The sequence below is a fragment of the Neopelma chrysocephalum genome, unplaced genomic scaffold (genome assembly GCF_003984885.1).
Source record: "Neopelma chrysocephalum unplaced genomic scaffold, ASM398488v2 Primary Assembly neopelma1_189, whole genome shotgun sequence".
NCBI classification, from domain to species: domain Eukaryota; kingdom Metazoa; phylum Chordata; class Aves; order Passeriformes; family Pipridae; genus Neopelma; species Neopelma chrysocephalum.
This window is the reverse complement of record NW_020897851.1, coordinates 9786-119912: the sequence shown is the minus strand read 5'-3', so window position 1 is coordinate 119912 and position 110127 is coordinate 9786. Positions and strand designations below refer to the sequence as shown.

Below are 110127 nucleotides of genomic sequence, written 5' to 3'. Positions count from 1 at the left end.
TGGAAGGTGGAAGTGGAACCTTCTAGTGGAAGGTGGAAGTGGAACCTTCTAGTGGAAGGTGGAAATGGAACCTTCTAGTGGAAGGTGTCCCTGCCCGTGGCAGAGGGTGGGACTGGGTGATCTTTAAGGTGGGACTCCGTGTTCTCTGAAAAGCCATTCCAGGCAGTGCTGGCTGTGCTGGCACTAACCCAGCCTCGAGGGAATTTTTTTCTGCATCTCCAAAATGACATTTCCTTGGAAATGGCAGGGGCTGATCTGTGCCGGATGTGGCTGCGACAGCCACCGGCTCCACATGTCACAGCTCAGGCTCCTTAGGCACAGGGTGCCCTTGGATCAGGGCTGGGATTTTGGGAGCCAGGCAGGCTGAGCGTTTGGCTGACTTCCATAAACCCAAGAAATCCAGCAGATTGCAAATCTGTCGAGCAACTTCTCCTTGGAGATCCATCACAGCCACGGTGTCCTGTGCCATACCTGAACAACCCTGCAGGCAGAGCGTGTCTATAGAGCCCAATTTAGGCTGTTCCCAGCACTGTGCAGCTCTGCCAAGCCCTGTCTGTAAGTGTGAGATTCCCAATACTGGTCCCAGCAGGAATTTTTGTACATTTTTTATTAATCTCCAGGGTTGTTTTACTTATCTGTGTATGGACATATAAATATTTTCTATGTATGTGTAGTTAAATGTCTTGTAAGTGTTTTAAGGGAACTTTCTAGCTCATTCCAGCCAAGGGTTTACTGGTTCTTTGTTCCCAGAAAATGTTAATTGGTGATGAGATTTCCAGTTAAGTGAGATCCTGTCTGTGTCCCCCTTCCAGCATTGGCTCCTTTTTATTCCCTATTTTCTTGTGTAATTGCAATGGATTTTTTTTCCCCAAAAAGTCATTTTGTACCTGGGGCACTGAAGCTTGATGATATTTATACATTCCAGCTCTTTTTTAAAATGCCAACTCAATATATAACGTTTAGTTCTTTTTTGATTTTGAGATGTTACATAATAGAAAGTCTGACAAAAATATTGAGCAGGAAGATTGGAGCAATATATTTGTGAGTTCTGGAGTGTTTGATGATGTGTGTTCTATGTGTAGTGCAATTATACAATGTGTGTATATAGTGCTGAGATATAGCTGTATAGAAATGTATAAAAAATCCAGGTGTGTATCATCCCTATTCCTGTGTCCTGCTCTTTGTATCCCATAAACTTCAGGCATGTCCTGCTCCTCCTCACTCTGACCACACATGCAGGTAATAGTGCTCTGAGCAGGAATCTGCCTCAGCCTCCTCAAACCCTGCAGGGAACACGATCACATGGAATAAAACCAGGCAGTGGACTGGAGACAACAACCAGGATTGTATCCGGAGGGAGAGGGGCTTTCCTCTTGCATGGATTTAGCTGGGAGTAGAGACCTTTGAGGCTGAGAAAAAGGCTGTGACAAAGGTCATTTTTTATCCTCTGGAGAGACATTTAAAAGGAAAGAAATGTTATGGAAGATATGTGGGTAATGTCAGTGGATGTCTTCCCAAAATGTTGTGGAGCCCCTGGAAATAGTTCTGTCAGGGCTTCCCAGACAAATGCAGTGCTCTGCATTTCTAAAACACTTCAGAGATGATGGGAACAAATGGTTTGCTGTGGGAGAGCTGGCTCCTGCTCCATCCAGCATCCTCTCTGTTCTAGTGGTCAGCAAGAGTTTTGGGAACGGAGGGGTTTGGGCAGCACAGGGAGGGCAGGAATTCCATGAGCACCTGGGAGTGACTGGTGACAGCAGCTGGGCTCCTCCTGCTTCTCTGATGTCATTAGCATTGCCTCCTCCTTCACATTTGTGTGTTCTGATATCCATTCCAGGACCACGGGATGAGTAAACACAGTTTTGGTAACTCCTGAGCTTTTTGGGGTTTCATTTGTCTCCCCAGCCCTGCCTGTGCCAGGCCAAGCCAGCAGTGCAAGTGCTCTTTGTCCTCCTCAGTCACAGCAATGTGCCTTCCTGCCCTTGTGCTCTGCCCAAAGACTGGAGCCAGTGGCAGTGTTTATTCTCCTTGTGATCCCATCTCTAAGGGATGTGGCATTTACTGGATCCTGGGAGAATTGTGCTGTTTGCAGAGACAGTTTCTGCTCTTCCAGCACGAGCTACAGGAAACTCTTTTTGTGTCACCAGGACCCACATTGCTCCTGCACGGCCAGGGGGTCAGGCAGGAACACCCTCCTGGTTGGATATTCATTGGCAGATAAACAAGGAGATTGTTTTCCTTGGGTATTGACCAGTTTGGGATCATCACCCAACCCAGGGCAGTATTGATTGGTTCTGCTGCAGAGCAGGGCCTAGAGCATGGCCTTGCTGTATTTAATCCAAATTAAATTGGATTCAGTTGTCACTTTTTTCCTAAGAAGATGCAGCTTTGCTCCCTGCTGGCAGTTTGACTCCTCTTTTCCTCCCTGCTGAGCTCTTGTGTTGGAAGGCTCTGGATGAAGAGGGAGCTCTTAAGCAGAACTTGGGATCATCAATAACATCAGCTCCTGCCCCCCGTCCATCAGTCAGATACCTTCTCAAATAAAATGATGAGAAATCTGTTTAGCTCAGAGTAGTTGGAGTAAATCAGGGCCGTGGATGTGCTGATTGAGAGGCTGGAGGTTTTCCAGACTTCATCTCTGGGATGAACTGGGCAGGATTTATTTGCCCTTTCATTCCCTGACAGCAATTTCTTCCCTTCATGGCAGAGGTTAGAACAATCACAGGCTGTTGGGGAGATATTAAGATTAATGATTTTATGTGTAAACTGGTTTTCCTCGGTCAGAACATTAAGGGATAACAAAATGAAGAAGCTCTTTGAGGAGATGAGACCTCAGAGGTCTTACCTGTCTCTCTCCAGAAGAGGAATGGAGGTGGTTTCCAGGAGGACTGAGGGTCTGAAGCAACTTGTGCTGAGAGAGTTGTAAATGGTTGTGGTTTAGGAGCTTCAGAAGGAAAAGGCCTTTGGGGTCCTGGAAGAGTAAATGCAGCAGAAAGAGGTTCTGGCTTAAAGGTGTCAGAGAACATTAGGGCTCTTCAGAGGAGGAGACCTGAAATATTGGTAAACCTTTAATACAGTTTATTCAGTGGCTTCTGCCACCCAACGCTGATGGTTTCTATGCAGACTTCCCTTAGAGATAAGAAAACTTGGTATTAAATACTAGAGCAGTCTTGTTTTGCATATTATTTGAATTATGAAAGAGCTTTTTAATGATTTGCTGTAGGCAAAATAGTCGAAGTATCTGTTTTATCTGTGCTGATCGTCTGACCTTGTGCTCTCAGGCTCGTGTTTGCTGACTGGATAAATGTGAGGGTGGAATCCGGTGAGAGATTGGTGAGGCTGCTCAGTTTGCAGTGTGAGAGGAGGAAAAGGCTCCTTGGCTGTGTTGACCCAGGTCCTGTCCCTTCCACTGGAGAACTGGAGTGTTTGTCTTGCTGTGGATCTTTAGCAGAGACAGGTCCCATCCTTCCCACCTCAACAGAGCGAGGGAGGGCAGAGCTGTGCATGGAATTTCTTTGCTCAGAGTGTTTTTAGTGTAATTACCTTAAAAAACCAGGCTATAGGTATGAATGGGTTATGGATAATGTTTGGATTTAGCTTTTTGGTTCTACCTGGTAGCCAAAGACCAGCTGAGGTCTTGACAGAACAAAACATTGTCAAGGGCTCATCCCGGGAAAAATAAAGTAAATAAAGTTGTGTTAAAAATGTGAAAAGAGGAGAAAGGAACAGGAAAGGACTAGAAAGAAATAACATGCCCTTGTACAAGGTTTGTAACATCTTTTTTGGTCTATTTTCTGCTGCTTTTTTCCTTGTCTCTGTCTATCAAGGCAATCTCCTAAATAAACTCTCCGGGGCAGTTCAGGAAGGCTGTGGAAATGAACTGTTACCTCCAGCAGGAGCACAGCTCTGATTGACTTTGGGAAGATAAGGATCAGAGCCCCTGTGTGAGTTCAATTCATACAATTATGTGAAGGAGAATGAATCACTGGGGAAGGCAAACTAACTGAGAGCTCTTCTGAGCTGGGCTTTTCAGACTGGGCCAGAGGAAATGAGGTGTCCAGACTCCATTAAAATATAACCCAAGCTGCAGCATAACTCTCCCAATCTTTTCTGATAAACAGCTCAGGAAAAGCTCCCTGTGGTTGATAACCTTGAACATTCACAGCTTCAGCCTTGATGTGCCCGGACGTGGAAGCCACAGAAACCACTTGTGTGCCATTGGTCCCCTGGGATGTGTGGCAGCCAAACTGCTCCCAGGGGAGGCTGGGGAGCAGTGCAGGAACTGCTAAAGGCATCATTCTCCACAAAACCCACTGGAATCTGCTGCTTAGGGACCTGCAAATGGCCTCAAATAGCTGCTGCCACTGCAGGAGCTCCCTGAGTGCTCTTCAGTGGAGCACTTAAACATCTGCACCTTCCTTTGCTCGTTCTCCAGGGCACGTTGGGGTCACTCCTGAGGAGCTGCCGTGGCTGATGGTTGTGATTCCCCTCGGCAGCACAGGAGGAGGAGCAGGAGCAGCCAGATGCTCCCTGGGCTGTGCTCTCATACTAAGCCTTGCTCCATAATTGCTCAAATTTGAGCCTGTGCAGATGCTCCTGCCGTGATTTCCCTCCTCCTTTGTGTGTTTAGATCAGCAGAATATCAGGCCATGGTTTACTCTGCAGTTTGTGTGTAGGTTATGGCACAGTCTCCTGGAACACCACTGGGGGTTCAACTGTGCTCCCCAAAAAACTGGCAGAGGTTTTGCTAAATTCTGTGAGTCCAACCAGGGCAATGGTACTGTCAGTACCAGATTTATTGGTGCCTTTGGCTCCAGAGCCATGTCCAAACAGCCACGGGTTTGTGTCACCAAAGGGGAGAGGGGCAGTAAAATCTGTTATCGTGGAACTATGGAATGGGTTGGGTTGGATGGGGCTTGGAGCAACCTGGGCTACTGGAAGGTGTCCCAGCCCATGGAATGGGATGGACCTGGATGGGCTTTGAGGTCCCTCCAACCCAAACTACTCTGGGATTCTGGGATTCCATGATTCTGTTTGTCAGTGCAAGGGTGATGTCCATCCATGATCCATTCCTGGTTGGCACTGTGTCTCCAGGTCGTGGCCTGGCAGCCTCAGGACATGGGAGTTGACATTTAAAGCTCAAACGTGTGGATTGGGGTTGTTTCTTCCCACTCTGGCTGCAAACACTCCTGCCAGGCTGCAGCAGCTGCTGGGCACCTGCATCCTGAGTGTGCCTTGATTTGCAGGGAAACACAAACATGTCATTGAGCCGAGGGTGTAGAACCCTTTTTTAAAAATTATTATTATTATAGAGAACTCTTCAACTGGAATATGAAGGATAAAAGGGTAATTTCATAACTGGAACAAAACAATTAAGGAACACTTTCTCTTGTTGATGTTCAGAGCAGTGGGTTTGTGAGTGATCTGCACTGGGAGGTCACACAGCCCTTCCACACTGCACAGGGAAATGATCCTGTTCCAACTGGAAGCAGGCAATCCTCAGGGATCTTTGTTGTTTCCCCACCCTGATCTTTTCTGATACATCCATTCATTTTTGGAATGCAGTCCAGCAGAATATGCCCCAGTAGGAAAAGCTCTCACTTAAAAAACCTGCCAGGAACTTTTATTCCAGTTGTGAGCAGCAACCTGGAGCTGCAGTTTTTAAATGTTTGGGGTTTTGTTTTTTTTTACCACCTTTAATCACTGCAAATCAGTGACTCCACTGAGGATTATATGATTTGAATCCCATCTCCCCACCCCTGTAACTGAGATAAAAATTATGGTTTCAAGTGATTTTTGAAAAGTCTGTACTATAAAATTCCACAGAAAATGTTTCACAGCTGCTCAGAACTTAAGGATAGTTGATGCTTCCAGATGCACCTGAGAAAAATCTCATTTACCTGATTTTGAACCTACTGCACCACTGAAGTTAATGAGCTGTAAGCTCTTAAGTCACTTGAAAATTTTACTTAGTGATCGATTCTAGATTTTCCAAAGTATTTATTTTCATGTATCTTAAAAAAACTGTTGATCTGATGCTGTTATTGTGCCCCAGCATTCCTTTGGTCTACTTGACATAAGTATACAATAGTACAAATTTCATGAGAAATCTCCTTTATCTCACTAAAAAGAAAAATGAGTCATTTGTTATTTCCATACAGGTGGAAAACACAACAGAGGGTCAGGCTGTGCTGAGGAATAGGGGTGGGTGGAGAACTGGAGCAGGGAGACCCGGGAAGGGTTTTGGGCAGGGGAAGGGGGTGTTGGGTGTGAGCAGGGAGGTGCCCCAGCTGGGATCTGTCACTGCCAGCAGCACTGAGGGCTCCAAAACGGGACATTTAGGGGAAGGGGAAAAGGCTGGTGGAGAAAACAGGTGACATTACACACAAATAAAGTCCTTGGGTGAGAGCTCTTGAGGTCTCGTGAGGAGCAGGGTGAGACCAGGGGAGGCTGATGCAGGAGAGCTGCTGAGGGGTAAAAGTTCTCCAACAAAAACCACTGCAGTAGTTGGAAGGAGCAGATGACAAGGGTGACAGTTGAGGGGAAGCAGAAAACGTCCCCTCTGTGTGACACAGCAAAGACACATTATCAGGGGGCTGGGAGCAGAGGATCTTCTCCTGCAGGGATACAGGGCTGTGCTTTAGCACAGGCTGGGGAACCATCTCCAGCTCAGGCACTCTGGCTTCTCCTGAGGACAGGAGTCCCCTGGCAGCACATTCCCCTTGCCCCTCAGGTGTGGGGTTCTGCAGCTGAGGGCACTGGGCTGCAGTGCTTGTGCTCAGCACGGGGAGCGGGAGGAGGCCAGTTCCAGCTGCAGCAGAGATCCAGGGCATTCCCTGCAGCAAAACAGGATCCCAGGGTAACAAACAGCCACCCCTGGAGCGTTGGGTGGGTTGGGAAAGGGCTCCTTCCAGCTCCAGTCCCACATCCCTGTGTGCTTTCCTGCCCGCTGTGCACATCCACTGCGATGCTTTGTAGGATGGTGAGATGGTCACAGAGATGTGCCCAAGTGGCTCCTCCTGTTCCCACCAGGGTCCATCAGCTGTGTGAAGATGTTGCAGGACAAGCCCTCAGCTGCTTATCCCAGTAATTTCAGGAACTTGACTGTGCTTTGTCCTCAGTCTTGTTTTCAAGGTTGCAGCACAAAGCAAAAGGAGTTGCCTGATTTGAACTCAAAAAAGATGCTCCTTTATCACTGATGTCCCAGATTGTCAGTGGCAATAGGGTGAGTTTATGCCCTTCTCTCTGGTCCCAGATTCCCTGACCTACTTCCAGTTTTAACCCTTTCAGGAAACCAGTGGCCCGAACTGTTGGTCTTTTCTCTTCACAGATTTCCTTCAGGAACTCAGTGAGTCCTCCTGGGGCAGGGCTGGAGGGCAGGTTGTGGGTCTGTGCTCTTCATCCCACCACCAGTGTTGGTTCATGGGCAAAAATACCCTCAAATCCAATAGAATATTCTGATTTAGGTGAGGAATGAAAAGTGGATTTAGCAGGAATACTGCATCCCACAGCTGAGCGAGTTATTTACTCTTCAGGGGACTGAAATATTTTACTGTTGGGCAGCCAAGGGGAAGTAACAGTGCAGAAGTTTAGTTGGGTATGAAATGTCTCCTCTTACACAGCATTGTTGAACTGTTACCCAAATGAAAGCTAACAATGGCCTTCCCCTACTGTTTTCCAAGTGGCCAGTCTCAATCCCTGACTCTGAGCAAACTGGTGGGGAGTTTGTCTTCATGAGGAGTAGATGCAAATATGTTTTGAAGGCAATTAGACTGTTTTTATTTTTGCTCACAATAAACTGCAAGCACAATAGAATTGCTGGCACGAGGTTGAAGGTTATTTGCTAAGATTATATGCCACATGTGATTAATCTCTCCCCCACTTTTTAGTCTTTTATTGGCAAAATTTTTAATATCCAGGGGATCTCTACAGAATTCTGTGGGGTCAGATTAAAAGGCTGAAAACGCTGCTCATGGGTGGCCATGTGTACAGAACACACTGCCTTAACTAGGTGCTTCTGGCTGCTCTCAGGTGACTGCATCTCCCTCCAGGATTCCCAGCAACAGCAGCTTCCCTGGAATCCTGCAGGTCAGCACATCCCAGGGAAGAGTGTGGCTGTTAAAGCCATTTTCCCCTGCAGTTCTCCGGCAGCACCACTCTAAAAAGATAACAAATGACAGCAAAGTGCCAACAGGGCTGCAGGGAACACAAGGGCCATTATTCCCTGGTGGAAAGGAACATGTTAAATGTGGCTTTCCTGTGGTGCTGCTCTGTCCTCCTCCGTGGCCACGTGTCCCCACTGTCCCTTTACCAGGCACTGCTCCTGCAGCTGCCCAGATGTGCAGGAGAGCTGGGTGAGAATCCCCCAGGGCAGGGTTGGTGTGGGCTGTGCCCACCAGCAGGGACAGGTGCCATGAGGGTGCTCAGAGGGCAGGTGGATCCCCCCGTGGTTTGGAGCCAAGGATGGGCGGTGGGGACAGGGATGGGAAGAGCAGGGTGGCTGTTCTGGGGGCAGCCCCGTGTGTGGGTCAGCTCAGAGTCACTGAGGAACCAACACCTTGGACCCCCAAACCCAGCAGGAGTCCAGGCAGAGCCTCTGTGTGATCCTGTGCAAGTCCTGCAGGAAGCTGAGGAGAGGATGGAAGGGGGCCTTGCTCTGCACCTTCTGACACCTGTTCAGTGGTTGTTTAACAAAGACAATGTCACGGTGTCAGGCAAGCTGGAAGCCAACATTTTGTGGCCAACCTTGCCCTCAGTGTCCTTTTCTCTGGCAAAAGTCGAGTGAATCTTTACTGCAACAGAGATGAATTCCCCCTGCCTGCAGTTTTAAGGTTAGGACAGCACACAGATAAGATGGTAATTATTGCTCTGCAGCTCTGCTGGAGAAAACGCCAGGAGGAAATTTCCCATTAACATTACAAACAAATACAGGAGGAGGTGATGAATAAATCCTTCCACCCTGTGACTTCTCCATGATCAAAAGACACTTGTCTGATCCCAACATCTAATTGTCACATGATTAAAAATGTATGAGATCTCATGAACATAGAAAGGACTGTGTAGAGCAGCACAAGGACTTGATTTAAATGCAGGATTAGCAGCTTCACGTTGAAACACAAGATCAGCAAGGCAGGGGGCCAAGGGATGGATTTGAGTTTTTGCACCAAAGCAACTTATTAGTGAAACTCTGCTGATAATTCTTCACTTTTAGACAAGGGAGAAGAAGTTTGAACTTTTCTGTAAATTTTTTGGGGGGGGTCTTGGATATATCTGAGAAGCCAGTGAGTTAAAAAGGTCAAAGAGCCCCAAACCCCAGGCACATCCATGATTTTAACAATTAACTTTGACTTACCAGGAATGTATTTGGTCTGTAAAACATGTAAAAACTGCACACCGACAGTGGTCATAAAGTGTAGAAAATGCTGTGCTTGTGGCTCAGGGGCCTGGTGTGAGTGTAACCATGTGTTCACCAGCTCCCTGTGCAGAACTTCCCTGGATTCAGAAAAGACAACGGACAACAATTCCGTGGGTTCAGCTGTAAATGATGCCTTTATGTTGTACCCAGTGCACACATCACACCCCTGCTCTCTGAGGTTTGCACTTTTACCACAGGAATTCAGTCAAGTACTCAGAATACTGGTTAATTTTAAGCCTGTAAAAAATACAGATCAGTGCTGGACCCAAACATAACTTTCTCATTAGTTTTAATCTTAATTTCTGCTTTTAAAGGAACATGAATCCAATTCACCTTTTTTTTTTTTTTTAACTATATGCCAAGATTTAACTGGTTTATTTCTGTTTGGTAGCACTGAGTTGTTTTTTTGTCCTAACTGATGGTAATGACAGCTAAATGTCAGCTTCATTTTGATCTTAGCTCAGAATATAAACAGAAAAGTAGAAAAAAAGGAAAAGGGCCTGTTACACACTCTTCTCAATTAGTTTTGCTGTGTTCCTGATGCCAAACAGTTTGGATTCTGCATGTGACTCCCAGTCCAAAAGCCACACCGAGATATTGCTCTCATTAAATTACTTTCAGTATTTTCCATCTAATGCAGAGAAAACACTGCTATAACATAAATGCATAAAAACCCCAAAACCTGGAACTTTGTTGAAATGTAATTCCATCAAGAAAAACCCCCACAATATTTTTATATAACATTTTGGATATATTTTATGTCAAAACATGATCACCAGTCAAACTAGTGACAGCTAAACCCAATACATTATTGTGACTTCTAAAATAAAAAAAATCAGAACCAAACTAAATTTATTATAGCTCTGCCTTCATTAAACACCATGTGTTGGTGATTTAAACACAACAAAACTCTAGTAATTCTTCAAAAGTGTCTACTAAATAGAATAAAAAGAAGAGAACAAATACCATTTAGTCTGTTACATTAGAAAATCGGATGTACATATTCCTATTGCCTGTTAGCTTTGCCTAAGCCTTCAACTACTACAAAAATAATAATAATAATAATAATGATAAAAAAGGGAACTCATTGTTCAAAGTCAAAAACATTCAAATCAGTTGATACAACATTACAGTACAGTCAACTAACATCCTTCAGGGTCTCCTTCTCTCAGGGTCCGAGTCCTCAGACCGGACTCACAATCCCAGTTCACCGCAGGTCCCAAACTGGGGTTGGCTCGGGAGCTCCTGCACCTCGGGATGGCTTCGGGACAGCCTCTCATCCTCTGTCAGCACTGGAGTTAGAACAGCAGTAAGTTGAGCACAAGAACTAAAAAAAAAAAAAAAAAAAAAAAGGGAAAATAATATAAAATACCGGAGAATTGGAAGGCGGGTGAAGCTGCCATTTGGGTCAGACCGCTGCGATACGCTGTACAAAAAACTCCTGAAATATCCACCTGTCCCTCCGCTCTGCCACACGCCAGCAAAGGCAAAAATACAAAAGTCTTCAACTCGTCGTTTTTGCAGAATAAAGCAAAAAAGTCTTTGTGCTCCTTACTACCAGAAGCAAAATATCCTCTGAGTTACCACATGTAATAGCTTCTGGATGTGTCCACTTGGGTCGGCTTGGTCTCCGTGGAGCCGTCCTTGTCCTTTTCGCTGTCCCCTTCCCAGAGGTTAATAAGGGGAGGGTAGAGCTCGTTCAGGGGGATGGAGGAGGTCTTTTGCATATATTTTTTCAATGAGTGGTGGTAGTTTTTTCTCTTGAACCTTTTTGCCACATAAACGGAGATGGAGGCGAGGCTGATGACAGCGAACATGGAGCCCATGACGGCCGCCAGGGCCGTGCTGGTCTCCTGGTCGGAGATGTCCAGCGCGAAGGCCGCGTTCTTTGTCGTGACGTTGACGCAGGATCTCTGTGTCTGCTGGTGGATGTTGGACACGGTCAGACACACCTCGTAGTCCGTGGAGGGCTGCAGATGCGTGAGGTTGTACTCGTGGACGTCCACCGGCACCCTGGCGGTGTACGTGATGTGGGGGTTGTCGATCTTCATCGTGGCCGACGACCATTTCAAATTGGAAGTCATGACGTTGGAATTGACCTTCCAGGAGACCAGGATGGAATGTGACTCGGCCTGTTTGACGTAGATTTTCAGGACCTGGGTCCCATCCAGGAGCGTCCCGTTCACGCGGATGGTGGCGACCTTCGTGTCAGCCCCTTCTATGTTCTGAGCAACGCAGGTGTATCGCCCGGAGTCTTCCACCTGGATGTTGGAGATTTCCAAGGTGCCCTCGCTGCTCAGCTTGTATTTGTCAGAGAGGCTTTCCACGGTGACTTTATTGCCCAGAGGAGTGACCCAGTAAATTTCTGGCTCCGGTTCTGCCATGGCCCGACAATCCAAGAACACCGTCATGCCGATGTCCAGGTTGAGGTGATTGGGGAAGGTCTCGTGGGAGATCATTGGAAGACACTGTTCGTTTGAATCCTGTATTAGCACTTCCTTCACCTGCTGGCCCCGGTATTCCGGGGGCATGGCACAGAACATGGAGAGGGGCTCCATGAAGCGGATGTTGGTTTTGTTGGAGTTGATCCAGTGGATGACGCAGTCGCACCGCAGGGGGTTGCTGTGGATGCTGATCTCGCGCAGGTTTGGGAGGGACTCCACGGTCTTTTGGTAGACTGCGTTCAAGGCGTTGTTGTTGAGCATCAGGCTCTCCAGGGCGGGCACGTTGCGGAATGCCGAGCGGTGGATGTAGGACAGCTTGGGGTTGTTGGTGGCCTCCAGCTTTGTGAGCTCGGGCAGGTTGTCCAGCGCGTACCTGTCGACGGAAACCAGCTCTCCCATGTTGTTGATCCCAAGCTCTTTCAATCTGAGCATGTTTTTAAAATCCCCTTCTTGAATTTTGTGGATCGGGTTTTTGTTGAGATCCAGGAATTTTAAGTTCGGAACTTTCTCAAGTGCAAGCTGAGGAACTTTTACCAGTTTGTTGTCATAGAAGGAAAGACTTTCAAGACTATCCAAACCTACCAGGGCATTGCCAGGAATGTCTGTGAGGTACATCCCTGCCAGAACCAGACTCCTTAAATTTGAGAGTGGCTTGAAATTCATATCCAGAATTCCAATCACTGGGTTTTCTCCAATCATGAGAATCTCTAAGTTGGGAGTAGAATCAAACCAACGGCTGTCAATGACCTTTAATTTGTTGGAGTTGAGGTGTAATCTCAGCAGATTCTTCAGGCCAGAGAATGCATTTGCAGAGATGCTGCTGATCTGGTTGTGATTTATGTAGAGCTCCTGGAGGTTGCAGAGGTCCTGCAGGCAGTAGTCTGTCATCTCCGTGATCTGGTTCTCCTCCAGGTGCAAAGTGGTGAGCTGGGTGAGGTTTGAGAGTCCCACATCTTTGATGCTTGTGAAGTTATTTTGTGAAAAATCCAGCTCTGTTAAATTAAAGAGCTGCTGGAGCTCGTCTGTGGTCTTTGCAATGTTGTTGCTCTGTAGCAGCAGGACTTGGGTGTCGCTGGAGAGGTTGCTGGGGATCTTTGTTAGTCGAAGGTCGTTGCAGTCGACTGTTGTGGCTTCCCTGTACGTGGACTGTGGTGTGAACCAGGGCCTGATTTCACAGACACAGAGCTGGGGACATTCACTGCTCTGCATGGAAGACTCAGTCAATGAATTCAGTAACAATTCTAGCACCAAGTGGCACACAGTTAAAAGGGCTCTAACCTTTGCCATGCTGGCCAGAGAGGGAGTTCAGCTCCCTAAAATCCCAACACGGGGAGAGGCTGATCCCTTATCAGGCAGAAAATGTAAAGCTTGAAGTTTAAGGTGAAAGGCTTGGACATCCAGAAAGTTAAAGATGACTTGCTGAGTTTAGAGAAAAAACACTCTGAAGACCCTCAGCTGCTCCTCTGTGCTCCAGAATCTTCTGCAAATCAGTGTCTGAAGATGTTCCTGAAAACAGATTAGGGTATATGTTATGCTCAACTCACACACAGTTCATCTATTATTTAGTTTCTTCGAGCTTTGAAGAAAAAAAAACCTGAAAACAATCATTATTTTAACACTAATCTCTTACACAAATCCCAGTCTGGTATCTGTAAGTTATGCAGGGTTTGGAACTCCCTCCTACTTGGTGTTGCATGAGAAATATCTCAGTGAATTACCTAAACCTAAAACTCTGGGATACCTTCCTGTTTTACTCTGCACCAGTTGTTTGAGTGGCTTGGGAAGTGCTGAGGGAGGAGGATGTGCTGGGGAGCACAGTGAGGGCTGAAGGAGCTGGAGCACAATCCCATGGGAGTCAGTGCCAGGGCCGGACCCGAGCTCGGATTTCAGGAATTAAGGCTCAAGAAGCTGTTGGTTTATAAGTTTGAAGCTAAATGCATATGAACTTTGCCAAAATTCATCCCAGTTAATCAAATCAGTTCCAGATAACAGCTTAGATTTAATCCAGCTCAGCACCAAACAATAACAGTAAATTTGATTAAATGAATGTAGTGCCCTTATTTGAGCTGTTTGTACTGCATTGGGATCATATGGACTGTTCACCACAATTCCTGATTGCTGTGTAAACCACACTTTAATATCTGCTTAGCCTGAAGTTCTTCATGCAAGAGTCCATTTAAATTAACCCCCCACTGTCCAGGTACCTCAGAACATCTGGGCTGTCGAGGGGCTTTAAACACATATTCCAGGAAAATCTCTCAGTAAAATCTTCCTCAATCTCACTTTACTGGGAAATTGCTCTGGTGGTTGCAATTGAGGCTTCTCAAAATAAAGTTTTGTCTTTTTATATAGATAAAACAAAGAGGGATTCCCTATCCCTGGAAGTGTCCAAGGCCAGGCTGCACAGGGCTCGGAGCAACCTGATCTCCTGGAAGGTGTCCCTGCCCATGGGGTGAAACAAGAGATGATCCTGAAGGTCCCTTCCAACCCAAAGCACTCTGTGATTCTGGGATACCTGAGAGAACACAACAGTGAGAAACAGTAATGGCAGAAAGCAGGAAAATGCATCTTTTGTCAATTAAAATGCAGTGAAGCCTCAACTGAGTCACAGCCCACAAAAAGCAGTACTATAAAAAATAATAAAACTAAATACAGCTTTTTAAAATAGGTTTAAAATAGTCATCTGGATAGAGGTGACAGGAATGCCATTTATACTACACTCTTCCACATCTGATCTGCATATTAAATAATGAAATGAGAGTGTTTTATTTCAGATTATGATACAGTGCTGTAGGTAGAACACACCAAACAGCATTTCCATATTTATTTTTGTGCTGCTATTCTGTGGTTGTGCTTTGGAGGAAGGGAGGGAGGAATGGGAGGCAGAAAGCATTTGACCCTGTGGAGTCAGATTTTCTGAGACTTGAATGAGAGCTGAGAGGGCTTTGGTGGAGAGGAGAAAACAAGTTGTAGAACCAACATTCCTTCTCTAGTAACTTCCAACTGATGGAAGAATTGACTGAGACATTGACTGCATTAAAAAATCAAATCCTAATGGGATGGCAATAGTAGGGAATGTGTTACCACAGGGTGGGGGAGCCTGGAATAAACTGAGCTGTGCTGACTCTGAGGGATGTTTCCCTCGACAGCAACACATTTGTAGCTGACCCGACCCAGGCAGTTCTAGGAAAATTAATGAAATCTGGAGTTTAATTGATTTAATTGCAAGACTTTTCAAATGGCAGCATTTGCCAGTTAATAATGCAGAGCTTTCACCCCGTGAGGATTTTGGGCAGGTCCAGGAGGTGCCCCCAGAGTCTCTCCTGGTTTCTCAGTGGGTGAAGAGAGGCAAGTCTGTGCCTTACACAGCTGAGGGCCCTAATGATGCTTTCCTACTGATTTAGCCCTGCTGTATCTATATGAATCATACAATACTCTAAAAATCAAACTGCCTGAAAAAGACTTCAAAGGTTCTTTTAAAATATGTCAGAGCATGTCTAGATGGTGCAAAAAAAAATCAAATTCGATCCTTTCTTTGTTGAATATTTATATCCTCTTACTTGCATGTTGCAGTTATTGTTCATCCTTGGTAAGAAGGCATTTCTGGGTTTACTGAACAGAGCTCTGGGTTTATGACCACTGCAAATATATGATTTTACAAGTTATAGCAACTCTCTCTCTTCTCCAGCTATTTTCTCCTGCAAATGGATTTAATTTTCTTTAACCGCAAATGTTGTTTGGAATGACCTGCACGTTGCTGTCTCCAGCCTCCCCCAGCCCAGGGCAGCTGGGATGAGCCTATAAATGAAAATCCAGGGTAATCACAGAGTAAATTCCAACCAGCTCCATCAGTGCTGTGCTGGTGTGAGGGGCAGCCCAGGGGCCACAGCAGGAGGGACAACCCAAGCCCTGGACCTTTGCTTGAGCTCCTTCTGATGTGTAAAACCTCACCCCTGGCTCTGATCAGAGCTAAAGAGGCAGCAGAGAGGTCACCAAAAGCTGTCCCTCTGCCCCTGGATTCTCAGCTTTCCAGTCTTGCCGGCGCTGGCAGAACTGGTCCCAGACACCTCTGCGTGTTTGATGTCTGAGGGAATAAAACAGCACAGGGAAGACTGTGGTGCTGGAATGTTGGACTCCTCTCAGGTCCTGAAGTCCTGTCTGGAATTATAATGATGACAGGAAACAGCCTCAAGTTGTGCCAGGGGAGGGTTAGATTGGACATCAGGAAAATTTCTTCACTGAAAACGTTGTCCAGCCCTGGCACAGCTGCCCAGGGAGGTGGTGGAGTCACCAAAACACGTGGGGATGTGGCACTGGAGGACATGGGTTAGTGGTGCTGGTTGATGGTTGGACTGGGTGATCTGAGAGGTCTTTTCCAACCTTACTGATTCCATGATAATCACATCTTTTCAAATAAAACCCAGACAAGTTACATCTGTAGGAATATTTTTGTGTGTGTGGATAAGCTGGAGGACAACCAGGCTTTGAAAACAACATCTGACAGTGAGCAGTTCCAAACAGGCACCAGGGAATAATCACCAGCCCATCTGGATAAACCAGGGGTGGCTCCCACTGGAATTGGTGAGAGTGAATGGAGAACAACAGGAGTGTTGAAGGCCAGGGAATGTTTCCTAAAGAAACACCAGAAGGGGCAGAGCAGCAGCTCTGGGCTTTTTGGATTAAAGGCAAATATCTGTCCTCTAAATGTCCTCCCTCAGCACAGTCCTAGCACACATTTGGTTGGGTTTTTTTCTGAAAATGGTATTTAATATTAACACGTGGCTGATGGCACTTCTTTTAATTCTGTCTTAAAGATGTCTTTTAAAAATGGTGGGTGAGGAAACTTCCCCTGAACAGGAAGGGGGTGTAAGAGCTCCTTTCAGGAGAGACTGAGTGTGTGAAGGAAATGTTTCAGCATTCTCTGCTTTCCCTCTCATTTGTTAAATTCCTATTTTCTAGTGTTCCAGCCCACAACAGCAGTTGTAACAGCTGGTAACTTGATAGCAGCAGAAATAATGGCTAATTTTATGTGAGAGATACAGAGGGAATTATTTTACTCAGAGCTCAATAAATGCATTTTCCATGGCACCTCCCAGGACCCAGGGCAGTCAGAAACCACATTTCTGTCGCCAGCAAACCCAGAGCAGCTGACTGGGATATTGGCTTGTTCCTGTTCCTTGGGGACAGAAATGAGCACCATCCTTGTCTCCCATCCTGGAAGTGCCATGGGGAGGTTTGTCCAAGCATTCCCTCTCCAGCAAGGTTCTGAACACTGGTTGAGAATTTGTTTGGTCCAGGATTACAAGGGTGGGTGTCTGGTGATGGAGGAGAAGGTCCTTCATTGCAGCTTCCCTTGGGAAGAGGGGTGTGCTGGGAAGAGGTGGGTACTCCAGCCACAGCCTTGCTGCTGGCTCTGGAAGGATTTGTCTGGTTGGGTGGGTGATCCAAAGAAAAAGTACATTCCCAAGCCCCCAGAGCAGTGAGAGGAGAATGTGAAGGGACAAGCATGAAATAAACTGTTCATTAGAAGTGTTCAGAGTTAACCTGCCAACTAAAAAGAACAGACATGAAGCATTTTTGCTTGGTAATAAGAAGACAAAGTGTGGTCACTTCCCTAACAAGTGGATATTAATGGTCACTATTAAACATCACTGAAAAGAGAAACAACATTGTTTGCACTTGGATATCTGGGTGTCTGCTCTGGAACAGTGATGCTGCCACAGAAACCTTCCCTCTCCTCCCTGAAGTGGTTCATTCTTGCAAGATTTCTATTGCAGCAGCATCACCCAGGTTTTGGTCGGGAGCCATCTGCACTGGATGTGCTGAGGGAAAAGTTGGAGGGATCAGATCCACAAAGAAAATTACCTCGGGCTAAGACAAGCAATTTATTCTGCAGTTGCTGTGAGCCAGGAGCACACACTGATCCCAGTTCCTCCCATCTCTCCACAGAAACGTTTTCCCAGATTGAGCCTCCTTTGGAGCTGGTCTGTTGGAAAATTGTCTGTGCTAATGTTCTGCTAATGACTCGTGCAGGCTGTGCATTCCCAGCCCCAGCCTTTGGGAACTGCTGCCATTCCAACCCCCCATCCATCAGCTTGGGAAAACCTGTCCCAGGCTGCTGCAGCCTGGATCCAAGTGGGTCCTTGGGGAAATGCAGGTTAGACAGCCCAGCAGCACCCAGGGCTTGTGCCAGGGGTGAGAACTGCTGGAGCTTCAGGGAGAACCAGGAAAACCGAATTCTCACTGGGATCAACACAAGGTGCTGTTCCAGGCTCTGCTCAGAGGGGTTGAGCAATGGGACAGGAGGCCACAGGCACAAAGTGATGCCCAGGAAGTTCCACCTGAACATGAGGAAGAACTTCTTCGCTGTGCAGGAACAGGTTGCCAGAGTGTGTGGAGTCTCCACCCTGGGGATATTCCAGAACCATCTGGACACAATCCGGAGCTGTGTGCTCTGGGATGGCCCTGCTGGAGCAGGGAGGTGGGAGCAGGTGGAACACTGGGATCCCTTCCAGCCCGACCCATCCTGTGGCTCTGTGGAAGGAAGGGCCCGTTAGAGAGGGGACACTGGGAGAGGCTGGGAAGGATCTGGGCTGAAGGTCTGACTACACTGGGAACAACTCTGGAGATGGACTGGGCCATCAGGAGCCCAGGCTGGGATCACTGCAGGCAGGGGAATGTTGTGATCACTGCAGGCAGGGGAAGTTGGGATCACTGCAGGCAGGGAAAGCTGGGATCACTGCAGGCAGGGGAAGGGTGGGATCACTGCAGGCAGGGAAAGTTGGGATCACTGCAGGCAGGGAAAGTTGGGATCACTGCAGGCAGGGGAAGTTGGGATCACTGCAGGCAGGGGAAGGCAGCTGGACAAGCTCAAGGACAGGATGTTTTGTGTATGTTGTGGTAAAACAGGACCTGCTTTGCTTTGAGCTTCAGGAGAGACTTTGCAGTTCCGTATCCCCCCGTTTTGTGTGGAGAAAACAGGGATTGGTGCCGTGCTCCAGGTGAGCAAATCACCTCTAGGGCTTTAGGAGGGAGAGGCACGGGAACAAGGGCACCACCAAATCACAGGGGTGAGCACAGCACTAAACCTGGTGTAAAGTGCTGTGTTCTAAAATCAGCCTCACTCCAAGAGCATCAGTGACCTTGGACATGCTAGAGAAAGGGGACTTGGAGTTTAAAACCTGGGATATTTACAGCTAACCTATGGAATGGGCTCCTTTCCCAGGGATTACATTTCCAAGTGCAATCCTGGCTATTTAGACAGATATTGCGGAATTGTGCTTGATAGGAAGCCTTTTCTACTGAGGTTTTTAAAGCCTCCGATGTCATCAGGAAATAAGCAATTTCCAGGTCTGAATTGTGTAAAATACAGACAAATCAAGCTGCAAATGATGTCAGTTGAAAGAGCTTCCAAAATCTGGACGTGGGAGTTTGGTATTAAAAGGAAATACAAAAACAAGGGCCTGTAGGACATGTAATAATGGTATAAAGCCTCAAAACACATCCTCGGGGATTTATAATATTTAAGGTTTGGGGTTTTTTTACCTGCAAATAATGCCTCCTTTTTCTTCTTGTCTGTACACATATTCCATCAAAATAAAGTCAGTGTTTAATTTTAGGGAAAGCTCTGGTGAGAAGGTGATTTGCTGTATCCCAAGACAACCTTAGACTGCTTTATCTGTGTTCTTTTGAAAAATACTACTCTTATCTCCCCCAAAGAACTGCAAAGAGCATCCTATTCATAACACCTGCCCCGCAGACACAGCATATTAAATCCTGAAAATGTGTAATTTATTGGGCTTTATTCTTCAGACTTGCATCTGATACAATGTTTTTCATTAAAATACTGAAGTAAATTTGCAGGAGAGGGAGAAAAAGGTTTTCATTCACAGACTGCTGTGGAGCAGGAGGGGCTGGATCCCCTGCAGGGGGATTGATGGCCCGTCAGATCCCCCTCAGAACTGCAACCCAGCTTCTGTCCTCTGCCTGAAAATCTGCCTGATTGCCATTAACCAGTCACACAGAAACCTCAGGGATAAGAGGTGCCTGCCAACCTGGGGGCTGTCAAATTAGAGAGGCTGCTTGGTCTTGCTTTAGGAAAGAAAATAACTCCTAAAGCCGTTTCAAAGCCCTGAGAACCTGAAAGGAGAGAAGTATTTGTACAGTAGGAATATTCTGACATTAGGAACACAACTCATTATCCACTTCCTTACTATGCTTATCCTCATAAAGTAGTTTAATTTGGGGAATATCTGGGCTGCTCTGTTGCCCGTGGCTTGTTTCACGTCCTGCTCTGAGGGGCTGCCCTGTTCAATATCAGGGCAGCAGCAAAGCTTTGATTTCACTCATGGAGAAGAATCAAATCTGTGATTATTGTCCTCATTCCATGGAATTACCAGGTCAAATTGTTTGACTGGAGCACCATTCCTGAGAGTCAACCAATTCCACTGCCAGGTTAAAACCCAGTTTCCTGAGACCTTCCCAGCAGCTCTTCCCTTCTGCTCTGACCCACAGGGGATGGAGAACTTCCCTTCCTTCCCACCTGTCTGTGCCCTGACCCATCCACAGCCTTCTCTGTATTTTAAATGCAAGGGACAATTTAAACCCAATGGGTTTTAACTTGGACAGTATCTAAAATTTACAGAGTATAACTAGTTTTGGAAGACCTATTCCAACTATTTTTTGCATTTAGTATCTGCTGGTTGAAGAATGAAAGAGGACCAAGACTAGGAAATACTGCTTCAGCTTCTGATCATGTAATCAATATATTTCTAAAATAATAATCACATAGTCAAGAAATGGAATGAAATCTTGGCATGCTTGAGATGTCATAACCACATGGAAGGATCTTGAACATCCTGAGGGCACCAACCTCCCGAGGATTCCACACAGAACAGCTCAATCTCTGCTTCCTAACACCTATCAAAATCAGCACCATTCAAAGAAAATAAAAAAAAAAAAAAGGTGAAATAGCTCTGAAAGAGGAACAAGGGCACGAAGAGATTGGGGTTGGACTTTGGAGCAGAATTCCCTTTTTGGATTTTGAGAGCCAGGGAGCTTGGCCAGTGGAAGGGAAGTGTTAATGATAAGGAAATAAGGAGCACACGAGGAATATTTTTAAGCAGGAGGAAGAGGGATGCCAGAACTCCCCAGGATTTTCACGAAGTTACAGAAAATCCTCTTCCTCCCTTTTTGCTGACTGGCTTCTGGCAGCGTGTGATTATTTTGCTTCCCACACAGTTCTAGATCAAACTCCAGTTTTCTGAGTCACTCAGGATCCCCCACAGTCGGGAAAGACCCCGTGTGTGCAGAGCTGTTACTACCACAAAGGATGCCAAAAACCCTCTGCTAGAAACGGGAGCTGAGAAATCAAACCCAGAGTGAGTCAGGAGCTCAGTGGGTATTTATAAAATCAACTTAATACTGGTGGCTGTAGGGAATGCAGAAGGCCTGTTATTAAAAATTAGATGTGCACAGAGCTTCAATTGCTTATCTTCAATCAAGAAAAAGTTCTTTTTCTGGGCCTTGTTACACTCTATTTTGATGATTCTGTTTCCTGTGGCTGTGTTAACTTTTCAATTATTAGTGATTAAGTATTAAACTGTATTTTACTATTAGCCCAGATCTATATCTACATAGTTTCTCCATGTAGTGTAGAAACAGACTTCAGCCCTCAGAATAAAATAGACTTTTATTGATTTTTTTTTCTAAGAGGTTTTATGCTTACAAAATCAAATTCTCTATTTTTGAGCTATATTTACATATAAATGTTAATAAACCCATATATTGAGCTGAAAGATCTGATATGGAAGACTGTGAACCAAGTCAATGGATTTAGCAGGGGAGGTGCTGAGATCTGATGTAAAGGCTGTCAGCACCAAGAGAAAGATCTGGAACTCAACCAGGGAGAGAAGGGAGAGAATTAATTCCATTGGGAGGCCACAGGTTTGGGGCTGAACCTTCTCTGAACTGAGGCTTTACTCTGGCCTAAGGAAAAAGTTGTTTCTCTCCACTCAGACAGATGAACACATGACCCCTTCCCACAAGTCTTTCTGCACTTTTGAACAGGCTTCTACCTGAAATATGTGTTTTCCATCACTGTTTCATTCCAAAATCATCCGAGTAGCATTGCCATGTCATCAGGAGAGGAGAGCTCAGTCAGCTGGAATGGTGGGAATGTTCCCAGCCCTGATTTAGTTATTTCTCTTTATCTCACCAAAATTTCCATACTAACTCTGTTTCAGGCAGAAAACAGATGTCAGTCTTGCTTTAGGAAGTTCATGAGATTAAGAAAGAGAGAAAATACCTCATATTTAATGTACTGGATGTTTAAGAACAGCCCTATAAACTGTGCCTTCAGCTTTAGCCCTCAGTCTCCTCATTGCCATGGACGGGTTATTCCAGCAGTGCTCCAAACTGCTGCCTGGTGCAGGAAACACAGGAGAGGTTTTGCCTCCTAAAAGTTCAAGTTATTGATGCTTTATAGATAAAATCTTTACCTAATTACAGCCATTCTTTTGGGCACAGTAATGTTTAATTCGTATAAACCAGACTTGCTGCACTTAAAGGGGCCAGAAAGAGAAAGGAAAACTTATTTGCCAATGAACTTACAAAGAATCCCAGGATGGTTTGGGTTGGAAGGGACCTTAAAGCTCATCTAGTTCCACCCCTGCCTGGCAGGGACACCTTCCACTAGCCCAGGTTGCTGACCTGGTTTTACTCAGTGCTTAAAAACCATGATGAAACCATTTTAAAGACTTATTTTTAAGCAGCAATTTAAAAACTTTTCTTTTTTGCAACTGGTTGTTCCTCTGTGGGTGAAATAAGTTATTTTTCAATGCATTTACAAGGCACTGCAATGCCCATTAGAGTGGTGGAGCTCTGGAATTATCAATATTTACTCTGTTTCTGTTACAATGATGGATCATTTGTAATTTAAAAATGTAGCAAGGCCAATCAGTGGCTCATCTGCATCCCAGTAATTATATGCAGCACATTAGCAAGGTATGAATTTACTTGGTACTCCTGGACTTGCTTAATCAAATAAATGATGTGATGCATGAAATAAGAGAAAATGTAGGATCCATTATGTCAATGATAAACATTTTCAAATTACAAAAAAGACAATCCAAGCTTTGATTGATATTTTATTTAAAAAAATGTAAAATGTGATTCTTCCAAATTTTGGAGAAGCTCAGGAGTTCTCTCTGAACAACTTTTACATGTTGTTTAGTCTGATTCTTCCCTGTGTTGCTGCCCAACCCCTGAGAACTCCAGAAAAGCTGGGCTTGCTCCAGGTGCACCAAGTCTTTGGGATGTGTGGGAATGCTGGAGCTGCTCCCAGACATCCAAAGCCCAGGAGCTGGGCTGGCATCACAGGGCATGTCCTGGATGCAGCTGCGTGGATCCAATCGTGGCACAGACAGATCCAAGTCTGGCATTTTGCTGGATGAATTAAGTTGCAGGGACTGTACAAAAGTAGGTATAAATCAAATAAAAGCAGGCGTTGAGGAGTGTCCTGGAGGCTCCAGCGTGGAGGAGGAGCCCAGGGAGCATCTCCCATGGACTCAAGCAGCCCCATGGCTTCTCCAGGCCAGAAATATTGTCTTCCAAAGCTCCCCAGGCACTGGTGGGGACAGTCACCCCAGCATTGGCTCATGCTGGACTAACCACCAGGCAAACCCTGCCAGGGACCTGGAGGGGGCTTGGCTTCCAAAAGCACTCGGTTCTCCTGCTCTAATCAAAGCTGACAGATGCATAAATTGCTGGAATCACCAGAGTTAGTTACATTAAATACCTGGAAATGAGTTGCTGACTGACAAGCTCTAAAATTTCCAACTAAAACCCCAAAGTAAGCTTTGCCTCCGTGTTAAACCACTTCAGATTGAGGAGTGGCCTGGAAAATACTGCCCTGGGTGAGCACTGGGGACCAAAGGGCAGCACCTCGGGACAGAGAATTATGGAGCAAGGCTGTTGTGCCCAATAAAATAAGGGAAAGAGCTGTTTCTCCCTGGCACTTTTATAACTTGTGTGCATTCTCAGTACTGCACCCTGTTAAATTTTTCAAGCCCATTACTTGCAACTGCTTTGCCTTATTCTGTTAGTTAAAAAGGAAAGAAAAAGGTATCACTCCACTGCAAATACTTGATCTTTAGAAACTGTGCTCCAGGTAGAAACCAGGGCCTGTTCTGTTAATAATTCAGCCAGATGGAACATGGAGAAAACGCTGGCTTGGATCACCAAATTAAGGTCTTATGAATAGAGGGTGAAGCTATAAAAACATTTTGCAGTAGAATTTAAGGGCAGAGACTAATTTTGTTCCCACTGATGCCACAGACTCGTCCTGCCTTCCTCAGGAGGAGAATTAGGCCAAACCAAAATAGGCCAGTCCAGTCTTTTCCTTCGGTGCCATATGTAGAAATATGAAATAGGACATCTAAAAGGCCAAACCAAATTTGAATAAAGTTGCAGGGTTTGAAGCAGCAAAGAATAAGAGAATGGGGTTCAGGACTTTCACATGGGGACCTCTCAGCCCTGCATGGAGGAGTGTTCCACTCTGACCTTATGGAGCCCATTAGTGAGGGACTTAATTACTCAGCTACAGGAAAAGAGCGAGCCTGGGCAGGTCTTGGAATAACTCAGCACATCTGCAGGGACTGGTTCTTAGCAAAGCTGTCTCGTGGTGTCTCTGTGCAGAATTTACACCCTCCCAGCCTCAGGGAAGCACCATTAGTTCCTCCAACAAACCCATTCCTAAGCCAACTCCATGATTCCCTTTACTTTTGCCCATCTCTCTTCCCATGGTGGGCACATGTTATTGTAGAGACAGAACAGATCATGGGTGTTTTTGCAGTGGCCTTGCTTGGATTTCTGTCCTGGTAGAGCAGATGTGGGGTCTGGCTCCTCTCCTCTCCACCTCTCTGCTCCCCCAGGAGCCCCACAGGCACTGCCAACCCCTGTAACACAGGAAAACTATCCCAGCTCCAAAGTTCCCTTTTGTGGAGAGCTCACAGCTTATTTTTAAGAAAGCTGTGTTGAAGGCATGACCCTGCTAATGACTTAACTGCTCTCACAATTCCTGGGAGCATCCTGCATCTCCATGATGGCAATTCCAACTGGGAGAAGATGCAGGAACCAGGCGTGGAGAGGCTGAAAGGCAGGTTCCCTGTCCCTCAGCCTTGTGCCAGCAGAGAGGAGGAGGGAGGGATTTTTCTGCGCTTCCAAAAACTTTATACATAGATTTTCTTCAGTTCCCTGTCTACAAAATGTCTGCCAGGAAAAAAAATCTGGAGCTTGGCAGGATGAAGCCTCACACGTGTATTGTTCGTGTAACTATGGTAACCTACAAATGCCACCAGTGTTTCCATTTCATACACAAATGAGGGGACAGCTGTGGGGACCACATGTCTGCCAATGGAATAATATATGTGAACTAGGATGGCTTGGTCACAAAATTACAACTCATCTATATTAATCAGGGCTTCAAAGAACAGGCACCTCCAAGGCGACAAAGTGCCCGGGGAGAGAGGGGGGTTTATTTCTGGAAATCTTTGGCTCCTCCGTAAATATTTTCAGCATCTTGCTACTTTGCTGGTTGAAAAAATAAAGTCAAATAAATGCTGTTAACAACCAGCACTCTTTTACAAATGTCACTTAACTCTTTTCCTTTGGTTTTGTCTCTTTCTGGTGCCTGAGCCTGACACAAAGCCCAGCCTGGGACCAGGCATGTGCTCCAAGGCCTGGGGAAGGAGCAGCTCCTGAAGAAGCAGAACTAACGTGGCACAGAGCTCTGCAAACAAAACCTCTATTTTCACTCATTGAAATCATTAGCAGAAATAAAAGCTTCAAAATAATTCCTACACAAAGCTAAAAAAAAAAAAATCTTAAAATATTGTTTAAATGAACTTGTGGAGTTTATATCATCCCTGACAACAGCAGAAAGAAACCTGCAGGCTCAGTGATGCAAATAAATCCCCTTTCCAGCAAATACCAAGCCGTGGGAGCTGCAGTAGCAGCAACACTTGACCCGGGTTATGATTCATCCAAGGTGCTTTGAGTGTCCCTACAAATGAAATCATGGAGAGGGAATTCGCCGCCCGCCTTGGCAGCAGCAGCCAGGCGGGTGCAGCAGGAATCCAGCAGGAACACAGCAAAAGTTTTCCCTGGCTTCTGCAGTGCCCCGACACTGTATCTCAGGGAAACAAAGGGCTGCAGCATCCCCTGGGCGTGGGCTGTGCCTCCTGCACCCCCAGGCACAGCTCCGGGCACAGGGGCAGCCATGGGATGATGGCAGAGCTTCACACGGGGCTTATTTAAAAGACCCCCGTTTGCTCCACGAGCTGGAACCAAATGCACAGATAGAACCATGGAATCACAGAATGGTTTGGGTTGGAAGGGACCTTAAAGCCCATCCAGTGCCACCCCTGCCATGGGCAGGGACACCTTCCACTAGCCCAGGTTGCTCCAAGCCTTGTCCAACCTGGCCTTGGACACTTCCAGGGATGGGGCAGCCACAGCTGCTCTGGGCAACTGGTTTTAAACCCGGGCTCTGTCACCTCTGAGGTTGTCTGAGCCCTGCTCAGACCCCTGAAACTTCAGAAGAAGTTTCTTTCTGCAGCCCAAGTTTGGACATGCCCAGCATTATTTATGGCAGTAAAAGTTGGTTATCCTTTTATAACTGTACAACTTGATGCAAAATCCTCCTTCCTTTAATAACCAGCACCGTTATTTGTGTCTGTTCCAGGTGAATGGAAACAACTTTCCAGTCATCCAGTAACTGGTCCGTTCAAGTCCAAAATGCCTCCTGGGAGAGATCATTTTGCAGGGGCTACATCAAATGTCGTGCAGGTAACTTTTAGCTGTCGAGGCAGAAGTTAAAGTGGAGCTTTTGTCACGGGGCAGTGACACACGTGGCTGCAGAGTAGAGGGACAGGGGGCACCGGGGGCACCAGCTGTGCCCTGCCCAGGGGGTGAGAGCCATGGGCTGAGGGACAGAACAGCCCTGACCTCTTCACTCCTCACATCTGGGAAGCTCCGGGCATTGGTTTGTCTCCCTGCGTCTGTCTTTTAAATTACTGTAAATTCTAACTTGCAAGATTTTGGGACATAATTGGGTAGGATCCTTTGGACAACATTGGGACTGATGCCCTATGTGACTTGGGTCACTGGAAGCCTCTGGGAGCTCCCGTGGGTACCTCTGAGCAGTTCACCAGAAAAGGTTTATGATCTCCTGTAGAAAGATCATGTTCCTTTTACAGCGACCCTTTAAGCCCGTAAGGAAAAGACTTAAAGGTTCACAAATTAGTTTTTATTGAAGGGCTATCATGCTCTTCATTACCAGGGAGCTATCACGCAGCTCCAGGACAAAAATAGAAGCTCCCCGTGCGTGATCTCTCACCTCTGGACAACATTATTGTCTACTTTGAGTTTAATTCTGTTACTTTCCCTTTCATCGCCTGGTGGGAAAGGCGCCCCGAGTAACTTGGGGGAGAGCTAAGATCGCAGGCCAACATCTGTTGTGCGGCCCCGGTGATGCTGAGCCCGCGGCACAAAGCGCCTCGTCCTCTCCCTCCTCCTGCAGGGGAGAGGGGCCGGCCCCGCGCTCAAAGGGCCCTTTGACAGGGGCGACAAAGGGGCGGCAGCGGGGTCGGTCCCTTTGTCCGCCCGCGGCTGCGCGGGGAGGGAGCGGGGGTGAGAGACCCCCAACCCCGGGGGCCGAGGGGACCGCCAGACCCCGAGCTAGAGACCCCCAAACTCGGCGGGAGAGGGACAGCCAGACCCGGGGGCAGGGGACCACCAGAGCAGGGGTGACGATCCTCCGCCGCCGCGCCGCTGCCCCGCGCTTCTCCCCGCACCTCTCCGGTACCCGACTCCCCAAATCCCCCCCAGCCCGCAGGTGCGGTGCGGCCGGGCCCCGTTGGAGCATCTCTGCCGTGCCCCGCGCTCTCCGCTCCCGGTCCCGCAGCCCCAGGTGCGGGGCGGCCGCTCCGCCCGCAGCGCCCCGCGCACAGAGCCGCGGCCGCGGGAGGAGGCGGCGGAGCCGCGGCCGCGCTCACACTGCGCCTTTATGCCGCTTTCTGAAGGGCCATTGTCACACTGAAGGCTCCTTGTCTGCTCGCATTCCTGCGGGTGAATGGATGAGGCAGGACATCTGCCGGGATCCGCTCCCATTCGCATGCAAATAGGGACGCGGGCAGCGCTGCCGCACCGCCAGCCCCGCGCCCACCGCCGGCACCCGGGCACCGATCCGCCCCCAAACCCCGCGATCCGCCGCCAGACCGGCCCGGGGGACAGCGGAGCGCCCGCGGGGAGGAGGCGGGCGATGCTGCAGCCGAACCCCGCAGCCCCGGCGGTGCGGGGCGGCCGCAGCCCCGGGGCGGTCCCGGCGCGGTGCCGAGCGGCCGAAACCCCGCAGCCCGCGGGGACTCCCCCGGCAGCCCCGGGGGGCACCGGGGGGCGCGTCCGCCGCCGCAAACTTTGCTCCCTCCGCGGGATCTCCCCGGGCGATGTGCACTGCACATCCCCGCATCCCAGCGCGCATCCCCGCATCCCAGCGGAGCGCACCGCATCCCAGCGCGCATCCCCGCATCCCACGGCGCATCCCGCATCCCATCGGAGCGCCCGCACCCGCGCAGCTCCCGGGGGTCCCGCTCCCTGCCCCGAGCCGCTCCGCACTCACCGCCGGCCGGGCGCTCCCGCGGGGCTTCCCCGGGGCTGTACATCCGCCGCTGCCGCCGCGCTCCCGCCGCGCCGGGATGCGGAGAGGGGCGACGGGCTGGGTGGGTGGGTGGATGGATGGATGGATGGATGAATGGACGGGTGTGTGGGTGGGCGGACGGCCGGCTCCCGTCCCCGCGCCCCGTCCCCCGCCCCGCCCGGCCGGAGCTCTCCCGTCCCCGGTCCCGCCCGCTCTGGAGCCGCTGCCGCGCGCACCTGGGAAGGCGCCGCGGGTCACGTGACAGGCCCCGCTCCCATTGGCTGCGCCCCGCGCCGCCACCGGCTGCGAGGGGCGGGGCTCGGCATGGCCCCGCCCAAAGACCACGCCCACTTGCATGGCCCCGCCTCCTTCGGACCGGCGGGTGATCCTGCGGTGCCCAAATCTCCAATTGTCCCTCACCAGGTTCAGGGGAACAGCCCCTGGGGTGCCCAAATCTCCAGTTGTCCATCACTGGGTTCAGGGGAACAGCCCCTGCCAGCGCCTGGGCAGTGTCAGTGCTGCCCTGCAGAACATGCCGTGTCACGGACACACTGTGGATTTTTTTGGGATGACCTGACCATGACAATGTCACCGTCACAAACCCTAACCTGTGTCTGAGGCAGAGCGTGGACCCACCAGGGATCTTTCCACCTGCCCGTTGGACCCCGCTTCTAAATTTCTTCAGACTTCATTAGAAGTGACACAGAGGGGTGGTGACAAAGTGCTGTGGCCTGCCAGGATTCCAACATTGGGGTTTCTGTGATGTGTAGAGAGGAAAACCTCAAGCCATGGAGATGGGAACTCGCTGTGCCCCACAACTGAGGTTGCATTTGTGTGTCCTCCAGGGCTGCTCAGTGAGGGATTGATGAGTTAGCCAGGAGAAAAATAGGCTACAACGTCCACCTGGTTTCAGCCTGGAGAAGAGGAGACTGAGGGGAGATCTCACAGCTTCTCCTGAGGGGCAGTGGAGGGTCAGGTCCAATCTCTGCTCTGCTCCCTGTGACCAGGGACAGGACCCAGGGAATGCCCTGGAGTTGTGCCAGGGCAGGGTCAGGTTGGATCTCAGGAAAAGGTTCTTCCTCCAGAGGGTGGTTGGGCACTGCCCAGGCTCCCCAGGGCAGTGGGCACAGCCCCAAGGCTGCCAGAGCTCAGGGAGGGTTTGGACAACGCTCTCAAGGACAGGGTGGGATTTGGGGTATCCTAGACAAGGTCAGGAGTTGGACTTTGATGATCCCTGTGGGTCTCTCCCAGCTCAGGATATTCCATAACTCTGTGATTCTGTGAACCGTGGGAGTCATTTGAGCCTGAAATTCACGGATTTAGAGCTGTCTGGGTAAGCCCTTGGATATGTTCCCTCCTGGTTTGCTGACTCTGTTTTCATTTACCTTAGTTCAGAGTTATTGACTTGCACATTTCTGCACCTTTTCTTGTCCTGACCTCGCTCCTCACCCACTTCTCTGGCCCAGCTCCCTGGGTGCTCTGGCTGGAGCCTCAGGTCAGACCTTAAGAACAATTAGTCTGTGTTAGATGAGGAATTTCTGGCTGAAGTTTTGGCACTGATAGAAAAACCAGCTTTTCTTCATACCTTAAAACCTTTATTTCCTGCTTTTTTTTATTACTCACTTAACCAACAGAAGTCAAAGCTGAGGCAGGAGGGTGCTGTGCTGCCTCATCCCTCATGCCCTCTATTAGGATAATGAGAATTCTGTGTTCCTCAACAGGAACTGGTGCTTTTATTGACAGGTAATTGTTGGGGATATCGTTCACCCTCCAGCCCTGCACAAAGTGTTGCAATCACCTGAGCACAGCCTGGATGAAAAGGTGCTGGTTCCTCATCAGGCTGAGCTCAGCACCTCCTCCAGGCACGGCCCAGAGTGGCACCTTCCCAGGAAATGATTTTAAAGATTGGTTAAACAGTTTTTAATATGAGTTAACAATAAGTTAAACACGTGGCAAATACAGTCTGCACTTAATGCTTCAGATTTCCTCCCAAGGCAATGAATTTTTTTCTGGGAGCCCAAAAGGTCATTTGAGTAACAGTAAAAGTGAAGTTTTTCATACATAAGGAAATTGAATTTTCAGAAGGAACTCATCAATGTCCAAAAAGCTGCTCTTCCTTCCACAGGGCCCGTTCTCATCCGTCTGGATGTTCCCTTCCCTTCTATCACTTATTCCTGATGTGGAAGTAATTCAATAGAGGATGCATCTTGGAAAATCCAGTGTTTTGAATGGCTTCAGTTCTTTGTTTCAGGGCAGGGAATTTATTTTCACTTTCTCAGCAGAGCAGACCCATCCTTTCACATGGTTCCAGTTCCATGGGATCCTCCTGCAGCTCTCTGCACAATTCCTTTAACCCCAGGGAGAGCAGTAGGACCTGCAGCCCCCACAGCTGTGTCCTCCTTGTCTCCTGACGGGCTCTGGGCTTTGAGGGAACTGTCTGAGCCCTGTTTCTCACACACACTAATGATGGTGTTGGTGTGAGGCTGCTCTGGTTCCTCAGGAGGCTCCTGGGTCCGTCCTGTGTCTGTGCAGCCCAGAGGAGAGCTGGGGGTCTGGAGCTTCCCAGGGGACAGTGTTCTCTGTCTTTATTTTCCATAAGCAGCTGATCACTTGTCTGTCATTGCAGCAGTGCTGTCTCCACTCCAGGCTTTCCCTGTTTTAAATTACACACACAACAGGCCCCTCCCCTTCCAAGATCCATGAGGAGCTTGTGAAACGATCACAAATAAGGTTCCAAAGCAGAGCTCACACCTCCAAACCCCAAAGCAATCAGGGATGGTTGGAAGCTGCTGAGCAGCTCCCCGAGCTCTCCAAACCCCTCAGGACCACAGAATGGAAACCTTCCTTCGTGGGACAGGAGATTTGGGGTGTCCCTGCTGAGCCATTGGGTGCAGAGCCCTGAGTGCCACAACCAGTCATTCCCTGAACACCTCCAGGGATGGGGACTCCACCACCTCCCTGGGCAGCCCCTGCCAATGCTGGAGAAAAATCCTGCAAGGCACAGATCTGATGGACCTAAAACCTGAGTGTTAAAATTTTACAGTCTTGAGCCGGTGTCTTCATTTCTAGGCAGTTTTCATAACATTGAAACACTGGGAATGAGAATAATGTTGAGATGGAAATTAAAAAATCTTTCATTCCTACAGGATGCAAATGAGTATTTTTGTGCAGTAAAGAGCAGTGGAAGTTGTTTCTCTCCCAGGCTGTGAGGTATCAACAGCTCAGGAGTAGCTGCTGCAGGACCTCTTGGGCTAAGGGGAAGGTTTGCACTCAGGGAGAAAGGCAGTGGATTTTCCTCTCCATGTTACCTCCCACGAGCTGATCGAGGTACAGTCTCCGAAAATATTTTCCTGTCATCAGTATCAGTCAGAACTAAGTGCTCTCCCAAACACTCCTGCTCAAGGGGTCATGAAAAAGAAGGTCCCAGGAAAATATGAGATTTATGACTATTTGGGCTGCACGTTGCCCTTTTTGATTGCCTCTTTGTTTTCATCTTCTCTCCTTCTGTACCCTCTGACTTCATCCCCTTATTCCTCCATTGTCTTTGCATTCAGCTGCTTTCCTGGTTCATCTTCATCCCTAAAAGTGCTGTGGAGAGAGTGGGACATTTGCTGGGTCCACTCCATCCCCGTGTCCCCTCCTTCTTCCTGCCCCAAACCTGTTTGCAGCTCCAGGACAGAGACCTGTCTGCTGGTTTGTGTCTTCACAGTGCCTGGCATTTTGGGGACCAGGCCTCTAAAGCTTTGGAAGGGTACAAACAACTTAGGCTGGATAATAATAAAACAATGGAGCTCTGGGTGACCTGTCACGCACGTCGCTGCCTTTTCTCTCTGAGCAGACATCCTGCCATTAAGCTGCTTAACGTCCCAGTGTGTGCATAATCCATCCCCTGAACTGTGCCACGGCATCCTAAAGTGCCTTTTTGTACTGAAATATCAACTGGGAAGAGGGAGCAAGTGGGACTGACAGGTAGAAGGGGCGCCATCAAAAATAAAAAGAAAAAGAAAAAAGACATAAAATAAAAAAATAACAAAAATAAAAGAGAAAAAATTAAATTAAATAAAAAATAATAAAAATATAAAAAATTAAAAACATAATAAATATAAATAAAACCAAATAAATTAAAATAAAATAAAAGAGATGCTACTGGGCACGTGAGAATCTTGCTGTGTCCCAACAGCAGCAGCTCCTGAGGGATGGGAGATGGAAATAAGTCTGTGAGCACAGTTTACACCAGGCAGGTGGAATTTTTGGAGAAGTATTCTTGCTGAAGACTTGTTTGTGGGTTAAGCAGAGAAAGAGATATTACAGTTTGAGTGTTGTTACAGGTTTCTTAGTGTGGGTGACATTTTTTTGAACCCAGCAAGGTTTTCTCTTCACCCAGGGTTTGGATGTGGACGTTTATTTTCAGAATTGCCTGAGTGTGCTGGATTTATTCAGAAAGGTACCAGCACAGCACATGCAAATCACCCACCAGTAACTGTGTAAGCCAATGACCAATTACCTCAATAACTGGTGATTTGCATAATGCATTCCCAATTATGCATGCAGATATAATAATTGCATGCACAAATGGGGTGAGTGATTGCAGGTGCAGAGTGGGGATATGATCACATGTGCTGGGCCCACAGAGAGCACCTGGGTGGGAGCAGCAGTGCACCAGCACCAGGGGATGCTGCACACCCAGTTCGGTCCTGGGAAGATCTTTCTGCCTGGATCACTCCCTGGAGTTACACGTTTTTCCAGGAGAAGTGAAGCAGCTCTCCAGCAGCAGGGTTGTCGTGGTTCCCCTTCCTGGCAGCGGCAGTAGGGAGGCAGATGGGAACAGCTGGATGGGTTTGTGTGGGGAATTCTGCAAGAAGGAGCTAAGATGACACCCAGCAGTGCTTTTAAAGCAGGTCATTCCTTTCACATGCTATTCCATCTCACTTCTCTTATGTTTTATTCATTGGGAAGCTTTTTCTTTTGGTTGATGTTTCTTTCCCCAGCTGATCTGTCGTGTGAATGTTTCATGAGGAGGGACTCTAATCTCATTTCATCACTTTGCAAGGAACCCCCCAAAGCTTCTTAGAAAGCCAAAGCTCCTTAAAGACAATTGAGGAGCTTCATTGCAAGCACATCTTTTGTATTTACTCCAAGAGTAGGACTGAGAACACACAGGGCATGAAGCTCCTGTCCGCTCAATTCCTGTCGTGTGCTAATGGATGAACAGCCGTGGAAACGTTCCCTTGCTCCTCCTGATACAAGAAGTGATTCCCTGGGTCCAGCCAGTCAAAAACCTGCTGTTCTCAACCATCCTGCAGCACAGGCTGTGCACAGACAGGGCTGAGTGTGCAGCTCTCAGAGAGCTGGGCTTAACTCGGGTCTTAAGAGCTGAATTTGCAATTCCTTATTGCAAAGGAATGAGCAGGATGTGAAGGAGCTTCTCTGGGCAGAGTTATTCCTTTCCACTTAATTCAGCTGCTGCTTTCAGCATGTCCAGCTCAAAAACCATCTCCTGCCCCCCCTTTCCTCCCCCTTACTTCTCTACCATGAATATTTTGGCCGTGTCAAAGAATTCAATATTTCTTTTTCAGGCTATGTTTTTTTCCTGTGTCTTGCTTGTTGAAACCTTCTTGGTGTGAAATTAACTTCAGAGCTCCTGGACCTGAGGAGGAATTGAGTTGACATCTGTAGCTCTACAGACCTGCTCTGTTAGAGAGGAATCCCCAGTGGGATGTTCCTTGCTCAGACTAAGATCTCTTTACTCAATAATTCTGTGTATTAGAATGGAGCATCTCAAAGATTGCAGTTTGAGGATTTTTTTTTCCTGATTCTGTATGAAATAAATGAAATTACTGCACAGCATGTAAACTTATGTATTTAAAATTTTGGCTGTGTGTTTGCTGCATAGTGGCACGTTTAGCAAAAACAACAAACACACCAAACCCATCCTTTATTGCTTTCATTCTACCTCTGAGACAAAGGTTTGTGTCCAGGAAAGAGCAGCATGAAGGTCAAAGGTTTGTGTTCAGGGAAAAGCAGCGTGAAGGTAAAGCAGGTAAAGGAGGTCACTTCACCCTCCCCACGTGTGGGGAAGGATCTGAGGCTGCTGGAAATCCATTTTTCTCCAGGGATCAACGATCCACAACAAAAATCTCATGCTCAAGGTCGATGGGTACAGTGGGAATTCGGGGAACTCTGCACTATATTAATGAATATATTGCGTGTGCACGTGCTGGGGGCTGGGCAGCATTGTTTTGTAGCAGTACAGTGACAGTTCTGTTTTTAATGGAAATAATGTTCATTTTAAGCTTCTCCCGTGCGTGTAGGGATGGGTGGCAGTTCTGGAGCTCCTGGGGTCACACCTGGCTGCCCCCTATGCCAGGCAAAGCAGTGTCTGGGGTCCTGTGTTCCTGGGATGGGCACCTGGGCCAAGGCTGAGCACAGGGAGGTGTCCAAGGAGTTTTTCTGGGGTTTTTCTCTGCAGTTGTGGTTCAGGGGGTGTCGGTTCAGTCCCTGGGTCTGTTACAGACACAAGCACGGCCTTGGCTGAGCTGTTGATCTGCTCCTCCTCTGTAAATGAGGGTTCACAGCCTTTGAATTTCCCTCCCCTACCTGTTGTGGTTGTAGACCCTCAGTGCCCTCAGTGCCCTCAGTGCCCTCAGTGCCCTCAGTCCCTGTGCTCTTCCTCCCTGGGAGGAAGCAGAGACCGCTCTGAGAACTGGGTTCCTCATGGCTTTAGCCTGAACTGTAGCTCTATTAGTACAAAGATAAACATAATTTAAATTCAATTTGACCTTAAGTGGCAGCTGGGACAAAGCGTGGCATGTTTGAAGTCTGGATACAATTATTTGGAATTGCTAAACGCTGCACTCCAATCCTGACCTTTCCCTGGCACCGGAGCCAGAGGAGGGCCCTGACTTTAACTTCTGAACTGCAAATCACCCCGTTGGAAAGAGCCTTCAGAAGCCATTATAATCACAGGGAATGTCGGAAAGTGTGTAGAAGCTATAAGCAAAATATTTATTTTACACACTCGTCTGCATTTAATCCATAAATCTGTCTACTACGAGAGTGTTTTACTGGTGTAGAGGAGACAAGTAAGCTGAGATCATAGCAGACATGTCCTATAAGGCTTTACTGGAAATCATTGCTTTTTAATCCCTTTATCCCTGTTATTTCCTACCACTGTGAAAATCCAGCGGCAGGGAAAGCTGGCACAGTGTAGGACAGATGCATAATGTGTAATGCTAAGCAGGCAAGAATCCTTCTGTTTGTGTAATGCTCCAAACACATTAGAAATGTCAGTGTTAGTGCTGCGTCCTACATAAATAAAAATAAATTATCAATACTCAGCCCCGTGTTCCACACCTTTGGGATAACCTTGTGGCATGTGCTGCCTTGATATCAGCAACTAATCTTCTAAGCAGTGTAGTGGAAGATGTCCCTGCTCCTGGCAGGGGGGTTGGGATGAAGTGGTCTTTAAGGTCCTTTCCAACCCACCCCATTCTCCATGATAATTGGAGCTAGCCAGGAGAGTTGAGCTGGACTAGTTGATATGAAGAGCAGGTACCACCCAAGTGGGCTGTAAAAGCTGAGTTGTGTGCTTCATGGAGTATAACACCCCATCTCACACCTTTAATTTTTAATTTCCTTTGCATTATTTCTTCCCTGCATAAACACTGCAAACACGCTTAGGCACTGGAATGGAGCTGGAATGTCCGGAGGGCATCTAGAAATATCCAGGTGCGTGATTGCTTCCCTGATCTTCCCATTAAAGCCTCCTCCAGGCTGTGGTACAAATTTAATCAGCTGAGCTGCATCCTGGAGCCCTGGAAGGTGGCTGGTCAGGGCACAGTTGGAGGTGTCTGTACCAGGGTGGGAGTGGCTGCAGTTGAAGTGCTCGAGGAGGGCTCGGGGCATTGGGACACAGTGCCAGGGGTTTGGGAAGGGGGCAGTTCACGGGAATTTCTTTTCCTTACATGTCTGTTTGGCAAGGAAATGTTTGTGGATGCTGTGGCTGTGAGAGCAGAGCTGTGTGTGAGGGATTTGTGTGAGCAGCAGCAACAGTTCCCTCCCAAAGGGAATCCCAGTGATTCCAGGTCATCCCGCCCCGCTGGTGCCGAGCCAGGACAGAGCCTGTGCCCAACACCCAACTGCTCCTCTTTGCTTCAGGGGCACCCCCAATCCTTTGGGTTAGAAAGTGTTCAATCAAAAGGATCAAAAATTGTGTGTTTCTCTCTTGTTGCCCAGAGGAGCTGTGGCTGCCCCGTCCCTGGAAGTGTCCAAGGCCAGGTTGGAGCAACTTGGGCTAGTGGAAGGTGTCCCTGCCTATGGCAGAGGGTGGCACTGGATGGGCTTTGAGGTCTCTTCAGTTGTGGGATTTTATGATTCCATGATTCTCCTGCTCTCCAGGGAGGAGACTGGACTGATGGCTCTTCCGACATGCTGAGTGGAACACAATTCCTGTTGGAATCAGAAGTTTCATTGTCCTGGAAATAGAAGTGCAACAAGGCCTGATCTTTGCTCACCCTGGTGCCTCCTGGCCCAGCAGTGGGACAGCCTGTCCTTGCACACCCCCCCAGCATTCCCCGTGTCCGTCCTGTCCGTGCAGGATCCTGGCACGGAGTGACCCCATCCCTGCTGCCCCCATCTCCTCCTGCAGCAGCCAAGGGGGTTGGTTGCTGTTTCTGCAGTTCAGGGCTGCAGGTTGGAGCCAATTAATGTGAGCACAACCTCCTCCCCGTGTCATTAATCACCAGGACAAAGCCTCAGAGTCCCCTCTTCCTCTCTCGCCCTGTTAACACTCCCTGTGATTTCCTGGCAGCTCTGCCAGAGCTCCCAGGCTGGAGCCCAGCTCTTCCAAAGGGGCAGCTGTGGGGACACAAGCCCACCTGGATAAATTAGAATTTATCTGATCTGTTAATCTGGAGCAGGAGAACACATGGAGCATCAGGGCAGAGCCAGTTCAGGATTCTGACAACAAAAATACGGGTTCTTTCAGCCAGAATAATTTAAAACAATGGCTCATTTCTGTGCTGTTCCTGACATTCAGGAGAAATTGTGGGAGAGTGACAGGTTCTCGGGCTGTTCTCTCTGACTTTAAAACATGGGCCTTAGGAAATGACTTTGTACCTAAACAACGAGCAGTTTTCCAATTATTTTACTAAATAAATATGAGTATTCTGTAGGAACAGCTGTGACTCTCGGAAGGTATTTTTCCATAAGGTAAATTCAATCAAAGGGAATGTGCTGCTTTTAGATAATGTTCCAGGGTTGAATGCAGAGAGCAGAGCTGAGCTGGGATGCTGAATCCCAGAGCAGAGGAGCCCTCGAGCCCCCACTGCTGCAATGGCCCCAGATCTCCCTCTGCCCCCTGCCAGCTGTGACTCCTGGATTTCCTACAGCCCCTCCAGCTCCTGCACTGCTGAGAGTTTGATTCAAAGGGATACAGACAGTTTGCACTCCATGTTGCATTTCAGCATCCCACTGTGCACATCACTGGCAGAGGTTGGGATATTGGATCACAGGGTGGTTTGGGTTGAAAGGGACCTTAAAGCCCATCCAGTGCCACCCCCTGCCATGGGCAGGGACACCTTCCACTAGCCCAGGTTGCTCCAAGCCCCGTCCAACCTGGCCTTGGACACTTCCAGGAGTGGGGCAGCCACAGCTTCTCTGGGCAACCTGGTCTATGGAGAACAAACCCCTCTGGAGTTGAGCTGTGTTTGGCCACCCTCAGATAAGAAGTTTGTGGCAGGGCTGAGAGCTGAACCCAAAGGTTTTGAGTCACCAATCCAGGACTGGTTGGTCACCCAAGCCTGTTAATCTTCACAATACATTTAGAGGTTTGTAGGTCCAAGCTGGTTCTGTGGAAACCTGCTGGGGGTGGATGAGCAGAGCTGCCTCCTGCTGCACTGGCTGTGCCTTCCTTATGGGAACCTTCCAATCCCAGAGGAGAGGCTGCTGGGCAAGGCTACCTCTGTATTCACGTGCTGTGCTGTGGGGTGATGTCCATCATCCCAGGAGGACCACTGAGTACCAGGCACTTGGGTCAAATTCCAGCCGAGTCCTACACCCAAACTCTTTGATCTGGGAATCCCCACAAGGACACCAGTGGCCTCCTGGACACCTGGTTGCCTGTGAGGAATGTCAGAGCACAGGCTGAGGGTAAACCCAGCAGAAGAGGAAAATATCAGTGAAAAGGCTGAGCTTCCTGTGCATTTTTAAAGCATTTACTAGAACTTAACAGAGCATTATTTCCCTCGCTAAGCAGTGATCAGATGCCTGCAAGAGCACCTTCTATAGATCCTGCTCCTATAAAACCTAATTGGTTTCATATCTTTTAAATTCTAAAGGCCTTTCTTTAGAGTTGTGGTTTGTTGGTTTTTTTTTTAAAAATCAAGTAATAGATTTATTCTTGATGTCTTGAGCACATTATTGCAGTAACCTCATCCTTGGACCACAGCTTTGGCAGAACACACACATCCATAATGAGGGACTGCGTGTTCTGGGGAGGTTTTATTACAAAAGAAGTGGACAAGTATATTAGGAAGAAAGGGGGAAAACAGAGAAGACTGGTTTTTTGGCCAAGCTTTGTATTACAGATCTCATTTCTCTGGTTGCAGCTGCCTGGAGGCTCCCATTCCAGCGAGCTGCTCTGTTCTGCTGAGCTGGAGATGCTTCCCAAATTTGCTCTTTGGTGAAACAGGCACTTGTGCAGGTTCCCCATAAAAATGACTGATTTGGGTTTTACCAAGAGCTCTGGAACTGCTCCAGTACAAGAAAGAATTACATTTATAGAGAGGTTTATCAAGATAGGAATAGTGGAACAAACATTTGAAATGCCCGGTGTAATCCTCTGTCTTCCCCCAAACAAGCCTCCCTGGGCAGGATTTGCAGCTGTTCTGGAATGAAAGGAACCTATTTCCCTGTGGGACTGCCCAGCTTTCAGCCCTGCTTCTGGGGGAAGGTAAGAGAGCTCTGTTTTCATTTACTATTTATGAGATGTGCATTCAGATTTCCAAGTGACCACGGGACTCGGTGCTTTTAAGAATCTGCAAATGAGATGAAGCTCATTATTTTTTAATGTGAAAGGGATTATTGCAATGGGAGTGCAGGGATATGTAACCTCAGAGCTGGGGCTTGCTGGGGGATGGATTTGGAGGCTTTTGCTTTAGGAAGCCAATAAAGAGCACACAGGATTTCCCAGTCATTCTGCTCAGCATCTAAAAGCAGTGTTTATTAGAAACAACACTAAAGGGGATTTTTTGTTTAAATGCAGACTAGGACTTGTAGGAAATTGCCCTCCTTGTGTGTGCATTTCACTGTACAGTGTTGAGAGAAATGCAGGGGCACGTTACCAAAATAAATCTTTTTCTTAATAAGCAAAAATTCCTGGTTGTCCCCTCCTGCCCCCATGGACCAGAGCCGGGCTCAGGGTCCCAAGGGAAAGCAAGGGCTGAAAGCACAAATCCAGAAATCACAGGAGCAAGTTGGATTTGTGCTGCTGCCCCAGCCCTCCCTGCAGGTCACACACAAGGTTTGTGCACAACCAGAATGTTTTTCAGGCCTGTGTGTCTGAGCCAGAGCTGTCAACAGGTGGCAAAGGCACCTGCAGGAGCAGGCTCTGAGTTATCAACGTGTCAGCGATGGTTGGAGCTGTTAAAGAAAACAGTGAATTTGGGGGAAGCAGCAGAGCTTTGCTGTGTGGGGGAAGGATGGAGGGGCATTGAGCAATTGAGCAGCTGCCAGGCACTTCCCAGAGCCCTGGGAATGCCATCCCTGCTCCCAGCAGCAGCCTGGGATCTGCAGGGAGGAGGCACAGGACACTGAGATGCCCCTGCACACCACGGCTTCTGCCTCCTCTCCAGGGCAGTCAGGCAGCATTTATCCAAATGTCCTCAGGGAATTGGTGACCAGCTGCCAGGGAACAGGCACTTAAAGTCCTGAGGTGCTTTTTAAGACCCCAGACTAATTTCCTTGCCTGTGTTCCTGCTCTCCTGAGCTCATGCTCCACAAATGCAGTAATTGCAGGCATTTGTTTCGAGCCGCACGAGCCTGAGCTCCGGAGCAAGTTTTATTTACTGCAATTATATCTGGCAGGTAATTTCTAGTAAAGCCAGGGAAATGATAAACCTCTCACTAAATCCATGAACAGAAAAATAGGGCAAATTGATCAAATAAAAGCTGTTTCCTACCTAATAAAAAAATTATTACGTGCATAACATCCTGGAACAGAAATAGCTCTGATGAAACCACGAAGACAAGCAGGAACCTGCTAGAGGCATCTGTGCAGGGTTTTTAAATTTGGGTCCACTCCTAGCAAAGAGACTTAGAATCTCCTAACCATGAATTATTATTATTTTACCCTTTGATGGTGGTGGAGCTGCTCCCGCTGTGCTCGTCCCTTGTGTCACAGATGAGTGATTTAGGTCCCTTAAAGAATCCCTGACAAAGGTATTGGCAAAAAGGGATTTAATTTGAGTTTGTAAAGTGTGATTTAACAAAGTTGGATGGCAAGTTTTAGTCTATCATTTACTGCATGGATGAAACCTGCAGAGGGAAATGGAATTAGAATTGATTTAGAATGATTTACACAGAGACCGAAGAGCCAGAAGGGTCAGGGAAACCCTCCTGTTGAGTCTCGAGGTGCAGGGTAGAATTTCTTTCTCATTTGTGTTTGGATAAGGGGAAAAGACAGCCTGGGACATGACAGCATCCATTTGGACAGGTTAAAGAAAGCTTAAAGCAGAACTGGACCCTTTTGATTTCCACAGCAATATCTCTGCATTCCCCCCTCATGGAGTGTGTTAAAAGCATTCCCAGGGCAGTGGTTGCAGGAGCTGCCCCAAGGTTAGGGAGGCCACAGACTGTAATATACAGCGTTCCCATTTTCCAGCTTAAAGCATCCCTGTGTGTGACTCCATGTCACTTCATGCCTCATTATCCATCCCCATCTGTGGGCTGAGGGAAGCTCTGTCCAAGCCTGGGTTGGGAAGCAGGGCAGAAATGGGAGATGAGGAAGGGCTGCTCATCACCCATGGAAAGGCTCTTCTCTGGATCCTCCCTGGTGCTCCCCAGATTCCCAGACAGAGAACAGTGTCACTCAGAGGCCCATCTATTCCTCCTCCTTTGGAGTGAATGGTGACCAGGAGTGACAGGCTGAGATCTGGGCATGTGGCACCCATCCTGTGGCACCTCCATCCTCCTCCCAGTGCCTGCTGGCCAGTCTGGGCATGACTGATTCCAGCTGGTCTCTGCTTGCATTGAGGTGGGGAAACCAGGAGATGTGTCACTTTGGGAAGAGCTCTGCCCGTTCTCTGAGACTGTTGGGTTTGCCCTGCCCAGCCCTGGTGGGAAGGTGGCACTAAGCTCGGCTTTGCCAGGCTGGCCTTGTGCAGGTTTGAGGATTCTTTGTCCTTCTTATCATCTCCTGGGCACGGGGCCCTCCCTGAGCTTGAGTGATGGTTGATCCCTGTGAGGTTCCTGAACAAAGAGGAGCAGTGAGGGCGGGGATAACGCCCTGGCAGCCCGGCTGTGCACATCAGGATAACCCTCTATCCCAGATAACCCTCTGTCCCAGCTCATCCCTGCCTGGCTCAGCCTCCTCCGGCTGCACAGGGGCTGCTCCTGCTGGGTCTATGGCAGTGTGGGATGGAGGGGCGGGACAGGGGAGCAGGGAAGTGGTGGTCGATGTTCTGAGGGAAGGCTGGTCCCTCCCCTGCACACGATGTGCTCCTGCAGGATGAACAGGGACAGCCCGAGGGAGCTCTGCTCTCTGAGCATTGTCCAGCTCCACACTGAACCAGCCTAACCCTCACCCCAACCCTTCCCTGTGTCCCATCCCACAGGACACTGCTCCTGGTCTCCCCGGAAAGGTAAAGCAGATGTCAGTGTGTGATTCCAAGGGGAGCACCCCTGACACAGCACTGCTGGGCTGCCCACATCGAGGAGCTCCTTCCTTGGGCACTAAAATGAATTTGTGTTCCAGCTGTGCCAGGGGAGGGTCGTGTTGGATATCAGGAAAAATGTCTTCACTGAGAGAGTGGTTGAGCTTTGGCACAGGCTGCCCAGGGCAGTGGTGGAGTCACCATCCCTGGAGTGTTCAAACAACACTTGGGGACATGGTTTAGTGGGCATGGGGGTACTCAGGTGATGGTTGGACTTGAGGATCCCAAAGGTGATGATGCTGGGATTCTATGGAATCAGCAGGCATGCTTGGCTGGAAGAAAAACATCTGCAGTATCTTGTTAGAAATGCTGCTCTCTGGCCCTGCAGGAAGGTTTGGAAGGCATTGTGTGTTTGTTTAACTCACATATAATACTTCATAGTCCTGACATTCCTTGGGAAGGACATCTTAGGTACCTTACCTATTCCCCTGTTATATTCCTGCTGTTATATGTATCTCTTCCATCTCTTCCAGGCTCCATCCTTTTGAATGCTTGACCAAATTCATGATGAAATAAATTCTGTGTGTATTGCTAAAGTTTATTGTGCTGTGAAACATTGCACAGAAATCCTTTGTCTGTCCCGAAACTTCAAACAAATCTTTGCTCCTTTTAAAATAACCTTTGAAATGTTTTTCATCACAATGAGTGAAACAGCAAGAATAATAGATGTTGTAGGATTTGTAGCCACGATAGTTTCCTGCTTCTCCAAATGCTTTTGGAAATGCTGATTGATTTGTAACAAAGCTTGAAATGTCACCAGGAGGAATGAATGAAAAATGCACTGCTCTAATGTATGTTGAAGTTGAAATTGGCTCAAAGTTTTAACCTTTAGAGTTGCCTTTTTTTTTTCTTCCCTTTTTTTACCTTTTCACAGCAGTCAAATAGTTGGGAAGATAACTGGGAACAAAATACACATAGAGAAAATGAATAAATTATGCCCTTATTTTTGGCACATTTACAAGAGAGACATTTTAAAACTCCACTTCAATGACAAAAGAAAGGATTGCTCTACTTAGAGTAAAGCTGTTCAGTTTGGAACAGAGGGATGTGTGGTCTGAGGGATCCATGGCCTGGCTGAATTCTGCACGTGGTTTTCTTGAGAGGGGGAAAACCCCCTGACTGTGCCCACGAGCACCCTCTGAGCCTGTGGAGATGGCTCTGCTGGGGCTGGTCCAGGCAGGATGGGACCATTTGTGTCCTGCTCAGTGGTGGAAACGTGGCTGGGAGGGCGAGAGCCACGTGCTGGCAGCGTTTCCTCCCCAGCTGGTTCTGTTGGTCCAACTGGCAGCCAATGGATCGGGAGCTGGGGGGGTGTTTGGGCAGGAATAACAACAAAGCTTTGCCTGCTCTGGAATTTGCAGTAATGGGAACTGTAAACATGGTTTGAAACCCAGCCAGTGTCTGGTCCAGCAGGATGACCCTTCAGGGACGCTGAGGCTGCTGCAGGGCCACCAGCTCCTCTGTGCTTTGTCCCTGGGCCCTTTTCTCACTGCTCGTGTTCCAGTGCTCACAGAGCTCAGTGCATTGCCCTCCTCAGGTTAGAAATGGCTGCTGCTTTCTAGGACTTGCTGCTTTTTTTTTTCCCTGATGAATTTACTCACTGGAGTATAAAACATAATAACAAAAGCCTGGGGACCTGTCTCTGAAATCAGTCTGTGGTCGCTGCTGGCAGGGGAAGATGTGCAGCAGCTGGAGCTGCAGTGCTGGGACACGGCACTGCTTGGGCCTCACTCTCCCCTTCTTCTTCCTCAGTAGCTGCTGCTCTCTGGGCAGTTTTAAACCCAAATGGGTGCCAAGCAGTCAGGGGGACCGAGTGCATTCTGTTGTCACTGAGAACCAGCTCTGCTCACCCTCCCAGAGGTGTCTCCTCCTCCCTCCTCAGCAGAGCCCATGAGGTCCCATCGCTCGGCACATTCTCGGTGCTGCAGCAGGACAGTGTAAAACTGCTGCCAAATGTGGTGGTACAGCTTTTGCCCAGGATTTTGGGGCTGGAAACCAGGGCCTGTTTCTTCACCCAGCTCCCACTGTCCCAAGAGCTGCTCCCTGTGCCGTGGTGACGGTGTGATAGTGAGGAGAGGTGGGAAGCAAGAGGTGCTGAGCAAACCCACGTCCTCACGTGCTCGTGCTGGCTCACAGGGAACACCAGGAAGGAAGAAGGCAGGTTCTCAGGTTCCAGTTCATACTGGGGCTGAAACTTGCTGCCCCATCAGAGATGGAGCAACCAAACCCCATCCCCAGGGTGTCTGTGAACGCTGATGTTGAGGGGAGGTCAGGAGGGAGCTGCATTGCAAATGAATGAAATGAATCCTGGAGCAGTAATTACAGGGCTCTCTCACCTTGTTCCTAGACATTTTTTTTAGCAGAAAAAGGCTCAAAATGAATCCACCTATCTCATTTCAGCCTCATGATGTGTTTGTTCAACATAAAAAATCGATGTTGAACTAGAATTTTGTGGGGAAGGAGAAGGTCCGTGGGGATTACATTCCTGTTCAGTGCAATTTCATGTTTTAGTGCTGCATAGACTGCCTGGTTAATAAGGTCTCCTTGAACAGGAGCTCTGTGTTACAGTTATTGCTGTGCTGGTGTGTAAAAATCAATCCTTGTAATTTTTATTGGTGGCCACGTGCTGTCTTTGGTGTCGTTATAATTGGGGCTGTCATTGACTGACAGCAGCCAGTAATCAAAAGCAGGTTTGTAGTTCTGATCCCATCAAACCCCAAGGACAGGGAGTGTCCTTGTGCTTCCCGCTCCTCCCTGGCACTTGGGCCATTCCTCAGGATGCCAGTTTGCTGGGATAAGGAAAGCTGGCACGGGGGGGAAGAGCTGGGATGGCAATGGAAGGGCTGCACCTTTGGCCAAGACACCACCAGTGCAACCAAAATCCGTCCCTTTGGTTGAATGAATCCTTTCTCCCTGGGGTCCAATGTGAGCACATTGGCAGCACCTGGCAGTAATTCTTTCCCTGAATTTCTGTTGGGATAATGGGCAATTAATAGTTTGTACTTGTCTGGGGCAGGGTGAGAAGGAGAGGAAAAATGGCATCCTTTGGAAGCAGCACATCCGTTCCCTGGATCGCTGTCTGGGCTGTTTATCTGATCTGGGGAATGAACAGGAGATGAGTGCAGGGAAATCTGAGTGTGATAATCTCCTTGGAAATCAGAGTGAGGCAGGAGCAGCCGTCTGGAAGTCTGGAAGGGGATCAGTCCTGGCCTTCCTGGATGTGTTGGCTGAGAGATTTCCAGCTCAGCCAGGGGAGCTCCTCCGAGAGGCACCAGCTTGGCTGCAAGGGCTCCATCCTTCATCCTGGTTTCACATCCCTCTGAGTCAACTCAGTTATGACACTTGATTACCTATTTAGCTCTCAGCATATGATTAAAAAGGTTTGATTACTGAATTTGAACTCAGATTACTTTGGTTAAGGCACCAAATGGCATTTACATGAATTAGCTTTAAATGTCAAAATCTGTGCATGACATAGAACCTCCACCATGCCTGTAATGAGAAATACCTGCTATAGATCAGACCTGTAGGAACTCAGTTTAGCATGTGGTGCTCATGAAAAACAAATCTGCCTTTACCTGCACACGTTATATTTCTCTTCCCTTGGCTGACAATCCCCTGCATGCTGGCATCTGACTGCTCTGAAGATTTCGGAATTAACGTTGAAATTATTCATTTGGGTGGCAGAAGCATCTGTTCCAATGTTACATCCTTGTCTGGTACTCCTTCATTCCACATGGGATGATGCACTAGAAAGGCACTCGAGATGCAGGTTATAAAAATACCACAAAAGCATTTGTTGAAGAGTCATCCGTGACTTCCAAGCGTTTCACTCCGGAGAGATCCCGTGTGGATGGGGTGATGTTCACTGTGCTTCCTTCCAGGGCCACAGGGGTTCATTTGGGAGTTTCTGCAGGGGGTAGTTCCCATGTGGGGCACACTTGTTCTGTGGGGTGATGTGCTCAGCACAGCTCCAGGCTCGGGCAGCAGTTCCATGGAACCTTCAGTTAAGATTAAATCTCTTCAAAGACCAAAGGCTTGCACTGAGCATTATGTGAGCTGTAAATCACTGGGCTCTCCTCGGGGCTGAGGTGAGGTTTTGGGTCAGGGTTCAGACTAACATCCTCAGGAACCCATTTTACTCTTGATCCTCTAAATGCCTGCCTGGATAAAAGGCTTATCATCAGTTATCAAATGATAGCCATGGCTCCCTGGGCTGTTTTTAAGCCCAGGTTTGGTGCAGATATTACATGAATTTTCAGAGGAGCAAAGTGCTCAAGAACTTGATTCATGGGTAGATTTTGGCCCATGTTTTATAGGTCTTCAAGGAACCACCAGAAAACCATTTTTCCCAGCTCTTTGTTTTGAAGTTTAACCCTCTGGTACAGGAACTGTTGGCAGAAACTCAACACAGAAGAAAATATGAGCCATTTGTCAAGGAAAGGAGCAGCACATATTTTAGCCCTACAGCCCTGCAGGCTTTCAGATATTACCCAATAAAACCCAATAAAACCAGCTCATCCACTCTTTCTTCTTGAAGCCCCAAACCCAATTTTAAGTCTGTTTTCTCCTTGGAGTTCACCCCCTGCCTTTTCTGCTTCTGGAAGCTGGGTGGTAACAAAGGCTGGAAGGAAGTTCAGGGTGTTCTCATTCTTTCCCAACCTCCAGGTCTCCTCAAGGATGCAAAATGCACAGCTGAGAGCCACTGATCTGCACAGCCTGAGGTTTTCTTGGCTTGAAATTCCGATCTGGGCCAAATTCCAAGCATTTACTCATTTAGATGAGTAAATCTAAGGGAAATTAAAGATGAAGATGTATTATCAGAGCCTTAACTTCCGTGTAATATTGGTGCATGCCTATGATTTTGTCATTACATCAGTTCTTGAGATGTAGAAATTGCTTTCAGTAATTTAATTCTCACTCTATTTTATTGCATTTTTGTGTTGCTTCCTTGACCCCGGGTCTCTTTGCTGAGTTATAAGTTGTTATTACAATTTTTCCTTGAATATCTATGTCTTCAGGAATATCAAATATGGCATATCCATTGCCTTTCACTGGGAACCAACCATGAAAACCCATGACAGGGACAGTGCCTGGGGTGAGGCACAGCCAAGGTGGCTGGGGGGGGGTCATGCTTTGAAAGCATCTTTTCAAGTAAATGGGATTTTTTTACCCAGCAAGCTCTAACTTCCATTCATTTGCTTTATCCCAGGTTTGGTTTGATTCAAAGCAAAATACTCTGGGGGGGCATGGTGGGGTTGATGTTTTCATGATCTGGAGAGTTGGTTTGTGTGTCAGGAGGTGGTGGAGTCCCCATTCCTGGGGGTGTTTAAAGCACGTGTGGATGTGGCACTTGGGGACAGGGGTTAGTGCTGGGGGAACACCCAGACTTGATGGAATTGCTCAAGGAATTGCTTCCAACCTCAGTAATTCCATGAGTCTCTCCTAAAGGGCCTGGCTCATGTGCTGCCCTAAAACAGCCTCTCCTGTCCCCACTGTCAAAGGCAGGACAATGTGCTGGGAGGGCCACTGGGATGATCCAGCAGAATGTTTCTTATGTCCTTATTTTAGGATGTAAAACTTGCATTCTCATAAAATTGCAGTGACTCCTCAGGCAGTGCTGTGGCTCCCTCCATGACAGCCTGTCCCAGCTTCCCAAGGACCAGGACATTTGCTCAAGGTTGCTTTGCAGGCTCCTTTCATCAGGCACAACGTGGCACTGGGCTTAATTAAAATATACACTCCACTGGCAGGGCTGGAACAGAGCTGAGTTCATCTCCTGAGTTCTGCTCCAGAGGAAAACATCGTGGGCAATCATGGATTTTATATCACTGTCCTTTATGGGGTGGTTAATAACCGTGATTATTGGAGAGCTGCAAAATATCTCTTATATTCTGTCCTTTAAACAAAAGGCTTGAAAGATTACCAGCCCATTAACCTCCCCCCTCCCTTTTAGGGAATAAATAAAGCCTCACAGCTCTTGCTGTGCAGCTCAGAATGGGCTATTTGATGCTTCAGAGTTTTCCAAGAAATGATTCTGTGACGGGTCATTAAACACTTCCCCATCATGAGCAGGAGCATCAGTGATGTGGATGTTATCCAGGCTCCCCCTGCCATCCCCATGGACACACTGCCACACCTGCACACATCCAGTGCCCGTGGGGATGGGGTGGAATGCCCTGTGCACGTGCCAGGGTGTCCTTTTAGCATGGAGTGAAATGCCAGCAGTCTGTTGGAATCCTGGCCCAGCTGGTGCTCTCCAGCCCAGGCTATGTCCCTGTTCCTGAAGAACCAGCCCCACCTCGGGCTGAGGGGCACTGAGGGTGTCCCTGTGCTGGACAGGTGAGGTGCCTCGTGGTCAGTGACACTGCACATGTCCGTGTTTGTCCCCAAACACCCCCTGGGCAACGTCCCAGCTGGCACTGGCACTGCCCCAGTCCGTAGCAAAAGGGATTATGGATTTAGTTCTGAGACGTGTCTGAGCCTCAGCGAGGCAGCTCCGCAGGGGGAGTGTCCCCCAGCCCAGCCAGGGGCATCCCCTGCTGCCCTGGCACTGCCTCCCCTGGGATGCACCCGGGAACAGCTCAGGAGCAGCAAGGATGTGGCAGTGCCTGCCTGGGAATGCAGGGCCATCCCTGGGGGAGTCAGGCATGCAGGACTCTCAGGCAGTTTCAATGGCCATGTGTCTTGTGAAAATTAACTTATTTCTGACTGTTTCCAAGTGACTTTTAGATTCTAATAAGCCCACGTGTGTTTAAATGCAATTTAAACCTGGTCCTGCTGGCACCTGCATTGGTGCTGCCTCTGAGGTTCCTCAGGTGCTCCAATTACAGTCCAGGGGCTTTTTTAGCCTGAAACCCCAAAGGACCTGAGGGCTGGGCTGATTCTTTATTTCTCCCACCTGGCTGGCATTAAGCAAACCCCCAGTCCCTCACTGCCTGGCAGAGCAGAGCCCAGCTGGGGGACGTTATAACTCCTGAAACTTCTTCAGCAGCAGCTTCAGCTGGGCCTGGAGGGGGGCTTTGCTTAAATATCTGCTGAGAGACACCTCGAGCCCCTTTGTCCTTGCCCTGGTGTGCTCGGTGCTGGACCTTCAGGAGCTGCTGCTGCAGTTCAGGTAAGGCTTGGAGCAGCTGAAGGTCACTGTGATTCCACTGTGTGATCCTGCTGATAATGAGCAAACCAAGTTTGTCTTTTTGCTGGCGGTGAAGGGGATGCCTAGAAAGACATTAAAAATAGCTGCAGGGAATCTGCTGTGCTCCTTGCAGCTTCTCAATTGTTGTGCTATTAATAACGTGCTCCAGACATCCCCAGAGCTCCCACCCCTCCCTCCAGAGGATGTCAAGGAGCCACAGATAGCCCAGTGTTATCAAATTTGTGCTGCCGTGCAGAACCTTGTAGGGACCTGTGCATTGCTAGGCTGGAAGATAAGTGCATTATTACCAAGGGTTTCATGCAAATGAAGGGTTATTCTGCTGTAATGTTGTCAGATCATTACAATTTTCTGCTTTAATAACTCCTCAAAGGGGTTTTAAGGTCCCAGGTTGAATTTTAGGGGAAAGCTCTGTGTTGCAGGTGCCTGTCCCTTGGTCTGGGTGTCCCCCTGGGGAGGGTCCTGTCCTGCCAGGCTGGCCTGTGCCCACCTGTGGGATCTCCCTGTGCAGCACCTTCCATCTCTGTGTGTACATATTCACTTGGGTTAAGTGGAGAAAGTGATATTCTATTCATTTAAATGTTGTAACATCTGACACAGCTCTGATATTAATGACCCACTTGGGGCCAATCCTTCTCCTTGAAGGGCTTTTTGGTTACAAATTCATCACACAGGCGTCAGGCAAAGAGCTAGCACTCACTTTTTTTGGGGGAAAGGACAGATACTGATATTATCCCAAGATGTGAAAATAGATGCCCTTCTCAGTAGTGCTGAGTGTGCAGGAGGAATTCCCTGGGACTGAGAGGCCCCTGTGGCTCAGGGAGTGCTCAGATGTTGCAGCTTCAGCCTAAAAAGCTGATTTTTTGTTGTTGAGTTTTGTGCTCTTCCTTCCAGTTTGGTCTGGGTACAGTGAGCTGACTTTGATTTTGATTGGAGACAAGGACAGATAACTTTTATTATTTTGAGTTGCTGAGAGGAAGGAGCAGAAATAAAAGGCAACCCCAGCCTGTTCTGTAACCCGGGGAAGGGTTTCTGTGCTCAGACTGGTGGGTTTGGTTACAGTTTTGCAAACCTGCTTGTTGGGGGTGGTTACCTCCAGAAATAGTACAGAAAACCAGTGTTGCTTTTAAGGAATGGGATTTCCCTGTGGCAGCTGCTCTGGGATTGGTGCCTCAGGCTGAGGGAGCAGGGAGGGGGGTGTTCTGTTCTTGCCTTCAGAAGTTGTTGTAATGTGTCAAAAGTGCTATTTTTCCCTGCACAGGGAGCGGTGCTGCCTTTGGAACGTGACCTATATAAAGATATGGTCCAAGTTATTATTGTTACATGCTGGAGGTTCAGTGTTTCTAGGCTTAGTCAGGACAAAAAAAAAATCCCATTTTTTAATAGACAATGAGCCTGGAGTGCAGAATCCAGCCTAGCAGCCTTCCTACCTCTGTGGGGATGCAGATCAGCTCCTCTGGGTGATGCCCTGCAAATGCATGTCCGTGCCATGCCAAGTCTAAGAGCTGGGCTGACTTTTCTCACAGCAAAAATAAAGATAATTTTCAAAAAGACTGAGAAAAAGAAAAATAGTGGCTGTTAAAATCCTGGCGTTGCCGTTCGTTTGTCGCCTCTGAGCTGTCTCCACAACCCATCTCTCCTATTTTTCCATCTTGGATAGAGCTGCAGGACCCAATTTATAAACCACAAGTCCATAGTGAGTGTCTTTGGTGATCGTGTCATGCTCAGGCAGCTGAAAGCTGCTGATGGCTCAAAACCAGCTGACTGGAGTCCAGATCTGAGGCCTCCAACAGCACAAGCTGGAGGCTTGTGGAGCTGCTGGAGGAATCCAGAGCAGGCCATGGAGATGCTCCCAGGGCTGAAGCCAGGCTGGGAGAGCTGGGGGGGTTCACCTGGAGAAGAGAAGGCTCCAGGGAGACCTGAGAGCCCCTTCCAGGGCCTAAAGGGGCTCCAGGAGAGCTGGAGAGGGACTGGGGACAAGGGATGGAGGGACAGAGGGCAGGGATAGATGGGATATTGGGAAGAAATCCTTCCCTGGGAGGGTGGCCCAGGTTGCCCAGAGAAGCTGTGGCTGCCCCTGGATCCCTGGAAGTGTCCAAGGCTGGGTTGGATGGGATTGGAGCAGCCTGGTGGAAGGTGTCCCTGCAGGTTTATTCCAGCACATGGTCATGTGGAAGCAGCTTTGTGACCCCGAGTCTGTCCCAGTGCAGGCTCAGGGTGCCCCTTTGGGCATCAGGTACCATTAATTTGCAGTTTGCAGCTTTGAAATGCAATGTGTTTATTAGCACAGGGCTCTTCTCCTGGCAGTGTAATGGTGCTGATTCAGCTCTTTAGCCTGGAGAAAACCATGTTCTGTGTCCAGAGCAGCTCTGTTCCTTGGGATATGGGGAAGTTGTTGAGGGACAAAGGCTGTTTCTGGTCGGGAATGGATTCCCAGAGAGCTTTGCCAGCCCCACCAAACCCCTGGGAGCTGCTCTGAAACATAAAGGGTATTTCCTCACACTCATTTCTGTGTGTTCAAAGGGAGGGGAAATCATTAGAAACCCCAAAGTGAGCATGTTTCCTTGCCATCCATGGAATTACTCATTAATCTTAGTTTATTGTGTAAATTATGAGCACCAGGGGTGAGTGGGGAACCCGCAGTGAACCTCCCTCATGAGGCTTTGAGCCGCCCTTAAAGCTCTTGAATTGTTCTCTCCAAACTTGTGATGTATTTAGAGCCCCTTGAGCAAATAACAGATTTGCACTAATTCCCTATAATTTCCTTTATAAGCACACGGTTGTTGATTCTGTTTCATTACAAAAACTTGTTTATTAGATATATAATTAAATGGTACTAATGAACCTCCATTCTGCTCGTGGTTCTGGGTGGATCTGATTTCACTTGCACTGATAAATCCTGCCCTTCCTTCCCCACTCTTGATTCTCCTGTGATATTTCCATTTAACAACAGGAATAGAGTTCACACCAGATTTGTTACCATCCCTCTGCCTTAACTCCTTCACTTCCACTGTGCTTCCTGTGACAGTTTTGGAGGCACTTGGAATTTGTCCTGGCATGGCACATTCCTACAGAGCCCTGACATTCTTTCAGCTCTTCTGTTCTCTCTACATAATTAAAGAAGTTGAAATGTGCAGAGATGGACACTGAATCAACCCAGAGAGATAAAGATGTCTGCTTGTATTTATTTCTCCTGCGAGATATATTCTTTATAAATCCTTCATGGCACATTAAATATTGACTCTTCCTTTTCTCAGCGAACAAAATAATTGTGCATCACCCAGTTCCTCCTTCGAAAGCACAGGATGGATTGCTGGGGCACTTTACTCAATATTTAATTAAATCCAGTTAAAAAGACCAGAGAAAAACTGCCAGTGATGTATGAGGGACAAGGAACTTCAAAGTGCAGCTGGTTTAGCAGCAGCAAAGCAGTTTGCTCAAGGATGCTCTGTGGATTTGGATAACACAGGCTGGTGGGGAAGGTGGTCAGGGAATGCGTCAATATTTAGGAACTGTGACTGAAGAATCTTAATTTTCTTTAAAAAAATCCTTTCTCTCTTCTGTGCAATTGTTGTTTAAGTGGCCAAGCCTGGATCTGACCTTGCTCTGGTGCCAAGTGCTCTTTATCCCTGCACAGCCCTGGGTCTGGGGGCTGGCACTTGGCAGGAGAGGGATGAGTCATTCCTGCCTCTGGGAATTCCCTGGGATGGCTGGGAGGCACCAGCCTCTCTCAGCAGGGTATTTGCTGAACACAGAGTCTTTCAGAAGGAAGGAAAAGGTGATTTTTTTCTTGTGTTTCAAGGGAAATCTGAAAGCATAACTCATGCTGGAGCTGGGAGTCACCTTAAGTTTTCCTTTAATTTTTTTGGAGTGCAGGTTGGAGAAGGGCTGGGCTGGAGGGAATGCAGAATTCCAATGAACCTTCAGCAGGTGCACTGGATTGGGGGAAAAGTTAAATAATGGGATGTGCATTCCTGCCAGGAAGTTTGGCACTTGCCCCCCTCTCCTTTGGCCTGTGTGTGGTGGTGCTGTGCCCGTGTCCATGAGGACACTGTTCCCACATGTGCCTTCTTCCCAGGGCCTTCCTTGGAGAGGAGAAGCCAAGAGCCCCATCCATGGAGGAGAAATGTTCCTGTTTGCAGCAGGATCTGACTCTGGAGATCTCTGTCTCCACCAGAGCTTTGTCCCTGGAAGCAGAGCTTGTATTCCAGAGGGACAGAGATGGGATGGTCATTTGGTGTCTGCCCGTGGCAGGGGGTGCAATGAGATGGTTTTCAAGGTCCCTTCCAACCCAAACCACCCTCTGGGTCTGTAAGGGAACACCAACCAATACAATTCCCACACAGAGCAGAAGGCAGCACCAAGGTGGAACACTCAGTGTCTCCCAATGGATGATCCCAGTGACAGTCTGGGAATGCTGGGAGGGTTTGTGGGGCTGTGGAGAGGGAAAGAGCAGCTGGAAAAGGCTTGGAATAAATGCCTTCCATTGCAGGCTGAGCTTCACCTCAAATCAACAAGGTCAGTCTTCTTGTGGTGGATTGAACACAAGATGGAAAAAGAAGTGAAATGTCAGTTTTATCAGATCACAACATATTTCTGGGAGTGTTTCAACAGTGATATATATAATGAGGTACAATATTGAATGAAAGTGGGTGGTTTCTCTTTCTCATTCTTCTTTTCAAGTGAAAGTAATGAATTAAAATAGAATTAATAAAAAAAGGAAGAAATATTCCCAGTGTTGAGTCCTTTGAAAATCATGTTGGGACTTAACAAAAACACTGGATTAACTTAAGTCTCAATATTTTAGAATTTAATTAAATTTTGTTTCAGGAAACAGTGGGAACAGCCTCTGGGGTATTCCCAGGTAGTGCTTTGAAACTTCTTTCTTCCACTGCAAAAAGCTTTAAATGGGTGTTTTTTATAGAATTCCCAAATGGTTTGGGCTGGGAGGGACCTTAAAGCCCATCCAGTGCCACCCCCTGCCATGGGCAGGGACACCTTCCACTAGCCCAGGTTGCTCCAAGCCCCGTCCAACCTGGCCTTGGACACTCCTGGGGATGCTCAGTTTTAGGACAACTCTGAATAAACCCTGTTCCTGGCCCTGTGGTACCACCATGGTTCCATCTCTGTTTATGGAGAACAGGCAATGCCATTCTTAATAAATAATCAGCCTTCCCTAATGTGCTAAATCATTAAATGGATTGACCCAACTTTCTGCAGAGAGTGTTTGCAAACACATTCCTGTGATCCTGGCGTGTGCTGGGATCTGTGGGGAGGAGCTCAAGGAAACACTGCCAGCCTGGGCATTTATTATTTGTCATTTTTTGAAGGTTTTCATCTTCCTGGAGCCTGTAAGCAGATGGGCTTCTAACATTTGATTTCCCTGGGTCCTAATTAAAGCTGGAAACATTGAAGTTATGGAATTAAGTGACCATTACTTAATATTTCTCCTGTTAGGATTTTTTTTTAATGATTTTTTTCACTCTCTCCAAGGCTGTGCTGAGTTGTTTAAATTCCCAATGTCTTGATCATGTTTTCTACATCTTTTTCTTGCTTTCTGCTGCCTTGGAACCACTCAAATCCCATGAGCTGCTCCCAGTGCTTCCAGGGCAGGCCTGCTGCCCTTTGATACCAGCTCTCCAAATAAGACCTGATGTCAATACTCATGGAGATCTGCATTTCAGGCACCAGGAATTCAGCTGAAATATTTAGAAGTGAAGAAATTGAAATTAAAAAAACCCCTCTTCCCTGTGCTTAGCCTGGCTGTTTACCTTTGGATGCCCAGTGCAGCCCTGGGTGTTGTTTTTCGGGTGAAATGTTGGAGGCTGAGGATGAATATTCAGCAGTTTGGGGATGTGCACACAGTTCTCAGCTGTGGGAATGGGGAGAATGGGAATTCTTTAGTCTGTGCAAGCAGAGGGCCTGGGACCAGTGTGAGCATCCCCTTGAGATGTGGGTGCTGATATTCCCATCCCCTGGCATTTCCAGTTCTGTAAAAACACAGACTGCAGGGAGAGGGGAAGGGCCTGGAATGGGAAACATTTAATGTGCTAAGAATGAGCCCAGTGTGGTTCCTTCACAAACAGCCAGAGAAATGAAGGCAGTAACAGTGCCCTGGCAGGCCTGGTGCTGCTGGCAGGGATTTTTCCCTGGGCACCAGATGATTTCCCCAATTAACCCAGGACTGTGGGCCTGTCACGCCCCATTCCAGGTGCTGGATGGGCTCCCCAGCACTGGCTGCTTCCAAGTGAACTTCCCATCAGGATCCCACCCCGTGGAGATGTCACAGTGCTGCAGCTCTGGGGCTGAGAGCAGCTCAGTTGTTAAATTGGTGCCAATAACACCAAGGGCACAGTTGAACCCCCTGTGTGGGCCATTCACTGAAGGGTTGGGCTCTGATCCTTGGGGGTCCTTCCAGCTCAGGCTGTTCCCTGATTGTCCTGCCCGAGCCATCTGCAGCAGATTAATCCTCTAAATCCCTCCTTCCTGTGATCCCCCAGCAACACTTCCAACCCCCCAATTTGTGCCCCCCAGGTTGCCCTCTAAGCCTGCCTTACCTCAGCTGACCCCACCCATGACTCTGGTCCAGGCTTTGCCGGGTTTTACCGGCTGAATTCCCACCATATGGTGCTTCCTCCACAGCCACGTCCTCGAGAAACTGCTTAAAGGTGCAGGGATCTCACTCTGAGGCTTTTGCCAACGTTGTTTTGACCCCAGGGAATATTTTTATTGACTGTTTCTCTCTTTTCTCTGCAGCTATCAGCTGTTGTGCTGACTTCCACTTTTTTTTTTTCATAGCTGAACACTCAGACTCGCCTTAGTAACACAGAAAATCGAATAATGGCTCAGGTCAGAAATATTCCATTTTATGACCTTTGCAAATCCTCTTTGCTCGTGGGTTTTATGTGATAAGTTAATGCTTCAGTGAGAAATGGTCTCAAAGTAGGCACATTAAACAGCACTTGTTTTTGACCTGTGGCATCGTTAAGTCAAGAGTTTTCCAGATTTTCCTGCACACGTGTCTGGTTGTTCACTGGGGTTGCAGCTGATATGGTTCTATTCATTTGGCTCTGTCAGGGAAGCAGCTCAAGGACTCTCAAGTGTGAGATTCAGCCTCTGCTTTGTTTTTCCAAGTACAGATGATTTGCAGTGTGGGATCAATGGGAACAGGGGACCAGCACATTCCATGTGTGGCTGGTGGGTGCAGCAAGTAGAAGCTCCTGCTGTCCCTGGAGTTGTGGGGTGGGTTTCCCCCCCTGTTACTTGGTGTCTGGATGTTTGTGTTCCCTTTCTTCCCCACACATGTGTTTGCACCTGAATTTGAAAACCAAGTGAGATTGTTTTGCAATATTAATGGCTGTCCTGTATCTGTATCATAGAATGATGGAATGCTTTGGGTTGGAAGGGACCTTAAAGATCATTTCATTCCATGCCCTGCCATGGGCAGGGACGCCTTCCACCAGCCCAGGTTGCTCCAAGCCCTGTCCAACCTGGTCTGGGACACTCCCAGGGATGGGGCAGCCACAGCTTCTCTGGGCAACCTGTGCCAGGGCCTCCCCACCCTCACAGGGAAGCATTTCTTCCCAATATCTCATCCATCCCTGCCCTCTGGCACTGGGAAGCCATTCCCCCTTGTCCTGTCCCTTCATCCCTTGTCCCCAGTCCTTCTCCAGCTCTCCTGGAGCCCCTTTAGGCCCTGGAAGGGGCTCTCAGGTCTCCCTGGAGCCTTCTCTTCTCCAGGTGAACAATCCCAAGCTTTCCTTATCCATGCTCCCCACAGAGAGTGAGGACACTGTCTGAGCTCCTTAGGGAGGATGAAGCTGTGCATGAGGAGGATGATCAGCTGCTCCATGGAAATGAGCACAGGGCAGTGGGAATTAGGACACCCAAGGCAGGAGAAGGGCCTGGAGTGCTTAACAGGCCACTTTATGTTTGCCCAGACAATCCTGCTGTGGATTATTGAAAGTTGTCCCATGAATTTTTAAGTGTAATTCCAGGGATTGTTAATGGACCCACATCTGTTGGAGGTGCTGCCCTGTAACTGGAGACTGACACAGGGAATACTTCCCTCTTAAAAAGGGGAAAGAGGCAGCTGCAGGTCAGGGCTCTGCCAAGTCTTGGAGAGGAAAGAGAGAGAGAGGTCGGAGGCAAATGGACAGTGAAATATGTGATTGCTGCTATTGCACTGCAATTGGAATAATAATCACTCATAATTTGAGGGGGTTTACAATAAAAGCTTCTTTTTTCTTTAAGACCATGATAACTTGGTGGTTGCTAAACCATTCAAGGGGTAAAGCAGAGCACACCTCCCGTGCAGTCGTGGCATGAGCTCTGTTACCATCTCACCTTTGTGAGATCTGTGTCTGTTCCTCTCTCTGCCACTTCCTCATCACTTTTCATCCTCCATCCCCACTGGATTTATTCTTGCAGCCCTTTCTCTGCCCCTTTCCTTTCTGCAAAGCACAGTAGAGATGTTGTAGTCTCAAGCTGGAGCTTTGGAAACCAAGCGTTTGGTAAATGTGCAGTTAAAACAGAATTAATTAATTTTGCCATAAATGTTAGATTAAGGTTTCATTTATGTATTATAGCAAATAGACTCAAGGCAGAGATTTATTTTTGTCTTGCAAGACCATTTTGATACAGTTTATTGACATAAACTGGAATCATTAGAGATGCCTCTCTTAACTTGTGGCTTGAAATGCAAATTAAATGATCAGTGCAGTGGCCAATTAAGGGAAGACATTTGCAGTTGAAGTTTGCTGTGTAGCTCTGAGACACGGGGCAGCAATGATAGTTAAAACAATATTATGAGAAACAGACACTTCCATTCTGGTGCTGAAATTGTGAAATGAATCCACCAATTTGAGGTTTAACAGTGTTGTCAAGGGCTGAGTGTGATGGTCTCCCCTGGCCATGGAGAGCTGTCCAAGGGAAGCTGCTTTGACAGGAGCTCATTTGGGCTTTTATTCAGCAATTCAGCTGAAAGGGGCTATTATCTGATATCACTTCAACCTGAAATGAGTGCCAGCTCAACTAGCAGGGAGTGAATTAAATTTGATTGCAATAATGCACATAAAAAGCCCCCATAAACCTGAAAGTTAAGTGTCCTTTTATTGGGGTGAGGGCTGTTAGTTCTGTGGAGAGAACTGTGCCATCCTGCAGGAAAGCAGGTGCAGGTTCCCTCCAGCCGATCCCTGGGGGTGCCCCAGGGGGGTCCATAAGTCAAATAACTATAAAGGAAATAAGGAAATCACAGTTGGTTTATAAATTGTTTGTAATTAGCTTGTGAGCATAAAAAAGAGGTTCTGTTTCTTGACTGAATTATTCACAAAGAGTTATTGACTCAGTCCTAGTTAGGAACAGATTTACAATAACATCTTCTCTTTTTCTCTGTTCCTCTAATCAGCCTGATAGTTGCTTCCTCTGTGGTTATTATATTAAAATCTGCAAGTACAGTAAACACAATTCCTTATTGCAGACATTTATCTGTAAGGCAAAAATAAAAATTTAAAAAAAAAATAGAGGAAAGGGAAAGGCACCGGGAAGGTTCATTTCTTTTATATTTATAGAGTTAAAACTTGCAGATGTGAACAGAAACAGGGTCTCATTTATCATCACACTTGGTTGCATCTTTAAATAACCCCCTTTTTATCAAAATATGTTCACAACATAATTCATGAAAGCAGCAATTTGGCAGGTTGAACTATATTTTTCTGAATTGAATCTCTGTTCTCTCTGGTTTAATATTTAATAACTAAAGTATATCTGCTCGTGAACTAGATAGAAATGACAACTCTTCCATGTGGGCTGATTAGGGGAAGAAAATCCTGCAGGCAAGTAATAGCTCAGTTTTCAAAGGATGCTCTTAAGCTGTTCAATTCTTATTCCTCTTTGAAATTTTTATAATAGTTTGAACAACCCTGAATTAACAAATGTAAATGAGTGTTTTAAATCAAACTTCTTAAATACTTACCTAGATAACTTGAGAGAAGTGAGTTCTGACTTCTTGCAATTAGATATTTCTAGAGAAGATCCACAACTTCAGGATCTTTTTAGTATTGCAGGAAATGTGTAAAATCTTTTGTTTGAAATAAAATAGAGTCAGAGTGGTTTGGGTTGGGAGGGACTTCAAAGCCCATCCATGGGCAGGGACACCTTCCACTAGCCCAGGGTGCTCCAACCTGGCCTTGGACACTTCCAGGGATGGGGCAGCCACAGCTCCTCTGGGCAACCTGTGCCAGGGCCTCCCCACCCTCAGTGGGAAGGATTCCTTCCTGATATCTGAGCTAAAACTCTGCTGTTTTAGTTTAAAATGAAGGGAACAAACCAGAAGAATTTCCCGCCAGCTTGGGCCCAGTTCAAAGTGAGAGATTAAATGTGCTTACTGATGGAATTACACAGCATTTCAAAACACAGCAATAGCCACAGCAGTGTTAAAGAGCAAAGAGCCCTTTGGCTTTTCCATTAAGCTCCCAAAAAAGGACAGATTCCAATTTGCTTAATGCACAGTTCCCCCCTGCCCAGGGCTGGCGCTGCCCGGCCGGGCAGGATCTGGTGACAAACAGCTTCCTCTTCCCTCCTGTTGTTACTCCATTGGCAGCTCCCAGCTTTGGCAGGAACACTTGAATGCAATTAGAATAAAGCAATATTAAATTGTTGTAGTGGGAAACCAAAATCCTCCACTTGAGGGGGAGCAGCTCCTCTCACCCTCATGTGCCAGCCTGGATGTGAGGTGTCCCCTGCCAGGGAACAAGGAACAGCTCAGAAGTCTTGTTGAGGATTTCCCCCCCCCCCCCCTTAATTGTGCATATTCCGGTCTTTCTTCAGCATTTAATTGATTACTGCATCTTCCAACAACATCTTTCAGGCCTGAAGGGCATCAGGATGGTGTCTTGCCCTCTTCCATTGCCTGGATCAAGCCCTTGTAGGGTTTCAACAGTGACTTGATAAATGCAAAGAACAATTAACTGGCAGTTTCTAATATGTTAATTAGATGTAGGGATCATTTCCCACCAGTGCCATCTGCAGCAATACCTGTGTGCTGTGGGGGGGAGGGATTGGTGATCCCTTTGGAGGGTCCACAGCCCATTCCTGGGGAATGAGGTCACTGGGATGTCTCAAAGAACAATGGTGAGATTGGGGCTGGTGAGACATGGGGGGTCCCCCTGTGCTGGGCACTGGTGGGGCTCCCCTTCAATCCTGGGGTCAGGGCTGGGCCCCTCTTGACAAGAAGGACTTGGAGGGGCTGGAATGTGTCCAGGGAAGGGAATGGAGCTGGGAAGGGGCTGGAGCAGCAGGAGCAGCTGAGGGAGCTGGGGGGGCTCAGCCTGGAGAAAAGGAGGCTCAGGGGGGACCTTCTGGCTCTGCAACCCCCTGACAGGAGGGGGGAGCTGGGGGGGGTCGGGCTCTGCTCCCAGGGAACAAGGGACAGGAGGAGAGGGAACGGCCTCCAGCTGTGCCAGGGGAGGGTCAGGTGGGATATTGGGAAAATTCCTTCATGGAAAGGGCTGTCCAGGTCTGGCACAGCTGCCCAGGGCAGGGCTGGAGTCCCCATCCCTGGAGGGGTTTAAGACCCGTGTGGATGTGGAACTTGGGGACGTGGGGCAGTGGTGGGTTTGTGGCACAGTTGTGCTTGTGCTGGTCATTGCTGTGTGTCCTGCAGACAGAAACACAATTCCTGCTGCTGGAATCCTGCACAGGCCTGAAATTAGTGTCAATAAAGCAAGGCCATGGGAGGGAGCAGACTTATAAATGGCATAAACATATATATGGCCACATATATACATATCAGACCTATATACATGGCATAACCAGGGTGGTCCCCCTGTCTGCAGACCACCGGAGCTGCTCTGGCAGAGCCATCATCCCACAGCCTATTTTTGGCATCCCCAGGCATGTGCTCTCTCTTAAAAAACCCTGAGAAAATAAAAAATAGCTCTTCCCAGTAATCCTGGGACAGGGGAACAATCTAATCCCCAGCCCAAATGTCCAGCAGGGACGTCTGGGCAGGGAAAGCTGGAAATAAAAGTGTTGCTGGGGAGAAATGAAAGCTCCGGGTTGGGAAGTGGAACAAGACTTGTAATATGTAATGAAAATCAAATTTAGCAAGGCCAGCACTCATTTCATGGGGTGTGGGTTGTTTTTTTTTTTTTTCCAAACTCCCAGAACCATGAAGTTCTTTGAGAACTTCAATGATCAATAACCCATTACAACAGTGACACCAGCTTGGAACCTAATTACCAGTGCAGCAGAGATTCCCTAATGAGTTACAGGAGTTACTGGAATGGGCAAAAGTGAGTGTGAGGGGATTTAATATGCTTTTTTTTTTAATACATTTTTTGCTATGTACCTTGATCTCTTGAGCACAACAGAATTCAGGCTAAAAAGGAGGATAATTAGACTTTTATCAAACCTCAGGCTGCAAGTGCAGCATCTATTTCTCAGTGCTTGGCTAAAATTCTGATTTTCTGGAATATAAGAACCCCCTTGTTTTACTTGCACAGCTCTTAAACCTTCACTGCATTTTCTTCTAAATAAACCATACAGATGTCAACTTTTATTTTTAATTCTGCTTCCTATATACTATATTGTGTATATATGCAATATTATGTTGTATATTATATGTGTATAATCACCTATTGTCCAACCTGGCCTTGGACACTTCCATGTATCCTTGATGATATTTAGGGATGCACCCATAAATTATCTAGACCTTATCCTACATCTGAGTCCCTGAAGATGAACATGTAACTGCCCCAAAATGCTAAGCCAGGAAAACTTCTGGAGTCCAGCCTTTTTTTCTCAGGAAGCTGTGAGCTTTGTATTTGTAAAAAGGCAAAAAATTCCCCCCAATTCCAGCTATCAAAGCTGAATTTGGCTTCTAAGGTTCATTTAATCACTCCAATGGCTTAGTTAGAGAGAACGCTGCAGAGGGGTAATTTATCTTTATTTGTCAGCTCCCCAGGGCTGAGTTCTTTTGAAGGGCAAAAGTGAATAGGAGGTGAGGATAAATTGTAAGCTGTCTAAGTTGTGACCTGTGATTTCTTTCACACATTATGTTCAGGGAGTTTTTGAACAGTAGTGCCAGGAGACCATCAGTGAGCTCGCAGGGTGTTGCCAGCCTGGGATTTGGCTGAGCCTGGGAAGTGTTTTACATGTTTTAACCCAGGAAAATGTGTATGGGATTTAAAGAGGACAGGAAGGAGTGGAGTTCTCTGCAGATCTTCAGTTGTGGTGTGTTAAGTTAATTTAAGCACTATAAATGGGCTCCATGAAGCTCCCCTTGCCCTGGGTTTTGGTGTGGCAGCAGCACCAGCCTCATCCCACACCCCCCAAAGTCAATGCAAGGGCTCCTATTGATTTCCAAAAGGCTGGAATCTTATTTAATGAAAATTTCACTGAAGACAACTCGCCCGTGGCCTGACTGATGTTGTTCTAGGGGAAACTGCTTCCTGCTGTGCATTTAAAAATGGCTCTGCTCTGTGATTAATGCTGATTCCCAGGAAAGCTCTCCTTGCACGAGGTCACCCGTACGTGTGGCAGAGCACCTCAGCTCCAGGGGTGGCCAAACCCTCTGTCCACCTGACATCTGAACCCCCTTAATCAGTCATGTGGTTGCAAAAACAAAATGAGGTTTGGGATTGGAGTGTTAATGTTTCTGGCAGTGACTTTGCTCACCTGTGCTGTGCTCCAGGTTTGGGTGGTGGTTGCCTTGTCCTGCTCTGGTGCCTCTTTGCAGGTTCTGCTCCAAGCACTTCACTCAGAACCTTTTTCCTGTTTGGCTTTTAGATTGAAACTTCTGTTTCACAAGTGCCATTTCCAGTCCCACTGCAGGCAAAGCTGAAACCTTGACAGGTTGATGGTGGAGATCTCCCAAGAAGGGTCATTCTCTGTAGGCCTTGGCTGCCAAAAATGAACATTAACACTCGGGCTACAAACTGGTTTGGTGGAGCTGATAATCAGGCAGGTTTTCCCATTGTGGCTGATGAAATCCTGCCTGTTCCCAGGATGGCACTGCCATGATTCAGCCACCACCAAAGCTGCTGGATGATGTTTCCCAGCCGGATTTGTCCATGAGATGGTTAATGCACTTCATCTGTCTCGCCCTAAAACTTCCTGCCTTTAGTCACAGTGAAGGCAGACAGCTCTGAATTTCTCACATGAACTCAAATGCCACCTAATTCCCGTCTCCTGCAGGAATTGGAGTCTCCTTAGAGGATTAACCAGACTTGCATATAAAGCCTATAAATTGCTGTCAGAGCTCTGTGTTTTGGGGAGCTCATTTCTGACTCTGGTTCATTATAAAATGAGGCCAACAATAAATATTTCTTTGATTCCCTGTGAAGTGTATCTAGACATGTGCGGGGAAACTTTATCTTAAAATTCACCTCTATTGTGACTTGACAAAATGCAGTGAACTAATACTTACCAGTGACATGATCTTAAGTACAAACTCCTAAATTTAAGCTTATTTTTGGTAAATATTGATCACATGTGGCATTTTTTTGATTGCCCCTCACAGAAGTTGTTAAAAGTGCATAAGCAAAAACTGTTTTTCCAAGACAGCAGGAGGAATTTGGCTGAAATAATAATAGTTTGAATTAGAATATTAGGCTTTGATTAGAGGCAGTACCTTGCAGTAAGGACTTACAGTGCCTGCTCTACCACATCATGGCATTTATTTTATGTTCTCTCCTTGCTCTTTGAGTTTGGTAAATGGATTTAAGAGGTAAAGTCATCTTGACTGTTTCCTCAAAGAGGAATATTCAGGAGGTAAATCTGATTTTTTAGGTGTTATAATTGTTGTGGATTCTTTAGTTCCCCTTTTCACTCTTCTCTTTGTGTTTCATACTCTTGCCCATGGTAATTTTTTACCAGGGACATACCAGAACAAGTTCACCCCATTATATGGTGAGGATTCAAGCAGAAAAGGTGAGCAGTGTGGGGCACCATTTGTTTCTAGCACATGATCAACAGCAAATTGCTGGTGGATGCTTGGTTTTGTAGTGCCTGTTAAAGCAGTTCCATCCCTGGTGCTGAGCAGGCAGCACACCCAAATCTCCAGGTTAAAGAGGTTCATCTTCCTTCCCTTTAATGGGAATTCCCAGTTCTTTCTGCTCCATCCCAGAGGTGTCCAGGAGCTCCTGCAGCAGCAGGGAACTGGGAGGGATGAGATGAGTAAAGCGAGAGGCTGAGAGCCCTTTGGGAAGCTGGGACAGTAATTAAAGCTGGCAGTAATTAGCTGAGGCAAGAGGAGATCCAGTGCCAGCAGCAGAGCTCTGGGCTCTCCCCCTGGTCCGTGGGGTGGGAACTGGTGGGAGCTGGTTCCTGCCTCAGTGCAGGGTCTTGGAACTGCCCTCCTGCCTCAGAGCACTCAGCAGTCACACCTCCCAGCTGCTTTTGTCCTGGCTGTGTTCTGTTTTCATCCAGGAGTTGGGATATGAAGCAGAAGGTCCCCAAAAAACCTGTGCCAGGGGCAGCCTCAGGTGGGGCTTCAGGCTCCTCCACCTCCGGGTGCTCAGCAGGATCTTCTGCTCTGCCCTTGGCACTGCCACGAGAGCAGAGACCTGGGGAGGCTGCAGGATGTCCTGGGAAGGCAGAGCAGCTGCTGGGACCTGTGTGTCTGTAATGGATTAGTGTCTGAGGTGAGCTGCTCTCTGAGCAGACTGCTGTGAACTGGCTAAAACAGTCACAAAATAACGCCAAGTGTCATCTCTTCATTACAATTGTCTTCCTGTCCTTCCTGCTCGGGGCCATAAAGTTGAGGATGTTCAGGTGAGGGTAAAAAGCTGCAGCCAGTGACAGCCCTGGGAGAGGAGCAGCAGCAGGAGGGGCTGTGGCTGTGCCCTCCCAAACCCCCAGCCCTGCTCAGCCACCGCCGGTAAATGGCTCCAGAAATAAAGATCTTTGTTCCAAAGCCCGTTCCAGGTTGCTAAGTGACAGCACCGGGCTTGCCTCGTGCATTCCTTCCCTCACCCAGCTCCGAGAGCAAGGCAAGGGATCGTTAAAGGCAGGATAACATTCAGGGGGCCAGGAATTGTTCTTGTGGGAAATAAATGCACATTTTGGCTCATTTAAAGAACAGGGAGCACCGAGGGAGGCTGGGCAGGAAGGGGAGGTGGAGCCCTTCCAAGGGGGGATGTTCCAGAGAGGAGAGCTGGGACATCCCACTTTTATCACTCTGTGCCCTTCTGTTCCCTCTGGATGTGCAGCTTGTGGTGGAAGTTGCTCCAAGATACTTTTCTGTGTCCTTCTGCTGGTTTCCACTTTTGCTTTGCTCCCAGAAATCCAGGTATCCCTAGAAATGAAGGCATTTTAAAATGCTGCACTTATTCCTCCCTCCAAAGTGTCTCATGAACACCAAAATTTGGGTAGGTCTCATCTCCTTTCTCTGGTGTGATTTTTCCTTAGGGGTAGAAAGATATCAATGCACATTTAAAACATATAATAATTAAAAAGAAACTTATCTAAAAGCAGGTTTCCAATTAGACCCTTGTTCAAACCATTTGGCATCATTCCTGTGCTCCTTAGCAAGGAGAGGAGGAATTCAGGGCTGAAAAACCTGGGCTAGTGGGAGGTGACCCTGCCCATGGATGAGCTTTAAGGTCCCTTCCAACCCAAACTCTTCTGGAATTCTGTGATTTTTATTTTGCCTTTGGAACATCCTGGGGGTAAAAAAGGAAATCCAGGGGATGGTGCCTCAGCTCCTGCCTTGAATTTGGTTCCATGATTTAATTATCTTGGTGTATAAGGGAAAATAAAATGTGCCAGATAAATATCTTGGACTCCCCACGGCCTCTCTGGAGGAAGGGACTGGAGTGAGAGGGACTAAAATAGGATTTCTTAATAAAAGCTCATTAACAGAGCCTGTGTGGCTGCCTTAACTATGACAAATATGTATATTTGATGATCACAGGAGAGTGCTCTTCAAATCTAAATAATTCCTGCTGTACAGCTTGCCCAGGAAAAAAAATTGTCAGATATTTTCAGTCAACAGCAGTTGGCTTTGCCAGGCTCCTCGTCAGCTGTGATGAGCTATTAGGGGAATGTTTATGGACACAGCAAAAATAAACTCCAAAAAGCATCCATCATCTTTACTGCCCCTTTCCAAAGTGAAAGGGGCTATTTTGTCGCTGGAAGAGTTTGCAAAGGTCTGATAGAAGCTGGGAAGATGGAGGTAATTGAGGGGGTTTAGTGCTTTTCCACCCATGGCATCAGGGTTTCAGAGAAGAAAGGGGAGATAACTCATCTTCCCGTGGCACTGGCACTGCCCTGCAAGGGCTCCAAAGCATAGAACTGCAGCAATCATCTGGTGCTTTGTTATTTTGGTTCAATATAGATCTTAAAACTCCACTTGTCCCCCAAAAAGCTGAATTTTATACCCCCTCAGGTCACTGTCCCTCAGAACCGTTGGCAAAGGGAAGGGGCTTTGTCATTCCTGTGGTGTTTTGGGGTGTCCTGGGTTGGGTTCCAGAAGTTTCCAAGGCCTGTGTGTTCCTGAGGGCTGTGCCTCTCACCTCACTCTGAGCTGTCGAGGTTTGCTCAGGTTAATTGGATTTTAATTTAATTTTATTAGAACTAGTTCTCTTCAAAAGGCTGAAGTTGATAAAAATTACAGTTGGTGTGGAGTGGAGGGAGAGAAAAAGGTCACAAAAATCCCACTCTGTCCCACGCAGGGGCTTGGACCACAGTAAAAATCCTTGTTCCCAGGCAGGAGGGAGGCACTTAAAAAGCCACAAAAACTGAAATGAAGCTTTAAAATAATGATTATATTGGAGGCTTGTGCTGCCATCCATTGTGCTTTACCTGATGGGATAATTACCACTGTTACAGAACATTTTAATTACAACACTGAGTCAAACTTGTGCAGCTCCAGAAAGTACCTGACTGCAGAAACTATATTATATATGCAAGGTACATTTTTTCTACTCATATTTTCCTTCCTTTATATTTTGCTGTTAACAGAGACCAGTTGCTGCTGTCACATCTCCTGCTTGTTTACAAGTTTCAAGGTTTTCCCAGCATTGTGTGGGAAAAAGAAATATTTTCTTTATAGACCTATTAGATTATCAAGGGACTCTGATTTTTATAAACCTGCTTTTTAAATCCATCTGGGCAGAGAAACTCTTTGATGAGGTGACGCTGCAAACTGAGAGTGAGAAAACTGCAGGTCGGGGTCATTTAGCAGATTTATGAAGGTTTTCTCAGGGTGAGATCAGAAATGATGCTGGGCTGCAAAGGCAGCTTGGAGAACAGGACCGTGAGCAGCTTTTCCGAGCTGGAACAGGGGAGTTTGGAATGAAGTGATACCCCCCTGCTCTGCAGTTGGCTCTGGAAACAACCGTGGAGAGGATAAATCCAAATTTGTTCTTTGTGCTCTGGGCAAGCCTGGCTGGGAACGTGTGCAAAGCCTGGTGCTCTTTCAGGTTTTCTTTTTGCTGAGAAATTAAGTGGAATTTGCCATTTTTGATAATTGTCCTTTTGGTTTCAGCCTGGGTTAGTGATCATTTTTCCTGTGAGTACCTTGCTTTGGCTTCCAGCCTTCCCTTCCCTCTGCCCCACACACCCAGAGCTGCCTTTGCAAACCCAGCACTGCCTCAAACCACATTTCCAGCACAGCCTGGGCACAGAGAGAACCCTGGGGTGGGACAGGAGCTGGATGCTGAACCCAAGGTTGGATAGTCCAAACTTCCAGGGGTTTGGAAGCTGCAGGGGGAGCAGAGCAGGGCTCGGGTGAACTCTCAGTGTACAATATTTATCCTGAATATTTATAAATCAGTATTCATGAGCCCATGCCTGTTCTAGGAGAGTATCATATACCCACAGGTACTTCCCTTTGATGTTTCTTTAGTCTTCAAGATCAAAATCAACCTTGTGGCAAGAAAAAACCCCATTCTTTGCAAAAAGTCCTCGACCATTTGTGATGAACAGTTGGGTTTTCTCCCCTGGGTGGTGGGTGCTCAGCACCCTTCCCTGCTACAAACTGACCAGCAAGGAGGGGATGGATGTACCTGGTTTGCATCCTAAAAAGCTGTTTTTTGGCCTGAAAACCGAGGAGCTGGTGCTCCATTTGCCTCCTTGGTGTGCAGGTGGTTGGGTGGGTCCATGGTGGAGATGAAGGAGCCCAGACAAGGGTGTGTTGTGTCAGCTGGGGGTGTTTGGGAGCCCTCAGCAGGAGAATTCCTGAGTGGTGATGATGATGATGATGAAGCAGCCTGTGTTGCTGCAGGGATGGAATGAGGGGACACCATTTTCAGGAAGCAGGAGATGAAAAGAGAGGGAGGTGGTTGCATTTCTAGAGCCCCAGAGTGGTTCCCATTGGGAGGGACCTCAAAGGTCAGCAGATCTCCCAGGGAACAAGGGACAGGAGGAGAGGGAACGGCCTCAAGCTGTGCCAGGGGAGGGTCAGGTTGGACATCAGGAGGAATTTCTTCCTGGAAAGGGTGGTCAGGCACTGGCAGGGGCTGCCCAGGGAGGTTTGGAGTCCCCACCCCTGGAGGTGTCCCAGGAAGGCCTGGCCGTGGCACTCAGTGCTCTGGGCTGGGGGACAAGGTGGGGATGGGGCACAGGGTGAATCCATGGGCTGGGAGGGCTTTTCCAACCTCAGGGATCCTGGGGTTCTTGTTCCAATTCCTTGCCCTGGGCAAGGAAGGAATAACATACAGACCCTCACACAGGCAGGACAGTAATTCCAGCAGATTCCCTAAAAGCAGGGACGCCTCTGGCCATTGTGTGTTATTATTTATTTATGACTTGCTGCTTTATTGACATGGAAAACTGTTTTGGAGAGCAGCTGGTACAGGTTTTACAGTTGAATTTTTGGCTGCATGGGGTTGGTGTGTGATGAGAATCTCACCTGATGGGCTGGAAAAGATGCCTCTAATATTCTGTTCTTTGTTACCTCTCTGGAAGGTTCAAATTGTGCTTGGGAAAATGAAGAACAAAAATATGCACAACGACTCCATTAACTCCCTGGCAATTACACTCCAGCTCTTTTCAGGATCACTATGGAAAATTAGCTCCTTAAAACCTGCCTTAAACCCAGCAAGTTCTTTCCTAAGAAATTAAGGAAGAGGTTGGCAAAAAGGAACTGTTAAATGCATCCTGTTATTAAATCCATCACACCACCATGAAATAAAGATTTATAGTTGTGCAGTTTGTTATGGGAAGGTGATTCTGTGTTTCATGGCTCTACTAGGGAAGGGATTGTGTTCAAAATCCATAGGTTTTTTTTTTTAGGGAGATGGATAGTGGACCTGTTTTTGGTGGAAATTAGCTGTTGGTTTGAAAGCTGCCCAATTCCATTAAGTCTCGTGGAAACTTTGATGGCAAAGCAGCAAATAATTATTTTGGTTTGGGTTTCACATTTCTGTTCTTTGTACCAGCACAAAGTAAAGGGTTTGGGGTCTTTTAAGGGGAAACTTTAGTGCAGTCTACTTCTCGTTCATTCTCTGGATCCTTTGACTTCTTTTGCCTGGAGTTTTCCAAGCTGTGGAAGGAGTTTGTCCTGTTCCAAGCATCCCCATGACCTGGGTGCCTGTGGCAATCCCACAGTGAAAAACTAAGGAGGATATTTCTGGGACACAGGGAAAAAGGGAGAGTGAATGGCTCTATATTTGAGAGTCTCCATTATTGTAATCTCTCCCCACTGTGAAAATCTCCCTTAAAGTTTCATGGGAACATCTTTTCCTTAAACACAAGTTCCTCACTTTAGCTTTTCCTGGGGGGTATTAAAAATACGTGCAGGAACAGATAACACTTTGTGGGTGTGTGTAGTAGCTGTTAAGCAGAAAAATCTGGATGTGGATGTTGATGGTTTGCAGATACAGAAATTGTACCACCTGCTGCTGGAAAACATGGAGAGTCCATGAATATTATGGGAACTGCTCTGACAGCTGCTGGAAGGGGAGGGCTGGGAGCAGCTGCCTGCCAAGCAGAGCAGTGAGAATATCAGGGAGGCATCGAAGCTCTCTAGGAAACAGGAGCTCAGCTTTGCACCTTGATAGAAATATGTCCAAAATCATGTTAAAAAACGCAGAAAATGAATTTTAACTGCCTGTTTTCTATGCACAGGAGCTTGCTGAGCTCACCTACACACTGCTGCTGCAAGCACTTGGTTTTATCTCGCTTTTCTTCAACTAATACCTTTCTCAGGGGTTTCTGCACCTTTGCAGCGTCCACACAGTGTGTGCCTGTTGTGCCAAATAGGAATTCCCAGGGTGGTCACCCCCGAGTGCTCCCTTGGCCTCACCCATTGCTCTTTGAGCTGCTGATTGACTCCTGCTCCAGCCCTGACCTGCAGCCCCTCGGGGTGCTCAGGGGTTGTGAACTGGTCCTTAGAGCCCTTTAATGCCTTTCAAATAATCCCCTGCTAATGAACACGTAAACTGCTTCCACTGCTAATAAGATAAATCGGTGTTTTCTTGATTCTTATGCGCAGTTTATGGTGATTTTAAGCCCTGCAGAAAGTGGCTCTTTCCACGAACAAATGGGGATAATTAGCCGTAGATAGTTATTATGCAAATTTAGCAATCTGCACCTTTGAATGGGAGTGGAGGAGCAGGTTGAGCATAATGCCCGAATTTGGGATGCAAAGGGAGAAGCCGTTCCAGTGTAACCTGCCCGGGTTGTCCGGGAGGGAATGAATTTGGGAAATGAGCCCCAGCTGTGAGCTCAGCCCCTTCTCCATCCCCAGGTGGGAGCGTGGCTGGGTTGGGTGTCCCTGGATGATTCCAGAGGCCCTTCCCATTGCAGCTGTGAATGGAACAGCCCCAATTCCAGAGGGGAGCTGCTGGGCAGTGTCACAGTCAATGTGCTGGTAATTATGGAGAGGAGCTCTAACGAGCTGTGCTGCACAGCCCCGCTCCTGCTTTTCCACTTCCCAGCATGGATGGGGCAATAAAAGGATCGGGGGCTCGTTCTGAGCCTCAGCTAATTAGTGACTCCAGCCGGGGGCTGAGGGATTTGGGGGTTCCCCTGCTGGGCTGCCCTGATTCTGGGGCCCCGGCTGGGCTTTGTCAGAGGCTCTTTGTGCTTTGAGCAGAGCAGGGACAGCGCTGGGGGGCTGCAGGAAGAATTTGGGCTCACACAGAGGCTGTGCCTGAAATAACTGTGTTGTGTTTCAAAGTGTGTCTCTCCATCCCTGTCACTCCTCCTGCCTTGGAAGGGCTGCTGGGAAAGCCCTGGTGGGGCATTTTTTTTGACCAAAACCTCATGTCAGTGACATTGCAGGGTTTGGGCAAGTATTGATCTTATGAGGTTTGTGTAGAAAAATCCTGACTGTGTGGACAATATTCAGTTTTAATGCTTTTACTCCCCTATCTTTTCATTTAGGTTTCTTTTGAGGTGTTTTTTAAAACAGACACATAAATACCATCAACATGGTATTTATGAAACGGAGAGGAATGTTTTGGCTTGCGATACTGCAACATTCAAGCCCCAAATTGATTTATTTTTCCTTGTTTTTTCGCAGAGTTCACCACAGGACACCTCGTGTATCTGCTCTGGTTTGAAACCAAACATACTGAGAAATGTTGAGAAACCCAACTCCCAACCATCACCCACTGCTGGAGCCTGTGGGGCTGAGCTGGACCCCAAGGAGGAGCGCTTTGTGCCAGTGCCCTGCCCTGTGAGTATGTTCTCACACTCATTTCTTTGCTATCAGCATTTTGTTCATCTGGGCTGTCTCTGTTTCGTTGCTCTGAGTAACCAAGAGCTGACTATTAATTAACACTGAGCACAGTAATTGAGAGCAACCTGCTTGAGATGGTTCCTGTGAGGAGCCTCAGCTCTGCTCCTGCTGCCCCACAGTTTGTGACTTCCAGGATCCCCCCAGGCTGGTTGGGGTTGGAAGGGAACCTCTGGAGAACATGTGATCCAATGCCCTGCCCGAGCAGGGTCACCCCGAGCAGGTCACAGGGTCACATCAGGGGGTTTGAATATCTCATGGGAAGGAGACTCCACAACCTCTCTGGGCACCTATTCCAGGGCTCTGTCACCCTCACAGTGAGGAAGTTTTTCCTCATATTGGGAAACTTCAGTGCAATCTGCTTCTCATTCATTCTTTGGATCCTTTGACTTCTTTTGCCTGGAGTTTTCCAAGCTGTGGAAGGAGTTTGTCCCGTTCCAAGCATCCCCATGGCCTGGGTGCCTGTGGCAATCCCACAGTGAAAAACTAAAGAGAATATTTCCAGGATACTGGAAAAAAGGAGAGTGAATGGCTCTATATTTTAGAGTCTCCATTATTGTAATCTCTCCTCACTGTGAAAATCTCCCTTAAAGTTTCACGGGAACATCTTTTCCTTAAACACAACTCTGGCATTCAGTGTGTGCCCCTTTCCTCTCGTCCTGTCCCTGGGCACCACAGAGAGTGTGGCCCTGTTCTCCTGGCACCTGCCCTGAGATCCTTGTGTGTTGGTGGGATCCCCTCGGAGCTGTCTCTTCTCCAGGGGATCATTTTCAGTGGTTTGGGTTTTAATTCCCACAGCTTGGCTTCTGGCTCCTAAAAGCCCTCTCAGAGTGCCCCAGTGGGGGCTGAACTGCCCTGCCTGGCTCAGGCTCAGCTTCCCCACAGTGACCTGGGAGCTCAGATTATCCCAGCCCTGCATCCCCTCGGCCTTCCTGGCAAACCTCAGGAGCATCTGGGCCTGGGGAGCTCCTGGATCATCCCCACCTCCCCCCAGGGTTGGGAGCAGCAGCTCCTCCACCCATTCCCTGTTCCCCCCGTGCACGTCGGGGTCCACACTAACACCAGCTTCATGAATGCTGAATAAAAATGCCTTCTGATGTTTTCCCTCAAAACAGAAGGGAAATCAGATGGATGTAGGATACAAATGAGGGCAGGACATCACAGGCTCTTGTTTCTCTGAGGAGGGCAGAGCAAGTTATATTTACATTATGTGCCACGTGTCCTGACTGTCAATATTTTGAGGCTTCTCCACAGACACGCTGAAATCTCCACCTGAACTTTGTCAAACTGTATTATCAGTCAATCTTTTGCTTATCATTTGGGGGGGAAAAAACCCCCACATTTCCATAACAATGACACTTAAAGACCGGAGATGGTGAAAATTCGAGGTCTAATTTTATCCCTGGAAATAAAGATGCGACTTCTCCGGGCAAAATATTTGAAACTTGTTTTAAGCAAAGATGTTGGTGGCGAACAGATGGCCCTGTCCCTCCATCCATATTCATGAGTGCATTGATTTCATTATGTCTTCCCCTAGGAAACTCAGCATTTCAGCTTTTATAAGTCTGCCTGGCCATCAAATTGAGCAGTCAGGAGCCCTCTGTCACAGCTCTGTTGCTGTAGAAATTGGGGAAAGTATGTGAGAGGCTTTAGCACTTTTGTCTTGACTTTTATCACTGAGACACCTGTTGTTTTGGGGTGGAAAGCTGAGATTTTTATCGTATGTAACATATGTTGGCTTTGGGTGGATAAAGTGCCACGTTGGTTTTAACTGAATTGCTTTGATTTGGTGACGTCCTCGTGCTCTTTAATAACTTTTAGAGGGTTCAGACCTACGGGCAGGAGCTCCCAGTGCAACCCAGAGCTGCCAAAACCTCTTTGGGGAAATCAGTGGTGGGATTCTCTGCTTGATATATTAATTGCCCAGGATAAATCTTACAAAGCAGCGCTCCCTCGGATCACAAAGGGAAATAAAACATACAGACAGCACTGCAAATCCAATTTGAAGGGTCTTTTCACACAGGGAGCCGTGGTGTTAAGCACTAGTGAAAGCCGAAAATGTTTGGAGGGTTTGTTTTTTTTTAAATCAATTTAGGCTTCTGTGTGGAATTTTTGATTTTTTTCAAAGTTTTGTCCAAAGAGAGAAAAAAAAATTTTCCCCGTTTTGTCCCTTTCCCAGTAACATCTCATTCCACAGGTGGGGATCCCCAGTGCTGGCTCTAAATACTGACATGTGGCTGTTTTGCTGCAGTGTTTGTGCAGCCCTGCCCGTGTTTGGATGGGCTGCAGAGCATCCTCTGGGGGGGCTGAGCCTCCTTCCCCAGGGGGAAACCCACGAGGGCTTGGAAGTTCAGAGTGGGAGCCCATCCGTGGTGTCCTGGGTGGGTCCAGGGATGGGGAGTCCCTGGGTGGGAGCAGGAGGACCTGAGGGACTGATGGGATGGATGGCAGCACCACTGTCCCCACACTCAGCCCTGCATTCAGGACCCACCTCTTTTTTTAAGGCAAGTTCAGCAGCTGCTCCTTTGATTTGCAAAACGAGGTTTAGTTCTAAAGAATAGGCCAAGGCTGAGGGGATTCTGTAGGTTTGGGACTTGGGATTGCTTTTATCTTCCTCTTTTTGTCACTTCTCTCCTTTCTCTCGGCCCAGAAGTATTTTTGTGAGCTCTTCAAAAGCCGGACTGCTGTTGTACCCGGGCTCCAAAGAGCCTTAAAAGTGCCATTTAAATTCAGATCTTTTGCAAAGCTTAAAGGGAGAAAAGTTTTTAAGACGTTTCCTACTCGGACATAATCGATCAGCAGCGGGGGGGGAAAACCCAGAAATGCTCTTCTGGGGACATTTGGTGAAGCCAAATGAAATTCCAGCAGCTTAAGGTGACAATTTAAGCTGTCAAGTGAACACAGACAGCATTTGACCATGACAATAGAGCCTCCATTTTGCTATTTTACTGCTTTTCTCGAGGTAAAAAATAGGGTTAATATTCTCCTGTTTGGTTTATGTGATCAAAAGTACAGTTTAATTAATCAAATGAGCACAACCACCATTTTTTTTTTTTTTGCATTTTGGAACTGTCAGTTTAGTGTTCAGCTCCCAAAGGGTACTCGAAGGATCATTTAATTTTAAAATGATTGTAGCTTGAAATAACTTAAAAGGCACTAATATATTTAATCAAGGGAGGTAACTGGTAATGGAGAAATAAATCATTCATGCATATAAATAGCAGGGCTCCCACGAGTGTGGGAAGCCAACAGGGAAAATATTTCGGGCTCAATTGTTTCCTCTGGCCCCTTTCTGCCCGTGTCAGTGGAGCTGAAAGCCCTGGGATGTTTTGTCAAAGGGCAAAATTAGGTTTTTTCTGTACCCAGTGTACCAGGATGTCCTGCCAGGTATCCATGGGCATGTTTTATCCAGCGTGTTCTGATGTGAGAAGTTCACTGCCTCTCCAAATGTCAGTGTTCAGGTTGCCTGAACAGCCCTAATTTCCCTCTCTCTTCTCCTTCACTGAGTGAGAACAGATGACAAGAGCCTCATGTGGCTCTGCAGTTCCAGCACCTTTGCTGAGCCCAAGTGGGAAAAGTTGATTTACATCAGGTACTGCTGAATTTACCTGACTTTGCTGTGCCAATGATGCTCTCCAGCAGTGCCTTTGCTGGGATGTTTGGTTAGAACAGGCTCAGGAAAGCTCAGTTTAGCAGGTGGAACAGCAGGGGTGGGCTTGGACTGTGCCCTGGGAGAGCTGCCACTGAGCCCTAAGGGTGGCACCACCTGTATAATGTCACCCCCCTAATGGTGGCACCTCGGTGTCCCCAAAAGTCCCAGGGGAGGCCTTGGCCAGGCCAATCTCCTTGGAACTGTTTCCTGGTAGTTTCCAAAATCCACATTTCTGTTGGTTCTCAGTTGTTGCTTTATTTTGTGCTTGTTTTATTTTTAACAGATTTAATTATTATTTTATATTTGTATATATTATCATATATTATTTAGATGTATTTTATATATGATATATATATATATAATATATTATCTAGATGTGTTTTGCTATATTGATTGTTATGTAGAATATTATGCACATGATAATACAATACAAGAGGATTTCTCCCAGCAGTCTGTCTCAAAAAATTGGGACTCACTCTCTCCCCCCAACTATTCTGAATCAAGTCAGGTCCCCATCAAGTGGCCCTTATTTTATATTTATTTATACTATATTAATTGTTAATATAGTTAACATTTAATTTAATTATCTATATTAATTGTTTTCTATAATATGATGTTTTACAGTCCAGGAGGGTTTCTCCCAGCAGTTTGCCACAAACAACTGAGGCTCTCTCTCTGCTCCCAGCTATTCCAAGGCAATTCAATTCCCATCAAGAGCACTTCCCCTGCACTTGAACACCTGAGACACTCCAAACCTGTGAATCTTTTGACAAAACACCCACCACAAACTTTTTGTGTGTGTGTATGCTCTGCAGGAGTGTTTTCATCTGTTAATTTGCAAATCTCTTGGGGGGCAGAAGCAGCAGGTCCCAGTTCCTGGGATTGTCCCCTTTTCCTGTCCCACTTTCCCTGTGACCTCATTAATTAACACTCGTGGTTATAAACTATCTGCAGGAATTCACCACAGGTTGATGCTCCCTGTAAAAGGGACCAGAGACAAGGAAAACTGATTTAACCAGAAGGGATAATCCCACACCTTTTATCCAATATCCAGAGGGTCAACTTGCTGATTAATCAAGCACAAAGAGTTTTCTTAAAAACTGCCTGTTCTAGGTTATCTTTCCCCCTTGAATGAAGTTATTAAGTTAATTCAAAGATTTTTCAAAGTGGTTTAATGAAAAATTAATTTCTAGGAAAAAAAAAAAAAGAAAAGAGAGATGGCAGGTCATAAATATAAGAGAGCTCCCATCTGTTCGTGGCCCATGACTCAGGGCTGTGTGCACACACCTGGAGGAAAGATGAATAACCTGAAAATCCTGCCAGAAGAGCTTTTTAGCACGTTGGGATCAGGCAGGAGCCTGATCAAGGTCGTTTAGGATTCCCATAAAATACCAACTTGTTAGGAGTGACATTTTGGTGGTGTCAGTGCCTCCCTGGGAGCATTAATGGGAAGGAGTAGGACTGCAGTGGCCTGAAACAACCACTTGTGGAAAGCACTGGAAATCAGAGGGGTTTGGGGTTTATTGGGGCTGGAATCTGGATGGAAGTGCCCCATCCCTGGGAGTGTCCAAGGCCAGGTTGGACGGGGCTTGGAGCAACCTGGGCTAGTGGGAGGTGTCCCTGCCCATGGCAGGGGGTGGCAGTGGATGGGCTTTAAGGTCCCTTCCACCCCAAAACAGTCTGTGATTCCATGATAATAATAATAAGGGGAGTTGTGCATGGAAATGTTGAAGATGTGCAAAACAGGGGCAGGCAGCACAGGCTGAGGGTTCCAGGGTTTCAGTTCCTCTTCTCTTGCAATCTCTCTGTATTTATTAATTTGTGTTGACCCTCCTTTGGAGGGAAGATACAATTCTCTGCTCCCTTAGTTTTAAATGCACACAAACTGCTTCTATGAGACAGTGATTTCATGGGCAGAACTCAAGTAATTCCATAAAAGAGCTGGAGAAACTTGTTTCCTATGTATCCATCACTATTCTTACAGTAGCATCCCCAAATCTGGGCGTGTTCCATGGAATCCTAAGGCTGTGGCTGCCATTCCCCTCAGGCTGGGGGATCAGCCCCTTTTCTGGGCTCTCCAGCCCACAAATCATTTTTACCTGCAGCAAACCAGGCCAAGACAAAGCTGTGTGACAAAGCCTTTGCTAGACTTTCCCCCTGTGTGTGGAGGGGAGTGTGGCAGGTCCTGTGCTGTGTCCCTCAAAGGGTGGGAGGGTGTTATTCTCACTGGCATATTGTGCGTGGGAGAGTGGGGAAAAAAACCCAGCCACCAAACTGAAATGGCATTTCAAGTGAACCAATCTTTCCAAAGGCATCTCTGATTAAACAGATGTGGGTTAAATAACTTAAATTCTCTTCACCCTTCAACGTAGAAATGGCAAAAATGTGGAAGTACCTTCAGCTTGCTGAAAGTCTGGAGGAAAGAGGCTCTGAGGTGACTTTGGTTTGGTGTATCCTGGAATAGGGACTATCCAGGATTTGAAGGGACTCACCAGGATCACCAAGTCCCATAACAACAGAAGTGGTGCTGGCTGTGCTGTCAGGCCTGAAAAGTAATGATTGATGTGTGAGGAAAAGTCTGCTGTGTAAACTTTAAGGGTTTTTAATTTAGTTTTGTCGGTTTGGCACTCTCATTCCTCTCTTTGGAGATAAAAAAAGAAAAGCACATGGAGGGGAGTGACCTTTTCCATGAGGGGGAATTGAATTGGAAGAGGTTTTATCCATCTTTGTTAATTTTTGGGATGTCAGTGAGTTATGTTAACATTTCTTGCAAGGTAAAAGATGATCAAAATCCTGTTAGCTCTGGAATGCTCCACTCTGGGCAAGTCTTGAGTGATGTCCAGGTCTTTGAGGGCTCAGGAGGAGGTTTGGGAGGTAAAGTTTTCAGTGAGGAAAGCTTTTAAAGAGACTCTATGAAGTGTTTCTCCATGGAAATCAAGAAAGGGCGAGTGCATTGCTGGTGGCTTTATTCCTGTTCAGCTCTGTCCCAGCAAAAATAAAAGCAGCTTTTGGTATTGCATCCTCATTTACAGGGCAATTAAATCCCAGGGAAAAGCAGCAATGCTTCATAAAAGCACAAACAAAGCAAATGCCTCTCCTGGGATGTGTCCAGCCAGCAGAGACTGTTTGGAAGGAGAAGTGTTTGGCTCGGGTGGGAAGTGCAGGATGGTGACATCACAAAAATCAATGGACATGAAATGAGTTAATAGAGGTGGAAGTTTTCCCCTCTGGGCACTGCCAAAGGGTTTTAGGGGCAGAATTTTCCCAGGAAGCTTTTCATCTGATGCTGCTGATGGTTTTTATCATGATCATAATTTAGATTTTGGTAACATCCAGGTGACATCTCCAATGTGTTGTGGCCACACAGGGTCCTGCCTGTCAGGGCTGACAGGGGAGTAGGGTTTGGGTGTAGTTTGGCTGTACCTCCAAGCCCAGGGAGACCATGACCCATGATGATTCTAGGCTGGAGCTGACTCTGGGAGTGTGCTCCCTTAGCTGGATAAACCCTGGATCCATCCATCCCTCCATCCCCATGATTCCTTGTGTGTTCCCAGCCCGTGGTGCAGTGTTTAGTGTTGGAGCTGTTCTTCCAGCACACACTGGTGTTCATCTGGGGAGTGTTTGCAAATGATTGAACATTTTGATCTCTTTCCTGCCTTCCCTCTCGTGGGTTCCAGTGATGTGCATCCAGCAGCAGCCGGAGGGCTCCGACCCCAGAGGGATTTATGGGCTGTGGAACGAGGCGTCCCCACTGTAATTTCTTTCTCATCTTTATCTTCTCCCATTGTATCCTCATCTCCTTTCATATTGTGCTGCAGCATTTCCAGCACTTCTGCTCCTGGAGGCTCCTTCCCCAGCCCAGCCCTGGGGGTCACTCACTTTCCACTCTAAACCAGTTTTCTCAGCAGTTTTTCTTCCCCAGTTTTAGCTCTGTATCATTTTCTCCTGCAGACACCAGTCCTGAGCCTCCTTTGTGCAGGTGTGTGTGTCTAGAAAATGCATTTAATGCTTCAGAACATTCCACCCCCCTCCAGCCAGGCTCAGAACCTGCCTGATCCCCAGCACTGGGTCTGATATTTTAGTTTCTGGTTCCTTGTTCCCCAAAGCCTGCAGTCACAGTGCCTGTTCACAGAGGCTCAGGCTGCTGCCTCTCAAGGGGCTTTGCTTTAGTTTGGGGTCTTTTTGAGGCAGTTGGCAAGAACAGCTGATTCTAAGAGCTAAAAGGATTTCCTCCCTAACCTGTGGCTCTACAATTTGTGTCTGAGCCAGGAATGTTGCTCATCCACAGAGTCTTTCCTTGGAGACCTGGTTGATGCCCCTCTGGCTCCTGATGTGGGAGCAAGGTTGGGTTTGTGCTTGGTTTTACCTTCGTTTGCAGGGTTGGGAACAATGACCTGTGGCTCCCTTCCCACAGAATGACACGTTGCCAAAAGGAGAGGCAGGACTTGCTTCAAAATGCAAACCAGCAAACTCCCTCCAGCCCACCAACGTGATTCCCTGTCCTGGCCTGCATGGAATAATTGCAGCCTTTCCTCCACTCTCCCATCTTGGTATTGTTCTCCTGAATATCACCTGGGACATCTTTACTGTCATGACACTTTTTCTTAGTACACGACTAGAATTATAACACCTTTTGCATTATCCTCTGAAAAGCATTTGATATAATTAGAGGGCCGGACTTGCTCTGAAATAACAAAATTTTGGCAAGGAATAGTGTTCCAGATGAATTGTTTTTAAGGCAGATTATGCTGGCAGGTGGGGCTGTACCTCAGGCTGGAGAAGTAGGACACATTCCTTATTTGCTGTCAGTTTTCCTTTTGTGCCTTGTGCAGATTTGTCTGATTCCAGCACTGGAGAGGGAACCCTTGATTTAGGAGTCTGTGTTTCAGTAAAATGACAAATGTTGGTGGGAGGCTCTCACCTATCTCCCCCAGTGACTCTGTTGCCTTTGCTGTGATTTGAGGCAGAGAAATGGATTAATTATTGGGAAGGGTGACAAATGCAGCCTGTGCAATCCCCCCCTATCCCGTGGAGCTGGTTCCTGCTGGGATGCTGGGCTGGAATAAAGGAAACCAGCCAGGTCCCAAAGCCCAGCTTTATCCCTGACCTGCCAGAGTTGAAAGGTGTTGTCATAGCCCTGTAAAACCTGATGTCATACAGGTGTTCCAGCTCCCACTTAGAGAGAAAATCAAGCTCCTGTTGAGGGGGGAATAAAAGGTACCTCAGAATCCCACTTGTAAAGACAATGTAACTAATTAAAAAAGAATAAAAACATCCTGTGGTGATTAAGGCAACCTTAAAATTTGCAGGGGCTGGGAGGAGAGCAGCCTTGGGCCTGGTTTTTGGCTGCCTGGGGCTGGCAGCTGGTGTTGGGAATGCCTTGGGTACCGTTTTTCACCTTCTGTTTATATGTCCAAGTCTTAGTGAAATGAGTTTTAAGTCCAATTTGAAGTCCCGAAAATCTTTATCACGAATAAGGCAGCATTTATTAGGTGGTTCCACACTAATTGGGATTTTCCTGTTTCTACCCTACTCTTACAGCCCTTAAAAATCTTTCCTTATTCTTCAGACTGCACCGAGTTCTCTCCATAATGTAAAACACCAGGGGGAAATATGTGCTGTGCTTCTCCTGGTGACCTGGATAACACTTCTTACGAGGTGCAGGCTCAGAAAACATGAAAAGGAGTTCAGGGGAACACGGGAAACTTCCCTCAAGGGTGTGGTGAGGAGCAGCTCCTTGGGCAGAGCTGCTGGATCCCGGGATGCAGCCGGAGCAGCACGTGGGGATGAGCTGCTCCTGTGCAGCCTCAGTGCAGACCAGGAGCTGGGGACCTTCAGGGAGTGCTGGAAGGCTGGGACAGGCATTCCCTGCTCTGTGGAGCATTGGAAGTGTTGGATGGGTGTTCACATTCCTTGTTCCTCCCTGGAGCGCTGCAGGTTGGCTTTCCAGGGGTTGGAGGTGGGAATGGCTGTATTGAGTGTCCCTGGAATCCATTCAGGGTGATCAGGTTGCCTTATATCCATCTGATCTGGGCATCAAAACAAAGAAAAAGAGAATTGAGGCACCATCCAGCTGCTGGATTTTTTAAATTATTTTTTCTTTTATGCAAGGAATCAAATCACATCTCACCATCCTGGCAGAATATTTTAAAATGAACCACGGTGTGTTTGTCCTCAGAAACCTGCCCTGGTGTCCTTTGGCTGCTGGAGGTACTTCCATTTTCTCTGAGGGTGGAGTTGATGAAGTGTGTTTTGCTGCAGTATCAGCTGCCTGATAATTTAACTTCCCTTATCCCATTATGGTGCTAAGCAACATTCGAAGGGATTCTGAGTTTCCTTTTTGCTATGGGTGCCTGGAGAGCATGTACAGTCTTTATAATAAGCTTTAAATCTAAATAAAAAGTTAAGTATATAGCACTCTAAGTCTTCCCAGCACTTTAATAGATTTATTTAATCATCCTTTATGAGCCAGGCCAGCAGTTACAACCTCCCTGGTCCCGAGGGGTGATGATGGATCAGCAGAGGGAGGGATTGCTTTGCTCAGGAGAAATGGCACTGGAGCAGGAGGGCAGTGGGAGAATCTCCCACTGAATGACCCTGGTTTGCCATCAGTCCTCAGCCCTGGTTTGGGGCAGGTGTTGCTCCTCCTGGGCAGAGAGGGAATGTGGCATCACTCTGGGGCCACAGGGAAAAGCAGCATCACAGGCCCGTGCTGGTTTTCCTCAGGGCGGGATCTGGCTCGTGGTTTGCAAGCTCTGCCACACTAAATTAACTGCTGATTTGTCATCTAGTCAGGAGAGCCCCAAAAAGGTTTGGAAATGCAGTTCCCACCCTGCTTATTTCCCATCTGATTCCCACAAAATCCATAGCACACCAACCACGGTGGGTACCTGGACAGGGTTATTTAATCACCTCATAAAAAAATGGAAACAGATACTTAATGAATCAAAGTGCACTCAGATTAAATGATCAGAAATTCCTAGTTAATCATCAGAAAGGAAACTAATTAAATTACCATTCAGCTTTTATGGGGGCCTTGGGATGGTGAGCTGAAATAAGTCCCTTCAATCACTTTTTTCATTAGACGGGACAGGCATATTCAAGGTTAGTGAAGATAAATGGGATGTTCTTTGCTTGCTCTTGAAATTATAGTATTTAAATAGCATTTTATGCTTCATCACCTAATGCTAAACCCGAGGTAGCTGCAAGGAGAAGCTGTGGCAGAGGAGGCTTAGCAGGGAGACACGGGAGGAAGGTGAGAATTGTGGGATGTGTGAATCGAGATTTACAAGGCTTTCATTTGATTATTATTTAAATTTCTAATTGGATTTTGCCTTCGGGAACGAGGTAGATAAGTGATGCTGGGAGGGGATGAGACAACAGCTCCTGTGTTGACTCAAGCCCTTGGGAAGCACCGAGGGGTTAAAGGTGGTGTGTGGTGTCCTGCTGACTCCAGTGGTGTCCAACCCTTCCCACACCGAAGGAGGAAAGACTGTGATGGTGTATTTTGTTCAAAGTGTAGGATTTTAGTAGCAAAAGAGCAAATCCCTATTTTTTGGGGCACCTCTGTGTCCTTGGGAGCCACCAATGTGGCTTTGTGGGGATGGAACCTCAGCGGGTGGGTCAGATTCTCTTCCAGCAGGTCCCGCCTGCCTTTGGGTTTGTCCTTGGCTTTCTATCCCTGTCGTTTATTCTGATGTTGAAGGGAATGTTCTGTCAGGGTTCTAAATGGAATATCTGTGGTGTCAGTGGCAGCAGCTCCTGCTGAGCCCTGGGAAGGCAGAGGGGATGTTCCATCCTTCCTCCCTGCCCGTGTCCCCTCCTGTCCCCACAGCCCCGCTGGGTCCCTGCTGGGATGGTGCTGTTGTGCTGTTCCAGCACACAGGAATTTTCCTGTCCCTGGACTTCATCCCTGGGAGATTTCTGAGAGGCAGAGCTGCTGTGTCAGGGCTGGGAAACAAAGCTGCTGCAGCCCCAGGAGGTGCTCCCTGAGTGGAAGGGAAATCTCCCAGCGCTTCAAAGCCAGAGGTGAAACACTCCTGGAACACGTAAGGGCTCCTACAGAGAGCAAAGAGGAGGAAATCTTACTTTAAGCATGAGTCTGCATATTTTGGTGCTCTTTTGGTTGGGCTTTTTTTTAAAGGCAAACCTTTACAGGCTCACAAAAGTAACAAAAGATCCAGCGATATCCCTTCAGCTCCCTGAAAAGGGGGATTTTCAGCAGAAAGTGAAATCAGTGAAATCCTTTCACTTTCTTTCTTAGCTTTTTAACAACCATACCCAGGGTTTCTGACACCCAGAACTCGCTTGAAAAGTTAAGAAAAAACTCAGCTGCAGGGTTTCAAAGCAGGGCACAATCAAGTCAAAATAATCTAACTTTAAAATCTGGGGGCTTTTCATTCACTCTGAGCTTTTCTCGCTAAGGGAGAGATGCTGGAGAGACACCAGGTCACTGAGATTCCTTGTTAAATGGGTGCAGTTTTACAGGAATAATAAATAGCCTTTTGTGGGGAATGATCAACTGTGGCAATATTTGCTCTCTGAAGCCCACAGAGCCTTGGAGTGCTGCTGATTTTTGTTTTCTATTAATATGGGTAATTATGTTTACTCTGCCACTTGGGATCGTATCATCATGGAAATAATTAGTACATTTCCAGATACTTTGATAGATCTCAAAATTTCCTCTAAAAGCCTCAGAATACAAACACTGAAGACAAGAAAGGCGCTTAATTATATTATTGTTCAATTTAAATATATTTAGATCAGTATCAGCGTTGGGAGGGAGGTGGCACATGGGTTTGAGGCAGAGCTCAGTATTCCTTGATGAGTTAGAGGAAAACACTGTCTCATGTTCTTCCAGCAGGGATAAAAGACCTGGAGGGAAACTCTGGAGCAGGACTGTCAGCTGGAGCCTTCCTCACCTCCAACACCTCCTTCCCAGCCCTTCCTGTAAGTTTAGGTGCAGGGAATGACTCCAGATGTTGATCCAGATGCTGGCTCTGCCCTTTCACACCCCATTCCTTGGGAGGTGTCTGTTGGGTGGGGAGGATCCAGGAGTTGCATCCTGGCTCACCATTTCCTAGGGAGAGAATTTCTCTTTTTGTCTGCCTGGGAGGGATTTGGGAGATTTTTTTTCCCCATCTGTTCCTTTGCTTTGTAACCAGAGCAAAGGAATTCCTGAAGAGTTTGGGTGAGCCCATCGTGTTGGTGACCAGGAACTGAAGATATTTTGGGGGGATGAGGGATTATCCATGATAATCCATTAGGCTAACTTCCCACATGCTTCTTGCAGTGAGGAAAAACTCTTTTTGGATGAATTTTCAAACATCTGGTTATAAAGCAGGATTTGTGTAGCCTGGTTTCCACAACCTCTTGCTTTTAATGATGTGGTTTATGTCTCCACAGCTTTCATCCATCTTCAGTGGTAATGAGCAGGGAGCAATTAGCAATTAGTCAGCTCAGCAGTTTCTGGGAGAAGGGCCTCCTGCCCCTCCCAGGGGGATGTTGTGGCCTTTCTTCAGCAGGTTGTGCTTTGAAGCTCCCAAGGACAGTGTGGCTGTCGGGATTTGGGACAGGACACCATCCTGGGAGCTGCAGAGCATCTGCTGCCCCAGCTGCTCCAGCTGCTCACCCTCATCCCTCTGGGGATTTGGGCCCCACAAGTGTCCCCTGTGCCTGGCTGGAGCTGCAGGGGGGTGGCTGGACCCTCACTGGAGTAGGGGACAGGGTGGGGAGCTCTGGGAACCCCTCCTGGGCAGCCTGGGGTGAAGGGTCCCGGTGGCTCCAATGATCCCCAGCTCCTGAGCTGGCTTCCATATCCACAGGGTCTCTGAGGCTGGAAAAGACCTCCAGGAACACTGAGCCCAACCTTGGACTTGTCAGCCAGACCCTGTTGTGAAGGGCCACGTCCACTTGTTGTTTGAACACTGAAGGGATGGTGACCCCCCCACCTCCCTGGGCAGCCTGTGCAGGTGCTCAAACACTCTTTCAGTGAAGAGATTTTTCCTGATATCCAACCTGACCCTCCCCTGGCACAACTGGAGACTGTTTCCCCAGGTCTGTCTGCTTGGCAGCTCCCTGAACCCTCCCTGGGGAGGAGCAGTGACACAGGAATCCTGTGCACTGTGTTAATCCTGGATTCCTGTGTCCCTGAGATGATACTGAGGAGCCACATGCCTGAGCAGAGTCAAACCTTCCCGAAATGTAGGAATGAGGAGACATTTCCCATCTCAGAGTCCCTCTGTGGCTGTGCCAGGACACACTTGCTCTGAGGACACGGAATCTCCTCAGTTACTCGTGGCCCATCAAAGCAAAGTTTTGCTTCATGATCTGATTTCTCACCTGGTTGATGCTTTCCCTGGATTGGTGCAGTCTGGCTTTGCTTCATTTTAGCTGGAAGTGGTAGCAATGGAATTCAGAGCATCTCTGATGAGCTGAGTGGCTTTTTGCTGGTTTGGCATGTTCTTCATTTCCTAGCAGTGCTTGTTCATTAGGGCACTTCACAAAGGCCTCAAAATTATGACTTCTGTGTTACTGGGCTTGTGGAGGAGCCAAAAATAATCACAGACCAGGAATACACTGTTCAAATCATTAAGCAAAAAAGTGTTGATACAGGTTTAAAAAAATAACTTGGATGTTCGTCTGATGGAGTTCCCATAGTGGAAAAGAAGAAACAACAACTAATACCCAGGAACAAACCCAAAGGGGTGAAATCACAGATCCACATCCCCTAAAAGGGGCTTCTTCAAATGAACCCTCTAATCTGCATTGCAGCTTTCGTGTTTCAAGGCACCAACACAGGCTTTAGGAAAAAATAACCCTGCAAAAATGAGGCTTTAGAAGATGGTCTGCGGGTGCATTTTGTCTGTAGGTGCCATATTCTGTTAATCACTGTCAATGATACAGATGTAGGTGAGCACATCTGCACATTTTATACAGATATATTGTGCTGTTGCTCTGTCCTCCTGCTCTGCAAGTAAAGTTTTAATGAGTGCAAAAAGCAAAGAAGAGACTGGAAGGAAGAATTAAAAAAAAATAAAATTCAAACGTCCCCTAAATAAATTTCAATAGCAGGGCATTTTGAAGAAATAAAAATGTTGCTCTTTAAAAGCTGGAGACTGGAAGTAACCCAGAAACACACATTTTGAGCAGAAATGCCTCGGGTTTTTCCCAAGCATGGGGATGCTCCAAGCAGTTCAGGGTTGCAGGATGCTCTTTGGAAAGGCAGGTTTTTCCCTTGGGTTGCTGCTTCCAGCCAGGAATAAGAAAAAGAGGTGATTTTGAACAGTTGTGTGCTAGAAGTGCCTCATTTTATTTTATCTGCCATTCAGAAAAAAAAGACTTGCAGGGGAGTAAAACTGTTTAGAGTCCAATTCTCCTGGACAGAAGCAGCTGGAACCTCTGTGTTAACTCTGAGGAATGGAAGCCCCAAGGCACACAGTTCTTGCTTTATTAACTGGGACGTAGTTTAAAGCCAAATTTCACCTTTCCCATCATTAAGGTAAGCTGGAAAAAACCTTTCCTTTTCACATGCAATGTTAAATTGTCCACAGGCCTGGTGCCAGGGGGCTGGTTTGTGTTTAGGTTGTTTTTAAAGCAAGACTTTTTGTGCAGGTTTGGGTGCTCACTGATGTCACCCAGCAGGAGATTTTTTTTTCTTGTTCCACTGAAAATTTTCCTGTAACAGAGAACACTTTTTGATATAAGGAAAGTTTTGAAGATGCCATCTGTGTGTAAAATACACTTAAAATACAACTGCCTCGTCTGGCTCCTGGTGCTGCACAAGTGTCACCTCCCTGGGGGTGACACCACTGTGTGGTGGGTCTGCACAGCTTTCCTGGCTCCATCTCTGCTTGTTTTCTGGGATCTTGGTGGACTCTCCAGGCTGTCCCTGTGCCATGGGAGCAGCAGGAAGCTTTAGGGGAAAAAGGGGGAAAGTCCCTGAGGCTGAGGCAGCTTCCCCAGGGCAGGGAAAGGAGCTCATTCCTTATGGTTTAATGATATTTAAATGACTCTGACAGCTTTGGTGAGGGAATGCATTGCAGAGCCAATGTCTGAGGGGTTGCAGTAAAGCATAATGGAGTTATTAAGTTAATAGTTTCATAAATGTCACCTTGTTATGAGCAACACAGGTAGGGGTTGGTTTCACAAGGGGCTGTGCTGAGCTCTGTGTTTGGGAGCACTGATTTTAACCCAAAGTGCTGCACATCCAACAGCTGCCCAGCATTCCCTTCCCTCTGCTGCATCCCACAGGTGTCCAAGGGCCACAAAACCCTGGCCTGGCTTCCCCCTGTCCCTCTGAAGAGGCCAGAGGTGCTGCAGAGAGCCCGGGGTTGTGCAGATCCCAGCTCTTCTCCTCACCCTCCCTCCAGCTCTGCCGAGGAGAGGAGCACTTGAAACATCACAAGTCATTACATTAATTAGCTAATGCCTAAAAAGTGCTCTGAAGAGGAAAAGCATTAAATAAATAGGCAGTAGTGATAATATTATTTTTAATAAATAGGAGGGCACATTCCATAAGGGAGGCTCGTGTGGTGAGTGCCTTTCACTGTGTAATATTAGCAACTGAAGGATTAAGAGTCATGGTAAAAGTCTTTCTCATGATTTCAAGATTAGTCTTTAGGCTCTGTAGAGAGGTCAGGCTTTTATTTTCCTCAAAAATAGGTTAAAAATTGAAGCATTTTTCTATTTTATGCTTCAGGGAGATGAAGGAGGGCAGCATGACAATGGTCTGCACCACATCCCCCTGCTCAGACACATAATGGGGCTGGGGAGGCTTTTCTGTGGAAACACTCTGGTCCTGGATTGAAATCCTGCCCAGCTGCCTTGGAATGAGATACAAAGGTGGATAAAGAAATCTGGATCACAGTGATAAGCTCCTGAAGGGAGGACCAGGCCCAGCAGCGTGAAAAGCAGTGGTGTTATGTAAGTACATTATTTTAATTGAAAAGCAAAATGTCCTCACATTTTTTGGGAACTGTCATGGGTTTTAAGGGAATACAAAAACGGAGGGCTTGCCATCCTCTGCCTGTGGAGACTGGATTGTCTCATTGGAGCCAACAGGACTTAAATTAGACTTTGGATTTCATGCCTTAGCTCCAAGCCTGGGGATCTGAGCAGGGGCTGCTCTTCCTTCCCTGGCCCTCTCCAGCTCAATGCTCTCCTTAACTCCTGCTCAGCACATTTTTGGAAGGGGAATTGCAGACAGGAGGTGGCTCAGTCTTTGGAGAGAACCACTTGAGTGGAAGACCTTCCAAAAAACTGCTTTGCTGGTGCTGAGAGGCTTCTGAAGGGCCACTGGGGCTTCCTGGGAGCACTCGTGTCCCTCGTGGACGTGGCTGGAAGGAGGAGCTGCTCTTCTTCCAAAGCAAGGAAGGAACCACAACCTGGTCTGACTCCCAAAAATATCCTTTACGGGTTCAGCATTTTCCTGGCAGCAAAACATGGAGCCCTTTCTGTAGCAGGTGCCTGGAATTGTTTTGTTCAGGGAAATGTGTTGGGAGAAGATCCACTCTGTGTGTGTGTGTGGAAATAAGGCAGCAAGAGAGAAGAGGGTTTGTGTTTGATTTTAATCACTGGAATGATTTTCCCAAGGCAGCTATCAAGAAAACTTCAGGGGGAGGTCACCCTTCCCAAACCAGGCTCCTCTCCCTGTCCATCCCTATGTGTGTCCTGAAGGATCCAATCCCTGGCTCAGACTGTCCCAGGCAGCCCCAAAGACTCCAGTTGTTTCAAGTAATGCTGATTCTGCCCCATAAATCCAGTAAGGTGACCCAGGAGTGTTCATTAGGATTTATTTGAGCCGCACTTATTGTCACTTAACAGCCTAAACAAGAGGTGCTGGTTCTTGGAGCAGTAACAGTAAATTAGAGTTATGGAGAACACAACTGCCTCATTACATCCAGTCAGGCTCTATTTCCCCTTTACAGCCACAACTGCAGGAAACATTGATTTTAATTTATGGATAAGGGTGCCCAGGAATCTTCACTTCCCTATTTACATAAACACCGTAGACAATTAATCTTCTGCAAAGTAACCAGGGTGGTGATTGAAGTGTAGAGGCTCCTTCCAGAGCTCATTCCAGAATGCCCATGGGCACATCCCTATGGGATGTCCCCGTTTTAATGATCATCTGTACATAGATAAGTACAAACAGCAGGAAAATAGCCAATTTATTTCCTTTTTCAAGTGCAATTTTATGCTGTGTGAGCCGTTCAGTCAAAACCGATGTGAGGATTTTTTATTTGCTGAAAGATTGGGGTGAAAGTTCTGGCAGAGCAACAGGAACAGCCAAGGTAGGAAAATATGATGAATTTTTATTGCAGTGTTATTTGTCTCATCTCCCCCCTGGGAAATGTGGTGTGATTTCCAAAAAAACCCCTTAGACTAATGTTGCAGCATCAATAAAACTGAGCTGGAGTGTGGGATTAATCCTGCTTGATAAGCATCTTTGGGGTTTAATAGTTTACTGTGCTCTTGATGTATTACCCACCTACATTCTGCTTAACAGCCTTATGACCTACACGGGGTTTTTGTGCATTATAGGGAAAAGGGGAGGGAGGGGCAGCCTGGATGGGGAGAGGGAAAATGCAGAGAACCCAACAAAACCCCTTTTTATGTTTCATTCTTCTCAAAAAGGCTGATTGGGCTCTTCAGATACTTAATTAATTTTCACAAGTGAGCAAAAACGCAGGTCAGCACAGAAAAGGAGCAAATTAAAGAGTATTTAGAGGCTGGAAATATTCACAGAGCAGGAGCTGTTTTATAAATTTTTGCAGAAATGGGCGGCTTTGGCCAAAAATCTTCTTTCTCAAGCTGTTGCACGAGCAGAAAGGAAATGAAGGTGGTTTTCAGAGCTCATGGCAAGGCTTTTGTGTTCCTGAGCAGGCAGGGAGAGGATATTTACCTGTACACTGCATAAACTTCACCTCAATATCCTCGAGTAATAACAGAAACAACTCCAAGATGCTCAACCAGAACCTCATATTTGCACACCCCAACTGTGTTTCAAGAGGAAACCAAGTCTGGCAATAATTCCCTTTTTTTCTGCTCTCCCCTAAAGGTTTGTGTTTCTCAGCTCAGACCTTTCTCTCAGTCCCATCCACATTTCAACCTCTTTTATTGTTGCTGCAAGAGATAAATTTTGGATATTGCTCACATGAAAGTGCTGCTGCTATTTTTTGATCCCTTGGACGTGGCCCAGTTGTTCTTTGCCCTCTCCAGGACTTTCAAGATCAGGAATTCAATGTATCTTTGAGGGCACAGCTCTTTTTTTAAGATGAATTTTCCCATAAAATGGTTTGGCACTAAAAAAGTTCGGAGTTCTTGTCACTCCTTTGGGGAATCAGAGAGAAAAAATGACTTTGGGAGTTCTGTGGTTCCAGTTTTAACGTGGGGTTTTTACCAGTTTGATGCTGTGTTTGCCTGGAGCAATGGAATCAGTGGAGAGGAGCCTGTGGATTCCATTTGGAAACCAAATTCATGTGTTTTTTTTATCTCAGGAGTTCTCCAAATTGTTGTTATTTTGGAACTTTTTTTTGGAATTTTACAGGTTTGCTGATTTTCTTTATGACAATCATTTCCATTGGTGCCATGAAAATGTCTTGTTAATTCTTTTTGACAACTGAAAAGTTTAAAAAAGGTCCTTTTCCCAGAGCAATAGTGTTGTAAAAAGGCATTTCCTACTTGTCCAATCCCCTTTCTGGTGACATTCCCAAAAATCTTCATCCCTGCCCTGTTCCAGCTCAGTCAGTGGCAGCTTCTCTGTGCACACATGGATGAATTTATTAAAGCTTTCATATGATTTGCCAAAAAACCACATAGAAACTGAGCTAAGAAAATGTTAAATTTTTCTAATTGTTATCAATTAAAGACAAAAATCACCAGCAGGGGAAAAAAGTAGAGAAAATCCATGGAAATGCTTTAATTTCCTTGCTCTTGCTTGTTCCAGGAGTGTCATGTGCAGTCAGGCAAGGTGCAAAATTAACCTGCAAATGTCACTTTGTCCTGAAAACGGTGCCTGGAAATGAGATGTTTCCTGATGAGAAAACATTCAGTGCCTGAGCACTGAAGTTCTCGAGGGAAGACTCACAAAATAGTCTTTAAATACCAAAAGACCCCAACTTTTGGTGCTTTTTTTTTGAGTTGCTGTGTTTGCATCCTGGCTGGAGCGAATCCAAATGATTCTTTTGCTTTTGTTAATCGCTGCAAATAATTCCAATTCATTCAGGTGATCATAAATCCCCTGCTCACAGCAGAGCCTTGGACGTGGCAGGATGGATTACAGGCAGAGCTTTCCCCCTCCCATTGATTGATTCTTTGCAGTGGACCTTAAAAATCCATTAAGGAAGGAGTTAGATGATGGGCATTAATTCCAAATCCTTTGTTGGTATGTGCAGCTGAAAAAAAAGCTCTTTCAAAACCATTAATCATAACTCAAACCAGACTCACTTTAAAATAAACTTTACAGTAAATTGGAGGACAAAGCCAAGGAAGGTGTTTAAATTCCCTGTCCCAATGTGCACTGAGGATTTTCTCAAGTGTTTCACTGAATTTATTTTCAATATTTTTTAGTTTACATTGTTCTGATAAGATGATGTTGATGTGCAGCCACCTGTGCCAATAATGAAGAAGATGTTTGCTGTTTAACAGATAAGAGATGTCACCACTTCAGAGGCATCTGAGGAATAAAATAAATAAAACTTGCCATCTCCTCCCAGGGAACACCATTAATCAGGCAAAACTTTGTTTAGAATAAAAAAACCCAACCCTCCTTTTGAAATCTGCAACCATTATTAATTGTTAAATTTAATTTATACTGAATGGTTTGTGCACCCCCTGCTCCCACCAGCATCTCAATCTTAGTGAGTTTGGTTGGACTTGATGATCTTCAAGGCTTTTTCCAAGGCCTTTTCCAACATTTCTGTGGTTCACAAAGCTGTGGATCCCTATGGTATATTTCCCCTAAAATTCTAAATTCTATCCAAGTGAGGAGAATCAGGAACCACATTTTCCAAAACTTGAAGGTGAACTTGAAAAAAACAAAACAAACAAACAAAAACCCCACCCCAAAATATTTTCCTTGTTTCCCAAAGGTCCCATATCCAGCAGTAAATCACCAGTGGAATTAGAGTGGAGCTGATGAGTTGTGTAATAAAGATTAATCCTTCCCCACTCTGAGAACACTCCTGGGAGAACCTGAGGCAGCCCCTTCATTGCCAGGTGGTTACTAAATTCATGAGTGCTCTGTGGCAGCTGGAGAAGGAATTTCCACGTTGTTGGATGTAGTATAAGATGTGAAGAGCTGTGGAGCAGTGGCACAGCAAAAATAAGTGTTCCTGACATGGTGGAACAGCTCAGGAGCTTCTGCCCCTGGAGAAGTTTTATATACTCTGATAAGAGTCCATAGTTTTATTCCTCTAACAGTGTTCCACCCTGATCATTAATTAGAATTATTTTTATATATATATTTGAAAATTCATTCTGCGAATTGCCTCAAAATCTGAATTTTCTATTAGTGATTTTTATTTTATTTTTTTTTTCCAAGTCCTTGCTTTGGAAAACATGCAACAATCTTTGAAGGACACCATCCAACACCAGTTATAAAGGAGCATCCACAGCAGCTTCACAGGGAAAGGGATAGGACTGTTAAGCCAGAGTTTATTATTTCTGCAGAGATTTGCTGTCCTTAATTTGCATAGAACTGTCTTTGATTAAAAATTGCCTGTCACAGAAGCACCTCGGTGATTTTTTTTTTTTGGAGCAGTCATCTCTTCTCCTAATGAGGATATATTTTATGCAAGGGTATGTTTTTATTTCTTCTAAATGTTCTCTTTATTTTATTGATTGCTTGCATCTCGGAGTCTTCAATTAGAAAACTGTACATCCTGCTGTGCTGTAACTGTTGGTAATTGAGCTGCTCTGCTGCATTTCTCTAGTGCAGGGCTGGGTAGGGAAGGAAAATGTGGATTCTTTTATCTGCAGTGACTTGGTGCAGCTGGATTAAGTTTTGCTCCGGAGGAGCTGAAGTTTCGAGTCTTGGAGGTGTTGCAATCCAAGGACAGCTTTGCTATCAATGGGCAGAGCTGGGAAGAGACATTTCTGCAATGGTTGGGTGAGCTCTGACCTCCTCCTGTCAGAGCATTCATTGCTAACAACAATTAGATGGGTAAATGAAAGGGAGTCAACCAGAACACTGGGAAATTTGGGAGCCTGACCCTGCTCCTTCACACACCCCTGTGGTTTTCTAATTCTCTTAGTAAATAAATGAGAAGTTATATAGTTATAGCAAAGGTCACCTTCTATTCACAGGTATTTTTTGGCCTCCTGACCTGCCTGGAGTCCCTGAGCACCTCAGACAGTGGGAAATCCCACGGGCTGGTTTGAGCCACATCACAAGGAACCGTCGGCACCTTCCCCGTGACTGATGTTGCATTATCAAGGTAAGGTCCACACGTATTCCTGAGGAGCAGGAACAGCCCCACAAACCTCTCCATCTGTCCTTCCTGTGGGGTGTGGTGGAGCTTCCAGCCCCTCCTGGACAGGGCAGTGGGTTGGGGGCCGTGGCCACACCACCACTGACCATCCTGAGGACAGGGAGTGAGGAGGATTTGTGGAATGTAATGAATCTGACAAATGCCACCTTTCTGTCTTTGACATCTGGAGCTTCTACTTCCCAGAGGGTTCTCTGGGAGTGGGAGGTGTAGATCACAGAATCCCAGAATGGTTTGGGTTGAGAGGGACCTTAAAGCCCATCCAGTGCCACCCCTGCCATGGGCAGGGACACCTTCCACTAGCCCAGGTTACTCCAAGCCCCGTCCAACCTGGCCTTGGACACTCCCAGGGATCCAGGGGCAGCCACAGCTTCTCTGGGCAACCTGTGCCAGGGCCTCCCCACCCTCATTCTGAAAATGTCCCACCCAGCACCAGCCCCCTGACCAGCCCTGAGCCGGGGTCACCCCTCAGAGCATTCATTTTACTGGTGTTTTTTGGGGGTTTTATTTAGTGTTTGACCAGCCAAAGGCCAAAAGGCAGTGACTGCTCCCCTTGGCTCGGATCACTGAGTCCTCCTGCAGGGTGGCAATCCTGTGGGAATGGTGGGACACCTCCATGGCCGTGGGCACTGCCTTCCCCCCACAGCTCTGCCTCCCTGAGCAGCGTGTGGAGCTGGTGCCCAGCTCCAGGGGGAGGTGGTTACACAAGAGCTGCATTGCAGCACTGCACCAGCCCAGCCCTGCCAGCAGCCCCTGGGGCTCAGCACCTCCTCCATCACCCGCACAAGGTGCTCCCTGAGGTGCCCGTTGCAACAGGTCCTGAACACCGGCGGGGTTTTGTGGTGCTTTATTTTAACTTGGCTATAAATACCCTGATGAATTTTTAATGCAAATGCAGAATTTAAAGCAGCAGCCAGTGGATTTTCTCTCCGAGTTCTGTGAGTTCTCTGATGGGTTTCTCAGCACACCCACCACTAATGATTCCTTCAACTCCTTTTGCAGCACTCGGGGCCTGGTTCTGTGGCTGGTGATGGGTATTGACCACTTCCCTCACTTCTGTGTTCATTAGCTGCCACTCCTAAAATCTGTCCAGACAGTTGCTTATGGCTTGACCTTTCCAGGCTCATCCCAGTGCTCTGCCCAGTGTCCTAGAAAACTGTCCCCGCTGAAGCTCTGGAGTTGTTGTTTAAACTGAGCTGTTTATAGACTTGCAATGTAATCTGCATTTCCCAGTGCTGAATGCATTTCAGACATGCTCTGTGCTGAGCAAATTGCCTTTGTTTGAGAGCTCAGGGAGCTGCTTCTTCGAGCCTCACAAAGCCCAGCAAGGTGCTCTGTCCGTGTTCCCAGCAGAGCTCAGCGGATCAGGCTCTTCCCTGGATTCCTGCAGGACACAGCTGGGCCACTCACAGCTGGCCAGATGTTCCCAGAGGAGAGGTGCCACCAGCTGGTGCTGGGAACACTCACAGGGTGAGCTTTACCCACCAGTTCAGTGCCAGCAACAACCTCCACAGCAAACACCTCATGAGCTTCTCCCCTGAGCCCTAAACCCGGTCAGCACCTTGCTCAGGGAACTCAGAGCTCTGGCATTGCCGATTTTTTCCTTAAAATGTATTTTTTGAAGGCTAAAATGAAAGTATAGAGTTATAATTGCTTCGTGACTTAAAAAAAATACGTTTGAGTGCAATTTTCCCCACTAAAATCTGAAATTTCTTATAAATGAGAAAAAGGCAGTGGGACTGAGCAAAGCAGCTTGATTATTGGTATTCTGAGACGTGTCAGTTTGAAGCCTTTTCAAACAGATTTTTTTGGTAGTTCTCCAAGTGCAGTCACACCAGTGTTTCTTAAAGGTCCACAAATACAAAACAGGAGCACAATAAACCCGTTGCAGGGTTTTAACCTCTCAGTCCCACCTTTCTTCTGAGAAATATGGGAAGCGCAGAGGAAAATGTTTCCAGTGGTATTGGCAAAATATAAATAATCCCGAGACACGCAGAGATCTGAAAGAAATCATTTGCATGATTTTCTGTCAAGTTTTGAAGGTTATTGTGACAAATTGGGAGTGTTCTTTGGACACTTGCATCGATCAGTAGGAGATTTTGGAATGCAGATGGCAACGTGAATATGGGATGTTATTTCATCTCGCTGCTCTGACAGCTGAAGTAAGATGTGGAAGTCAGAAAAAAAACCCAGGAAGAATATTTGCAGGGCCAGATTTCCACTTAGCTTGGAGTTTGGATTGTTGCTTCGATGGTTTCATGTGCTGGGAGAGAAGTTCATCGTTTCTTCTCAGCTCTCCTATTTTCCACCAATCATTAATCAATCAAGAGGGGAAATCAGCAGTGAGAAACGATGGGAAACTGGGGACACCAGCCAGGAAAATCACTGGGTTTCAGGCACAGCAGGGATTGTTGGTGCCACGTGTTGGGCTGCATTTTTACTCCCTTGGATCTCTCTCTCTCCAAGTTGTCCCAGAATCATTGAATCCTGCAGGTTGGAAAAGTGCTCCAAGATCATCAACCACCTCAACTAACCCGTGTCACCAAGTGCCACCTCTGCTTGTTTGCTGAACACCTCCAGGGATGGGGACCCCACCACCTCCCTGGCAGCCTGTGCCAATGCTGAACCACTCCTGCAGGGAAGAAATTTTCCCTGATATCCAACCTGACCCTCCCCTGGCACAACTTGAGGCCGTTTCCCCTTGTCAGGTGTTGGATGAACCAGAAGGCCCCGTATTTCTGCTCGTGGTCAGCAGCAAATCTGCCTCCTGCCCACCCACCCCCTGTTCTTAGAGCAAGAAACTTCCACGGGCTGATCTGTAAGTATTCCTGAACCTAAATTATGGTTTTGTTCCCCTGGGCCCCCCGTGGCCCCCCAGCCTTTGGTTATTCCAGTTTGTGCCTTACATTAAAGAGCAGCCAAGTGGTTCCCCTGCCCACGTCCTGCTGGAGGCACATCCTGAGCGGGGCTTTCTTCTCTGTGCTGCTTCCCGGGATACAAAGCTTTGCTGGGAATTAGTTAAACCTCTGACTCAGAGCAGTAATGAGTGGTTCTCAGCAGCATTAAAAGGCAGAGAGGGCCCAGGGTTGCTCTGAAGTGGATTTGCCTTTCTCCAGGCTGGTCTGTCACTCAGACTCTGCGTCCTCCAAATGGAAGGGATTTCACTCAGAAGTGCCTGTACTTCCCAGGTCTGTAATTGCTGCTGCATTAAAGCAGTGCTCCAGCAGCCAGCTGGTTTAACCAACCCCTTCTACTCATGGGTGTCTTCAAAACTCAGCCTTTGACTCCATCCCACTTGCAATCCTCCTCTTATCATCTGAGGGGACCCCGGCTGGGATTATGGTGTTCCCTCCTCTGCCTGACACTGGACTCGCCTCCAAATCCCTCTGTGATACTTCAGAGCTCCCAGGCAGAGCTGGCTGGAAGGGTGACAGCCCTTCATCTGCTCTTAGAAGGAGGTCAGTTGAGTAATTTGCACAAAATCCCCCAAACGACGGCGTGGGTGTTTCTGCCTCCCTTTGTCAACTGGCAACTAAGGACTGAGGCTTAACTTTTATGTTTAATCCATAATGAGGTATTGATCTCGTGCCAGGAGTCGCTCCCTGGGTGTCGCCCCTGAAGTTTTTATATCTTTATAGGCGACAATCGGATACAAAATAATTCACATCTGCTAAAAGAGCAGAATGGTCTCCAGGAAGGTAACAGGCCTCTCTCTTCCTTGAGATTAAGGACATGGAGGTTTAACTGCAGGAAAATTGACTTGGATTTTTTTCTTTTTTTTCTTTCTTTTTTTTTTTTTTTGGTGGCTTCTGGAGAACTAAGCACAGATGATATTTAAATGATCTTAAAAATAGGATTATTTCTATAAAAAAAATTCAAAAGCAGAACAAAATGAGCTGCCTTCCCTCTGAAGGCTCTGTCAGCAAAGGTCCCCAAAGCTGTGCCAGCCCACGTTGCTGAAGGCTCACGGTGAACTTCAGCTATTTATAGCTGAGAAATTGTAACTGGACTTTTGCTGGATAAACCCCTTTAGGATTGGGAAATTTAGTGGCTTTTCTTTGGGCTGTGCAAAGCCTTGGGGCAGGATGAGCTGGAGGTGGTTTGGAGGGGCTCACCCCACATCCCTCCGCTCTCCTGCTCCTGCCAGGGGGGTCTGATGTGACCTTGGAGTTGTCTGTGCACCACCAAAAGTGACTCCAGGAGCCATTCCTGCTTCCCTGCCTGTTCCTGCATTGTCCACTGCCACGGGCCCTGTTTAATAATCCAGAAAAAAATTGGAAGTATCCGAGTGGTTCTTTATTTCTCTCCTTCCAACAAAAAGTCTGTGGTGGTGCTTGGGAAGGTCAGGGCTGTTTGACACTGCCAGGATCCTGATATTCTTGGAACAACCATCTGTTCAGAGCACAGTGAAAAATTGGTTTGTGACTGCCCAAAGTCACTTCAGCTCATGAATAAAATTAAAAAGAAGAGAAAGCCCAGCAGAGTTGTACCAGTAACAACAGGGAAATGACCATTTGGAGAACTCAGTGTTTGTGTCCATGGCCCCATGAGGGACGGGCTGTTCATGGGCAGGGTCATGGCCAAAGGGAGGATGTGGAAATGTCCCCTGTGTGACCAGGAGGATCTTGGGGAACAGCTCAGCTGTGATGAATGTCCCGGGGGTGCTGGGGAGGGAGGGCAGGACGTGCCATGGTGGGCACATCAACCACCAGGGCTTGAAATGAGAAATAAAATCAGAAATAAATAACCCATGTGCTCCTCTCCCAGCCCGGGCAGGGACTGCTTGGGAGGTTGTTCTCCCTTCCTCTCTGCTACACTTGTACATCTTTATGAAATTGTGAAAACTTTGCTTTATTGAGAGTTTTTTTTCCATGTCTTTGTTCCTTTCTTTTTTTCTCCTGGCAACTTCAGTGTTTCCTCATCTCTGTCTTATTCCTTTTTATGATTTTTACCAGCTGCCGCATTCTCAGCTCTTGTTCTGCTCTTCTTCCCTCAAGGCATGAGCCAAAAATATGATCCAGTGACTTCTGCAGGTTTTGTACTTTGCTGATTGGCCCCAGAATGTGCCATGTTTGGGTAATTATGTTTTACAAAGCAGATTGGAGGGGGCAGCCAAGTGGGGGTCGGTCCCTTCTCCCAGGTAATAAGTGAAAATGGGCTCAAGTTATACCAGGGGAGGTTTTGATGGGATATTAGGGAAAATTCCTTTACTGAAAGGGTGATCAGGCATTGGAACAGGCTGCCCAGGGCAGTGGTGGAGTCACCATCCCTGGAAGTGTTTAAAAAACACATAGATGTGGTCCTTAGGGCCATTATTTGTTAGTGGCCTTGGCAGTGTTGGATTAGTGGTCTTAGAGGGCTTTTCCAACCTAAATAATTCCATGATTCTACTCACAGAGCAGCCTTTCTCTGTTTCTTCTTTGCTAATTTGAGATTTTATTGCTGCTTAATTAGTGGAAATACTTGTCCCTTGACTATTGTGTTAATGAGTGTCTGTGTGTTCCAGGGATGCTGTGACTTCCCTGGCCCTGCCCTGCTCATCCCTGGGATGCTCAGCACTGCTCTTGGGGATGGAGATGGTGATACAGTGAGTGGGAAATCCCAGGTAAAATATTGGAGCCTTTGTGTAATGATAGAAGTGCTTGGAATGTCCAAGGCCAGGGCTTGGAGCAACCTGGGATAGTGGAAGGTGTCCCTGCCCGAGGTGAGAAATTGGACATGGCAGGAGATTGGAAATTATTAACATCACAGAAAAGCTTCCTGGTGTGGAGAGTTTCATTAAAAGTTACAGCTCTGGGTTCAGTCCCAGTTTAATAAGAGATAACATCTCCAGCTTCTTAAAATTTAATTTGACAGTTTATGAAGGAAATAATTAAAGCATATTGTGGCATCAGTCACTTTTTATTTCATAGAAAGCCTGTATATAAAAGTCCCATTCATAGAGCAGCCAGAGTTTATATTGGCCTGAGTTTCATTTGTCCTTATTGACAGAACATACACTAATCCTAAATAAATGGGAAGGAAATGATGGAAAAAATGATAAAGGGTAATCTTGACCTTGAGGCTCCGGCAAGTGAAAGTTGGTGGAAAGTTTGGAAAAGTTGCAGCTCTGTGGGGAAGGAGGATGTTTCTGGTACCCAATAGCAAACTGGTGCTGCCTGTCACTGGGAGATAAAGACATCAACCCAGAGTTGCTTGGCACACTCCCGTTATCTTTGTGTACTGACTTTCCCAGCACGGTTTTGCTTTGGGAATCTAAAACTAAAACACCTTTTATTTGACATAAAACTCGTTTTCCCAGGTCTCTGCCTCCTGCTCTGACCATAAAAAGTTCAAGTGTCTCTCCTGCAGGCCGTAGCAATATGTTTCAGAGAGTCTCCTGAAGGTTGGATTTGCCTCTGGAATAGTTTTAATCAAAGTCTTTTTTTCTGTCACTTTTTGGACACTTTACAGTTTTCAGTGAGTGCCTTGAATCAGGGCCATAAGTACGGCTGACAAGCCAAAAATAGATTAATCTCCAGCCTCTGTTACAATTACCACTCTGGATTTCTGTATCACTCACTACTTAAGTGGTTTACAAGCAATTACAGCCTAAGCCTTCCAGAGCCTCTTGGAAGGAGCGTTTCCCATTGTGCTTTGGAGAGGGAGAGATGGAGTGTTGGAGACGATCAATCCTGGTTGGAAACGTGCTGAGTCAGCACCCACTCCCCTGAAGGGCAGAAGGGAGGTTGCTCTGCTGGTAATCCAGCTTTAGGAGACTTGCCCAAGGTAAATGTGGGAAGACAAGGAGAGTCCAGGCTCCTGGATCAGATTTAGTCAGGCTGATTCCCCACTGCTGCCAGACCTGTTTGTGCTCTGGCTGCTGCTGGAAGGGGGAGAAGCCTTTAAACCAGGTGGATGGAAGGACAAAGAGATGCTCAAGTCACTGCTCAGGTAAAGGCAGCATCTGATGAGAAAGATTTAGGATGTGTTGGGCTAAGTCCCAGTTAATCCCTCCTGGTGGCTCTGAGAGGATTCTTTGGGAGTCACAGAACCTGGTGCTGTTACATCCATGGCCTTTCCTATGGTATTACCTGGAGGAGCTGATAATATGAACATGAAATTTAGAATTACCTGAGGATTGTGTTTAATAAAGCAGCTGGGAGCGTGCCAGCAGTCAGGAAGAGAGATCGAGGTCTTTTCATCCATGTTTTATCCATGTTTTCATAACCATTTTTTTTTTGGATTTAAATAGATATTTGGGTTAGATCCATGGAAATTAATTTGGTGGCTAATCTCCCGTTATGTCAGGATTCCTTTGGAACTGGAGGATTGATGGGGGTGTCAGATCTGCTCTGGTTATTTTGGCTGGATGCAGGAAGGGCAGTGGCATGGCCAAGCCTTGGTTCTGTGGCACTGGGAGCAGAGCAGGACAGCTGGAATGTCGTGTTCCCTGAGCCCTGTCACCAACTGGGAGCTGGCAGCAGGGGGGCAGAATGGCTGAACAGCTTCCCACCAGGGCTCTGCCTCTGGCTTTTGCTGGAGAGGCCCCAAATTAATTCCCTGTGCCACTTCCACTGGCGTTCCTGGTTTGATTAAATAAGAACTTGGGACAGGGGGAGCCCTGGCCTTGTATCCATATGAGTGAGCTTGGAATGGTGGAGAAGCAGGACCAGGCAGAGGAGCCTGTGGAAGTACAGAATGGAAATGGGAGTGTGTGCCAGAGTGTCCAGCCTGTGGATAACCCTCATGAGGGGTGGAGAGCTGGAAACCAGCCCTGCAGGGCTGCCTGTGGCTGTTGGGTGAAAATTGGACAGCATTCCTTGAAACACTCTTAACATTAGTGATTTTTAAAATGCAGGATTTGGTTCACTTGCTAAGATTAAATTGAAACGTGGCACGAACATCTCTGCTCCCAACCCTCAGTGCCAAAAGGAGTGTCAGGAGGACCTGAAAACCTTGGTTCCTCCTGGAGCAGGAGCTCCAGGGGGTGTTTGCTGAGCTCCACGTGGGGCAAGGACTGAGGGCAGGAGGGATGCCAGCAAGGATGTTCTGAACGTACATATATATATTTCTCTGGTATTCAGAGCAAATCTTTAATGGCAAAGTCTCATTTCTTCTGTTTCAGGACTCCCTTTCCTGCCAGTGATGCTCCAAATGTGCCATTTCATAGCTGAGCAGGGTTACACCATTATTCTGCCTTTTCTTCCCAGAAAATTACAACATGCAGCACTAGAAACCTGAATAATCCAAGTATTGTTGGAAAGACATCTTATTTTTCCTCTTAGGTTGCTTAATTAATTTCTTTTGACTTTTTTTGTGCTGTTTGATGAATGTTATTTCAAACTACTGTCAAAGGGAATGTGAGGAGGGAAAAATGAGCCACCTACACACGGCTTCTGATACAACTGTATCACTTTTGAAAAACAGGGAATTCATAAAATAGGTGTTAGTCCATGGGCTTGACAGAGAGCATTTAGAATTGGCAGCTTGTTTCTGGTCTAATTATCCTTGTTGGGCTGTTTTGTAAACTGAAAATTTCTGTAAGTTAAATAAAATTCAGAGCCAGGCCTGGATATTTAAAGCTCCCCTTTCAAACCAGCAAACCAGAAATTGTTCTTGTTTGGGTTGTTGCCTCCCACCCAAAGACCTTTCGTGGCTTTTCATGTTCCCATGTGGAATTACTTGGAGAGGTTTTCATGCCCTTTTATTGTGATGATTAAACTGATGGGGCAATTATGGTGCACAGAGATAAAATATCAGGTTATTAGAAATTAATTAGGAAGATTCTTGGGCTGGGGGCCCCAATTTAGAGCTTTCAGGCAACCGGAGCTGTTCAGCTGCTGGTTGCACACAGTGAACACACTGTGACTGCTACTCCCAGCTTGGCTCCAGGTGGCATTTCCCCCCCTCACAATTCTAAGGGAATAATTCATGGGTGAAGTTTGTCCTTTTTCTCACGTTTATTCAGAAATCTGTGCTGAAAAATTTATCCCAGTAAGGCTGTTTCTTCAGTTCTTTTCTGAGGAGACCATAGGAGAAGCTTCTGCTGCCTAATTGGAGGTTCCCAGAATCATCTTTCTCCTGTGAATACACAAAATATTCATGTTGTGAATATTTGCTGTAGCTTGAGTGGGTTCCTTCTTCAAAACTTGCTGTGCTGATGAACGTTTCTCCCAGGAGAGTTCCCCTTTCAATATTTGTGGAAAAAGCACAAAGGACAAGGACACAGTTGAAGTCTCTTAATTTGCAAATGTATCTGAATATTCATGATGCCTATTTTAATATTCACCCATTTTTCTCCTCTTGTTAAGGCAGTGTGTCTGTTTTAAGGTAGAATACATCTGTGGCACTTTGTTTTGTGATCAGAAACATTAATATTGGGAAAAACTAACACAAGTTTTGTGACAGAACGGGTTGGGTTGGAAGGGACCTTAAAGATCATCTTGTTCCAGCCTCAATTTGCCAGCAGAAATCCTGCTGTCTGCCTTAAATAAGCTCCTAATTGGTGGAGGTTTATTCCCTCTCCATGTGAAGGGCACAAATGATGAGTGTTGTGGCCGAGCACAGGGTGTGGGAGTGTTGGGAGGGTCACAGTGACCCCAACACTGCTCAGGAGCTGGGGCTGCCAGGGCTGTGTTGGGAAAGGTCCCTCCTTTCCTCAGTCACTTCTCATCCCACACTGCACTCAGCAGAATTAAATCACTGCATGTTTCCAGGAAGGACAGGATGAAAAGCACTTTGGATCCCATCAGAAAAAAAAAATTACTTTTCCACTTGAAACCATTCCCTGCACAGTGTCCAGTGTCCTCTCCACTCATCTGCTGCCTGTCGACAGCTCCTCAGCTTGGCTGAGGGGTAAATTTCCTCCTACGTGTTATTGGAACAGGTTTTTTTCCCTGCCCTGAGGAATGTTGTTGCCAGCAAAGATTATTTCTCTTCAGGGCTGGCAAACAGCATTTCTTACCTGGTGGCTGATTGGGAATACGAGTGGAGAAAGCGTGATAACACTTTACAAACAGCAGGATGGAATAAAGGGAGGAGGGAGGTGTTTTATCTCCCCCCACAGTAGCTGCAGACAGAGCTCCCACTCTGGTTATCTGCAGTGTGCAGTTTTTAGAGGACCTGCTGGTTGGGTGATGAGCTGACAAGCCTCGAGTGTCACCGGCCTTTGGCTTCCCAAGGTCGTGGTGGTGGCACAGGGAGGAAGGTCCTCACTGTCCCCTCGTGCCTGGCCCGGGCTGTCCCCTCTGCTGTGGTGTGGTGGGGAGCCCAGCACCTCAGATTTTGTTATTTCCACGTGCCACACACTTGGTTCCTGTATTTTCTCCTTGGAGGCACAGATGTTCTTCCCCCTGAGGTGTCCCCGTGGCTCCTCCGTGCGCTTTGGGATTGGGTGTCCCCGAGGATGGTTTGGTGCAGCAGCTGGAAGAGCTGCTCTGGTAGGTACAGGAGGGCATTTTGCCCACCTGGGAGCCTCGTGGATCCTCTCTAGAGTTGAGCTTCCTTGGCATTGAGTTTGTTTGAGAATAATGAGAATAATCTCTGTTAAATCACTGCTGCCTTGTCGGTGCTCTTGGTCTCCAAGATGTTCAGCACAGGGGGAAACACCCACAGCAAAAGGGGGTTTGCTCAAACCAATAGGAATTTTTCAATTTATAGAATCATGGAATGGTTTGGGTTGAAAGGATCTTAAAGCCCATCCAGTGCCACCCTCTGCCATGGGCAGGGACACCTTCCACTAGCCCAGGTTGCTCCAAACCCCGTGCAACCTGGCCTTGGACACTTCCAGGGATGGGGCAGCTGCAGCTTCTCTGGGAATTCCAGCCCCTCCCCACCCTCACAGGGAAGAATTTCTTCCTAGTATGTAATTAAACCTACTCTCTGTCAGTTTGAAGCTGTTCCCCCTTATCCTGTCTCTGCAGTTCCTGTTTATTCCAGTTACTCTGTGTTTGGGGGTGGTGTGGCACTTGTTTTAACTGGTACAAAGTCATCACTACTGGAATTTAAGCAATTTTTCTACATGCTTTGTCTTCTAATCAGATTTTCTTAATTATTTAAATAGCTCTAATGTCCTATAGATGCAGGAAGTTCTCAGAGATGCCTACTCTGATCTTTTTCTGGAGATGTCATGTACACCCTCCAAAAAGAACCTGTTTTCAACTGCAGATAATTCATCCACTGTTTCAATCTCAAAACCTCAATACCTTGTTTTATTTCTTAATTATGTCAATAATCCCTTCATCTACTGCTTACTTGCCTATTCATGTATTCATTGAGCTGTACTGGGAAAAATACCTTGTTGAAGAAGTTATTTTATTAGGAAATATCTTTTAGAAGTAGTTATTTTGTTCCTCAGTATAATTACATGATAGCAGATGCATACTGGAGGAGGGAGAAGGAAAAGTTACTTGTGAAGGTTATTTGAAGTCAGCATAAAGCACCCATAAATATTTGATTTCCAGAGCCAAACCAGTGCCTCTCCCCCAGTCTGCCCAGTCGAAGAAGCAGCCAATGACTGGAAATCGTGGCCAGAGGATCACGATGAGGGGAGGGGATGTTCTGGCTGCAAACAAGCACAGGAGGGGAGATGTGCCATAACCTCAGCTTGGTCCTGGGGGAGTAAAATGAATATAGAACCGTTCCCTGGTTTCCATGTTGGGTCCTTGGCAGGGGAATGAGGAGGAGGAGGAGAACAGCTGTGCACTGAACTGATTTCTGCCAGCTCAGCACATTTACCTTGGACACCATCCTGACTTCCCAAATGGCAGGGGAGAGCGATCAGTGCTGACAACTTAGACTTCTAGACTGTGTTTATTCTCCCTCTCTCCTATTTCACTTCCCTAAACGTTTCCATAATTCAGGCATTGATTTCAGCAGCACAGCTACAGAGCACACGCCGCATTCCCTTTGCTGCGCAGCACATCACTAACAAAGCAACCACTTCTTTATTGCAGGATAAAAGCACATCTCACAGCTATGCTGTCAGTGGCGGCAGGAGGAATGGGGCACTCTGCACCATTTCTGGGCATTTATTCTTCCATTTATTCCCAAATGCTTTGCAGAGCAGTTGGCACCCGGTGTGTGGACCGTGAGCCATTAAATCACATCGAACGCATCTGAAAGAGTTTGGGGAGTTACTGGGCCATCCAAACCCTGCACTGTCACTGCAAGGCAAAAGAAGAAACATCCACTATTAACATTTTTCTTCCAGGAGCAGCTCAGTGGCCTGTGCCCTGTTTGCTGGGCACCTGCCCTGCTGAGGGAAGACCTGGCTGTTCTGCTCAGCACCGAGGCACGTCCTTAACTCCCACTGAAATATGGGAGAGGACAGGGATTACAAGTCCTCCCTGAGCAGCCAGAACAGAACCCATTAAGGTATTGCAAGCCACGCAATTCAATGGCCCTGAAAGTATAATTTGATTGTAATTCAGGAGGTTACTAAAAGGAAATCCATACCAGGCTGGAAGATAAGCGAAGGCGAGGAGTGTATTTACTGCGAGTGGTGAAATGTGAGGTGTGTGAGTCCCTTATCTCCTCTGTCTGCACTTTATCACCACTGAAGGCAAGTAAAAGGGGAATAATATCTGGTTCACAAGAGAAGATTGGATTAAGTTTTCCCAAAGGTCTTGTGGGAGTTATTTCCATTTCACTCTTGTCTGGATTAGCCTAATTCCTTCAGGCTCTTTCCAGATCTCTACAGGAGTAGGTCCTGGCTCATGGGAGGGAGGGGAAGATGGTTGGGGCATTGTGTTTCCTCATGGAGAAATTTGCCTTTGACCTCTGTAAAGGAATTGGGAAACCTACAACATCCTACCTGAGTGCAGGACTTTTTTAATATGAAGGTTTCTTTTTCGGATCTCTTTTTGTTATGCAACTTATTGCTTGGTAATAAGTGTCCCTTAGAGGTGTTTCTCAGAATCATTATTTATGAGAAGAAACAGGGTGTGCTGATGTCTTGCTGTGGTTCCTCTCACTGCCCTTGTCTCCAGCTCCAGCACCTTCCTGCAGAGCTCTGATTGACTTGGGAACAGCCCCAGGGGTTTTATCTTGATATTTGATCTCTGAGGAAGGACTTGGTCCTGTTCCAGACACTCAAAGGATGCTGCTGCTTCTGCTCAGGTAGGATCTGGTCTCCATCAGTGCCTCCATCACCTGTATTGTACCAGTTTTAGTGGCAATGCTGCAGTCTGGGTGCAAGGTGGTTCTCAGCCAGGATGGGCTGTCCAAGCAAAGGCTGATTATGCCCAGGAGGTGATTTTGTGCTTCATAAGCATTTGCTGTCCAGATATTCCAATTTTTTCCTAACCTTTCTCCAATAGATCACAATTTGCTGTACATGCACGTGGCTGAAAAGGAGAATGCACTTATGGACTGTTATGTTTTGCTGTTGCAGGGATGGTTTAACTCAGAAGAATTGATCCTAAACAGGCACTCATCACTTCCAGCTAATTCCACACTGTTTGCAAATGGAACAGAACACCTCTGGAGCTCACAGGCTCTGACAGGTACCTGCCAGGAAGTGTATAACAGCCCTTGGAGTGAAAAGAAAGGCTGCTTTCCCTGGTTTTTCATTTGGAGGAGGCAGAAGGTGATTTTTTTGCCCGCTAATGGCCAGTTCTGATCAGCACAGCATCTCCCACTCCTGTCAGAGCTTTGATTTCCAAGGACCACATGTTTCTCTTTCTAACACTTTTCTCATTTCTCTCTGGTTACTCTTGTAACTGCTGCATCTTCTCGGAGCTCCTGGGCACTATGAGACATCTCCTGGATGTGGAATCTTGTCATTTTTGATAAATCTCTGTGAACCACAGAGCTCAGCTGAAACTGCAGCTCAGCATCCTGAAGTGTCAGTTCAATCTATTTCTAGCACTGGGAAAAAAAAATAAAAATGGGAGAGCAAAAAACCTCCCAGCTTTATACCAGTAATAATGATGGGAACGAGTTGGCTTTCAGAAAATAATTTAATCCCTGGAGCATTGGAGGTGGGTTTTGAGGGTCGTGTGTAACAGAGCCTAAGGAAGGGCAAGTGTCCTGTTGTTGTGGCTTGTATTAAAAAAAAACCCCAACAACCTTTTTCCTCTGAAAGTTTATTAAAGTGCAGTTTTATTTTATTATTTTCCAGGCTGAAAGCACAAGTGGAACAGGATTCTCCTGGAAATCCTGAGGATTGCTTTTTGGCTTAGCACTGTCAGAGCACTTGGGTAGGTGCCCTTCATATTGTTTTATCTCATCCTGTGATCTGGAGGGATTAATTGTGCTGGTGGAGAGGCCACTGACAGTGCCTTTAGGAGGTGATTGATCCCTCACCAGGAGAGCTAGAGAGAGCTTTTCAAGGCAGAAATGGGTGCTGGCTCCTACTTGCCAGTGGAAAGCCCACAAAATCAAGTCTCCACGTCTTAGACTTTGAAATTTCCCTGTGGATTCACCAGGGCAAGAGGACAAATCTCACTCCTGTTTCCATAACCCTCCTGGGTTACACAACCCTTCACAGCTGTCACATTCAAATTAAATGTCACCGAATGCCACGGCAGAGGAGAATTAAAATTTGGCTGCTGTGTGTGCCTGGAGCTCAGGATCAGGGGTGATTCCCTCCCAGATGCTGAGCAGCAGCTCTGCTGGCCCTGCCTGGGCTCCAGCTCTCCACGAGGCCCTGGCTGAGGGTCTGTGGGGTGAGACAGTCAAACCCATCCTTCTGTCCCAGCCTCTCCCTCTCAGGCCAGCAAATTTCATCCTTAATACACCCTGTTTGAGCTGGGTTAGGACAAACCCCTTCTTGTCACGTAGTGTCACTTGTGGATTCCATCTCTTTTTTTGTGTGTTTGGGAGTCACTGGTTCAAATTCAACTATTGGCTGTGATGTTTTGTCATGTTCGTGCCATTCAAAACATCAGCCTTGTTTTATTATTTGAGTTGCTTTAAGTTTCTTTCCAAATACCATGAGCTATCAAGAAAATCTGCAAGTATATCTATAATTATATAGAATATAGAGAGGTACAGGTAAACGTATCTATAAGTGCATTTAGGGCAGGAATTAGGAATAAACAGGATGACCCCCTGTTTAGCATTCAACTTCATCCATCCTAACTCCCATTTTCATTTGTACTCTGCTTGTGACACACAAATCAATGCCCCCAAAATGAAATTGCTTTGTCTAATAATCCTTTGTGCCAGGGTTATCAATAGTTCATTAGGCTTGCTTTGCATCTGTCAATAAAAGGTGAAATGGAGAAAGAGAGAGCTCCAGGGAAGCAGTGAGTGTGTTCTCTGTGGAAAACGTCCTCCACTTTGGCCACCCTTGGTGGGTGTGTGCTGTGCTTGCAATGCACACACAGGTTTTAGTCACTTGAGCCACTTCAGAGCCTGGACAAGGTTTCATTTGTCCCTGAAGAGCCCAGGAGGGCTCTCGAGTCTCTGAGCGATTCACGCCGTGAAAACCCACGTCTGAGACACTTCCCTGGCAGCAGCAGGGATGGTTTGAGCTGTCACTGGCTTTTGTCACTGGTACAAAGGCAGGCTGGCCCTTCCTGGCTGGGGGTCAGAGTGTCTGTGCTCACTAACCAGCTCTAACCAGGTGCTGCTCCCTCCTCACCTTGCTTTGTGTGGCTTGACATGAGGGCTTGGATGTTATCCCTGCCATGAGGATTGGATGTTATCCCTGCCATGAGGATTGGATGTT

General features: G+C 47.1%; 1 protein-coding gene and 3 long non-coding RNA genes across 5 annotated transcripts in view; 3 read left to right on the top strand and 1 right to left on the bottom strand.

Annotated features, from left to right (window-relative positions):
- Positions 1-9530: 9530 nt before the first annotated feature.
- On the bottom strand, positions 9531-28662 carry LRRN1 (leucine rich repeat neuronal 1). Its single transcript, XM_027702608.1, has 2 exons — positions 28538-28662; positions 9531-13365 (listed from the first exon to the last, which is right to left on the bottom strand). The coding sequence occupies exon 2, from the start codon at positions 13144-13146 to the stop codon at positions 10996-10998; it is 2151 nt and encodes a 716-aa protein (XP_027558409.1). The 5' UTR covers positions 13147-13365; positions 28538-28662; the 3' UTR covers positions 9531-10995.
- Positions 26602-72260, top strand: LOC113976941. Its single transcript, XR_003537223.1, has 3 exons — positions 26602-26706; positions 39415-39506; positions 72111-72260. It is a non-coding gene; the product is annotated as an uncharacterized LOC113976941 (long non-coding RNA).
- Positions 72261-87315: 15055 nt separating this feature from the next.
- Positions 87316-90265, top strand: LOC113976940. The gene is made up of 3 exons (XR_003537222.1): positions 87316-87478; positions 88679-88902; positions 90167-90265. It is a non-coding gene; the product is annotated as an uncharacterized LOC113976940 (long non-coding RNA).
- Positions 90266-105878: 15613 nt separating this feature from the next.
- The window catches only part of LOC113976949, a 13945-nt gene continuing 9696 nt past the window's right edge, over positions 105879-110127 (top strand). The window contains exons 1-4 of one of the 2 annotated variants that reach the window (XR_003537228.1): positions 105879-106826; positions 107441-107570; positions 107845-107956; positions 108574-108652. This is a non-coding gene — a long non-coding RNA (uncharacterized LOC113976949). Of the gene's footprint in view, positions 107571-107844; positions 107957-108573; positions 108653-110127 lie in introns of both variants that reach the window. The other variant, XR_003537227.1, reaches the window with a different exon arrangement.

Coding starts and splice junctions, on each gene's coding strand:
- LRRN1 (XM_027702608.1), bottom strand. CDS start 13,146: ATGGCAAAGGTTAGAGCCCTTTTAACTGTGTGCCACTTGGTGCTAGAA.